General features: G+C 32.9%; 11 protein-coding genes and 4 long non-coding RNA genes across 27 annotated transcripts in view; 7 read left to right on the top strand and 8 right to left on the bottom strand.

Moving 5' to 3' along the window:
• LOC122596521 (DEAD-box ATP-dependent RNA helicase 52-like) overlaps positions 1–824 on the bottom strand; it is a 4,014-nt gene extending 3,190 nt beyond the window's left edge. Inside the window, exon 1 of the mRNA XM_043769108.1 lies at positions 4–824. Within this exon, the coding sequence (XP_043625043.1) occupies positions 4–648 (645 nt within the window). The 5' untranslated portion in view covers positions 649–824. The remainder of the gene's footprint in view (positions 1–3) is intronic.
• Positions 825–23,164: 22,340 nt separating this feature from the next.
• On the top strand, positions 23,165–24,900 carry LOC122598094. Its single transcript, XR_006323533.1, has 3 exons — positions 23,165–23,413; positions 24,090–24,285; positions 24,604–24,900. It is a non-coding gene; the product is annotated as an uncharacterized LOC122598094 (long non-coding RNA).
• Positions 24,901–30,164: 5,264 nt separating this feature from the next.
• On the bottom strand, positions 30,165–35,579 carry LOC122596312 (NADH-cytochrome b5 reductase-like protein). 7 transcript variants are annotated; one of them, XR_006323305.1, is made up of 15 exons: positions 35,302–35,579; positions 33,730–33,772; positions 33,354–33,429; positions 33,165–33,224; positions 32,907–32,957; positions 32,569–32,623; positions 32,427–32,497; positions 32,290–32,341; positions 31,945–32,022; positions 31,776–31,865; positions 31,570–31,683; positions 31,290–31,358; positions 31,127–31,190; positions 30,488–30,645; positions 30,165–30,393 (listed from the first exon to the last, which is right to left on the bottom strand). XR_006323305.1 is itself a non-coding variant. In XM_043768862.1 (14 exons), the coding sequence occupies exons 1-13, from the start codon at positions 35,467–35,469 to the stop codon at positions 31,134–31,136; spliced, it is 984 nt and encodes a 327-aa protein (XP_043624797.1). In that variant the 5' UTR covers positions 35,470–35,579; the 3' UTR covers positions 30,264–30,645; positions 31,127–31,133. The 7 variants fall into 7 exon arrangements, 3 of the variants coding, with proteins under 3 accessions (XP_043624797.1, XP_043624798.1, XP_043624796.1); XR_006323308.1 differs by having other exon boundaries at positions 30,165–30,379; XR_006323306.1 differs by having other exon boundaries at positions 30,488–30,639.
• A 2,683-nt stretch (positions 35,580–38,262) lies between these two features.
• Positions 38,263–44,451, bottom strand: LOC122597570 (pentatricopeptide repeat-containing protein At4g39530). The gene is made up of 2 exons (XM_043770146.1): positions 41,492–44,451; positions 38,263–38,558 (listed from the first exon to the last, which is right to left on the bottom strand). The coding sequence occupies exon 1, from the start codon at positions 44,449–44,451 to the stop codon at positions 41,920–41,922; it is 2,532 nt and encodes an 843-aa protein (XP_043626081.1). The 3' UTR covers positions 38,263–38,558; positions 41,492–41,919.
• Positions 44,452–58,807: 14,356 nt separating this feature from the next.
• On the top strand, positions 58,808–59,671 carry LOC122598603. Its single transcript, XR_006323663.1, has 3 exons — positions 58,808–58,872; positions 59,005–59,343; positions 59,494–59,671. It is a non-coding gene; the product is annotated as an uncharacterized LOC122598603 (long non-coding RNA).
• Positions 59,672–68,446: 8,775 nt separating this feature from the next.
• LOC122598120 (zinc finger Ran-binding domain-containing protein 2) lies at positions 68,447–69,516 on the top strand. The gene is made up of 4 exons (XM_043770722.1): positions 68,447–68,530; positions 68,701–69,054; positions 69,155–69,232; positions 69,351–69,516. Exons 2-3 carry the CDS (start codon positions 68,729–68,731, stop codon positions 69,225–69,227), a joined length of 399 nt encoding a protein of 132 aa, XP_043626657.1. The 5' UTR covers positions 68,447–68,530; positions 68,701–68,728; the 3' UTR covers positions 69,228–69,232; positions 69,351–69,516.
• Positions 69,517–72,049: 2,533 nt separating this feature from the next.
• LOC122594899 lies at positions 72,050–73,375 on the bottom strand. The gene is made up of 4 exons (XR_006323142.1): positions 73,219–73,375; positions 72,866–72,913; positions 72,561–72,760; positions 72,050–72,340 (listed from the first exon to the last, which is right to left on the bottom strand). It is a non-coding gene; the product is annotated as an uncharacterized LOC122594899 (long non-coding RNA).
• Positions 73,376–74,367: 992 nt separating this feature from the next.
• On the bottom strand, positions 74,368–76,488 carry LOC122598067. Of its 4 annotated transcripts, XR_006323519.1 has the most exons (6): positions 76,153–76,488; positions 75,878–75,990; positions 75,730–75,773; positions 75,561–75,634; positions 74,667–74,918; positions 74,368–74,584 (listed from the first exon to the last, which is right to left on the bottom strand). It is a non-coding gene; the product is annotated as an uncharacterized LOC122598067 (long non-coding RNA). The 4 variants fall into 4 exon arrangements; XR_006323521.1 differs by lacking the exon at positions 76,153–76,488 and having other exon boundaries at positions 75,730–75,798; positions 75,878–76,146; XR_006323518.1 differs by lacking the exon at positions 76,153–76,488 and having other exon boundaries at positions 75,878–76,146.
• Positions 76,489–84,684: 8,196 nt separating this feature from the next.
• LOC122596742 (protein kinase PINOID 2) lies at positions 84,685–87,542 on the bottom strand. The gene is made up of 2 exons (XM_043769370.1): positions 86,954–87,542; positions 84,685–85,688 (listed from the first exon to the last, which is right to left on the bottom strand). The coding sequence occupies exons 1-2, from the start codon at positions 87,505–87,507 to the stop codon at positions 84,815–84,817; spliced, it is 1,428 nt and encodes a 475-aa protein (XP_043625305.1). The 5' UTR covers positions 87,508–87,542; the 3' UTR covers positions 84,685–84,814.
• A 6,611-nt stretch (positions 87,543–94,153) lies between these two features.
• Positions 94,154–96,906, top strand: LOC122598327 (dachshund homolog 1). Of its 3 annotated transcripts, none has more exons than XR_006323593.1 (5): positions 94,154–94,443; positions 95,172–95,356; positions 95,683–95,735; positions 96,019–96,089; positions 96,547–96,561. XR_006323593.1 is itself a non-coding variant. In XM_043770920.1 (5 exons), the coding sequence occupies exons 1-4, from the start codon at positions 94,264–94,266 to the stop codon at positions 96,064–96,066; spliced, it is 456 nt and encodes a 151-aa protein (XP_043626855.1). In that variant the 5' UTR covers positions 94,154–94,263; the 3' UTR covers positions 96,067–96,089; positions 96,547–96,906. The 3 variants fall into 3 exon arrangements, 2 of the variants coding, with proteins under 2 accessions (XP_043626855.1, XP_043626856.1); XM_043770920.1 differs by having other exon boundaries at positions 96,029–96,089; positions 96,547–96,906; XM_043770921.1 differs by lacking the exon at positions 96,019–96,089 and having other exon boundaries at positions 96,547–96,906.
• Positions 96,907–97,576: 670 nt separating this feature from the next.
• On the top strand, positions 97,577–101,160 carry LOC122596058 (deSI-like protein At4g17486). The gene is made up of 5 exons (XM_043768567.1): positions 97,577–97,912; positions 98,624–98,911; positions 99,563–99,640; positions 99,901–100,030; positions 101,097–101,160. Exons 1-5 carry the CDS (start codon positions 97,768–97,770, stop codon positions 101,098–101,100), a joined length of 645 nt encoding a protein of 214 aa, XP_043624502.1. The 5' UTR covers positions 97,577–97,767; the 3' UTR covers positions 101,101–101,160.
• On the bottom strand, positions 100,387–114,595 carry LOC122596059 (acyl-protein thioesterase 2-like). Its single transcript, XM_043768568.1, has 8 exons — positions 114,487–114,595; positions 114,184–114,274; positions 114,035–114,098; positions 102,432–102,536; positions 102,189–102,339; positions 101,413–101,492; positions 101,156–101,249; positions 100,387–100,879 (listed from the first exon to the last, which is right to left on the bottom strand). The coding sequence occupies exons 4-8, from the start codon at positions 102,517–102,519 to the stop codon at positions 100,795–100,797; spliced, it is 498 nt and encodes a 165-aa protein (XP_043624503.1). The 5' UTR covers positions 102,520–102,536; positions 114,035–114,098; positions 114,184–114,274; positions 114,487–114,595; the 3' UTR covers positions 100,387–100,794.
• Positions 114,596–117,350: 2,755 nt separating this feature from the next.
• On the bottom strand, positions 117,351–121,202 carry LOC122597568 (acyl-protein thioesterase 2-like). Its single transcript, XM_043770145.1, has 9 exons — positions 121,085–121,202; positions 120,848–120,965; positions 120,223–120,259; positions 119,900–119,969; positions 119,217–119,321; positions 118,641–118,791; positions 118,092–118,168; positions 117,860–117,953; positions 117,351–117,611 (listed from the first exon to the last, which is right to left on the bottom strand). The coding sequence occupies exons 1-9, from the start codon at positions 121,200–121,202 to the stop codon at positions 117,533–117,535; spliced, it is 849 nt and encodes a 282-aa protein (XP_043626080.1). The 3' UTR covers positions 117,351–117,532.
• Positions 121,203–125,670: 4,468 nt separating this feature from the next.
• LOC122595721 (protein arginine N-methyltransferase PRMT10) lies at positions 125,671–129,542 on the top strand. Its single transcript, XM_043768150.1, has 7 exons — positions 125,671–125,972; positions 127,370–127,562; positions 127,654–127,759; positions 127,875–128,064; positions 128,164–128,349; positions 128,807–128,890; positions 129,163–129,542. The coding sequence occupies exons 1-7, from the start codon at positions 125,754–125,756 to the stop codon at positions 129,337–129,339; spliced, it is 1,155 nt and encodes a 384-aa protein (XP_043624085.1). The 5' UTR covers positions 125,671–125,753; the 3' UTR covers positions 129,340–129,542.
• A 4,762-nt stretch (positions 129,543–134,304) lies between these two features.
• Positions 134,305–139,685, top strand: LOC122594938. 2 transcript variants are annotated; one of them, XR_006323156.1, is made up of 5 exons: positions 134,305–134,402; positions 135,522–135,963; positions 136,265–136,915; positions 137,541–139,056; positions 139,160–139,685. XR_006323156.1 is itself a non-coding variant. In XM_043767225.1 (3 exons), exons 2-3 carry the CDS (start codon positions 135,565–135,567, stop codon positions 137,012–137,014), a joined length of 1,149 nt encoding a protein of 382 aa, XP_043623160.1. In that variant the 5' UTR covers positions 134,306–134,402; positions 135,522–135,564; the 3' UTR covers positions 137,015–137,245. The 2 variants fall into 2 exon arrangements, 1 of the variants encoding a protein (XP_043623160.1); XM_043767225.1 differs by lacking the exons at positions 137,541–139,056; positions 139,160–139,685 and having other exon boundaries at positions 134,306–134,402; positions 136,265–137,245.
• The last annotated feature ends 4,494 nt before the right edge of the window (positions 139,686–144,179 follow it).

Raw genomic sequence — 144,179 nt, 5'->3', positions numbered from 1 at the left:
CACCTGACAACAAAGTTCCCTAGTGGGAGACAAAATAAGAGCAAGAGGATACGCCACCCTCTCCCGCCGTCCGTACACCACCGGAATCTTCGCCGACGGCACTTTCAACACCCCAGAAATAATCGGAAAACAAAACGCTGCCGTTTTACCACTTCCAGTCTGAGCACACGCCATCAAGTCACGTCCGGCCATAATCACCGGAATAGCATGCCTTTGAATCGGCGTTGGCTTCACATACTTACACCTCTCTCTTATATTCTCATTCAAAACCCGACCCAGATCAATATCCGTGAACTTGTTTACCGGGTCGGGTACATCCGACCCGGTTACGTCCACGGGTATGTCCTCATATGCATCAAAATTAATCCCAGTGTTATCGTCCTTTTCAAATTCAGTTTCTTTTTCATTAACGCTTAGTTGGTTAAATCTGTTTGCAAGGTTGTTGGTATCATGATACTGGTAACCGGTTCGGGTCATACCTGATCCGGGTCCAGGTCCGGGTCGACCACGACCATGAGGGTGAATGTAGGGAGTGGTGGGGGTGGTGCGACGGAGTTGGGGTTGGTAGTAGTTGGGTCGACCCGGATAACGACCGGGTTTAGCAGCGACATCAGCGTAAGTGTCTGAAAAATAAGAATATGATGACATGATGGTGATTTTTCTTTTTTTTCTTTTGTGCCTGTGAAAATGTTTTTTTAAGGTTGTGTGATGAAGAAGATGAATGGTTTTTCTCAGTGTGTGTTTGTTAAGGTTTTTTTGGTTTTTGTGTGGGTGTTTTGGGGTTTAGGAAGGTGATGGGTTGGTTTTCATGGCTGATAGGTATAGGTATAGGTATATGTATACTGAGAGAGTTACAAAATGTGAAGTTAAAAAGGAAAAAAAAAGACTGAGTGAGTGTGTGTGATTTTTGGGAGCGTGGAGTCCAATCACCTTTTGCATCAGCAACAATTCAGCATCAGTAAAAATATCTGTATTTATTTATTTATTTTTTTTATTATAGTGAAAGTTAACAAAGATTGAACAGTTTCTAGTCACATATATTGGTGATGAATGTGTATCATAAAGTTATAAAGTGGATGTTACGATTTCTAAATTCTGTCTTTCTAATAATTGTTATGACATGGTAAACAAACATTTCACTATTTGTGCAAACAAAGATGTCACCGTTTGGTAAAATCTCTAAAGGCATTGATCATCTTTTGGTAGATGTGATTAGTTGTGAGATTTGATTTTATGAAATTACTAAAACGAAGAACTATAATTACTTAAATATTAAGTTCCGTTTATTCATATATAGAAAATTAGAGTGGTATGACTAGTAGAAAATAGAAACTAAATCGATATGATATGATATGTCAAATTCACTAGTTATTTTTCTTAATTTTGTTTGTTGAGTTAAAAGGTTACTCCCATTAAAAATTTCTTTTATACTTTTTACTCCACACACAAAATAAATATACGAGAAAAGTAAATATGTGCGGTTAGATACTAAAGCTTACGTATAAAACCTCTCACATATGAATTTTTTTTAACATCTATTGTATATAAGATAAATGATTGTGACCCCATGTTTTTATGCATTAAAATACTAAAATGTTAAAGGTTCTAAACCTAATCTTAGGTATCTAACAGTCACATACTTTTATTTCGTCCAACCTTTTCTTAAAATGGAAGAGCTCAAGGAAGAGCTTGTTATAAGTAGAATAAGATGTGAAAAAGAGTGAGGAAAAGCTTAATAAGAGCGTATCTTGGGTCACTAAAAGTATTATTTATAATCATGTAATAAGGTCGATGCTAACAAGTATGCTAATGAGCGTGCATTTCGTGATTATTTTTCATATTTTTTGGTCGTGTTTTAATGCTTAAATGAGTTTAGAAATGTAAACTTTTGGTACTTAATCGAATGATATGTTATGATAGGTTCACAAGGCGTGCAAGCGAAGATAAACATCTCTACTCAACTTATGATGAAGCCACAAACCATTTGGACGAAGACTAACAAGCAGAACATGAAGAATTTGAGGCCAACATGAAGCATAGGACCATGTGTTAATATTTTGGGCATAACTTCTTCATATGGACTCTGTTTTCGACGAGTAATTTGTCCACGGAAAGACGAGAGAAATATCTACAACTTACGTGTTGATGTCCAAGACCAGCGCCACTGGAAAAAGTCACCAGTGCCGCTCCTTTGCACCAGCGCTGCCAGTGTTTCTACCAGCTCCGCTGGTGAAGTTGGTTCAGCTAGGGTTCTTTCCGAGAACCTATAAATACCACCCTAAACCCTAAGAGCTGCAATATACTTCTTCTAGACGACTTGGGGGTTGTTTCTAGGGTATCTTCACCAGAGCTAATCCTTCCTAACACCTCCATATCATAGAGAATATCAAACATCAATCTTTCACAACATCATCATCACAACAACATTCAAGAGGTTCGACCGAAAGAAACAAAAAAGGCAGCAGCCGTGACTTTGGAACTTTGAAGTCAACATCAACGTCAACTAGCCACATACCTTTTAGTTTGATTTTTCTTCTTTATTATTTCATACTTTTATTATTATTGTTATTAGGGTTACAATTGCAAGACTTATTTATTTACCGTACATTTATTATTATGGATTCGTTTATATTAATGATTGTTATTAGTATTTGTTTTGTCATGAGTAACTAAATAGTTTTGCATCTGCTTGGATAATGTCATCATGCATGTGTTGTGATATTATTTACTTATAATTGTTTAACCGTTTTTATGCTTGACTGTCGACCCATATTTATTTAGGTGTAATGCTTGAATGAGTATGATATTATAGTTAAAGTAGGTTAGGGACTTAACAAGAAGCCAAACTGCTTGGGTAACTTAATAGGAATCCAGTTAAACTATAAAGGTTAGGTCATAAAATCGGGCTTAGTTTATAATCTTAATTAGGGGACTTAACAGAAAGCTTAATTAAAGGGTTAGGTGACTCAACAGAAACCTTGACCATTTAGACCGGGAGACTTAATGGAAGCTTGGTTGTGATTATTCGTTAAACAGTTATTATTAATATAGTAAATGATCTATGTGACATGTGAATAGTTCCAAGTAGATGTATCGTTTTTAATATTATTGTCTTTATTTTAATTTTAAAATATTTTCATGCTTTCTCGCTAGACCAAGCAATTGGAAACTTTTGTTAGATAACTTTGCATTTAGTTTTGTAATTAAATCGTGACAAACCCCCAACAACCTTATAATTACACCTAGTTGCATTATTAGACATAGTCTCTGAGAACAATCCTGATCTTACCTATTTGCTATACTATAAATGTAACACCCATCGTTTAAAAACTTGGATTTTTAAAAACTTTGTCAAACGGCGTTTAAAATAAGTAGAAAGAATCACTTTTGAAATATGCCCCATCCGTGATGGATGCTACCTTTAAAATTGGTGTTACTAATAAGCATCATCAAAACAATAAAAGTAAATCCAAGTATGGCACCAACATAAATGCCCATTATTACAAGTCTTAAACATAATCAAAATAGCCAAAAACATAAGGCTATAAGGAAGTCTATGCATTAAATGTCTTTGCTAAGCTTCTTTATTCTTTCTACCCAAGTCTCGTCAAGCTAACCTTCGCCTAGCTCAATCTTGAATATTCCGAAGGCACAAAATTTTCAAAGAACAAGTGTTAGCTAATAAAATTAGCAAAGTAAGATAACATAGAGTTGAAAACATTTGCCAATTAAATATATTAACAAAATCTGCGTTTTAAGTTAATATCACATACATACATAAAAACATAACATACACTTTAGGTTCATCATGTCCTAAAATGTGCCTACACTTTCTTTCTTTATCTTTCTTTCTTTCTTTCTTTGCCAAGACGTAGGCTAAGTGACTTACGCCACTTACATAGGGATGTGGGGTTGTGTGTAGGTGGTCATAGACTATACATGGAGTCCTCACACCCGACATGATGGGTAAACCATAAGGTGGTCCATCAGCGTGGTTAAAATTTGACAAAGTCAATCCAACTGAATAAACCGTTTATGCCTTTATGTAATGGTGGTTAGTTACTCCACCCGGAATACTCAAACGTAACTATGTCATAGGAGGTATCATGATTCCCATACCACATGACCACGTGCGCACCAACTCTAAGGAGTTAGCACATGTTAAGCTTAACACAAGACTTTACATATTGCTCGAGACTTTAATCTTTATATTAGTTTAGGTTACACTTTCACCAAAGCTAATCACATATCATCTTTTACTTTAGGGCCCCTAACGTGCACGTGACATGGCAATCCTATTATAAGTCTAGTGACTAGGTGTTCAAGCCATGTATACAAACATATAGCATTATCACTTCATCTTTTCATGATCACATAACATAAACATTTCATCATTTCATAACATGTATACTTACCTCACACCTTTGCAACCTGCATAAGTATGTCATACATCATATATAAATGGTAAGTATAATATCCCTAAGCAACCTCCCATAGTCACCTATAAACATAAAACGTGCATACATATTCAATTGGAAGGTTTAAATTATGAAAACGTGTTTTGTTGTACCATTAGGTGACGAAAGATGTTATCTTACCTCGGTACAGCTTACCAACCAGTTATGAGTATCTTACAGTGCTTGCTAAGTGCTCCTGACTACCTAGAATGAGTATAAGATCGACATATAAGCTAAACGAAGTGTTTTGTGCAATCTGGGCACCAGGTGCGTCGCACCTCCCTAGTGGTGTGTCGCACCAATCAACTAAAAACTCAGATCAGATACAGGTGCGCCGCACCAGCCCTTGGTGCATCGCATATCGGGCTCCATCGAAAATCCAAAATTCCAACCTGGGCAGTGGTGCGTTGCACCTGGGGTGCCGACCAACAACTCAATTTTTAAACTTGCTCTAAACGATTCCCATTCGATCTCAAACCCTTAGCCTGACCTGGGGACATAAAATTGACATTTTTAATGATACTTTTGATGACTCAAAGCAATCAATTGATCCTTTAATCATTGGCTTACATATAGCAATCGTTTGATCACCAACATGAAATCGACGATCAATCAACGATTTAACCCAACCCAAACCCTATAGCCTGGATCAAAATCACTTGCATAACATATATGATCAGATTTTAAAGGGAATTTATCTATATTACCTGTAAATGACTTAGGGGATTCAAGATCTTAACAAAACTTGATAAATACGGCACGAAACAATGAAATCTTGGAGGAACCTTGCTTTGGAGAGGGAGGGGATCGATTGGAGTTTCTCACGCACAAGAGCACAGAGTTTATGACAATTAGGGCAGCCTAATTGCCTTCTAACCCCTAGCCATCAACCCTTTAAGTTACAATTAGGACCCCTCAACTTAATAACTTGACTTTCTTAGCTTAAACTTCTATCGGGAGTCATGACATTCTAACAAGCAGTTAATTACTTAACTTTACTTCAATTACTTTCATTAATCATCATATTAATCATATCATAATAAACACATATGCATTTATTCACATAATCCCTTATAGGGCACATAAACATAACGGACCTAACGTTAACTAACGGAAAGTCAAATAGTTATACATAAAATGTTTGGGATGTTACAATAAGCGATCGGGTCCACTGCCCGTGAGTGAATGTAATAGAGAAGTTTACCTTGTAATTTAAAATTTTAAAGTTTGTTAGGAATTTAAGTTCTAGATCTCACTCATCATATGCTTCATACTTTAATCGGGTTAACTCGGACAAATTGAGTTACAGGTTTAGCATCACCGACTTTTAAATTTGAAGCTTGGTTCGTTCAGTTTGATTTTCAAATGATCCGATGAAGTCAAACAAGGTTTAAATCACTTTTCCTTTTTCACCTTTTTTTAGAAAAGTATTGAATGTAGTTATAATTTTATATAAATTTTTAGTCTCGTAATTATTTACTCATATATAATATCTCAATCAATGGTGGTTTATTGATTGAGTATGTGTTTCTAAACGAGTGAAACTCCTTGAAAGTCACGTGTTCCAACCATGGAACCATAAAAAAATATCCTAGTGGTTACAAAGACTCACTTGCTTTGACGGAAAATGGTCATAGTGACAACGTTTGAATAGTGGCGGAGACAGTAGCGGTTTTGGTTGGGCATGTGTCCCTAAACGAGTGAAACTCTTTAAAAATTACGGTTTTAACTGGTTTGATTTTACATAACAATTTAGATATATAGATTTGAGAAAACATTAAACCATTCACATTAGTTTGTGAGTTCATGCTAAACCGGTCAAACCGAAATGCACCCTAGCTAATTCGCAATGCATTATTGCATTATGCTATTTATTTTAAGCGAGTCAAGTCACGTGTTTTGTTACCATTTCTAGACGAGTGTCATGACAAATCATACTCACTCATGTCATGTTTCTTAATTTCGGTAGTCATTAAACCAATGAACGCGCATGTATACTTACCTAAGATTCATAAAACAACCTATTATAAACCTGTAACTATAATTGTAGTAATATTCTACTCGTATTCTTCAAGGACTATAATTTATTTATTTATTATATTAAAAGTTTGTATACCAACCTTAAAGCCAAAGTCTATGGAGGCAAATGTCATGGGGTGGGGTGTTGGAGCCTTAGATATATTATCAAATCTTAATGTAAATAAAATGTTTCTGATATTGGAGATATAAATTTTCTAAATCATTAAACTTAAATTTAAATATATACTGTAAAAAAGATATACCCATAGTTGTCGACTCGTAATTTTCAACTCGATTCGAAATCCTGATTTTTGACTCGTGACTCGAAACGTGCCTCGACTCGTAAGAGCCTGAACATTTGTATATACTACATAATATTGTATAATTATATATATGTGACGTATTTATAAACAAAATATAAGTTGATTATGTTAATACATTACCAAAATATCACATATTCGATACTTTAAAGTCATATATTTTACAATTTATCTCCAAATTCGTACTAAAAGAGTTTAAAAAACCTATATAACATACAAAATAATGTAACTATAAACATGATATATAACATATAATCATACTATCAAACTACAACAACCATAAGTTTACAATTCGTAGTGACTCGTTTCAAATTCACACCGCGATTCGTAAGAGTCGAGAAAAAAAAAGTTACACAACGAGTCGTCTCGTTTTCGGTCTAAATCGACTCGATTCGTAAGAGTCTAACAACTATGGATATACCGTTACCAATCTTGATATGATTTGAAAGGGAGGGGATTCCCTCAAGTTGATTAGTCATGTTATGCAACTTTTGGCTCTTGGATTAAAATAAAGGGTCAAGATTTAAAGTTCATCTTTAACTTTTAACCTTTGATTATCATCCAAAGGCCAAGATGTTACCAACTTGATATATCAAGTTGAAAACAACTTGAGGAAATCCCTTCCCGATTTGAAAATATATCAAAAATGCATTAAACAATTCATAAATCATTTCATATTCTAGAGAAAGAGAGTGTGGTCACGCACCTCTAAAAACCAAAGTAGACAATGGTGGTGGATGTCCCACTTCGAGTATCAGATGACAGAATAGGTAGAGAGGCACAGTACACCCTCAGCTCCACCTGTCATTCATCAAAGTGGCGCGTGGTCTGTCGTCATGACATGGTGGTATCTCATTCGGAATAAAGGTTTTTTATTTCTAAACCATAACCATATATACCTTTTTTCTTTTTGATATTTTATCATTGAAAAATGATAAATCGTATAATAATCTTCCTAAATTATTAAGAATATGACATGTCATATCGATTAATTTTATTTTTTAATTTTACCTTTTGATTTTTTCACATGTCATCATCTTATAGTTAGAAGGATTATTAGGCTATTTGATTAGGACAATTACATTTTCTTTTATCTTTTTATGGAGTTGGGTCCTAAAAGCACCCGAATTTTATACTAAAAAACACAGGAGAATATAGTTACCCGATATACAAAATATCATTTTTTATACGTCTCATTATCATTAAAAGTTATATTAAATTTAAAAATGATATCATCAAAGTCTTATCCAACCTATCGATCCAAAGCAGATCGGGAACTTATTCTTTATATGTTGAGCAATGAAGAAATAATAGAGTGCACATTTTTGTCTAGGCGATTGGTTTTCTTTATCCTTGTCGATGTATATCATATAAATTGTCACTAACTATTTCGAGTATGACGTTGTAATCTACCATCTTGGTAGTTTTTTTATATCAATAAAACGAGATTTGTTGGCCGTTTAAAAAAGAAAACACAAAATTTTCAGAAAAATTATACAAAAACACCCCACACACTCTACATTATGTTTCGCATAAACACAAACATATATGTAAAAGTGATTTTTTTTTAATAATAATATATCCCAATTTAAAATATATCAACACCATTAAAAAAAGCCTAAAAAGCAAAATAGAACCCATTTAAAAATATTTATTCTTGTTATTATTAAGGTAAAAGAAAGCCCCCGTGATCATTTAAAAACTTTTGTATCCGCCAATAATTAGTAATTACACACTATATACACTAGCTAACATCATATCCCATAATCATACATCTAATACACTAGCTAATTTCAAACTTTCAAATTTCAAACAATAAAACTGTAGTCTAGCCTTTTTATTTAACAAAAGTTTAAATTTTGGAAATATGTTACTCGTATTTTACAAAATAAGAAATTTAATACTCCTTTTTAATGTCTTGATTACATAGTTAACATGTATAACTTATTAATTATTTCTATAATTTTAAACTTTAATTTTAACAAGTGTCATGATCATGTTATTAAAAAAAAAAAAATTAAAAATATGTATACTATAAGCTAGCCTTAAATGTCTGCCAAAGGATCAAGAAAAGTATCGATTATGTTTGCTGAAAAATCAAGAAAGTATCGATTAGCATTTGCGTACTATGTAGTTTATATATGAGAATTTAAATACGAGTAAGAAAATTTATACGAATAAGAAAATTTATAGCTTGGCCATTAATTAGCGCACGGGTCATAGGCTCTTAGCTTCAAAATGGTTAAAAGCAAAATCGACAGCTAGCTTCTCCAATCAGTATTTGTCTACATGACACAAATATAGCATCCCATCTCCTCCTCAATTCCCCCTTTTTTTTTTTTGATTGCTCAGTTGAATCTACACATAGTATATCACACCGATATACCACACTCCCAGAAAGATAGCGATTTGTATGTGCACAAGATTGTTGTTATTTATTTTTTTAGAACGACAAGATTGTTGTTATTTAAGTGAAAGTTTAACTATACAGTATGTTTTAAGATTGTTGCATACTTAAGTGAAAATTTAATCATACAATATGTTTTTTTGGGAAAAACTCAAAAAAGCATGTTACACACTCTAATTAAGTGAACTATTTCTCACATCAACATGTGATTTATGTTTTATCTTTTATTTTGTACAAAATATATTAAAAAGTTGACATGTGAAAGAGAAATTTTCATTTAACTTAGGTATGTAATATCATCTTCGCTTTTCCTATACTTTTGAAATATTTTTATACTATAAGTGTTTGGTATGATGGAATGGAAAGGGGAGAAAGGGAATGAGAAATATTTTCCTTGTTTGTTTGCGATAAAGAAAGAGAATGAGAAAGGAAAAAGGGGAATCAATTACATTCTCTTCATTTTCTATAAATTGTAGATAATGAGTGAGAATGGAAAAAAAATTTTTTTTTTTTAAGATGTTATATGTAATAAATGTATTATTATTTAAAATTTTGTTTTTTATATATATTCATTCTCTGTGGGTATCAAACAACGAAATCCATTTTCTTTCCAAATACTCATTTTCTCTATTTCCATTCTCTATTATATTTCCATTATTTATGATTACATTTCCCTTGTTTGGAAATGATACCATTTCCCTTGTTTGGATGGTCAGAGAAAAAAGAACACAGAGAAAAGTAACTTTCAGATAAATTAGTTTGTATATATATGTTTTCATTTCTTTCCGTTTTGCAAAGAAATCATATTAGTGAAGCATATTTCTCTGTTGGATTTTTCTAGAGAAATAGTCACACTTCTTTAAAATGAGGGGGGTAAATATTTACATCATGTGAATGACACATTCTTCCCCAAATCAAAATTCCTCCAAACCCTAGCCTCTCCAAACTACTTCAATAATCAACCAATCCTCTGCTCCTTCATCGTCTTTTTCTCCCTTTTCAAATCTAGGACCTTTTTTCATATCAAAAATCCTCCACTGAAGTGTACTGTGGTGGTGCAGTGCCGATGGGAACAATGGTTGGTTGAGGTTGGGGTGGTGGGTGATGGACTGATGGTGATGTGTATTTTAAGTTGGCTAAAAATTGTTAATGGCTTTGTATCTATGTGTGTGTTGTAGGATAATTAGTTGGAAGAACAAATAAGCTATCCATGGATGCTCTGCTGAATTTTTGATTCTACCATCGAGAAAGAAAAAAAGAAAAAGAAACAGTGGGATGAAATCTTGGAAATCTATGTTATCATCATTTAATTATTAGCTTTAAAGATATATTATATATTATATTAGTATATTTTTAAAATGTAAATTAAGGATATATATAATATAATATGTAATTATAAATAACAAGTAGATACAATTTTTATTTCTAAAGTTTCGGTTTTTTATAAAATTAGACTGATGCGTCTATTTTCATTTCTTTGCTTTTTTTTTTACCAAACATAAAGTCTATTTTCATTTCTTTGCTTTTTTTTTACCAAACATAAAATGATTTCCCCTTATTTTTAAAATTGAATTCTCTGTCATTACCAAACAAAAGAATTTTATTTCTTTATCCATTTCATTTAGAATTTCTCCTTACCAAAAATGCCTTAAGTATTTATTGAAGCTTTTGTTTCCATTACCCTCCTCTTAAATACACAACTTTTAACAAAGACGGTTCTACGTAACTTTAACATTGATCCATAAACTTAGGTAGATATATTAAATATCTTTTAACCAAGTATATGAAATTTTTTATTTAGACACATATTATCCAAAATTTTGGTACATGCTTAGTTATTAAGTAGCTAGTTTGAAACATCTGAATCAGATGAATTATACGAGTAATTGGATACAATTGAATTTTTCTCTTAAATCATGATATGGTATAATAGTGCATGCATTATATATTGTTTATTGCATAGTGACTAGTGAGAGATTGAATTTGGATAAATAAATGAAGATATAAATAAGAGTAGGCAAAATAGATAACGTGGGATACTGGGATGAATATTTCTTCTTTTCGTTTTCTTATGATCGTTTTCTTCTTAAATTTTGTTGACAATTTTTTTCGCCGTTTTAGAAACAAGATTTGTCAACTAAAAAATGTTCATTCTTTTAAAATGGCTCAAATTCGATCTACAAACATCTATAAAACTATAAGGGTGGGGGAGGGTTTGCCCACTCCTCCCCTCCCCTCCCCTCCCCGATTTTTCTTCTCCTCCCCTCCCCTCCCTTAATGCTAGGAGCACCTCGCCACCCCTTCCCACCCTTTTTTATTTAATTTAATTTCTATTTATTTTATTTAAAATAATAACTAAAACTATTTTATTTATTTTATTCAAATAAAAACTATTTTTTTATTTTTTAAAAAAATAAAAATTACTCTAATGTAAAAACTATTTTTTTTTCAGTAATTAATTTTATAACTACAAAATTTTTATAAACCAATAATAATAATAATAATAATAACAACTATAACTTAATGTATAGAAAACAAAAAAAAAAACACTTTTGGACCATTTTAGTAAATAGCTAAAAGTTTCAAGGTTGAAATTGAAAATATATCTTTTGTCTTTTTCACTTCATCTTCTCCATCACATATATACATATAGTATATACATAGATCTGCTTCCAGGTATAAAAAAAAAAAAGAAAGAAAAGAAAAGAATCCAACGGTCATCAAAAGCGGCAGCAAAACCGGCATCACACTCCCCAAATCCCTCCCCACCCTCCCGGTACCGATACGACGGATTGGTGTTCAATCCGGTACCGGCCCCCTCCCCTACCCACTCCGTCCACCCTAACACACCATTGGTGCCGAAACGAAGCACTTTTCTATGCTGGATTCCGACGTTTTGCACAACCAGCGCGAAAGCCGATGTTTGGTATTCTACTTTGTTGGGTTCGTGACGAGTAAGTGCATTGTTTTTCTATTTTTTTTCCCGGCATTTCTTGTTTTACATAAATGTCTACACGCATATTGAATATATATGTATATAAAGAACCTTTATTTTGAAACTCATTTTTTTAAGAATCATGAGAACTTTTATATTATTTATTGGATTACATTTTTTTTTTATGCATTCACACGCGAAACGTTTAAAACATGTATGTTGTAGAAGAAGTCAAGAAACTCTATCAATTCACAAATGAAAAAAAAAAAAAATGTAACCTAATATATAATTTGAGAGTTCTCATTGTTCTAGCAAAAAAAAAATATATATATATTTCTCAAAATAAAGAAAGTCTATATAGGGGATATATATATATATATATATATATATATATGAGTTATTTTAGGATCACCTCTTATTTTAGGATCAATTAGGACATATGTTTTTTTGTAACTTACACACCACCATCACCATCTACTACGATATACAAGACTTTTTTGTAAAAACACTAAGACTTTCTGGCGACGGGCCCACCGGAAAATCATGTGTAAGTTAACTTACACATGATTTTCCGGCAACGCGGTGACCGAAAAATCATGGTGGTGGTCGGAGATGATCATAGTGGTGTGTAAGTTAAAAAAACACATATCCTAAAATTGGTCATAAAATAAGTGGTCCTAAAATAACTTGTACCTATGGTATATACATATATATATATATATATATATATATATATATATATGGTAAAAGTGAGTATATGGTTATTATGCACTCAACTTAGATGAAAAACTCTTCACATACTAATTTTGTAATATTTTGAATAAATGTTTGGGTCTTATGTTTTAGAAAAATGGTATGTGAAAGGGTTTTCCCCCAACTTAAATACTTAACAGTCTCATATTTTCTTCCCCTTATATATATATATATTATGTTGTTCTAATAATAAAAATATATAGGTTGACTATCAAATGAGAACCAAATTAAAATGAGAACAAATGAGAACACTTAAAAACTACATTTTGATGCATTAAAAGTCTTTAAAACTGACATAGTGCATATATATATATATATATATATATATATATATATAGGTTTTTGGTAAAATAAAACAAGTATTAAAGTAAAACAAATAAACAATAGATTTTTCTTCACTGAAGATCACAGTGCATTATGGAAATCATAGTGCATCAATTACTTTGTGAATCTTTATGCATCAATATAACCATGATCCAAGGTTCAAAATATTGTCTTATTTGTTTTACTTTAATATTTGTTTTATAATACCTAACCCTTATATATATATAGGTTCCAGTTAAAATAAAACAAATAAAACAATTGATTTCTTTTTATTGAAAATCATCGTACATAATGAAAATCGTCGTGAATTAACATACGTTTTTTTTAACGGCAAAATTTGTACTCCTTATTCAAGTTATGCAGCTACTTTTGACAAATTTTCACTGCCTCTCGCTTGTTTTGAGCCCACGCCTCACAAAAGAGAGGCCCAATGGGAAAACTCCCTTGACCACCAGGCTATGAACCTGATGACATGAATTAACATATGTTATGAATTAACATATGTTAAGGTCCCGTGTAGGCGAGCATGTCAAAAATGTTTATAGAGAAAGAGAGAAGAAAAGGACGTATATATATATTCTTTAAGGGGACAAAAAACTAAAGATAAGAAAGATGTGAGTTCCAAGGAAGCAAACATTATTGTACACAAGATAGCCAGCTTTCGAATTCTTTTCTTTTTTTTTTTTAACAAAAAGAAAAGATATATATACTCGAAATCACTATGGCTTAGACTTAACTATTAAGGATCATAATTTATAAGCATACTAATACCATTAGACCATTAGCCTTTACAAATTGATTATATATTACAGATTTACAGGACAAATTATTTTTATAGAAAGTAATATTATAAACATACTTCATTACATATTTACAAAGTTAATTTGTCCATGTATGTGATAACTAATAATACCGGGTTAAAAATATGTATTATAGAAAGTATTGCTTATAATCTAATATATATTACTTTAGTACGTAGACTCTACTAAGGCACACAATCAATATAGCTAAACATGTTTTCTATCATATAAAACAACACGTATCGATTAAAAAATGTTCAATCATGTTTTAGTTATATTAATAACTTATTACTATATAGGCTTAAGGTTATTTGTTGTCATCCACTATGCAAGAGTATATGGAGTGGTTATTATGTTTTCTATCGATCACTTGATTTTATATAGCTAAACATGTTATGTTTTCTATCGATCACTTGATTTTATTACTATATAGGCTTAATGATTATGTTTTCTATTGATCACTTGATCACTTGATGTTCAATCAATATAGCTAAACATGTTTTCTATCGATCACTTGATTTTATATATGTTTAGATGTGCAAAATCATTAGCTTAAGGTTCTATGGATTGGTAAATATTGTTTGATAAATGGATCACATAGTTAGATTAATTGATCACAGTGCTGCATAGCTTAAGAATGAGGCAATAAACATACACCTTGATCTGAATGCCCCTATATTGATGTAAACCGATATTAACTTCGATGGAAAGTTTATTAAGGTTTGATTTTTTTAATAATTACGACTAAGGGGGTATTTGGTATGAGGGAATCATAGAGAATGAAAATGTAATAGAGAATGGAAATAGTGAGAAAGAGAATGAGTATTTGGAAAGAGAACGAATTCCGTTGTTTGGTACCCACAGAGAATGAATATATATAAAAGATAAAATTTTAAATAATAATACATTTATTACATATAACATCTTAAAAATTTTTTTTTTTTTTCTTTTCCATTCTCTACAATTTGTAGAGAATGGAATTGATTTCCCTTTCTCCGTTCTCATTACCTTTCTTCGTCGCAAACAAAAAAAGGAAGTCTTTCCCATTTCGTTTCTCTCCTTTCCATTCTATCATACCAAACACCCCTTTAAATATTTGTTTGTCATAAAATAAATGTTCACTTTCATATTTTAATCAATTAAACATTTTTAGAAACTAAAAATAATAGTTTTGTGGATAAATATATCTATTTAAAGACGAAGGAACTGTATTTTTAAATTGCAAAAGCTTTGTCCACCTTGACCTTTTATAAGGTTTTGTTTCTCGCATGTCACATGATTCATATACTCAAAAAGTAAGGAGTAATGGTTTTTATTCTCTTTCTCCAAATATCCATATGTATATGTTATGCCCGATGTTATTTTTTTTTTAGGACCCGATATTCTCCTAATATCCACAACTCACGCCTCATGTTTCAATCTATCATCTTTCATTTTGTTTGTGAAGGCCATATTCCAATCCATACCATTTTTTATTTTTATTTTTCTCATCTTCACATCATTTCTTTTTTAATTTCATATTACAAAAAAGTATCGTTATCAACCATACATTTTTCATATATATTTCCTAAATAGGTTACTATATTTTATTTTATATATAAACAAATCCTTTATTTCTTTTAACTATTGGTTGAAAATGATACAAGCCCCAATCCACGGTTTTCTAACATTTTCTCATGAGGACTTAGTTACATATATGTTTTCTCGAGAAAAAGCTTAAAGGTGGATGCGAATCGCTTTCTAAGAAAGTGGTTGAAATAACCAGTGTGAAAAGAGGGTTGAAAAGGGTCTAACTTTTTTCTTTATATAGAAAATCAAATATTACTAACATACCACATCTTCGTATCTTATATATGAGTTAATATGTACAACCATTAATATGCTAACTCATGAATCACTAGGTAAAAATCTTTCTCTCTCTCTCTCTTGTATTTAGAAGCCTTACAAAGTGTCTTGAGTAAGCTTTACATGTGTATAAACATATCAAGAAGTCTTTCATTACACTTGTCCTGTAAGGTTCTAAATAGTCTCAAAAGTCACAACAATACTAAAAGGAAGTTGGTGAGGGACCGAGTGAAAATAAAGAAGGGTGTTTTCTTACGTGTAGATTATAACCGGGGTCTTTATTTTACGGTGTAGGACCTGTTGATTTCAAGTGTATTGGTTGGGGTGGTAGATTGGGGCAGTAAATGTTGAGGCGATAGGCTTAAGAGATTAGTCTATGTGATTGTAATAATTTTTCATATAGTCCATCTTTTCTCTTTGGAAGCCCGTAATTTTCTATGGTTTTGGAGTTTCCACGTTAAATCTTGTGTTTGTATTTCTTTACCGTGTTTATATATTATTGGGATGTGATTGTTGGGAACTTAGAGACCATGTTTTTCCTAACATTGTTGTTGTTGTTCGGTCATTTTGTATACACTATACGAAAAAAGTATGTTTGTGAATTCTCACGAGATAGGATGTCTATATCTGAGACGCCAACAACTTTTAAACGTCCTTAACAGGGCCGGCTTTTACATGGTTCATGTGGTGCTAAAGAGCCGGATCTACCTTTTTTTTGGGGCCCAAGAATTTTTATAAAGTTTCTTTATCTCTACATTTTTAGTACAAAAATTCTGAAATTGGTGTCCAAATTAATACGTGGGCTATTGTAAGCCATGGAATGAAATAAAAAACCCATGGACTTTTAACATGAGTTGACCTCATTTTGTGATCGGTTTCCAATTCCAAATTACCACAGATTCACCATTCATATTGTATATAAAATATCTATACTATATTATAAAAATAATAACCCTCTTTATTTTTGGTAATGTTAAAAATATGTAATATTTTCACTTAACACCCTTTAAAATGCTTTCACATACACAATCCCCTTAACATTAATGATTAAATTACACTATCAATCCCTTTATCACTTAGAATATGTCCATTAACCTTTTACATCAATTATATATACAACTCAACGCCGCTCCACCACCAAAAGTCGCCCAACCATCACACCGTCGCCGTCATGGCCGCCGTCGCATCGCGCGGACACCGTATTAGTTAAAATCAATTAAAAACCTACTTTTTTTTTGTCAAGTCATACGAGTTCATCCTTGCACAGTTGCACAGCCTAGTCCCACGACTCCGACTTCTTTGTTTAACATGTATTATTTTTCATTCCTAGATATCTATATTATTATTTTAATCAATATTAATTTAAAAGAACATACAGTTTAGTTAGAGTTTATTAATAAATATTTCTAGAGCTTAATGTTATACTCATACACTTTATCAATCTTTTAATACGTAAAATATGATGAATTCTAAATTTATATTTTTTTAAAGGAACATATAGTTTAGTTAGAGTTTATTAATAAATATTTATAGAGCTTAATGTTTATCGTCGTAATACTATGCTATTATATTTTATTATTGACTCGTTATATTAGAGGCCCACTTTTAATTTTCAAGCCAGACCCTGAAATTTCTTTATATCCTCGAGGACGTCACTAGTCTTTAACCACCTTTACCATTGGAGATCTATCATTTTAACCCGCCATTGGGTTAGGTGACCTTGGAGAATTAGATGTCCTTAACCACCTATACTATTGGAGATCTGTCATTTTAACCCGCCATTGAGTTAGGTGACCTTGGAGAAGGCACGAGTTTGTAGAACAAAGTGTAAAAAGAAATGTTTATATTATTATAGTGTGCAATTGGTATGTGATGAGATGAAAATTAAAACCATTCGTAACCATTCAACTTTTTACATACATTTTTACCTGCCACATCAGCATCACTTTCTCACCTCTTTCACCTTTTATTTTTCTACTTAACCATTCACCTATTATTTGGTCCCTACCTTTTTTTAAATTGTGAACTTGTAAAAGATTCTCATTGACCCATTAATTTGTCATTTTCTAGTAGGTGAATGCATTAGCCTAGCCATCTTCACCTTCATATTTAACCTATATGCCATAAAACTTTCACCTTTAAACCTACCTATTTTACCTATAGTTTTCACCTACTTTTAAGAATGGTCTAATAGCAGACGACGTGACACTTAAAAAGGAGACAAAAATACACCTAGCATTGGAGATTTGGAGGTAGTAGTCTAAGGTGACATATAGAGTGTTGAATAGTTAAATTTAGTTATAAATTGTGAGTTTAAAAATAGAATCAAAATGTATTGGAGTTTCTAGCCTTCTAGGAGAACCAGAAATAAAACATCTCCAAAAATGTTACTAAGGAAAAATAAAATAAAAAAGAAACTAGACTTTTGGATGTCTCGATCATTCGTGGATATGTGAAGATTGAATATCTCATGCGTGGCTATGCTTTTGAGAATGCTTATGTTGACTCGAGGATTTAGTATCGGGTTAAAATTGTCGTAAGACTTCTAATGAAAGATATTGTTTGAATCATTAATATTTACAAACTATACAAGGGAGTAGGGGTGATCAAAATGCGGGCCGGCCCGTGAAACCCGTTGAACCGGCCCGAGAAAAAACCGAAACCGATGTAACCCGGTATAATGTGGTCCGGTCCACGGGCTTGATTTTCATGAAAATGCGGGTTACTGGCCCGGCCGGGCTAACCCGTTAAAAACCTGGAAACCCGTTGAACCCGACATGCTTAACAATTAGAGATTGATCGGGACTACCTTCTTACGTGTTGAGAGTTATAGGTTGAATTTACTGTTCTTAAGTATTGAGAGTTATATGTTGGACTTGATTTTGTATTATAGCATACATTCATATATACAAATATATATTTGCAGGAACGATATGATGTATCACATGTTCATAGTTGTATTGAGTATTATGTTTCTGCCATAACAATGTTGTTGATTGGTTGCGACTTGCGTAAGTTTTGAATTCTGAACATAATGCCATGCTGGTATAGGAGATAATAAAATCATGTGGGTTTAATGGGTTTTATAATCCTAATAATAAGTAATACGAGTAACATGTGTCGTGTTATTAGTAATAACTTATTATCTTAGTTAGCATCTAATTGACAAATCAATGAGATGATATATGTCATTCTAAGGATGGGATGACTCATGCGAAGATTTGGAATACTGCCCAGATTTTATAATTGCGTTACTTTTTCATTCTTGCATTATAGATTATATATCCTACGGGTTACGGGCTGGCCCGCAAAAAAACCGAGTCTGCATGCTAACCCGGACCGGACCGACCCAATGAAACATGGGCCGGTCCTCGCTTCACTTTTTTTTGGTAATTCACGGGTCACGGGTTGGACCGGGTTGAGCCCATGATCAACCCTACAAGGGAGAATGGTAATTAAATGTCATATATCTGAAAAAGCCGAAAAGGACGTTTAGTAGTTGGGCTTGAAATGAGATCTCTTGTGACCCATTTTAGTTATTGGTATAGTGGCCTTTGTGGAAGTAATTAGCCATTTAGGGGTGTTGGTCAGGAACTTTGGATGGAGTTAGTTCACTTCCATATCATTTCGGTCCTTCCTCTTAGAATTTACCCAGACTATCCTACCAACATATGATACACCGAAACTCCAAAGAAGTAGCCGTACCCGTTTCAGAAACTCCATGGAAACGTTTCCACATACGAAACGCGTATGAAACTTTTCCTTCAATATTTAATAGATACCGAAACGTTTCTTTAAAGTTTTCATACTGTCTAATTAAAATCCAGGTTTTAATGGATATTAACTCCAAAACCGACTGCCATCTTAGTGATTATACATATCCCCAAACCTAAACAGGCTATATTATATACAATTTGATCAACATTAAATTTTTTTATATTCTAAAACCAATTATTAAACACTAAACATTCGATTTCGATGAGTGATCATTGATCAAACATATATTATACAATTATACATATACAATAATATATAATCTCTCAAGTCTCTCTCTACAAAATATCAATATAATTAATATTTTTGTATTTTTTATTGCCATATTTGTTTCTTGAACTTTTTAGTTTTACCGTTCCCCGTATCGTTCCCGTACCTTTTTGCCGTACCCGTTTCGGCGCTACATAGCTACCAACAATACTATTGTTAAGACTTTTTTTATGATGAAAGGAAAGGAACGGGAAAGGAAAATTTATAAAATGCATTCTTAAGATTTTTTAAAAGGTGAAAAGGAGAGGAAAGGGGAAAAGGAAGGAAAGTTACAATATAAATTGTTCTAATAACTTTTCTTTTAAAATTGGGCTGATTTATTCCCCTTTCCTTTCTTTTCTTCATTAACCATCTTTAATACAGATTTTTTTTTTTTTATAAAAAAAGACTTTAATTGGTTGAAAACAAACCTAGCCTTCCCCACATGAGGCCTGTTCTCTATAAGACGTGGGTTCATTCCCTAACATATATATGATAGATAATATAACGAGTTAGGGTTTAAAAGAAAATTAATCTAGAGTTTAGAAGTAAAAACGCAATTAACCTACTAATGGTGAAGACTAATTAATAACCAATACACTCTTGATTTTTGGTAAAACTTGATGAAACAATGATGTTTATGGTGTTTGTATGGTTCAAAAATTTTGAGGGGAGGGAGGAGAAGAATTTGTTGTAGAAAAGAGAAATAATGATGGAGCTAGGCACATTTATATTAGATTCATTATCATTGGGAAGTTCATCACTAATGCTTCCTCTTTTGGGTTGTCAAGTGTTTATCCATGTACTTTTTAATTTGTATCAAGTCCTTACAATGGCGGCCGATGATGGGGAAGAATATCGTTTTGATGATTTTTACTTTGGCTTAGCAAGTCACTTTGATTGATGACGGCGTTTTTGTAGAATGCAACCTGCTACATGGTTCTCGATTGCATATCATGGATCAACTTTTTAGTTTATTTTGTTGTTTCTTTTGAAACTCAAATTGGGAGGTCATTAGCTCACCCAATTGTTTTTTTTGGTCATATATAGTATTTGAAACTATGATTCTCCAATTATTTAAATGAAACTGGTACTTCATCTCAACCAATTGGACTAAAAGCACCCCTAATATATCTCCGTATTGCTAGTATTCGATTTTGAATACGGTACACACCATTGAGTGTGTACCGTATTGGGTGTGTATTGGGTCTCGTATTGGACGGTTCGTGGTGGTGAATACGGAGAAGGTTGCTTGTTTTGTTTTTGTTTTGTTTTTATTCTCTGAAATATATATATATATATATATATATATATATATAAATATGTGTCTGTGTGTTTGTGAGTGTGTGTGTTTGTGTGTGTATCTTCAAATCTGGCTGACCATTTTTTTTTTCCGGTTTGTGCTTGTGTGGTGTGGGTGTTGTGAAGAAGATGATGACACTTTTGTCATCTAGTATATATAAATTTTCAAATTTTACCCCATGTTTTCACCTATTATCATTGTTTTCCTAAATAACAAATTTCCTATATTTTTATTATTATCATTGTTTTATTATTTGTATTTATTTTATAAAATATATTTGTGATTTATTTAATTAAAAGTGTGAAAATAAATATGTTGGAGTGTATTGGAATGTATTGGATGTATTAGGTATTGGGTGTGAATTGAGAAAAATGTATTGGAAAGAGGTTTTGCTGATGTGACACTGTATTGGTTAGTATTGGTATAACCCATTAAGGGTGTTCTAAGAGTCATTGATTGTTTTATTCTAGTTTAGTAGTTTCAATTTCAGTACGCGTTTTTATAATGTTGTATATATGATTGTAGTTACGTGAGTTGTAACCTTTTCGTCGAGGCATCTTTGTATGATGTTTTGGATTGCTCACACAATCTCTGTATTTAAAACTATTATTTCAGTTTAATACAAAATTTGATCGTTTCAAATAGAATAAAATAAACTACTTAGCATTAGAAAAAGGTTTAAAAAAACGCACCACTGATATGGAATGTTTAGGTGTTAATAGAATGGCCAAAGTACTTTTTTCGTCCCTGTGGTTTTTCGAATAAGCATTTTTCATCCTCGCTGTTAACTTTGGCTAAAATCGTCCCTGTTGTTTGCATTTCGTCCTTGCCGTTATAACTTTGCCGTTAACCCCCTCACATGCAAGTCACGTGACGGGCATTTTCGTCTTTTCATAGAGTTAAGTGCAAAAAACGTCCTTGTGGTTTATCGTTTTTGCATTTTTCGTCCTCGCCGTTAACAATTTCAGGAAAAAAATTCAAAAAAAAAACAAACAAAAATTACCGTACCAATTTAATTCAAACAAAACAAAAACCTATATACACCTACATTTAAGGATATGCTCAATCACTTTTAAATGCAACACATATACATACAATATTTTAAATAACGGTAGTATACCCGTAATACCGGTATCGGAAGGTACCCCGCTACAACTATTTCTGATATTTTTGGTATTACCGTTCTGGTACTTCCGGTATTCTCATTTTTTATTTTTTGAATTTTTTTAAAAATTATTTTTACAATACTTTAATGTTATTTTTTGTAATTTGTGAAATTTCTTGTAATTTGTTATAAAGTACCTATTTTTTTTTTTGAGTGAATTTTAATTATATTTTGACTATTTTCGTTATATTGTAGTAAGTTTTATAACATTTTTTAAAAAAATAAAATAAAATAAATTAGTTATACCGGCCGGTATTAAATTAGATCCTTATATGTATGTGTATATATAGGTTTTTGATTTGAGTTAGTTTTGATTTTTGATTAAATTTTTGTTTGGAAGTTTGTTAAATTTAAGGATGAAAAATGCAAAAATGACGAACCATAAGGACGAATTTTGCACTTAACCATAGGAATAAATGGGTAAAAAGACATATATGCCCCTCACCACGTGAGAGGGTTAACGGATTCAAGGACGAAATGCAAACCATAGGGACGATTTTAGCCAAAAATTAACGGCGAAGATGTAAAGTGTTTATTCGAAAATCAGAGGGACGAAAAAAATACTTTGGCCTAATAGAAATATAGAATTTGAGTTATATTAGGAATGTCCCATCCTCTATATAAATAAAGGTAGGGGAGCCCATATAACCAAATAAACGAATATCTCTCCATAATAAAGCAAGGTTCCTTAAGACTAATTGTTTTTAAAAAATTGACAAGTGGCAGTCTCTCCTTTTTTTAAAAAAAAAATTACGAGTAATTAAAAGAAGAGAAACAAATATATTAACGAGACAAACAAACAACCAAATTTATACATCAATGATAATAAAAAAAATCTTCTAATTGTCCTTATACTTTCTTTTTTGTATTCAATATCCAACAATAAGATTAAAGTTTATGCATCAAATAACATCCAAAGTTCTTGTGGAGAGATTTGAAGATTAAGATTAGAGGGGAGATTGTCGGTTTCTTTTAACATATGTTTTTTTCAGTTTCGATTTTGATGCTGTGTTCCAGTTTGGCCGGATGGAATATCACTGGATAAGCCTACTAAAAAATGAGGTATCTACAACTTTGAGTTTAGGGGTTTTAATATGTATTTTTCCATTCATGGTTACTGATAATATATGATTTGTATAGATTGAAAACAAAGATTTGAATAGAGATATTTGTTTCATTGTTATTGATTTGAAATAACCCATCAGATGGATATTGGATTTGCATTATTCGATTTTCTTATTGTTTTTCAATTCTTATTGAATTTATTTTTTTTCAGTATCCTTTTCTCAGTTATTTGATTAATCTTTCAGGTTTTTTTTTCTTAATCTGCTTTTTTGATGGGTTTATTTTCGTGTATTCATAAAAATCATTGCTTATTCACATTATAAGCATTTTCAAAGTTATGCCTATAATGTGTTTGATAATATGTCTGAATGAATGATATAATTCATATGAGCACCTTCTTTCACTTAATTGTGTCTTTGATGTGAATTTTCAATTATGTTTAGTAGCTAAAGTAATAATGTTTGATATAACGTTTTGTATGTGAAGGGCTGTAGGCTGTATGTAAGGAAGGCTTATAGATGAAATTTTCTTGGTTCACATTTCATTTTCCTATTCTGTCACACTGTTATTTCCCTAGGCTTTGATATCCTAATGATTCTAGCTATTTCATATTATAGCATCTTCACCTTGCTTTTCTAAAACAACTATAAACACCGATTTTGATTGTTTTTAGGTGGTGCAGGTTACATATTACTCTACCAGTTTTCAAGAGTTGTTGGAATTGCAAGTTACTTTTGAGGTTTCGTATGGCATCATTGATTTTGGTTCAAGCTTATTTTTATAACGCGACAAACTGAGTGCTATTGTTTAAAAGCAACTGGCTATTATTGTGATTTGCCAAAGTTTCGAGAGGACATATATAACAAATGGTATAATATTCTCCATGGTCATTTTACGGTGGTGAAAGTTATTAGTTTGGAAGTCAGACTTTTATTAACAATTCTTTATTTTGCTTAAGCTTAAAAAAGTGTACGTGCAGTTCATTTTTCTTCATTTTTTTTATTAACAATTCACAAAATGGATAATTAGGTGTGCATTCAAGGTTGGAGATCACAAAATGAAGTTCTAATATACCAGTATAATTGTATAGTTTATGTCCAGATTTGAATTGAAATGAGTATTTGATTTCTAAACTAATTAATATCTTTGACTTGTGCATGATGATGGGGAAATTGACACACCTACAGGAAGCAAAACTGGTGAACCTCACAAAGGTATCTAGAAGAGCGTATGAACTTGCAATCAGTTCGTCTTGCTTGACTTAAAAGGGTTAAAGTGCTTGCTTGCTCGACTTATTAACGTGTTGTAATGATTTATTAGTTGGATAGTTTAGCTCAAATATGAAACTGTGGGACATAAAAGATTGTAATTGGTTTAAGTGTATTCAAACATAGAATATTTTTTTATATTTTTCTAATAATGCCCGGGTGATCACCCGAGTTGATTAGCTATTACTTGGAAAATAGAAGGGTTCTGTTCGGTTATTCTCGGTGTTTTTCCTTTCTTGGTTTGAATTACATCAGGAAGCAAAGTCTTGTAGAAACTAGACTTACGAATTAGTTCAACATTTGTAATGATTATCTTTTTAATAATATCACACGGGTCTAAAACTCCAACAGCAATAATAATAATAATATGGTATCAGAGAAAGAAAGTTGTCAGAATAAATCACGTAAGCGTTTTAGGGAACTTTCTGGTTGTGATATTCTTGGAGTTAATGAGAAGTCGGGGAAGCATATTGATGAGGCTGCAGTTGGTGAAGTTGATTTCACAGAAGATGCAAAGTTTGAGGGTGATCAAGCAGTAATTAGTGATTTTGCGAAATCAGCAAAATACTCACTTTCACAAGAGCGGCAGTACCTATTCTCTGCACGAGATGACTTACTGCAGGTGGTACAAGAGAATCAAGTGGTGGTAGTTGTAGGTGAAACTGGTTTTGGAATGTCAACACAATTGACCCAGTTTTTACATCAAGATAGATGAGAGTTGCCAAAAGAGTTAGCAAAGAGATGGAAACGGAGCTTGGAGATTTGGTTGGTTTTGAAGACTTGACTGGACCCAAGACTGTTATAAAGTACATGACGGATGTTGAGCTTCTCCGCGAGAAGTTGAAAGATTTGGATCTTGACAAATATAGGGTCATTGTAATCGATGAAGCCCATTATTACGAGAGTAGATCACTAAGCATGACATATTTCCTTTTCGATATCCTCCAAAAAGTTGTTGCTAGGCGCCGAGACATTAAACTCATCGTCGTCACATCAGTCACGCATAAAAATGCTCAGAAATTTTCAAGCTTCTTTGGGGATGTCCCGATCTTCTATATTCCCGCAGCCAGGATAACATTATTGCCTTCAAATAAACCTCTGAAAGAAGAAGAGTACTCTGCCATGGAAGTAGAAGAAACCGAGACTTTGAAGACACAAATTACCGAAGCAGAAATTAGAAGAAACACAATAGATAAAGAGAAACAACTACAGTCAATCTCCATGCCCGGATCGAAGCTGCAGGGTTCTACTCTAACGAATCTTCTAAGAACTAAAAGATTGGGTTTGTCAAATTTCCGAAAAATCTATCCCTTGTTTAATTAATTACTGTATTATATATGTATTCATTGGGATTGTATTATTAAAAATCAAAGGGATTGCCACATCAAACTAGGGAGATCGATCTCCATACTCAAAAATCAAATACAATTATCTAATTCTTAGACTTTTTAATATCCCTCCAATTTATTTTACTTTTGTTACAGCCAACCCACCAATTTGGTTAATTAGTTTCAATTCCTTTTTATCTTGTGTTTGTTTTCGTCTTTTTGTTTTAAATTTGCGGCACTCAACTATAATTTTTTAGTTTTCGGAAGTCGCCAATTTCCTTTAAATTAGCTTCTTTAATTTCGACAAAATTAAAGTCTTCAATTCGCAGCATCCTCCATCAAACAAATCAACTGCAGGTCTTCATTCACAAAAAGCTTGCCGGTTTCTATTAATTCTGATTCAACAGTCAAAAGCTTTGACGAGAAATAAACCCAACCCATGTTGCTACAACGAGCAACCACTCTCAAAGCATGTTGCTCCAATGAGCACCCGTTATCAACCCACCACATCTACAACATTAAAGTTGTCACAGCTCATGCACTCTACATCTTAAACAAATTTTCGGTCCCAGCCGTGAGTCAAAGGTCCATGTTTTCAAGTCCAAGGTGAGCGTCCTTGGGGTAGTCATCTTGCAGGAAGCGTATTATTAAGGAAGTTCCATTCATTCAAGTAATTCAAGTTCAAGTCTAAGATGGGTGTCCTACTTATCTATACTCCTTTATACTAGGGATGGTTTTCGGTACGGAACCGTACCGAAACCGAATACCGATACCGAAAACATCCTAAAGTGAGAACCGAATACCGTACCGATTACATAAATACGGTACCGGTACCGGTATTTAGGTTTTTTCCCGATTAGTACCGAATTTTCATGAGCATTTCGGGTTTGACGGGGTAACTACATGCAAACCATCATAATTTAATCTGATGTAACTATGTAAGTTTGTTATTTACATAAATTCATTTATGTATGGAGAATGTAATTTAATCGATTAACAATGGTAAGAAAGTATGTTATCTTGTTCGATCAGAGCATATATTTGCATTTTAGTGTACACTGCCGTAAGTCTTTAAATTAATTAGGTTCTTGTAATTTGCGATCCGTGTGTATATTTTGTGTAAATATATGATGTGCTTGAGGATAACAATACCTACAGTAAAAATTTCAATCAAAATACAGAAATAGAGATGCATAGTGGTATATAACAAATTTATATACCATGCTTTTAAAAAATCGGTATCTATGTTCGGTTTACCGGTACCGAACCGTATAGTACCGAAATCGTCCAAAATCAATAACCGATACCGAAACCGAATCCCCGTCGGTACCGGTACGGTTTCGGTTTTTTGGGATTTTCGCTCATGCCTACTTTATACAGTAAAAATTATCACACCCCTTATTTTTAAAAATAGTTACATACGAAATTATTAAATTACCCTTAATAAACACCTACTATATTGAAAAGAGTTTTTTATAACATACCAAAATTTTCTACAATCTAAACTTTTATTTTAATAATTAACACTTTAAGTCCTTATTTTTTAAAAATTTTCACTATCACAATTATATCAACCAACACCACTTGACACCGTCGCCACCACCAATAGTACCATCAACGACACCACTAGACTGATTTCCCCACCACTGTCGCCGCATTGCGCGGGTACCATGCTCGTTAACTATTAAGGAAATTAACTATTGGTGTTTAGTTTAGTTAATTCATTCCTTGTCTATTAGAATCCTAGTTATAGTAAATATAGTATTGTTTACTTATCTATGTACGGTACATTTTGGCCATATAACAATTCACCTTTACAATCTGAACCCGCGTCTCCAACTTTTTATGTAGTCCGAAGTTGCATTGGTAATGGGTAACTATATACATCTATTATGGATTGGTAAACTATTTAGTATTAACCGTACTCTAAAATCTATTATTCGTAAAATAAGCCTCAGGTGTGTTTTACTCTTATTTTATATGAGTATATTTTTTTTAATGTAATAATAGTATAACATGAAGCTAGCCGAACACGTTATAAAACGAATGAGTATTATTTAACCACTAAAAGACGAAATAATACGACCCATTATTTTTTCTCCAATTTTGTTTTCACACGTAAAGTTTCCGATGTAAATTTGCACAAACAACTCGATACGTGATTTTTTTTTTTTTTATATATACTAAGACAAATAAAATAGACAAGATGATTTTGTTAACGCGGGATGGCTGATGGCATATATATGCGATAATATTTGATCATATACTATAATCTATAATTATTTATGGTGCAATATGTTCCCTTTTCGCAAAAAAATGATAATTTTTCCTTACAAAATATACTAATAATCCTTCTAATATATGAAGGTTTTATTAATTCTCTTTTCTAATCCTGTCTCTGATTTGTCATATGTCATCATCTTTAAAAAAAATTATTATGCTATTTGATTAGAATGATTAATTATTTCCTAAATGTTGTAAAACATAACAAATTAAGTATAACTACTATTATTACATGAAAGAAATAAATACATTAAATATTACATAATCTCTAGCACACAAAAGAGGACTTTCTGGCTCAAATTCTACAACCTACAGATAATAATAATAATAGTAATAATAGAGATATAGAAACATGTATATTTGTTTATATAATCTTATGTTTATCAATCTATAATACAAACAAACATACATATAACTACCCTACCCAAAAGTCAAATTCACCACACACATACTCAACAAACAACAACATCCATCTAATTAAAGACAACAAATGTTTCTGATGAGACAAAGATCAAGAAGGATTTCAAGATTTTGACTTTAAACTAATTAATTACCTCTTTCTCATCTGCTTTTGATTGTGGTTCTTTACAGGCTTACCAAACATGCTGCAAATGGCACCACACCCTGAGACCTTAGGTGAAGGTGGGTCAATTGTGGGTGCAACTTCTGTGGTCTTATATGGTTTTGGTTCTGATCTAATTTGTGGCTCTTTTTTGTCCTTGTTGTCATCTTTTGGTTTAAGTTCACCCGACAATAACTTGTCATCCCAAACAAGCCCTGATGACCCTGATCTTCTGAATGACATATCTGACCTTGGTAAAGCAGCCATCTCTTTTCAAAGATGTTTTTTTCCTTAATGATGGTATGTTTGTGTGTGTGTGTGTGTGAGAGAGAGAGAGAGAGAGTTAAGTACAAATTATATATGGCTGTCTTGACTTGGTATTGTAAATGATGTATATAAGGAAGATGACAAATGAAGCATTAAGAAGGTAAAGGTCAGAAGATGGCATCTATAAGAGAGGTGTGATTTTACTAAAATACCCTTTAATCTTGTTGGGATATCCCAAAGGGTTATTTCTTTGAATCTTGCTAGTAAGCTAATTATAATATTTTGGTGACCAGATAAAGGTTTGAAAACAACCTCATACCCCTGTTATATCTAAAGACAACTACAATGATAGTTCATGAAAATGATCGAAAAGAGTTGAAATGGTTCAGAACGCAAAATTTTATAGTGAAAAGAGTTATACATGACATGTCATGAGAAAAGTCTAAGGCTAGCCACCTCTTCATAATTCAATGTCTAGTCTATTTTAAAATTTTACAAAGTAACAAAATGTATGCATATATAATGTATATAGGTTCATATACTTGATAGGTTTATAAATAAATGACATGTCTAGTTCTTGAACTTATAAAAGAATTTGCTTAGAGAGGTTTCAAATAAATAAATAAAAAGTCACTTTCCCCAAAAAAGTTTCAATAAAAAAGCCCACATACATTAACCATATCATTGTTGGCATTTCAATTTTTAATTAGTATTTGTTAATATTTAGAAGTTGAGTCACAGAGGCGGTTCTCAATCACATTTGCCAGCAAATATGACATAGTCAAACTAGAATGGCTGGTTAAGGAAGTCATGTTGACTTTGGTCTTGGAAGTATCGGACGGCTTAGATCAAATTTACATCATAAATCTTTATTACAAAGAGTACATAATTATTATATATTATTTTATTATTATATTATCATTTATTGTAAGTTTGTCGGATGAAAACAAAAAACATATACATTTTTTCCATCATACACTCTATGACACAATTATATTTCACAAAAATACATGAACGGATGAACTGCTTTAAAGGTTGCATGATTTGGAAAGTACTTAGACCAAAAAGTTAGTGTAAAGATTTAGATAGAATAAATGGTTAACATAAACGGATGATATTTCCCAAATTGATGATGCCTATAATCGAATGAGTTTCTGATGTTTTATTGGACTTTGGACAGAAACTTCTGCTTCATCATAGAGTTTGATCAGTTCGGGGTAGGTTGTGATGCTTAGGTTTGGTCTGGGAAACATGCCTACATCAAATCATCTATCACCCATCTTTATTACTATATGTTTTCAGTGGTAAGACAATATATTATTATAGTATCTAACATAGAAAGTCAGGATAAGCCGAAAAATACCGTGAGAATCAGCCGTGAAGAAAACTACAAGTTATGAATATGACTCTAAAATGAGAACCAGTATAGTTCGTACTCCTTCAAATGAAACCCATTTAGATAGCAGTTTGGCCCAAATCCCTGGGCATCGCAACTGAATGTCATTATAACAATCACTGCAGCTAGAAATGATTTAATATAAGATTTTTGCAATCAGTACAAGAAAGGTAACAATTACTTTCAAACAAACATTTAAGAAGCTCTCATACGGTATAAAGCATTACATGCCATGATCTGGTTTCAACAAATTAACACCAGCATCTATTTTATTTTTCTTTTTTGTTAATTAACCACTTTCTGCCACTGCATATAGAAGGCATCTTTTATAAGTTACAGCTACAGCCTGTAAATAACAAAGGCAACAATGTTGCTCCTACATTTATTCTAGGTAAAACTCATTCAAATTTTTTGTCCTTTTTTTTTGCAAAAATAAAACAAAAATCATACATTGACAAGCTGACCCTCACATGGGGTGTTGGCTTGTTTTCACTACGGATTTGTGCTTGAAGTTCTGAAAAGGCTTACTCCATTTGTCGACATAATCAGTAAGTGTTCTTTTCAAGACAAAATTTATTACAAAAAGCTGCCAGAGTTGGAACTCACTGATCCATTAAAACTTGTAAACCATTTCTTCTGTGTATCCAAGCTCTTTGAGTACACCACTCACCTGCAAGGATGCAAAAGTATGCCAATACACGGTTAGATAGATCATAGTATCATACATGTTCCATTGATTAAACACAAGGTGCAGGTTCCATTGACAAACCTCGCCTTGTGACCAATCTTTCGCCTTCCCGCCAGATATGTGTTCCATCATTCCAGGTGGACCACACACCTGAGACAACCAAGTAACAGATAAATTCAACAATCAGGGTATAATAATGTGCAAGGAAGGGGTACATATTTTGTTAGGTGGTCCAAAAATAAACAAGAATTAGTGTAAACTTTACATTTATATTTACTTCTATATATGTATTTAAAAAGACATGCATCATTAAAGTAATGTGAATTAAAGGTTATCTGGTGATGATGAGTTGATATCTTACAAGTATAAGTGTATCATCGCTTGGAGCAGGTAAGCCTTTCGAGGCCATATCCTTTGATATGTAACCAGTACCTCCAACCCAGTACTTTGACGGACTGTCAACAGTATAATGTACCTGCGAGTTCCAGAAAAACCACGCCATTTCAAAAAAATATATAAATTAAATGACAAAAAAGGTTGTTTCTATAGGTTAGAAAAGACGTCTACCTTCAAATTAGGGTGGCTAGCAGCAAGCATATCAAGTTTCTTCTTCAGCAGGATGTCATCAGGAGATACATTAGCATAAATTAAAGATACCTGAAATAAATATAGATCAAAAGACAAATCAATATCAATATCACAAAATATAGACAAAAATTCCAGAAGAAATGCTTACTTTGGTGTTATCATCTGGATTCTTAAGAATGGCCTCAATAACCTGAAGCATTGGAGTGATTCCTGACCCACCTGCAATCTGCACCAATAAAGCATTTTAGTGTTTTACCCACTGGACAAGATCAAGAAGAACGGATGCGAAGGAGTTTATAAAGCCGGTGCACCGCTTTTTACACTTTTGATGCAACAAAAAGAACCTGATGCATCGGTTGACACAAAACTTATGCATCCGTTTGAGATACAAAATTAGTGCAATCATTCACATCCTTCCTATGTTAAGATCCCTTCACTCAGGAACCCTACTCTTTTATATAACACAAATACAAAGTTAGAAGACTGCACTCACCATGCCAATGTGTTTCTTCATATTGGGAGTATATTTGATCTTTTCGATAGGTCTGTAAGAGATCCATTATGTCAGTTGTAACTTGTAAGTAGATACACAATCACTGAGGGTTAAATAAAGGTACAACTGTATATTACCCTTTTACTTCGAGCACATCACCAGGCTTTAGTTTGTCAAAATGTTGACTCATTTTCCCTTCAGGATAGATCTGGACAAAATTATATTATGTATCAATTTATTCAGACAGAAATCAACAGAAGTATCGTCAACTTGCCATACCTTGATCATCAAATCAAAGTAACCTTTCGAATCTGGATCTGATATTGGAGTGTACCTGAAGATAGACGTCATAAGTAAAGCATCAAGGGAAAAAAAGGTGATCAACTTCTTATTACTTCAGTTACATGAGTATACACGGACTATCATGATACATGCATACAAGTTACTAACATCAATCACAATTTATTTTTCTAGTAAAAGAAATATCACCCCTTAGTAGGAAATTGACTGAGAATATAATAATAGCTTAACTACCAAGATTAAAAATGTTACATGTTGACATATGAGATTGAATTGAAGGCTTTATTGAGGCTGAAAATTGTTAATATGAAACTTACGGGCGGACAACATATTTCTTTTTCCCCTCGGCATCTTCACCCAATGGAGCCCTATAGCACAATAGAACACATATATGAGAAATTGAGACGGCACTATGGCAGGGATATGCAATTTACACTGATACTGAAGACATCATGTAAAGTTTATTTCCACAACATATCGTGTTACCTCTTTAAAGATTCTTTCTAGAATCATATGCATTTACCTAAGTTGTAAACATTACTATTTTCAATCCATGAAGGGGTTCATAAACTTGCCTTGTAACGAGACACGATGCAACATGAAGTCCCAATTCGAGAGTCGGATCAAAAGAGAATCTGAAAAATATTGAAGACAATATAAATCCCAGAATCAACTTCTGAGAAGACAAATCCACTAAAAAGGTCTGTTCATTGACAATTTATTAACGTAAGTAAACAAAGAAATGACTACAAAAAAAAAAATACCTGTATAAGTGAGTATTGTGGCTGACTTTAGCCTTCTCTTGTAGCTTAAACTCTACCCACTTATCAGGAATGAGAGCTGAAATACACAAAACCATAATTTGAGTTGAAGTTATCGCCTATCACTAAAAATGCATCAAATCAAGCAAAGGGTTAGGTCATCTACTTATAAACACAAACGCTATCGAAAGAAAGGGGTAATATTACAAATATAAAACCATAAGTGCAAACTAAAAATATTTGCACTGCAACATTGGGTCCCACAGACAACCTTATTTTCCACTGAATGGCAATAGCATTTCTCAAATTAAACCCACAATAACCATGTCACAATTCGCAAAGGAAAAACAAAACATTATCAAATGAAACAAAAACCTACCAGTTTTAGGACCAGTCTCCTCATTGATTTGATCCAAGTGAACCTATCAGAAGAGAAGCATGTAACCATTAACAAACGTTTGAGCTAAAATATGTTATGCATATGCCATTCTGGCACCATATACAACCTTACATACACACCAGGATGATAAATGATAATAAGCCTAAAGCAGCTGAATAGATGGTGGACAAAGAAGTCGTTGACCACAAAGCCTAGGTGATTATGAGGCGATCTTTATATGAGTTAGTTGTGGGATGATGATGCATGTTGATAAGAATCACAAACAAAAGCAACGAGAAGTTCGCCAACAATACTATGTTTAGGGCCCTAAATCAACTACAGAATTGATTCAGTGGAACTTCATATATTACATTTCACCACGCCAGCACCATCACCAAAGCTGCATCACGGGCTTTCAAGTTTCATAAGTGTCACATTCTTAATGGTCCAGGTCTATCAATTTATCATCTTGCATAAAGACAATATGTTTAACATGCAATCTGCCCTCCTATGGCACTTAACTTCAAATGTGTAATTTTACAGCAACTACAGATCTAGTTTGTAACTTTGTCTTTATGTATCCAAGTCTTTTTAAAAATAACCTTGCTCTCCAAGTACATTCACGGGTTTCACTATCAAAAAACATGTTAAGTGATCTAATCCTTCTATAAAATGAATTTAACTAGACATTGCAAGAAGGTAAATTCATCAAGAATGTAAACATGCTAACCAAATCCAAGATACTACTAGACTTGGTTTTGAAAGGCTTTAGGTACTCCAAGGCAATAAGGGCCCAAAAGCATTGCATTGGGAACTAGCCTCCGTAAATGAGAAACAAGACCCGTTTTCTTTTACAAAAATATTAAAATTTCAATCTATGCCAGTCCTTAAAGGAAGAACACCATAAAAAGATACCCCGTGTATCATCTACAGCAAATTATGAACAGAAATTAGCATCCTGACTGTAGTGAAGAGGTTCCTGAATCCTGAGTTTCTACATCAATATATCTACCCATTATGGTACTTATTAAAAAAAATTCTACATGACAAAGATTTACCAACATTATTCAAAAGATGTCATGCGAGCATAAAATTCGCTTACTTTCACCAAATGTGTTTAAAACAATTCTAGTAAAACCCCTCATAAGAAAGCCCAATAAAACCCCACAAACTTCCTGAAGAAAACATGCCGCATACGAATAACTAAAAGGCGACACCAAGGCATGCCTTTGATCCACCATCCACAAGGTTACCGCCTAAAGTAGGTTGAGGCATTTTGAGGTTACCCTTAAAGCATCTAAACACAGTGTTTTAAACCATTAACAAAATGCGGAAACGCATCTTCCGATGCTAACGACTTAGCTTCCTAGCTACACACACACACACACACCTATTCTAAACAAGATATATACATCAAAATGCATATCATGATATCATATTTTTATATACAAAAAACTAACATATCAATATCATAATATCATATCATTTTATAATGTAAATAATTCGAAACAAATAAACATATATAACTAATAATAAACATATATAAGAATAAAAAGGTAAAAATATATATACCAAATTAGGTTCAGAAAAATAATAAAAATAGGAGATTCCACCGGAAACGGCGGCAATAGCTCCGACAGGAAGCCGGAAATGAGGAGTATATTGAGATTGGCCTGATCGGAACGCCTGTGATAATGCGATCGGTGTTGATTTGCTTAACCTTCTGAAAAATGTTGACATCTTATTTGTTTTTTTATTATTTTTTTCTTCTTTCTATATAGATACAGGATTACAGGCTCACTCACTCACTACTGAAATGAAGTGAGATATTTTGAGGGTTTTTTACGTTAAGCCCTTCCGGTTTTTAATGGGAAAGTGTAGAATATATTTAAATGATCGTGTGTGGTGTAATCCATCCTAACTTTCCTGCACCTCAGTTTTGAGAACATTTTTGTAAAGATAGGTGAAACGGTTTGGTGAAAGGTATAGTTGGAAAAAAATGAACGGTTAAGGGGTATAGTGGAAAATGATAAATCTTTTTAATGAATAGCTTAAAATTTTTTTTAAAATTATAAGAAGGTAACATGTGTAATTCATTAATTCTCTTTTTTAATCTTGACTTATGATTTTTCTATATATCATCATCTTATAATTAGGAGGATTTTTAGGCTATTTAGTTAGAAAGATTAATCATTTCTTGGGTATAGCTGATGACTGATGACAGAAGGTGATTATGACCACTTAGGTAAAAAAACAAAATGTGTGGTCTGTTTTTCATTATATATACTTTTTATTGTTTTCTTTCATTTTGATCGGATATAAAGTGAAACATTGTAAGGTATTGTAGGGTATAGCGAAGTATTAAATTTAAAGGTGAACAAAATAAAAGGCCAAAGAAGTAAGAACCAAGAAGGTGATGCTGATGTAGCGGAAAAAGTGTAGGTGAAAAAGGCAAATGATTACGAATGGTCTAATTAGACGAGAGAAAGTACCCGCGCGTTGCGGCATTGAGATGGTTGGGTGAAGTGTGATAGGTCATTGGAGGTGATAGGTCATAGAGTGTAATAGCCAAATGTCTTAGTCGTACGGACTTTGCCCTCGGATTTAAAAATTTGTCGAAAGTATATCGAATGACATCTCTAATGAAAGAGCATGAAGTTTTAAGAACACCCATATAGTTTTATAATTTATCGATGTACGATTTTTGAGATAAAAGATTTTGAATGAATTAGAAAAACAAAATGATTTATGGAGGAGATAGAAAAATGAGTGCTTGAGATTTAAGAAGAGCGAGAAAAATGAGTGGTTGATAAGGGTATTCTGGGGTTTTCAACTACTTAAAGTTGAAAAAATGAAGAGAACAAATGCTTTACTTGTATAATATAGTAGAGAAGAGATAGAGATAGTAGAGATAGAGATATTATAAAATAAATATTAAATGTTTAATCTCTACTATATTATAAAACATTTGTTCCCTCTATTTTTTCAACTTTAAGTAGTTGAAAACCCCAAAATACTCCTGTCACTTATTCATAATACCATTAAAAGAAATTTCAACCACTCATTTTTTTCTCTCTGCTCTAATTTCAACAACTCGTTTTTCTCTCTCCTCCACAATTTCAACAACTCGTTTTTCCCTTAATTCATTCAAAATCTTTATCTCAAAAACCGTATATCGATAAATTATAAAAATTATATGGGTGCTCTTAAAATTTCATGCTCTTTCATTTGAGATGTCATTTGATATACTTTCGACCAATTTTTAAATTCGACGACGGAGCTCATACAGATAAGGAATTTGGCTATCACCTCCTGCGACCTATTACATTCTATGACCTATCACGCTCATCATCTCATCGCTGCAACGCATGTGTACTTTCCCTCGTATTAACATAAACATAATTAACTCATTTTTTAAGCAAATTGATTTAGGAATTTTTTTTTGCTATTGTTGTATGATTTGTATCTATTACCATCGATGTTAAAGGTCAATTGATATTTTTTAGTTGTAGAAATTTATCATCGTCTTTTGTTTATTTTTTAAACGTGATTTTTGATCGTTTATAACCAGATGTTAATAAACATAGATTGGTATTATCTAAGGACCATGTAAGCATTGTTGTGAGCTAAAAAGTTTTACTTACAGTATGACTAAAACAATTTAAATTTATTAGAACTTATGATGAATCATGAAGTTTTTACATTCAACACTAAACTTCTTGCACACAACAAACAAGAATACAAAACAACAAACTAAGATATGTGGTTAAAGTAAAATTAGATTGTTATAAAAGTAAAAATTCTAAATCATTGTCAATCATATATGAGAACCCTTACCAATTCCTGGTTAAAATTCGACATATCGAGATTGTGTAGCCATCATTTGAAGAAAAAGAGAAAGTCAAATGGCCCCTTGTTGAAATATTGGTCCAAGCAAACATAGGCATGCACAACTGAAAGTCTGAAGAACAAAAGTTATATGAAAATTTGAAAAATACAAGCACCACCAAACTAAACAACAGTTATATACTTGATATATGAAGGTCAATTTTAGCAATACCCAACAACGGCTAGCGTATATAAATATGAAATTTATATAATTAGATACGACAAGTACATAGTATTGTCAACCTGTTTGGCCAAATTGGGTGGATCCAGCTTGGTTAACTTTGCTTGGACGTGGATCTAACTTGAACACTGACCTAGTTTGGATTGGCTCTTCTTGGGGTGACAAAAGTTGGCCATCCATCTTGCTATGACTAGACCTGCATTTACCTGAACTGATCTGCCACAGCTTGAACAACTTAGATGCTCGCCCAACATGAACGATGACTGGATTGGTTAACCCAGCTCATTTTTACATATAACGATAACCCAAGTTGGACATTGGGACGCTAACCCCAGACAGCTTAATCAATCTCAAGTTGGCCTTAGCAATGTTGATCTCATTGAGGACATGCTTAACCAGCTTCTGCTACCGTGTAATTTCAGTATACAAACATACTAATGTGTAGTTAATGACGATCAAAGTTCTTTGAAAATCAGAATGTGGTTTCAAAAACTCCAAATACAATGTTTACATAAGAGTTCAGAACGAAAGCTTATCAAGAGGTAATTCTCTAAAGTTGGATTTCACATCGTAGTTGTAAGCTTAAATTTTGTTTTTGATGATACAAAGATTGAATTGATAACACTTATGCTATATATAAAGTGAGATTTACCACTTGGGGTGTGATTCAATCATACAGACCCATTCCTTTGTGTTGTGTGAATATGTTCTTTGCAAAATTCCAACTCTCCATCTTTCATAGAGCGAGCTACAACAAGTTCTGCACAAACATAAAAACAAAGAAGTTGGTTCAGTAAAATCCCAAAATGCTAAAATCGAAAAACAGGTTCGCTTGTAAGGTACTTTGATGCTTTAATAGAAGGTTAGTGATTAACCCAGCTGAAATATTATACGAGTAGTTAGAAACAAAATGTACATCCTATCCTATTTAAAATGGTAGATAGACACCAGGAACTGAACTTGACTGGCTAAAATCTATTGCTTTAACTGGTATTTCTTTAGCTTTCAAAACCAGTTGTATAAATCCACTGACAAGAAAGATTAATCAAATCAAGATAGAAATGTAAAAGTAGATGATGAAAAAGATGTGTTGGATAATGACTCAATATGGGTAAAGTTGTAGAGGGCTACCCCGTAAAGACTTTCCTATCCATGTTATTGTGTTATGGTGAATTAAACTAGAAACAAATTAGAGTTAAATTTGCAGCATAAAAGAGAGTCATTACAACCGCAATTCTCTCATAAATCACATCCACAATCTAAAATGCAACATTCTGTGGATGCTACTAACCAAACACCTCTTGCATCCTAACCCAAAACCATAAGATCGTGACCAAGATCAGACAAAAGTAGGAAATTACGAAGATTTGGACACAGAGTGAGACATACAAGACCAGAACCAGTACAACAATTTGGACCTTCTACTACTCCAGATAAAAACGAAATTACGAAACTCACAATTAAAAGAGTATACCCATAGTGCTCACTAAAATGAATTGCAACACTCTAGACTTGAGACCATGAGATGACATATTGGATCCAATAGAGCTGAGAACAGAGCTGCCCAGTAATTCATTTCATTTCCTTGTCCGGAAAAAAAGAAAGCAGTAAAGTCTAGTAATGATATATCCTCCTAACAACAAGATCACTACACATGGCAAAATCAAGAGATGAGATGATTAAAGAAAATGAGTGGATTACATGTTTCATAAGGTTCTAGCTTTAGAAGGATTACTAGGAGGATTTATCATCCCTGCAGAAATTAAAAAGATGGTTTAGATGCCATTTTAAGTAGAGGGGAACTTCAATCTCATAACAGTAAAAACATATAGAGAACATCAACATAAGCTTTTACATGTTTTATGGTGGTAAACTGGTAATATCTCTACAAAGCATCAGCTGAACCAACATGCAGTCCCCCTTTTTATAATAACGAGAGTAAGTACCCGCGCGTTGCGGCGGTGAGATGGTGGGGGTGATAGGTCATAAAGTGTGATAGCCAAATGTCTTAACCGTACGGGTTCCGACATCGGATTTCAAAATTCGTCAAAAGTATATCAAATGACATCTCTAATGAAAGAGCATGAAATTTTAAGAACACCCATATAATTTTTATAATTTATCGATGTACGGTTTTTGAGATAAAAGATTTTGAATGAATTGGAGGAATAAATGATTTATGGAAGAGAGAAAAAAAAATGATTGGTTGAGATTTGAGGAGAGAGAAAGGATAATATAGTTATTTTAGGTAAATATAAAATTGATAGGGGGAATTTTGGGAAAGTAAATGTTGAAACTTAAAATTTAGACAGGGGACTTTTTGCTTTATAATATAGTATAGATTATACAAGTTCACTTGAAAATTAGGATCCATCCAACAAAAATGTCATTGCTATAGGCAATTGGGCATCAAAAGGGTTTTAGGTATACAAAGACATGCCAGTTGAGCAAAAATTAGGTGGTATAGTAAATATCCTTTTTTGTTCAAAGACACTACAAATTTCATCCATTTCCGAAGCTGCAACAATGGGAATCCAAAACCAGTTCCACATATGCTACCAATATTAGTTCATCAAGAATAGGAGCAAAAACATTTATACATATATCATATAAGTAAATCATACTCTAACCACTTATCAACGGTGTGTTTGTTGTGCAAGACATAGATAAAACACATAAATCTATGTTGATTATTGTGTACATCATAGAAACAATTGTACACTAGTTGTATTTATCGATTTTCAGTTTATTAAAAACATCCCACAACACTATATAAGTTTGGATTGGACATATCAATACTATCAAATAACAAAAAAAAGGAAAAATGTAGAGCTGATTCCAGCTCCTGCAAAGTTTATCCCGTTACCTAACCCGTCCAAACTGACCCACCCATTTTGTTATGGCAAATTGCAACCATTCCTACATGTGTCACATTGGTTTTTAAGTTTCCAAATCGAAATTCAAGTCACAACTTCGAGGTTTGGCAACTTTAAAATAAGTAATTTCACGGATGATTGAAGGACGTGGGATCATCATTTTCACCATCAACTTCACATGTCTCAATCACACGTTCTTTTTTTTATTGGTTTAAACAAAGTCACACGGATCACATAATTGATCTGACAGCCATAATCAATAACAAAAAGCAATCGAATGGTGGTCAAAGTTCAAGACTTTAAACGACTAAGATGTAATTGGTTTATGATCCAACCGTCGTGTAAATGCAGGACTTTAAAGAATTTAATCTTACATATTCTGAATTTAAAGTCGAATGATTCATTGACCACTCACCAGTGTCAATTTATATAGATATATAATATGTAATGACATCAGCTCGAAACACGCATATGTAGTAAGTAGTAATCAATAAAGCTCGACTAGCTTTTCCCAAAAAAAAATCAATAGAGCTAGACTCTTAAAGAGATCAAAGAAACATATAATGCGAGTAAAAATGGGTTGTGTTAACCTACAAACGTTGCAAATTTTAAAAATTTTCTGTAAGAAAGTAATATGTTAACTACAATGGCGAAGCTATACAACTATAATAATCTAAAATTTGGATGATGCACGATGAGGGGTTTTGTTGACTACAGATAACATTTGAGAGATTTTCGGTCCGTTCGACTCATTAACCTGATAGAGATTTCACATAACCAATTGGCCATTTAAGTGTGCATGGGTTGAAGTTGTTACCTCAAATGAAGTCTAGATGTTTCAGCATTCAACGTTGGTGAGAACGTTTAAGTGATCACAGACTCTTCCTATTAAATGCTGAAGATAGACACGGAAAGCCTTTGTTTGGTAATCGTGATGTCTAGCCTTTGGCCAGCTAATCCACTCCAGATCCACCGGCTTCCAAATCAAAATGCTTTCCAAAGCAGTCTGACGCTGTCACACAAGAGTTGTCATTTTTTTCCCTTTTAAGAACTGCTAAGGTTTAAACTTTCAACCTCCAATTTCCCATCTATTTTTTAACTCAAGGTTGATAACCACTAAAATGAAAGTCAGTTCATTTGAGCGACTTTAAGAATCTCCAGACGAGTAACTGAAGATGGAAACAAATTACTACCCATAGTTTTAACCTTTAGTTCAATCTCTTTAATTAATTGCTCAATCCTTTATCAACAAAACATACAGGGGTCTGGTGCATCAAATAATGTTCTAGCATGATCAATTAGATTATTAATCACTGTATAAATTAAACCCGCCTCACGATGAGATTGATCTCTTGCAATAAATGCATGAACCTCAATGTTCATTTCAATCCAACTACATCCAGATTCCTTCACAACACCATTACACTCCATCTTCTGTCTCACCTTCTTCGCCTCACCCCACATACCCTTAGCTGAAAAAATATTAGAAAGCAAAACATACGATCCACTATCTTTTGGATCATTCAAAATCGCCATTTCTGCAGCATATTTAGCCATTTCAAGATTTCCAGAAACTCTGCATGCGCTTAGCAAACTCCTCCAGATTATGGCAGCTGGAGGTATCGGTAATTTCTCAATGAAATCTTTAGCTTCATACAACTTCCCAGCTCGGGCTAATAATGAAACCATACATGCGTAATGTTCCAACCCTGGTTCAATACCAAAATTAGCCATTGATTCAAAGTAGTTAAACCCATCTTTGACTAGTCCCATATGGTCACAAGCCGAAAGCACAGCTACAAATGTGACATAATTGGGCTGGGTTCCCTCATTCAACATTCTTTCAAACAATTCCAAAGATTCTTTACCATCTCCATGTTGTGCGTGTGTTAATATCATTGAGTTCCAGCAAACAATGTCTCTGTAAACTGTGGAGTTAAATAGATCTTGACCTTCTTTTTTTCTTCCACACTTTGCGTACATGTCTAACAACGCGTTTGTGACAAAAGGGTCAAGGTTTAAACCTGTTTTTAAGAGCTGTGCATGGAATTGGTGTCCATGGGGAAAGCTAGCAAGGTTGCTAGCAGCTGTAAGTAGTGCCACAATTGTGAATTCGTTTGGTTTTTGATATGAAAGTTGCAGTTCTCGATACAGTTTGAGAGCTGCTTCATTTTCTGATACTTGGGTATACCCAAAAAACATAGCATTCCATACTACTATATCTTTTTCAGACATCTCATAAAAAACAAGTCGTGCATCAAGTATGGAAGAACACTTTGAGTAGACATCGATCAGAGCACTGCCAGCATATATTTCCAAAGCGACACCATATTTAATCATAAAACCGTGTATTTGTTTGCCTATTTCTAAAATGGGCGACAAAGTTGAAACGTTAAGAAGACTGACAAAAGTCAACAGGCTCGGGTTAATGTTTCTAAGCCTCATTTCATGGAAAAGATCAAATGCTTCATAAAGATTTCCATGCCTCGAGTAACCTTCAATCATTGCATTGTAACCAATAACATTGCGATTTGGGATGCCGTTAAATACCCTTCTAGCATCATCAAGACAATTGCATTTCGAGTACATATCAATTAAACCATTGCTTACAAAGTCATCTTTATCAAGATTCGTCATGATAGTATAAGCATGTGTTTGTCTACCAGGCTCTAGAGCCTCAAGTGAAGCACATGACGTTAAAATGCTAGTACAAGCAAAACCATCTGGTTTCCAACCATTTCTAGTCATGTCTATGAACAGACCCATAGCCTCATTATCAAATGAGTTCTGCATATAGCCAGAAATTATCGTGGTCCATGATATAACATTCTTGACTACCATCTTATCAAAAACCTTCCTTCCCGATTTCACTTTACCACATTTCACATAAAAATCTACTAGTGCATTGCTCACCGATATATCCATCGCCGCTCCTCTTCTTATCACAACACCATGAATTTGCTTTCCACCTTCATAAAACCCAACAACGGAACACGCACTTAGAACACTAGACAGAACATATTTGTCAGGGACAACATCACTTTCTCTCATTTGTCTCACCACCTGCAATGAAACTTCACTCTTCCCTACTCTAGCATAACCAGCTATCATCGCTGTCCACGTTACCGCATTCTTAATCGGTAAACCGTCAAAAACCAATCTTGCATCTTGAACTTTCCCAACTTTACAGTAAAAATCAACGAGTGACGTACCAACATAAACATCATGATCAAGACCCGTTTTAACCACTAAATTATGCAACTGAGAACCCTTATGCATACTCTCTAACTGCGTAACACCACGAACAACATTAGCTAAGACATACTCATTTACATTCTCATCACTCTCTCTTTTAAACATAACAAACACCAACCAACCTTCTTCACTATACCCATGTCGAGTATAACCCGAAATCAACGTAGCCCAAGCACTTATACTTCTCTCAGGCATTTCGTCAAACACCTTACGTGCACAGGCCAAATACTCACATTTAGAATAAACATTGATCAATAAGTTTGCAAGAAATGTATCTGATTGAAACCCATATATTATAATCTTTCCATGAATTGATTTATAATAGTATCTTGGATAATTAGTAGCCAATGATGACTGTAACAGCTTAGCAAGTTCTTGTTTTCGGGCTCTTGGGTTTGTAATTTCAGGTATTAAAGTAGAAAACTTGTAACATTTTGCAAATTGGTTGTATATGATTTTGTTATTACAAGATTTTACAAGCAAAATGGCTGTATTTAAGCTTCTTCTTGCGTGGTTTTTCATTAGTAAATTTGAATGTCCATATTCAGTAGCTTTCAAAAGCTTTAACAGAATTGATTAAATTAAATACTATAAAAATAGAGAAATATTTACATTAACACCCCTTCATCTTTCTTGGAATGTTAAGTTGCATGCTTTACTTACAAACAATTTAACCATCTCCAAAGAGGTCTAATAATTATCAATAACATCTTTACAGCTACATACATTTTAATAGAAAAAATATACGAGTATTTTCATTAGATAACTTTAAAGGAAAAAAAATTCGTCAGTCCTAAAAACAATTTTTGTCTAACTGTACTATCTATACTTTATAACAAGTTGAAAGTCAGCACTTAGAGCTTAATTTTATACCAATTTTGCCTATCATTTTTAGAATATTGTTTTCCGTAAGATATAGAATCGATTCAAATAAATTTCATTTCCATCATCTTAGGTATGTATTGATCATCTCTAAGAGAACATTTGTATTCATTCTCGTTTCACAAATAAGCATCGAGGTTGTATCTATAGAATCGACGCCAACTTGACACATTAACAAAAAGATTTCAAAGTCGTGGATTGGCTTTCTGTGATATATATATATATAGAGAGAGAAAAGTGAATATATGGCTATTATGTATCCAAGCTTGGGTATAGATCCCCTCACCTATTAATTTTTTAATATTTGTTGCAAAATAAATAAATCACATGACCTCCATGATATTTATGGTTTAAAAAATTGACATGTGAGGAGTTCTATACCCAAACTTAGGTACAAGATAGCCACATATTCCCTTCCCTCATATATATATATATATATATATATATAGTTCATATATCACACGTATATTCTTATTTATGGACCTAGCTAGTGATATGGAAATGAATCTCTCGTTATCCTTACGTGTCCACAAACTAAGATATATGCATACAACTTGAAAGAATAAGCCTTTTATTTATTTACTTATTTTTATTTTTTTTATAGATTTAATTAACGAATATGAACATAACGTTTATCTTGGTTTCTTAGCACCATGTACAACTCTATGTTTCTTAAGATTTATGACCGTCAGTTAAAGAGCATTTCTTGGACCATTGTCTCGAAATGTATTTATCAACCACCAGATTTCGATTAAGGAAACACATTCTAATCCAATGAAGAATATAGGAAAATCTTCATATTCATATCGAACTACAACTTTTCTTGAATTATTAAAGGTGACAAAAACTTTACATGGATACCTAGAAAGGGACCACATCAAGATTCTTTGACAATGACAATCAATCTCATTCAATTGGTGTTAACGATATCTCTAATGTTAAAGACGTCTTTAGTCGTCCTTGAAGTGCCACATCCACATCCTTATAATCCTTAAAATCATATATATTTATCTCCAACTATACAAACATTCTTACATATCCTTTAACTCCACTAAAAATAAAAAAAAATATAAGTAAAGGTATGTAAGGGCATGCCCTTGGGTAAGGGCATGCATCAAAAAATCTTTAGTTTTGGACAAGCTTCAACCGCAAAGGATATCCAAGAACACCTAAGGGCACCCAAAAACATCCCATTGGAGATAGTCTAAGTTTTTGTTGTGAGCATGCTCTGATTACCTTAAATCATGGATCGTGAGCATATATGATGATAAAGACATTCTTAACATGTTGTGATTATATCATAAAGAGTTATTTAAGAACTCTTTTTAAAAAAACTGAGAACCAATCAACTCTTTTTCTTGATAAACCATAAACTTCAACTTATTTAAAATATTTTATCTTAAAAACATACGACAACATCCAATTTTGATGACTACCCGTGGCAATTAGGTGTTATAGAGAGCCACTAGCTTTGACATTTGACTATTAAACAAAAAATATTGTATTTTATTTTATCAATATAATTAAAATTTTATTTTATTTTATTTTATATTATTGAATTTACTTGTCAAAAAAACCTTTAGGAGATATCCATTTTTAAATGGGAAGTGATATTTATACCGCTATTTTTGATAAATGTACCATAACATACAAAATTTATAGCTAACTGTATAAGTCAATAATGCATAATTGTGGTAACTTCATCAAGGTAAATGATATTGATATCACTTCCTTTTTAAATAAGTTAATAACAGGGTTGAGCTTGTGTTGGTTTGACCCAAAACAAAACTCATGCTGATAAATTTGAATTTCATGTTTTATAAAAGATTTTATTTGTAAACGAGACAAAGTATCCGCGCGTTGCGGCGATGAGATGGTAGGGGTGATAAATCATAGAGTATGATAGATCATAGGAGGTGATAGGTCATAGAGTGTGATAGCCAAATGCCATAGTCGTCCGGGCTCCGTCATCGGATTTAAAAATTCGTCTAAAATATATCGAATAACATCTCTAAATGGAAGTTTTTGAATGAATTAAAAGAATAAAATGATTTATTGATGAAAGAGAAAAATAAACGGTTGAGATTTGAGGAGAGGAAAAAAAATGAGTGGTTGAGATTTCTTCTAAGGGTATTATGAATAAGTGATAGAAGTGTTTTGAGATTTTCACATAGTTAAAGTTGAAAAAATAAGGAGAATAAATGCTTTAAAATTTAGTAGATATTTGTTTGGTTAATTGGGGTAATCAGTCTTCCTTTTCCGGCTCGTCATGAACATTTGATTTCTCAAGACCCGCGTTGTATATATATACATGCACGTGGAAATTTTAAAGTGGGGATTTGAATTATTGCGGTGAAAAGAATAAAAAAAAAGATGCATATTCTAGCTTTATCCAAAAACCGGTACCACCACAACATGAACTGCATAAATTTCTAATTTCTATCTAGCTTTGTGCAGGTTAATGTACGTGTCAAATGACTCAAATCTTATGTGGGTATAAATGTTGTGTGGCATCATGCCATCATTACCGGAATACCGGCATTACGGGTGTCACAATTCTACGGTGAAAATATATCTTATAAATTAAGTTTAATTTGCATACACCTAAAAAAAATATGAGTAACAAATTAGATAACTAGAGATACTTAAGTTTGGCTTGATGACATTGACGTTCCCCATCAATAAAAAAAAAATAATTTTTTGGTTATGGGAGAGGGATATGATGTTGGTTTGGAGATCAAAGATTGAATTTTAATTCTTTATGGTTTTGGATATATATCTTTTTAAACGTGTGTGGGTTGTGTTATCGCATCCTTGGTCTCTACGGGTGCCTTTGGGTTTCAACCGCTAGTATACTGCTCGCTTGAATGTCACAACTAGGGTTCAAACCATTAACCAACTAACACGTCGTTCTAATATATATATATATAGACGTTTATTTTGAGAACCCATTTTTTTTAAGAACCTTGAGAACTTTAATTATGTATTGAATCACATGTTTTTATTGTTCATTCACATGTGAAACGTTATAAAAATATATGTTGCAGAAGAAAATTTTTTTTTAAAAAACCTCATGTATACCCATTTGTTAACATGTGAACAAAAACGTAAATAAATTCATTCACAAGTTCACAAAGGGCTATTTTGAAGGTTTTATAAAAAAGTTTCTTCTATAACATACTTTTTTATATCATTTCATATGTGAATGAAGAAAAAAAAACATGTGATCCAATACATAATTTAAGAGTTTTCATGGTTCTTAAAAAAATAGTTCCAAAATAAGGAAAATCTATATATATATATATATATATAACTATAGTGGTACCGCCATTCAGGGACGGTGCCACATGAGGGGCAAAGGGGGGCAAATGTCCTACTCAAAATTTAGATTTTGTCATGTAATTTCAAATTTTTCATTGATTTTAAAAAGATTCTTATAGGTTTTTAACATTTTGATCCCTTTTATATTTATATTTCACGAATTTTTTAATTTTGCCCTCTCTGGGATTTTTTTTTTTTACCGCCTCAGCCGCCACTATGTGACTATATGGGGCCACAAATGAAGGCTAGAGGTCACAAGTTTAAAACTTGCCAAAGGTAAGTGAGGAAACTATATTTTGTGATCCCATGTGTGAGGATATGATGGTGATTGTCGGGCATAAGTTTTATGCGATATGCGTTCTGGGTACCAAAACGGTACATGAGACCAGAGATTTTCAACCTATTTACCTTTTTTTATATATAGTTGTTAGTAGACAAATTATAAATGTACATAAAAAGAATCAATAGATACAATTAACAAAATCTTTAAACTACATACGCAAATAGAAGAAATATATATAAAATCCGATCATTAGCACTAGTAGCTAAATTACTCATCACCGGCCACATAGAGGTTATGGAGTAGATCACTACTGTATTATTTCATGGAAAATGTTAAAGATTTTGTTAACGTCTAAAAAAAAATAAAAATTATACATTTCAAATTAAAAGTTCACCATGAATTTTTCAATAAAAATACAACTATTCGTTCTGAGAGTTTGTAGGATATCATAAAGTTACTTGAAAAAAATCAATAAAATAAAGGTGAACAGATAATTAAAGTTCTTGACTATGAAACATGTGAAGCTCAATATATGTTCTGATTTCGAAAGCTATGGCTAATTTCTGCATCACATAATTAAGATGGCAGATTCTTGAAGTAATATTGCAGTCCAAAGAATAAAGATGCGCATGCATGTGATTTCTCTTCATGTTGAAGTGGATGGTGTGTTTATTCATTGCCTTGAATAAAGACTCGATCTGGTATTCTTTTAATCGCTTCATCAGATAGATGTTTAAGTTGGATGTGTCAATGAGGAGAGTTAGCCGAAACATTAATGGATCAAATGGAGCAAAAGAGAGGCGAAAGAATGAAGAAAACTTAGATGAAATCATGAGGAAGCCATCACTAGTAGTAGAATTTGGTTTTTTCTAGACTTATTTGTACCCATAATAAACAATAATATGCGACTAAGTGTAATCCATTTATAATATCTGTTATTGATTTTTGTCATAGACTTATTAACTCATGTAATGAAAGAAAAACGGGGTAGAGAGAATGAAAATAGACGTTTTTGTATTGAGTATCAATATATCAACCTAATAATCAATTTAAAGTTTTTATCACATGACAAGTGTAATATATTCATTATCTCTCCAAATTTTTTCTATTGATTATGCCAAATGTCATCATCATATTGTTAAGTAATCGATTATTAGGTTAATTTGCTTAGATTGATCAATCACTTTTTTATATATTTTTTAAGGAATTGAATGTGTGATTAATTGGGTAATGAATGGAGTTGGGTTTTCCATTCCATATGCCATTTAGACATACCAAACACCACCTAAGGTTTGGGTTCGATCATTAAATAATATTATGAATTTTAGTTCTAAATCCGAATTATCCTGCCTCATTTTTCAAAATAATTATGTCATTAATCTCACCTCTGCTTAACGGGTTTGGATATTATTATCGACATTTTGTGTCGTTTAAGATGTTGTTCACAGTCTTGTTTATCTGCCTCCCTAAACCCAAAAGAGGAAAAAATAAAAGAGCTTAGTGGTAATAGAGGTGGATAATGTGCCCGTCACAAGAACCAAACTTATACCACATTTGATTGCCAAATTTCGTTTGATGTTGGATATCTGTTATAATAGTATTAATCGATCTGTTTAGAAAAGAAGAAGATAAGAACTAGATCCAAAAATCAGCATTTGTGGCACTTTTATCATGACTTATTGTTAGCCCATCATATCAATCACAAAATTCCATAGCAATTATAGAGTTAAATATGTTTATCTAGAATAATGGGAACGGTTGACATATAAAAAAGGGAAATTGAACAATGTGTTGCATTATGAGGAACTTATTCCTATATATGGAACACACATACAAAATATTCTTTATGCCATTGAAACTAGCTTTATATGTGCATTGTAGTCTCCATATGAATAACACATATGAGTCGATACAGTGTATGCATGCGTGGCATCCACGTCACTTTTAAATGGGGCCATCCATGTGATGTGAGCATGTGATGTGAGGAAGAAATGGATATTACATACTATATAGATCCTTTTGGTCAAGTTATGCATAAAGGAATCACATATAGAGGGGACAATTGATATTTAAATTGTGATCCCACGACATTGTATTGTTCTTGAGATATCTTTATTCAAAAAAACTTTTATGATTTTTTCATCTTAATTTATAACTTTTATAATAATCTTTTTATTCTTAAGAAGTTAAGACACACGTCCCAGTGCAAACGAGTTTCAAGTTTGATGTTGTGTTTTCAAAATGGATTTTACGTTTTTAAAATTATGTTTTGAAAAAGTATGTAGAAAGATTGTTCTTTAAAACTACTTTTTCATACTGGATAATCACTTTTTCATCCAAACACTTTTTGTAAATTATTTGTATCTTACAAACACAGTAATCAAATAATCTCTATCTCTATTATATTATAAAATATTTGTTTATGTCATATTTTTTCAACTTTTCAAATCTTAACCACTCATTTTCATCTATCCTCATATTTCAACTAATTATTTTTTTTTCTCTCCTCCATAAATCATTTTATTCATCTAATCAATTCAAAATCTTTTATCTCAAAAACCTTACATCGAAAAATTATAAAAATTATATATGTGTTTCTAAAATTTCATGGTCTTTCATACTTTTGACGAATTTTTAAATCCGATGACGGAGCCCGTACAACTAAAGCATTTAGCTATCACCTCTTATGACCTATCACACTCTGCAACCTATCACCCCACACTGTCTCACCGCCACAACGTCTAGATGTTTTCTCTCGTCATTTCAAAATGTAATGCCATACACCCAAACAACCTGGTGAAAAATCAACATTATTAAAAAGCCTTACCTCAAACAATCTTTTATTAAGAAGTTGTATAAAAAAGCATTGTCAAAAAAGCCTTTTATCATGCTTCCATGCATTGGAAAAAGCTCTATACAGTTAAAACATTGAAAGAGCCCAAAGAGAGTCTATCCTTCTTTTCTTCTAAGATAAAGCCGGTCTCGGTCAGAACTTAGGATTCTTAGTATTAGTTTTAGTTCTTATATATATATGAATTTTTTTTGTAGGCCACTAAAGTTTTAGTTTTGTTTCATTTTTATCAATCTAAACATTATCAAAATTCGGTGAACGTGTTTTCACTTTTATTTTTTTTTACATTTTAAAACAAGTAGCATTTTCTACTTTCAGCTTTTAATTAACTTTCAACATTCAACATTATATAATCCAACAAAACCACATTACATCAATAACTTACACTATTCGTCGTCACCGCTGCCACCACAACCAATCGCCGTCGCCACTACCGCCACCACCACCACCAATCGCCGTCTCTGCTACCGCCGCACGCTGCCACCACCGTCATTACATTGTCGCATCGCACTGTTTTAGTTTTTATTAAAGATTTTATATGTTAGAAGTTAAAGTTTAGAAGTGTAATATCTATTATGATCTATTTTTAAAGTACCAAGTTGATAAAAATCCCCGTTTCATAAAAAGTTAAAAAGGTTTTATACATTTTTAATTCTAATATATATATCTATATCTATATATCTAATAAAACAATAGTTATCCTAGCCTTTTAAAGTTATCCAACTCAACTTAAAGCTATCTTTAGATTTTGCCACATAAGATATTTCCTATGTATCATCTTTATAAATTTTTCCCATTTAATATATACTACATTCCTTTTTTGTTACAATATCAATAAAATAAAATCACAACATATTATGAATAAAATAATCAATTTTTAATTTGTTTCCAAATAAATAATTGCTAGCACCTTTTTTCCAATATATAAGTTTGTTAATTACTAACATATAAAAGCGTCTATATCAATATATGTATTATACTAAATCAATATAACAAGTTTATTTCACAAAATTGTTGTTGCTAATTGTTTAAATGTATTCTAATATTTTGTTTGTCCACTCATTTATGCAGTGGATTTGACTATTAAGAAAATTTTGAATATTTGATTTTTAAATATTTTTAATTATTTTATACAATTTTTTTTATCCAAACGTTGCTTATTAGAGATTTTATTGATTCAATACTAAAAGTTTTGAAAATATAATTCAAGAACCGCACATCGTGTGGGATAAAAGTCCTTATATATATATATATATATATATTGTTAAGTTACTTTTGTAGAATACACATTTGAACAACCTATTAGTAAAGTCGGGTATTAAGTAAAATTTTACAGTTGGGTACTTGGCAGTGGCGGCTCTGGAATTTCAGGTGCTCGGTCCGAGCTGCGAAAAAAATGCCCCCTACTTTTAAGAATCCAATTATATAAGAATTCTTTTATATATATAACTGAAACGTTATAACAATTTTCAAATCCATATAAAGTTAATCAAGCTGAAATAGTCAATAATACTTCAAAATCAATTTTTGAAGTTATCTCACAATTTTTGTGATGTGTCAATTGTTAAATAACTTCAAATCCATATAAAGTTCATCGGCATCAATTTTCAATCTCTTTTTTTTTTCTAATCTATTTAAACCTTATATCAGATTAGAGCTGAACAAACGAAAAAAAGTTCTAATCAAATAAAAGTCTTAATGATATTAAACATAATTCTAAATAAAATCACCAAGAAATAAAAAATAATTAAATCTAATCAAGAAAAGATCATTAACATAATCATATCTCAAAGTTTTGTGCCCCCTTAATATTGTGTCCCCACCGGAGGTTTTGTTTGTCATTAGAGATGTAATTCAATATACCTTCGACGAATTTTTAAATCCGAGGGCAGAACCCGTACGGTTAAGGCATTTGGCTATCACACTTTATGACCTATCACACTTTATGATCTATCATCTCCATCATCTCACCGCCGCAACGCGCGGATACTTTCTCTCATATATAACAATAAGAATTAGAGTCAATGACATAAATCGTCCCTGTGGTTTACCTAAATAGTCACCTTTCGTCCTTTAAAATTCAAAACCCTAAGGACAGTCCTTTATAGGAGAATAAGGATCATATTTCGTCCTTTGACTTATTGACCGTCATCTCTCCCCCGTTAACACACGTGAGGGTTATTCTAGTCTTTCGAGCCTTTCTTCAACCTCCAAACAAAACACAGAAAAATATGAGTATCTTTTATCAAAGGTTTTTTTGTTCAAAATCAAACTCAAATCAAACCAACATCTAACAATCCAAATCCAAATACACCGATACACAAAAGTAGGAAAACATATGAAAATACCAACAACATAAAAAGTCAAACCAAACATATATATACATATACTAGTATAGAAGGAAGACTTCCGGTGTATATATAACATATACATATACCAGAGATATATATACATGTACCAGAGATATATCAAACCAAAGACCAGATGCTGGATATAGATGTAGATGTGAATGTAAATATCGATCGGGGCTTTGGCTGGAAAACCCAATGCCATTAACACCACGGCCGGCGATAATCTGATCGATTGGTGTATTGTAGATCTCGGAAAAAACAAGAGAGAAACATGTTTAGAGGTGGTTTTAATGGCTGGAACGGCGACGACAGGTGGTTTCCAGTGTTTACAAACGCCACCATCACCTCTCCCAACCACCTCCACATACAGTAACTCCCAACGACCACCACTATCGACAACCACCACCAATACCACCACTATCGACCCAGCAACTCCAAACCACCGCCACTATCGACCATAGACACTCTCACATGCCTTCCACGATATTTCTTTGATTTTAAAGTTTTAAATTGAAGATAAAAAAGAAAATTGAAATAATTAAGGTATTTTTATTAGAGTGAAAAGTATCATCTATGGTCCTTTATTTATCAAAATGACATGAATACCCTTCACGTGGAAGGCATGTGAGAGTGTTAACGGAAGAGAGATGACGGTCAATAAGTCAAAGGACGAAACGTGATCCTTATCCTCCTATAAAAAACTGTCCTTGAGGTTTTGAATTTTAAAGGACGAAAAGTGACTATTTAGGTAAACCACAGGGACAATTTATGTCATTAACTCTAAGAATTATAAATATTATATAAGCAAAATAGGAATAGAGACGAAAAACACAAGGATTTAACTTTGTTTATAAGTCTATATTTGGTGTGATCGGTCTATTCACTAGGTCTACAAAGTTAATTACGAATACTTATGTACAAGCCAAAATTCTGACATGTTTGGCTTACTGTTGCGGGCCAACCTTATGACGACCTTCAGCTAGCTCCGAAGTTTACTTAGGGGGAGGGAACGGTCGCGGGGTGTGCCTTCCCCGCTAGCGGCGCCGTGCGAGCACACCGCCGCCGGCCATTCGCCGCAGGAGAGAGACAAAGATTTGCGGTGAAGAACCCCGATGGGTGGAAGAAAGAGAGAGAGAGAGGGGGAAGGAAGAGAGAGAAAATGCGTGATTGATGGATGGAAAGTGGGGGACCATCTAAATCTTTTTGTTTTAGTAATGGAAGAAGAAAAATATATATACATACAGTATATATGTATGTATAATACACATGAAGAAGAAGCATCAGAGATCTCTTTTTTTATTATTAATTTTTTTATTTATTGTAATTACATTTCGGTCCCTAAAGTTTATGCATATATACAGTTTGTAAATTTCTATTAATTACATTTCAGCCCCTCTACTTTCATTTTGTTTATTACGGAGTATTATTTATATTTATATATGTATGTATATGTTTTATTTTTATATAGTTTTAGATTTGATGTATAAAAATCAAATGAAAAGAAAATGATGAGGTGGAGATTTGAGGAAAATGAGAGAAAGTGACGCCAGTGATTTGGGGGAAATGGGAGAAGATTAGAGAAAATTGAGGTGGAAGATTTTGATTGGTTAGTGATGGGAAAAGATGGGTGACTATTCCCTCCCTCCTTATATTTTTGAAAATTATACGCTTTCCTGGTTATAATTTGATCTATTTGGATATAACATATGTAGCTAAATTATATATGAAAAGCAAAGAAAAAACTGCTTAGGTGTCGTCTTCTGCGAATTTTGAGTTATAATACCTCGACGGTGTATAGGCTCGGGTGACTCCTGTAACCTTAAGCCAATCAATTAACTACACTAGTATTTTTTTCACTGATAAATTGAGTTTTTATAGGATTTTTATAAATGCACCAGATTAAATCTTGGTCGCCCTCTTTGACTTAAAGTATTAGCAAAGAACAAAGTTCCATTTGATAATTCTAGTCTATAAGTTTTGTATTTTAAGTCTCAATCCTTGGAAAGGTGCTTCTAGGTTGAGTTAATGTGAAATTCTTCAACTTGAAATTAAAGTCACAAAATCTTTTTTTTTTTCTTAATCTTAATCAACAATTATGTTAAATATATATGGTTTAAGAAAACTCAAATTTAGATGAAATTTACAAATATGAATTTTGCAACATACATGTCACATGCGAAAAGATTAATTGCCAATTCCTTGAACTAAACTAGTGCTATAAAACATTATAAATTAAAACATTGTATGATAGATATAATATTCACCCGACCCATTTTAAATAAATTCATTTTGACATGTCACTGATCACGCTCATATGATAACCTTTTCTTTAAATGTCCCCTACACATCAAAATCCTGGATCTTCCTTTGCAGGTGACAATAGAAAACTGTTAGTTTAGTTTCCTTTTTCTCAATAACTATTTTGTTATTGTTCACGATGTTGATATGATGCTCAATAAATGTTCCTGTGTGGATATTATGTTATTCAGTAGCGGTTGTATATACAAGTCATAGTGATATCGGTTAGTTTATTTGTGGTTATTATTATGAATACTCTATTTTGAAAATCTATTTTTTTTTTTTAAGAACCGTGAGAATTCTTATACTTCATATTGGATCACATGTTTTTTTTATTCATTCACATGTGAAACATTATAAAAATATATGTTGCAGAAGAAATTTTTTTCTAGAACCTTAATTATATATAGCCGTTTGTCACATGTGAACAATAAAACATGAACAAATTCGTTAACAAGTTCATAAAAGACTATTTTGAAGGTTTCTTAAAAAAATTTCTTCCACAACATATATTTTTATATCATTTCACGTATGAATGGACAAAAAAAATATATAAACAAATATATAATTTAAGAATTCTCATGGTTCTTAAAAAAATGGTTCTTAAATTAAAGAAACTCTATTATTATAAAGTCTCAAGATAGTTCAATTAAATATTTTTAGTCAGTAGTAAATAATATTTTGTATATTTTTCATTATTGGTGTATCATTGTTTTTTGTTTCGACTTTGTTACTTTAGGACTATTTTATAGTTTTTTATTTAGAATATGAGCAATGTAATCAATTAAAATCAAGGTGTGGAAAAAAATAAGTTATATATTAAATAATTTAGTGTTGTATGGTACTAGTATTAATATGATCAAGTAATATGATTGAATATATGTTTACATGTTTGGACTTAGTGACCAACCCGACCCGTTTTAGTTATTTTTTCATCCATTGACTTATTGAGTCAAAATCTTATGGACTTTTATAACTTAAAATCCTAGATCCGTCATTATATATGGGAAAACTAAGATGCTTGCAGACCTTACATTTAACTAAGTAGAAAGATTGTTTTCATTTTTTACCTAAATTATAAAAAAAATCTTCCAACCTTTACATAAGATAAGAATATGAGCAATGTAATCAGTTAAAATCAAGGTGTGGAAAAAAATAAGTTATATATTAAGTAATTTAGTGTTGTATGGTACTAGTATTAATATGATCAAGTAATATGATTGAATATATGTTTACATGTTTGGACTTAGTGACCAACCCGACCCGTTTTAGTTATTTTTTCATCCATTGACTTATTGAGTCAAAATCTTATGGACTTTTATAACTTAAAATCCTAGATCCGTCATTATATATGGGGAAACTAAGATGCTTACAGACCTTACATTTAACTAAGTAAAAAGATTGTTTTCATTTTTTACCTAAATTATAAAAAAAACCTTCCAACCTTTGCATGAGATAAGAATCAAACCAATGATCTACTTAGCTAAATTATATATGCCTTCTATATATATGATTTTTCTTTTCACAAATAAGTTTATTAATACTTATAGCTAGTAAGCAAGTCATTCATTACACGAAGCGATATAGGGGTGTTCATCAAACCTTTAAACCGTGAAAACCGGACTAAACTGGGTTATTTGGATTTGTTTGGTCGGATTGAATTGTTAAATTATGGTCTGACAGTTTAAATTTTGGAAAACCGGGTTCCTTTGTCCGGTTACGGTTTGAGCAAAAATTTAACCGTCAAAAACCGGACCGAACCAAAAATATAAATGAATATATATACACTAATTTATTTATATAAATCTACTTTTACTTTTATACTTTCTTATTTTCACTTTATCCTTTTATAATTTCAGCTTTATTCCTTCATTATGTTTCCACTCAAAGATCAAAATATTAAGCCCTAAGTCCTTATCTCATTTAATATTTCATATTTTTTAAGTAAAACACAAAGTATTTGTAACTTTATCAATATTTTTATTTATATTAAGATTATAGAGTTCCTGACTTCTCTATGTGTGATTAAAAAAATGAAAAAATTTATTGATACGAAAAAATGCATAATTTATTTGGAGATAAAAAAAAAATCTTGAAACCGTTGAACCGGGCAAACCGGACCGGTTTACATGGTTTGGTTTGGTCTGGTTAAACAACATGCTTGGTCTGGTTTGGTTTAATATATATTGAAATCGGGAATGCCGGTTTGGTTTAAGATTTAGTCGAAATCGGATCAAACTGGACCACGAACACCCCTAGTCAGTGATATATCTCAAGAATGAAAGCGAGAAAGGTCATATGTTGGGGAGGTTTCTTTCAAACGTTTTTGAGATCTTTTGGAATCCAATACCTATGATCACCACTTGGAAATTCCGCGAATTACTTTTCATATATGTCCGAGTTTATCAATTTCCATGTGAGAATGTTGGTCCTTAAATAGAGTAATATATACTCGTCTAATTAACGATACGCATAATTAATGGCTTAATTGCACATGCAAAACAAGCTAGAAAAAATAAATAACAAGGCTTAGAAGAACCGAACGAGCATAAATTTATGTATACGTACAAATCGCCTATATATGCTATAAAAAACTTTAATTTCATAATTAGTGACACATGCATTCACTAAATCCTAGTTTTATTGACACTTGTGAAAATAAGAGTGAGTAAAAAAAAAAATATAAGTTCTTATATACGAAGGTTCTGATGACATTTTAAAAATAAGAGTTGCCAAAAAAAAAAAGTTGTATATTTTAGTAACTACCTACTTGACACTTTCAATGAATTTTTTATTTATTTTTATCATCACTTTACATGTCACTTTCACTTTTTAAAACCTTTTTTTGTGTATATATACCAGTGATCGAGGCTCATTTAATAAACTTACACACTCCACTGTCATATACATACATATATACCTTCGATCGATCGATCTCTTTTCTCATTTAATTCAAGGTGAGTAGCTAGCTTGAATTTTGATTGAATTCTTTCCAATATATATTACGTACGTGTTAACCAATTAAGTTTTATAAGGATGTCATATTCAATTAGGGAGGAAACTTAGTCATTTTTGCTTTGATGTTTCAGGCTTTTAAACACATCAAATTAAGAGAAAATGAGTAGCGGAGATTGGATGTGTGGTGCATGTCAACACTCAAATTTCAAGAAACGCGACGTTTGTCAGAAATGTCAGTGTCCCAAATTTGCATCACCGGATGAGATTTCAACTCATGCAAACAAAACAAAGGTGTTGGCGGGCGACTGGTATTGTTGTTGTGAGGCGCACAACTTTGCTAACCGAACGGAGTGTTATAGATGTGGCACACACAAAGACTATATCATGATGATGACATTCGCCACGTCTAGTTATGCTTATGATGTTAGCACTCTTCCAGGAGGGAAAATTGGCGATTGGATGTGTAATAGGTAATGATTAATCATATTTTGCTGATGACTAACGCTTATGATGATACATAGAACTAGGACTCGATTATATATGTTTAATTTGTGTTCAACATGGTTTCTTAATTATCCATACTACTAATATATAAAGCATATTTTGATCGGCTTGAACAGGTGTGGAGGACATAACTTTGCAAGTAAGGTGGAATGCTATAGATGCAAATGGCCAAGAGAATAGGAGTAACTATAAATTGTGTGCAAATTTCTTTGTGCTCCTACAATGCTATATGTAATTTTGTTCTTCCCGTGATGATGATCAAAGAAATTATGTAAGATTTACTTATCTTTAGCATTTCTCAACATGTGTTGAATTGGGACTTTGACGTACATTTTATATGGGCTACGTACTCCGATACCATTCAAGTTCAACTAAACACCATGATGGAATTAGTATATATAAGCCCACGGGTTTCAGGCTTGTGAAAGGCTCAAGCATTTTATATCATATCAATGAACTACTCTAATCAATGTCGATTTAAGGTTTTCAGGGGGCCTTAAGGGAGATCAATTTTGAGGGCTTTTTATAAACTTGAATGTCATAATCAACATATCTATATTCGAATTTTTCTAACAGAGTAATAGAACTTTGATTTCCAAGAAAAGTGTTGATTGTTGTTCATAGACAAAGGAGATGCTTTCAAGCCCTAACTATAAAAATTATTAACCTTTAGGCAAAATCTAGTTGTAATCGTGTAGTTATAGGCTGAACTATTGAAAATTTGGGGGCCTTTGTTATTCGCGGGCCTTAGGCCCATGCCTAAACCCATAAAACTATTAAGCCGGCTCTGACTCTAATACCCTTTGAATAGATGTAACTGACCCGAATTGGTAATCTATACTAATTAGTAATTTAAAAGTTAAATGGGGAAATGTTTAAAAGGTCATCCTATATTTATACTATGTAATATTTTCACTTAGTACCCCTTAAAATATTTTTATGTACATAATCCCCTTAACATTAATGATTTAATTACACTATTAATCATTTATCTTTTAAATTATATTCATTAACTATTTAATTCAATTTTATATCAATTATATACACCATTCGACGTCGCCTCCACCATCAACAATCGCCCCCACCACAACATTGTTACCCCGACCACCGCCGCATTGCGCGAGTACGATACCATTAATAGAAAATAAAATGGAAATAGAATTGAATGAGTGTTGATATTAAATAAAAGACGTGTAAAATAGATCTCATAATACATAGTAAGACTTGATAGAATTACCTTGTGTATGTGAAAAATATATGAATCACGAAGTATTTATGAGTGTGAAGATATGGTGACCATATCTTGGAAATGGGCCAGAAGGTACAAAGTATACCCCGTTAAGTGAAAGACTTTCCGGACCTAAAAGTTGCGATCAACGGAAAAAGGGTGCTGTTGGGAAAAGCAATGGTGGTTCTGTAGTAACTACTAGTGAAAGATTTTAGAACCTGCTTTAGGTGTTTGTTATCAAAAATACTTAATTTATTAGGTAATCAGAAGGGTTTGTTTTCACAATTTAATAAATAAAAAACAATTACATTGACTTAATCCATATAGACATTATTTATTCACTAAATCACTTAATAAATTCAGTCACTTAATGATTAGAAAAATAAACAAGCCCAGTTTCAAAATTTGATACTTTTTTCGAGAACTTATGTTTTAATTTACTCTGATATTTTTCGAAACAAAATGTTTAATTTGTACTTGAATTAATTCAAGTATATGTGTAGCCCATCAACACATTTAATATTTTATCTATTTAACCCATATAAGAAAAACTCATCACAACCGAGACAAAAGTCAAAAGCAGAAGAAGAGTACATCGAAAAATATGCATTAGATAGTATTGGTAATGAGGAAATTATGAATGACGTTCAAGAGTTTTTTTTCAAAGTAATGTAGTGAGTAAATTTATTTACTAAATTAGTATAATTTTAAAAATAATTACTAAATTAGTATAATTTCACAATATTATTCAATATTTGACAAAAACAAGATTTTCTATAAATTTACGGTTGAACACTTGAACCCACCTGATTGCATTACAACTTATATATAAAAGCATTATATATGGTAACCAAATATATGTTTTATTGTATATATTACTAAACAAGTATTGCAATAAATTGTATTGGTTTCTCATTTCCAATATTTAAAGCGTTCCTATGGAAATTTAGTTATTGCGTAACTTATATCTTTTTTTTTTATTTTTAGAACAACAAGGGTCGGATCACAGGTATCCGGACTAGATACTATAGACCTACCCGATCCCCTCCCCCGCCCGCTCCACCTGGTAAAAGCTCCACGAAAGCCAGAACAAAATCCTGGCCGGCAATCACAAGCCGAGAGTATCGAACCTGTGACCTCTTGGACAAAAGTCCGGGTGTTCAACCACTGAGATAATCAGTGAAGGACTGCATAACTTATATCTGATTGTTTAAATAAGTAGATCAGATGACTCATTGTCACATTCTCATCTAATGAATATACTTAGCAAACCGGTGGTTCATCTATGTCATCAACAAGTTTATGAGTTTAAGTCCTCAGTTACTCCAAATATTGTTTCTTGGTATTGTGATTTTAACATGAAATTGAATAGATTTCTATAAGAATACCCAGTTATGATGTTGTAGACACATCATCAGTACTAAAATAATCAATGAATTTATAATCGCATGTTAAAATTTTAACAAAATAAAAGCATGATACAAGGTTGTAAAATGTTATGCAGGACCATTTTCAGAATAAATCAAACATAACAAAATTACATCATATCTTGTATACTACTGTAATAAACAAATAGCAAAAAGGTTTCAAATCAAACGAATTATAAACAATAAAAAAGTGTTAGAATTTTTTTTTATAACTATACTAATTTTGTAAATATTTTTGAAACTATACTAATTTGGTAAATAAGTTTATCAACTACACTACTTTAGAAAAAAACTCTGACGTTCAAGGTCATAAACATTGTCTGAGTTTTAGTACTGTAAGTACTTTGGAGTGTCATCTGCAAAGATGGATCCAGAAATTTTTTTACAAGTGTATAATTTTAAAAGTTGTCTGACATACTTATAAGAGTCGTATATAAGAATTAAAAAAAAGGCCCTCACTCGAAAATTGGAAATGGACCCTCAAAAGAATTTGTTATCAACACCGGGTCTAACACTCATATTTAAAAATACTAGTTTTTTAAAAATAAATAATGATCACACGTATCAAACAAGGTCTTATTAAATGAAAACATATTCAATCGTATAATGCATGAAACCCAAAAAATATATTTCTTTGGATATAATTAGCTTATATATATATATTTCTCTACATTATGATAATTATAATTAATTGTTTGTAATTAATATACATATAATAATTTGAAAGAAAATGAATTTTCTATAAACAGTTCCACTATAGTGTACTACACATTTAATTTACATACCCAAACAACGAATTTTTTTTTTTAAACTATACTTCATTTTTTCTATTAAAAATCAAAACAACTAGATTTTTTTTTTAATCTTTCAATGACAAGTTGACCACGAAGCTAACATTTGTATTTATTTCCTACTTATTTTTTCTTACTTAATTTGAAAAATATATTGTACTAAAATTGAAGTGGAGGCAGCTGATCGGCCCCGCTATCCCCAAGCTGCAATCCTCCCTGGTCATTTGTAGTCTTATACTATATGCATTACTAACAATAGTCACATGCCCACGCGATACGACGATGATAATGGTGGTAGTGACAGTGGCGGCGACGGAGGTGGTTATTAATGTAAAATTAATTTATATAAAAGAACGTAGTTTCGTTATTTTAGGGGTTGAAGAATGTATATTATAAATAATTTTATTAGGGGTATTATAAGTATATTAGATGAAGATATCTAAATTAATTAATAAAAGAAGAGGGTAGTTTGGGTATATCAAGTTCTTTTTGAGAAAATGAAGGGGATCAAATGTCTTATAAGGTAATTAAGATAGTAAAAATTGTCGGTATACTGAATTCATGTCTATACATGTTTACATTATTTGTGACACGATAGGTCGCTTTGACCCATTTCAATCTTTTTTTTCTTTTGTCTTAACTGTTAAGATCGACAAAGTCAGGATCTATGTGAGATGGAATCTTAAACCCACAAAGTTAATGTGAAACCTATTTATTAAATTTAGTGATCGAAGTTGTATGTATTACAAATGTTTTACAGCAATAAAAATTAAGTTGTGTAAAAGAGTAGTGAATTGATGATGATTTGACACCTCATCATATTTTCTCATCAATACTTGGAGTCGATCAACGGTTGATGGGTAAGGGAGGTCCGGAGGGAGGAAATTGTCTTGATTCTAATAATTAGTTGATAGACCGAATTATAAATAATACTCCGTATGGTTTTGTTATTGTTATAAGTGTCATCTATAAACAAAATCCTTCCTGACTCTATTTATACACTTAAATTTCAAAGCTGTCATTACATATGGACTATGAGGGGGTCACATACCATATTTGATAGAAAGATAACGTAGCTTAAATCTGAAAAAGGAAAAAAAGAATATTCCCATCATAAAAAGCAGCGGCTATTTGCTGCATCACATGACTTGATATGGATTCTTTGAATTATTATTGAGGGACAAAATGACTCCATTATTCTTCAAACTCCCTCTTCCTAATGTCTTGGAATATTCATCATGTCCAAAGTAGTATGCTGACTAGGATTCTTTATTATCCAATCCTAGGATCACACCCAAGCATCCGAGTCCACCGCGTGGAATCAAAACAACTAAAGCTTGTCTTGTCAGCAATAGCAATATGTTGACCAATTAATTAGTGCCTCAAACCCTCAAGTGATCAAGAACCTTTTTATGGTCCTCCATATAAGTATATTCTTATTTTGGGAATTTTAACAGATCTTCAAACCCCATAATTTTTCTTGTACCCACAAGGGAGGTATGGAATAAATTCTCAAAATACCGTAAAAAAATCAAATATTATACGATGTGGTCAGAGACGGAGCTCATAATCTCTTTGAGCCGGTTCAAAAATAATTTTGTTGTGAACTTAAAATATGCCAATTATACACTAATTAGATTGTATGAAATTCACACCAAAAGTTTTAAAGTGATAGCAAGATTGAATCTTGAAGTGGGGGATATGAATTATTGCCTAAAAATAATCAGGGGAGAAGAAGAATAAGAACTTTGTGATGGTGCATATATTGTTGTTATATAAGGAACTTATTCCTACATGGAATGGGAAATAGAATTTATCTTCTTATATGTAAGAAATAGTTTAAATTGAAACTATATATACCTTAACAAATAAATCTTTCTTGTGTAGGTATACATAGTTCCAATTTGAGCAATATATAGTTTAAACATGGACCTATCATATATGGAGAGAGAATCAAGAAAGAGAAAAATCAAAAGTCATTTATTGTGACAACTCAGTTAATAAAGATTGTTTGTAAATGTTTGTTTGTTGAGTATTTCCCATTTGTTAATACACTGTATAAATGTATATACATGCATCTCCATGCTTTCGTAAATCGTAAGACCAAAGCGAGAAAGCAATAAAATCAAAATAAAATATGGTATCATGCATGCATTTCTCACCTTTCAAATTTACATTAAAAAACTCACGATGTATTACAAAAAGTAAAAATTGTGAGAAAGAGAATAATATAATGGAAACCTTTTTGCACAAATAATGTAAGTCGAATCATGTAAAGAGGGGGTGTGTGTTGTTCATGAAACTTTAATCCTGGAAAATTTGTTCTTTGATACATTGTCACCTCCATTTTAAAATAATAATAATAATAATAATAATAATAATAATAAAATAATCTATACTATATTATAAAAAAATAGCTCTTTTTATTTTTGGTAATGTTGAAAATATGTAATATTTTCACTTAACACCCCTTAAAATACTTTCATATACACTATCTTGTTAACATTAATGATTAAATTACACTGTCAGTCCTTTATCATTTAAAATATGTCCATTAACCTTTTACATCAATTATATACACAATTCACCGCCGCTCCACCACCAACAGTCGTCCAACCATCAAACCGTCGTCGCCACGACCACCGCCGCATAGCGCGGGTACCGTGCTAGTAATGATAAAATAAAATAATATAAACAATTTTATTTTTTTTTTGCTTTTTTTTAACTTGGTGATATTAATGTGTGACATATATTTCCTAAGATCGGATCTGTCATTTAACGCCCTGCTAATAATACACAAGACAACTCTATGAGTTCCCTACTACAAATGTTCGGAAAAAAAAAAGTTTCCCTACTACGATTTTTTTCAATGATATGGTTTTATTGTAAAATAGCGACTAATGAGGTGCCAATTATAACATTCCGACAAATTTTCGAAGGATAATAGGAAAACTCCATAATTTTTCCCACATATTTCCAACTGATGGGAAATCTGTCACAAATTCTATAAATCAATTTGACATAAATTTTACAAAGCGCGTAACTTACCAGGCAAAAGCGCGTAACCGTGGGTATTTTGGTATTATCTTAGGCAAAAAAATGTTTTTTTTTAATTATATTGTTGGTAGATCATTAGATCAAGAACAATGGCCGATCATAATGTGTATACTATTTGAGATTTGCAAATTCATATAGTACAACACTCTTGTTTTTATCTTTGTTAATAGTGATGACGTGCCATTCGACCTTAGTGGTCTGTCAGGCAGCGTTGCAGTTTGTCGGGGGTCCCACTATTAATGGCGACGTCGCCGTTAATACCCTGGTGGGGTTGACCGTTGACCTGGTGGTGTTACCCAATGCCAAATTTTAACATAAAACATTTTCCCCATATTTATTTCGGAAGTCCATAGGTTCGCTATTCCGTCAGAATATGGCAGGATTCTAGCTAGTAGTGAGATTGGACAATGTGACATATTGTTTCAGCATGAACCATGCTAATTAAATCAGGTTTTCAGCGTGATATCCGTTTTTGGATAGTGACATCGTGTGGTGACCAACGTAAATTTATTAAGGTGGTGTTCAACTGTTGATATATCTAGGGGTGTTTGATTTTTCTTTATAAAGAAAATTGAGTTAATTGCACAAATCATCCTCGTGGTTTACACATTTTTGTGGTTTTCATCCATGTAACTTATTTTTAGTGTGTTTTGTCCTTCATCTTTACCTTTTTAGTGGATTAAATCCTTTTGAGGGATGAAAAACATGAAAAGTGTTCAAATGTTTTTAATATTTAATTACATCCCTCAAAAGGATGTAATCCACTAAAACGGTAAAGTTGAATAATGAAATCCACTAAAAATAAGTTGAAATAAAACATTGTACGTGTATGAAATAGGTATTTTTACTTCGAGGGAGCTCTCTAGCGTGGATCCGATTAAGACAACGTATAATAGACCTCTGCGATACGAAGTTTTCAGCGAAATTCACCTTTCAAAAAAAAACTGAAGAATATTTTCAACTGTCCATATATTTTTATTCATATTTCCATACTTAAATGTGTGTGGAAATAAAACGTTGTACGTGGAGAAAAGTCATGTAAGAAATTGATTAGATAAATATTGTTCAAACATAAAAATGTTTACTAGTTATGTTGAATCAAAAGCTCCATTTAGAAAGTGAGGTCAATTTTGCTTCCAAATTCTAAAATTGTACAAAGAAATTTGTTACAAGTAAATCTCACTACTTTTTAACACATGCGCACTTGTAAATGTTGATTTTTTCAATGTCAAAATAATTAATAATATACATCAATATATATAGGTGTCCGTGCAACACAGCGGTGGTGAGACGGTGACAGTATAATTATTAACGTAAAAATATATTCATTGCGGTCTGTGATGTAATGAATTTTTGTGTGGGATGTGAAAAGGGGATGAAGAGACAAATTGTGAATTAGGGTTTTTTTCTGTTTGTTTCTACGTACGTAAAGGAGAGATATATAGAGGTTGAATTTTTTTAAGGGTATTTTAATCACACTATATAAAATAGAAATAAAAATTTATTAAGCTGGAGGGTAAATTAGACATATCATGTTCTTAAATTTAAATGAGAGAGGTTAAGTTTGTTTTATAACAAGTATAGATTATAATAGTCATAACATTTTATTTTTAGAAGTGCTGAAAATATGTAATATATTTACTTAACACCCTTTAAAATATATTCAACTACACTACCCTAAATGTTAATGATTAAATTATATGTATCATCAATCCTTTATAAGGTTAAAATATCTATATTAACCTTTTTACATAAATTGTTTACACCACTCAACGTCTCATCTATCACCAACAGTCGCCCCCACCACTACATACGTTGTCGTCATGACCACTGCCGCATTGCGCATAGTACTTATAAATGTGAATTTAGATGTTCACGCTTATAAAAAGCTTACTTTTCTACATGATTATAAATACTCGCGCCGTATTATTTAGTGGTGCATGTAATAGTTAGGCATGATTAGTGGCGGAGTCGCCGAACATGATACTGAAAAACATTAAAAATGTACAAATTAAATTAAATTACAGTAGTTTTAGGTTATTATTTACCTTTCAAACTAAACAAATATATAAAACTAATAATAAAATATAAAATTATATAGATATTGTGGATATTTTATGACGAACATTGATCACTATATAGCTTCGAACACCACCGAACAGGATTATGTTGTTACCTCACTCTAACTTATGATTTGTGGTTTCAAGTACTCCAAAACATCTATTGGAAGTTATTAATTTATGGAAGCTAAATTTGTACACTAGTAAGCTAATTTCAAGTGGATTCAAATTCAGTTTGTAGGGATCAAATATGATCAAAGTGAGGAAGGTTTATCTGAACCAAGATAAAACTTTATACAAAGGTTTATCTACATGAAAATGGAACTTTTGCTGCTTTTAGAATCCCATTCGAGGAGACCATATGACAACAACACTATGATATAGATGTCTAGAAAATAGAAGGAGATAATTAATTACTGCATTTCAGTTTTTACATGGGTCCCACGCTTTAGAATCTTTTGGCAACTATATAAACCATTCAAGTTTCAATCAGAAAATCACCAACTCAAAAATTGTCATACCATCTATTCCTTTGCATTTTGCTTCATTCTTCCTTCATTACAAATATCAATACGTAACATTCTCAAGAGGTTAGTACTTTATTTGGAGATTGTCCGGTTTTAGAGTAGTTAAAATGTGACACTTTGCCATATTTTGAAAACATAATTTTGTAGTACGTTGTGTATCATACATATATAGTTGATTGTAGCTTAATTAAGATGATGGAAAAAAAAAACATTAATTTGTTGGCATTTTTCAGGTTCTAAAACATTTACTAGCTAGAGAAAATGAGCAGTGGAGATTGGATGTGCGCGGCATGTCAACATATGAATTTCAAGAAACGTGACAGTTGTCAAAGATGTCATTGTCCCAAATTTGCGAGCCCTGATGAGGTTTCATCTTACGGGATGAACAGAACGGAGGTCTTGGCTGGGGACTGGTATTGTGCGACATTCAACTGTGGGACACATAATTACGCTAGTAGGACCGCGTGTTATAGATGTGGTGCACATAAAGATTATACTACTATGATGGCCGCATCAACTGCAACGTGTTATGGATATGATACCGCTGTTGTTCCAGGATGGAAAACCGGAGACTGGATTTGCAATAGGTACCAGCTTATATTTATTAATTAATATGATCGATCAAGTTAAATAAAATAAAACCAATGAATTTGTATGAAATGTTAGTAGTGTTTAATCTCTAAACAGATTGGGTTGTGGAGTGCATAATTATGCTAGCAGGATGGAATGCTATAAATGCAAAGCAATGAGGGAATATTAATTAAGGTAACTTTCTAATATATATACGAGTATTTCATTTCTATAAATAATTATTTTAATTTTACCGGCCTCTCAATCAATCAATCAATCAATGTAGTATAACGATTTATTTTTCATTTTACAGAAAGCAAATTAATGAATTCGAAGAATTGATCGAAGAGATCATGAGCCCGGCCACACTTCCATCTTTTTTCTTTTTTTCTTTTTCACTTGATTTGTTAGATTTTTTCTTATCTCTAGCCGATTTTAATTTATCATCAATATATGCAAAGTAGTCTTCATGCTTCAAATTAATATCGATAGTTTCTGACTTTATGTTTGATCGATGTAATCTCCTCTTACGTACTGTCTTACATGAAGTAGTTTATGGAGTACAAATCTTTTGCATGTCACTGAATTACGTACGTACATTATCTGATCGATCAATTTTTATGAAGCAATTCAACCTTTAATTACATGTATGTGTTTTCATTTGAATTAAGAAATACTGTACTAATTATGGTCCATATATATTGGAATATTATGAGTTCTAACTTCATGCATGCCACCTATTATGGTCTATGTATATATATCATGCCATTGGCATTCAAAAGCATTCCTATCGAAAATTTTAATTAGTGATTAGATACTCACAATGCATGATAAACAAAAGTATCCATTAATAGATACCAGGAATATCTATATATGGGAATTAAAACAAAAGTTATATTAGCCATTGATTCACGAGCAATAACAATTTATTTAATTATTTGATAAGAATCTAAAACTACTTCAATAATTTGCATAGATAAGAACCAGATGCTCTTTTCTCATGAGTGATTCATACAAAGCAGACAGGTCCATTTTCAGTTTTTCCCCAAAAGATGAACCAATGTCACATTAAAAGTAAAGTGCCTAAATAATTAATAAGGCCTTTATTCCTATGAAATGTTTTTATTTTTTATCACTAGTTCATATATATATATGAACCTAAATTGAAGTGTACAACCATCTTAAATGGCGGCATTCAAATAGGCCTATGGGTTATCCGGTGCTAATGGAACGAAGTGAATTTCAACGTCAAGGAACAGGGTAATCTGTTTGTTTGTGATCGATCAGGTAATCCTTCTGTGTTAGTTACACTTGGATTTCGAGTAGAAATAATAAAGGGAACATTAGATGTCTAGATTGGATTGGCATTGGGCAATTGTATATTTGTATTGATCCTTACAATTCAGTGTTCTTACTATGCTCCCTTAGCATCTTAATTACTTTTTTTTTGGAACGGGCAGAAATCTTAATTACTAGTTGGCTGTGATTGAAATGAAAGTAATTAAGATGTTTAAAAAAAATAGAACTAATATAATTACAAATTTAGAATATAAGAGGTTCTGTAACATATTCTAATTCTAATTCTTCCCAATAGGGGAGGTTGACATTTGTAAAAAGAAATGCTTAACGATTCTTCGATCTTTCATTGTGGTTTACTATTCATTCTCATCTTGAAATTTGAAAAAAGTCAGCTAATTCTTCGATCACTAGCTACCCCTAAGGTGGTTTAGTAATTAATAACATCTTAAGAACTTTACAAGAGATTTCAAGTTCGATTATCGCTAGGTACAATTTTGAGGGTGACTAGGTTAGAGTTAGGAAATTGCCACCAGATACCCAAGTAGTTAATTAAGCCGTGTAAGTCTAAGTAAAAATAATCGATCGCCAGACACCATCTATCTATCTATCCGTATTCGTTCATACGGGAAATACAACCATGCATCTTGTTCAGTCTTTCGTTAGTTAAATAATCAAACAAATTTGAATCAAATTAGCCAATAGAGATATGCAGGAAATTTCATTTGTAGGAGTTTAATTAAATATCTGTTTTAACAGAAATTTTGTATACTGATAAAGTGTTTGAAATTTTGTATACTGATAAGGTGTTTGAAATTTGAATCCACTTGAAATTAGCTTACTAGTGTACAAATTTAGCTTCCATAAATTAATAACTTACAATAGATGTTTTGGAGTACTTGAAACCACAAATCATAAGTTAGAGTGAGGTAACAACATAATCCTGTTCGGTGGTGATCGAAGCTATATAGTGATCAATGTTCGTCATAAAATATCCACAATATCTACATAATTTTATATTTTATTATTAGTTTTATATATTTGTTTAGTTTGAAAGGTACTCGTATTTAAACTTTGACTTTCTCTAAAGTCACGACTCACAAGTCTCAATCAAATGAGTAACCTTACACTAACTTGAATGAATTTACTTACTTAATCTGAAATAATTTGATTGAATGCAATCAAATTTAATATTTAACAATAAGGGTTTTTTGTTTTTAAATTACATTAAAAAGTGGATCTTGTGTAAGTGGCTAAGTTCATGTTGATCTTTCTCATAAATTGAATATATGCAAACTTCATGCCAATATTAGAATCCAAAATGTTATTGGATTTGGGAAAGTTACTCGATGATGCAGGCCATATGTGTCACGTTTTTTGCTTATTTCATGCCAAAATTTCTTAATTGGTAGTATACGTAACATGTTTAGTTTCTTTGGCATCAAGCGACTCCCTTGTTCGTTTCATTATATTTCTTTCCTGTCACTATACCAAATTAGTTTATTTTAATGAGATGTCAAGAATCATGTTTTTGTTTGAGACCAATTGAAACATTTTTCCATTAATCAAGACAAACTAATATATTATTTTTCAATTAGAGCATTCAAAATTTCTAAATCCCTGGCCTACTATGAAAGTCAACTAGTTGCAGAAAACATCAATTGTTTTCAATATTTTTCTTAACAAAGCATGAAAAACAAAGTACGCATTCTATGGTTTTCAAGAAAACTAAAAAACAGTATTTTTTACTTTTCAAAAAAATACTCAAAGAAATCAGTGTTTCACTAGACTAATTGTGTGGTTGATATTACAGTACTTTAAACTTATCTTGATTAAAGACTATAGTAATCAAGGTGAAACCCCATCCACTGTAGGAGTGGATCTAAATGTCACTAGAAGCATCAACAATTAAATCTGCTCCAGGGTTTAAATTATTGACTACAATTTCACTTGACCCACCGAGATCCTGGTTTACGACAGATCCTCCTTCAACTTCCTTTATGCTACCTACTAATTAATAATGCAACAAAATAATAGTCAAGTTAATTATTACAACTCGCCTACAACTTGTTATTAATAAATTTGCTTAGAGTAAAGTTAATATCTAAATAAAAGATCAATCAAATGGGTCAAAAGATTGCATATATATTTGCATTTAACCAAATTAATCCGAACACTAATTGTGGTTGATTTTCGATACAAATGCTAGTAGAAGCATAGCACTCACCATTAGTTGCTGCTGATGAATCTTGTCGAGATTTCGGATCCCCGACCAAAACTTGACTTTCCTCGCCATTATCATCCACACGGGGGCACATATTGATCCTTTTTTGTTTTTAACGGGTTGAATAAACCAAACATATTACTTCATACCCCATAAAAAACGGATCACCGGAGGTTTACCTGCGGCTGGTGTACTGTCAGCATCTACATACAGATACACGGGTGCAAAAAAGCATATAAGACATACGTATATTGATACAAGAAAATTACATAATAATAATTGATAATATAAATAGAAGATGGAATTACCTATCCCTGCACATGTAGGCCGTTTTCGAGTTGTTTCAGGTAAAATCCCTTACAACACAACAAACAAGATATAAGAAGATCATTATTATATATACTCTTATATATTATAAAAACCGAACCAGACCTTGTTCATGTTCGAGACAAATAGGCGAACAAAGATCTAGCTAGTTCATGAACTTTACGATGTAAAATAAACATACAAAGTTGTTATATATATATATAAAAAAAAAAAAAAAAAAAAAGTTACTCGTATATTATTGCCCATGATTGTCAAAAAAAATCCTAACTTTGTATATACGAGTACATATTAAGAAGGGAATTAAGGGAATGTAACGATCGATATGTATATATACCTAATTCCTGCATCCGACGGCACTGGCTTTCTGCCTGGTCATCAGAGATGTCCCAAGGATTGCCAGGGTAGCAGATTAATAAGGGTATACCCACAGACGTGACAAGAACATCCACTTTCCCCCGATATACTTCATTATATACATCCATTACATTATCCATTGCTTGCCTGCTGAGCTAGCGATTGGTTTTTCTAGGGTTATTAGCTAGGTTACCTTGATATCTATCGTATCGTTTTTCAACTTTTATAATTTCTCGTTAAGTTATTGGATTTGATTTATCATTACTACCCCTTTAACTAAAATCAAATACGAAACTCGTTATAAGGTACTCGATATTCTTTGTTACAAATGGTCCATGTACGTAGTTGTCAAAGTTGACTTTTAAAGTCTGTGCTTTTCCTAGCTTGTTAATATCTTTGATCAGGAAGATTATGATAATGATGGTCGAATACTGTCACGTAATTACTGTGAACCCACTACTTAAATAATTGAAGATTATGGTACGTATAATGGCTTAATTTGTCTCATCCTACATCCCTATATCATACACACCAGCTAATGGGTGTTGTTGACTGATGTTACATCAATATTTTTTGTTATTACTAGTACTTCAATAACTTAGATCGAGTTGCATATTTTTTTGTTTTTTACATCAATTTATATGCTAATAATAAGGCCTTCAAAACTGACATCACTTAAAGTCTTCAAGAACCTTAACCTAAAACTGGATAAGAAGATACAATTACATCACTCGTTAACCGTTGGGCAACGATTCAAGTTCCCAGTTACAAGTTCACCACCGAGGACTAAAACCGTGATCCTTTGATCACAACTCGTTTGCCAAAAATGGATAAATGAAACCGAAAAAAATCCTCTTTTTTCGTGAGGGTTTGAGTCTCACTTTTTATATTTTTTGGGAGAGATTATTAGGGAATATTTTAAAAAGTCTTAATTTTCATTACAGACATTCATCTAATTGTAGATTAAATTTCGTTCAAAATAATAAAAATAAATAATTGCACTCGATACAAGTTACAACATACTAGAGGGGTGTCTGCACGTTGCAGCGGTACTTTTAAAAAACAGTGGTTAAATGTAACGATACCTTTCAATTGTGTGAATGTACTAACAAAATACATGGGCAATATATAGTAGAAATACACATACGATGTGGCTAATAATATTAACTGAATGTAGATAATGTAGTATTGAATAATGGTGGCAAACAATAATAGATCACCAAAATATAAGTATACTTTAGGGAAAAAAAATTCCATACATTGCAAAAATTCTTCTTGGGGGCTAATTTATTGGCTTGTTCAGTATATTCAATGAGTTCAAATTGCTTGTAAGAGGAACTACTATCCTGCAAAATCAATATTGTTATATAAAATTTTATCGTTGTTACAAAAATTAAAACAATATGTGTTTCGTCTTTTGCTACTCACGTGATGGTGGTCAATAACTCCAGCGGAGGTAGTTGGAGGAGCTCTTCCAAATAATGTTGTATCTAAGTGTGTCAATATTCTTCATACCTTCATCTTAACATGTAGATATCCTATTTCATGCACCAAAATTTCTCTTAAGTGATTGAAGGCAATGTCACCCGCAATAGATACAAAACCGCTATAGCAAGTTCATAACTAAAGAAACACTCATATATATGATTGGTCTCCACTTGGACTTCCAAACGACCAGGCCTAAGCAAGCATTAGAGAAATTATATCATCAAGCATGGCAAAAAGAAAAAGAGCATTTAAAGCCTTATTATATGGAAAAGGGTCAACCCAAAAGAGGTTCATCAAGCAAATCTGTAGTATTCGTCATATCAATGAGGCAATGAGCAACATAGTATTGGGTGCTTCCACATGGTCTATCTAAAAAACAGACATCATAGCAGAAACGTAGCCATGCAATTAGCTTACACGAAACAAACCAAAATATATCCAGATATCAACTTAGAACATATTTAATGTTACGGATGACTTGAATTAAAGTGAAGATGACCTAAGCTAGAAATAAAGATAACTCATCAATAAGGCTAGAAATATAATAATAATAGGCACCAACAAAGCCGTGAATACAACCAAAGATGTGCAGTAATATTTTCGATTTCGATAGTTAACATCATCTTCAAAGATCAATGAAATTCATACTTATAACCAAGCTCGAATGATAGTTAACACACACACCATAAAACACATACATACACAATTACACACTATCATTGTGGCTTAAAACATGAAAACATAATAAAGATCAATGACAAATTCGATAAAACCTAGTAACTTATTAAATGTGTACTAAATTCGATTAAAAAGCAGACATGCGGTAGCCCTTACCATGTGAAGTTTTAAAAGTCAGCTTTGTAAGAGTTGCTTCCGTACTGCAGGCGCATAGCTCTCTGAGTCATAGCCTACCAAGAAGTTTAATAAATCATTTTCTTATCAAACATAGACACCATTCATATCTCCATAAACACCCCTTGAAAAAACTTTATTTTTTACATACCTTATGAATGTAATTCAAACGTTCTTCATCAACGTAATTGAATACTGCGGAGTACAACAAAGAAGAAAACTAATAATATTACATTGAAAATAGATATGGGTTACTAATAATGGCTATATAAAAATGTAGATTAAAACTTAAATTTTACCATTCATAAACCACCTTCCATCAGAACTAATGTTGTAATGTAAGCTTTCGTGACCATTAAATTAATATCAGTAAGAATTCGTACAACTTCTAAAAGTACTCCACACCATCCACCTATCCATATCAACATAAAAAAAATTCTCTATTCAAAAGGGAAAACCCCTAAAATTTACATAACAAACAAAAATGTATACACGAAAAACAAATAAAAAATGAAATATTACCTTACATCAATCTGATCAAAAGTATTAAAATAACTCAAAAATGAAATATTACCTTACATCAATCTGATCAAAAGTTTTAAAATAACTCAATATTGATCTTCAAATAGTATCAACCGTAAACAATCAGATTTAAAAATAGATATTATTAAATACAAAATTAGATCTTTGGTTTGTAGAAGATAAAACCTAATGAATGAAGAATGGTTGTGGCATTGCAATGGTGGTGGCATCATCAACCGATCCGAAGCAGATAACCAAAATGGTGGCATCAATTTTTAGGAAAGATTAGATGGCGTGCAGCGGGGCTGATGGTGGTGATGGCGGCCGCAGATTGAGAAGGAGAGGGTTATGGTTGTTGAACGAAGGGGGAGGGTTTTGGGGTGGGAGTTCTGAACGTAATGAAGATGTACAGATTTTAAGTCAAGGGTAGTATAGACATTTTAAGTTTTGAATGTCTTAAAGTTAATCTCTTTTATAAAAAAGTATAGATAAGTATAAAGTAGCAACCATCTAGAGAAAAGTGAACCTTCAACTTTTACTTAAAAGTCCATCTGATGTATACATCTTTGTCAGCCCAATAATACTTAACCGTCAGATATGGCCCATATGATACTTCCTCCCAAAATCTGGGATTGGCCCATATGCTATATTTTTCCAAGTAACAACATCTCACCGTTGTTAGAACTTAGAACTAGTCAACCAGAAGCCGATTGATTTAAGGATTTTGCAAAACATAAATCCGCATGTATAGACCATAGAGTATAGACATATAGATAAGATATTATTCACTTTACGAAATAATTTGTAAAAGTTATCAACAACCTAATTTTGTTGTTCCATGTCCATAGCATCAAGAGGCTAAAAGCTACGAATAACAAAGTCGATTAATTAATATTTTCTTTGTCACAAATACTCGAATAACTGTTTATATGAAAAGGTATCTTAAGATACCATATATAAAATTTAAAGACAGCAACATGCAACAGAGTTGAACCGGATATCACTCCAGATAATAGATATATAACTTTGTCTTAATCCTTAACAACATGCATAGTTTATGCAAATGTAATTAAAAGGCAAATTATACTAATCATGGCTAGCCTTTATGTTTCTTTATTTGCATTTTATATATTTAAAGTAATTGTTTCAGGGTACAAAACTTATATGCTATATACGCAATTTAGCTATATTTCTTTTTTCTACAAAGTTCTTCATTTTACGATGGATATAATCATTTATTTACTTTAACTTTTCTGCAACTATAATTGTGAAGATGAAAATGAATTGTGAAGATACTTTTTGTGTTAAAGTTAAATGTTAAACGAATAGATAGATTTAGCGAACTTTCTTGCACGACCATTATTTTTATGTTAACAATAGTGCCGTGTATATTTTAAGAGTACATTCATTAATTTGTATAAAGTAATTAACATGTGTCCATATTTCAATTCGAATATAAGATATTTGTCCGAACACATATGAAATCCAAAATCAAAATATATACGAAAAAGTTAATATGTGAATATCATGTATCCAAGTTTAGATATAGATTACCTCATATATTGATTTTTTAATATTTGTTGTAAAATAAATAAATCACATGGTCACCATGAATTTTATGGTTTAAAGAAATGTTATGTGAAAGATTCTATACCCAAGCTTAGGTACATGATAGTCAAATATTCTCTTCCCTCGTATATATATATATATAAGGTTGTCCGACACCTGAGCTTAGGTCTGAAACTCCTCACATACTAATATTATTTGTTTAATGTGTTGGGCCTCCATGAACTTTATGGGTAAAAAATTATTATGTGAGTATATCACATATAAGCTTGGGTATCTAATAGTCTTATATAAACATCCTATATATATATACACCATCTTATAATAATTATCATTTTCTCTGTCATAAAAATGTTAGATACAAAATTATCATTTTACCCTTGATAAATTAATTTACACCATCAATCTTTTATCTTCTAGATTATCTCCAATACCCCTTTACATATATTACATTTACAGTTACACTCACTCACCACCACCAACACCACGACGGCCGCCGTTACTACTAACAATTGGCGTCACCATCAAACCACCGCAATGCGCGGGTACAATGCTAGTATATATATATATATAGTAGAGATCTAGAGAGAAGGTCCGTTTTTTTTTTTACCTTTTTTATTTAATGTTTTTTCATTCTTTTTTTAATTAACTCAATACATAAAAAAAATTTTAAAAAATTTAGAAAAAAAAAGTTCTAACCCGAGTTAGTGAGTTATACATGTAAAGGTACGGGTTTCGCCCTTAAGGATATTAATAAAGGGTAGCTGGTGCGAGTGATATATAGGTCATTTATGGTGATAGGTCATAGAGGGTGATCAGTGATAGGGTAATCTACCTTACGGGCTTCACCCTTAGTTATCATGGCTCCGCCATAGTCTGAGAGACTTCGGCTATAGCTTACGGGCTATGCCCTTTGAAAATAAAATATTTTAAAAATATTTATAAATTTTTTTTATGAAATTGGTTAATTAAAGAGAGAATGAAAAAAGTGAAAAACGGGAAAAAATTTTTAAAAAAAAGGCTAAAAAAAACGAACCTTCTCTCTTTTCTCTCCTTAAGGTATCTTCTCATTTGATCTCTATCCTATATATCTATATATATATATATATATATATATATATATAATTATTAAAACAATAAGAATCCGAATGATTCTAGAGGGTCTAAAAACTAAAACCTATTTTATAAACTTGCCACATAGGATTATAAATTATGTGGCATCCTCTTACTTTTTCTGATTATATTTATCTTATTTATTCATATTTAAGGAAAATATTACAATGAAAAACTTTAATTAATTTTAAGTTCGGCAATCTATATTGTCTTTGCGATATATATGTCAAAAAAATTTAGTTTCATATTTTATCATCTTATTTCATATCTTTCTTAAATAATAACACAATATTTAATTATTTATTTGATTTACAACATGATAAGGTATTCAAGCAAAAGTCATCTCTTTGGCAAATACATAGAATCATGACTTATTTCATCATTTAATAAACATTAAACTAAATATACTATCGTGGTATCTATTTTCTTTTTATTCTGAATGAATTTTAAATCTCCCCTTTAAAAGTTTTTTTTAGGCCTCTTATATTATCTTCATTTCTTAATTCTTATAGTATAGCTTTTGTGGATTTGTCAATGTTTGGTTATCAACATAACGATAATTGATGATATTGTTGACACTTTGATTAAAGATACGTTTCATAGTTAGTTTATGTTGATGTTGATGTTGATGATAAAATATAATATAAATTAAGTCAAATTAATAGTGATTCTTAATGGGATATTAGAAGAGCACCCGCGCGTTGCAGCAGCAATGGTTTATAACGCGTGAGATGTCGTAATGGTAGTACAAACTGTTTAGGTTACTTTCATGAGATGCGACGATGAGACGTCTAACCGTGTTTATAATTTTAAATATAAGTTGAGGATTGGATGCAAATAGTAATAAGGTGCAAAATTTGACCATTTTAGATATATTTGTTAAGGTTATTTAGGGGTAGTTTGGAGATATTGAAAAAAATACTGAATTTCTTAAAATAGGGAGGCCACTTTATTTTATAAGAGATTATTGATATGTTTCATTTTTAATTTATGTAAATATTGGTGATAAAATGTAATATAATGTCATTCAAAATAATACTGATCTAGGAATTGAACATGAACTACATATCAATATTTACATAATAATAAACTTATAGAATAATTCACTAAGGTGTTAAACAGTTATTGGGAACCTATATATGTATATATAACTTTTTCCCCAAACAAACCTTTTTAATTGTTGTACATCGTGCGGGTAAGATACCTAATATATATATATATATATATTCAGTTTTGATACCTTTGAATATTTTGGTGTATTGAAATTAAAATTTTGGATATTTTTAGATCTTAGAATATAGATATTGAAATTTAAAAAATAGGTTACTTTTTAATTTTTTCGAATATTTGAAATTTTAATATTAGATATTGGACTTTTTAAATAAACTCAAAATGGATTTCGAATAACAGTTTCGAACACCCATATCTATACTATCTATATAAACAAACTACCCCCTCCAAAATTTAACACTCTACCTTTAAAATCTCTAATTTACCCTTTTAATCTATGCTCTTATCAAACACTTTATCCCTGAAATTCCAAAAATACCCTTAAAAGAAAAACTTTAGGCATGTCCCTTCCTTTCTCTGAAACAACAATGGCGGTTTGCACTTTCAACTGGACTAAGAAACACTTGAGTTGAATCATACATTCTTATAATAACACGGTACCGATAATTAACTAACGTTTTTTTCTTATATCCCGCCGCATCGCACGGGTACAAGACTAGTTCATATTATACAAAAATGACTTTCTTAAAAAGGAAACAAAAGTTGAAGGTGAATTTATTGTTAAAAAGAGACATTTTACCATTTATTGATACATTAATCTTGAACTTGCGAAAAAAAATTTTTTTTCTCTTTTTCTTTAGATAGTCAATTAATTCATATAAATTCTTTTTCATATGTATAAAAGGGACTTGAACTCGTAATTTATAAGTAGACGACTTATCGAATACAAATCGTAATAAACATTTTTGGGCTCTTAAGAGGAATTTTAAACCAAAAAATAAATAAATTGATTATATCCTAAAAGGAATCAAAAAAAAAGGGGGAAAAAAAGGACACAAGAGAAGAGGAGGTTTTACGTTTGAATTCTGAGGTGCAGGCTTCAAAATCACTTATCATCATCGCATTTATATGACATAATGTAGAATAGTTATATGGGTAATTTTTTAAATTAATTATTTGTGGTGATGATTCAAGATTTAAGAATGATTCCCATCCAAAAAATTTACCACTGTAATTGCTTTCATCATTTCTAACTTTTTTGTATAATCCTTGAATTGATATGACATTCTTAATATGTCCTTTTCGATGAAAGGACCATGTGTTTTCTTTATATGTATCTAGCTAGCTAGTTCCACTATATCAAAATAGAAGAATTTATGAATTCGATAGATATTTAGCTATATGAATCTTTAAGTTTCTTTAATTAGTTTTTAGAATTAAGTAACTGACTAAATAAATGATGTTTTTAGTTATTAACTAACTGACTAAATAAATGATGTTTATATGATCCGACTTAAATCTATACAATTAGGCTAAAAAAAGTGAGACATATTTAGGGGTGGGGGATATCCGTCATGTGGCGTCACGTAAGCAAGAGAATTTTGGTGGGAAAAGGGGGAGTGAGACATATTTAGGGTGGGGGGATAAATACCATGTGACATCCATGTTTCACCTAGCATTTTTTTTTTTTTTACTTTTACATATTATTTTTAACTTTTTTACTTCAAAACATATAACACATCCATATTAAACAAACATTCCACATAATTTAAAAATAAAGTTCATTACATAACAATTTTTAAACAACTTAAACAAACTAAAATTAAACATAATAAAGTTCAATACTTAAACAAACTAAAATTAAACATAACAAAGTCCAATACTTAAACAATTTAAACAAACTAAAATTAAACAGACTAACGATATATATATAAATATATATATATGTATAAAAATATATATATAACCGAAAAAATATAAAAAGTTACCAAAAAATGAACCCGGCGTGTTTTGTGGTGGCGTAATCCCACCAAAATCGTATAAACCCTCTTGTCGTGGCGCATAGAATGGTGTAAACCCCGTCATTTGTGGTGGCGTAGAACCCATTTGTTGGATCAATTGGAACAACGTTGCGTTTGATAGCATATTAGGATCGTTGACGTCTTGTTGATTTTGATTAGGACGGACATAACGATTATTATTATTATTATTATTATTAAAAGAGTTATTATTATTAAAAAAAGGGTTATTATTATTAAAGTTATTATTATTAGGAAACATTGTTAAAAATTTAAAGAAAAGTGAAGAAGAAAAGAAAGAAAGAAAGAAAGAGACAAGAACAATTGTGTGGTGTAGTGTGTATATATAGATGATAAATAATTTTGAAAGGTAAAAAATTTTTTTTTTTTTAAATAAACTAGCCGTTCCAACGGCTCACTTTCTTGGAAGAAACAAAGTTTGGGGCGAGAGATTTTTTCCGCCCAAAAGGACTTAGGGGCTTATATGTTTAAGAGGGGTGGTGCTCATGACAAGAAAATGGGCGAGATTCCCCCTTCCGCCCCGCTCTGTTTAGTCTTTTTATTATAAGTCAAATTATAATATTTATAGTTAGATTAAGTATTTTTTCTATTAAGTCCATTGAATTTTGAACCGGATCTTAGCTACATTAAATTAAGGTAAATGCTATATATGATCAAATTAATTTATATGCGATTATTAGATGAACTTCATCTAAGAAAAAGGCTTGCTATTAAAAAAATGCATTAATTTTTTGTAGATATCTTTTACGATTAATCAGAAATAAAATTGACAATGAAAAGCTAGCGGTGGAAAAAAGTGAGTGCCGCATGCAAAATGGGAACTGACAAGCTGACCAAAAATTCATGAATGAGTCTTTTAAATGATGAAATCATAACATTCTCCACTTGAACTCTTCATTATTTAGTTTTGACTTCATCTTTTTGGACTCATTTAATCCTTTAATAAAGTAGTTTCATCATCATATCATTCTTGTACTACAATAACAAATTTATACAAACATATACGACGTACGGACTACGGGGAGTAAATCTATAGATAAACAGTCTTAATAAAATTATATATATAAATAATCTTTAAGAAAAAAATAATTTAATTATCTGTTTAACAACTTAATTAGTCATGTAACGTAAAAAAATTTTAAAAAATATGAAATTAAGAAAGAATTACCGTAAAGTATATAATATTTAATCTCAATGATTTATGAGGTAAGTAATAATGGTGATCACATGAATTATGAAAGAAAAAACATGGCGACTATAATGAGGTGCCCCGGCCAATACTTTACACCTAAATATTGTTCATTAAACTATGAGAAATGCTAAATACACCCCTAGCTGTATTTAACGTGTATAAAAAAAATTGTACTTTCTATATTAAAAGTTCGGCCCCTAATTTTCATAGTAAATGTACAAGCAATTTATGTACCTTAAACATAGACCTTAGAATTGTATTTAACAAACCCCTTAAACTATATATAAAGAAAAATATAATAACTATATGCAAGAGATCCATGACAACAGAGGTAAATATTCCAAAAAGTGGATTGTATTTTTACAGTATATCACATGCCATTGCTTCAACTTTTCATCGACTTAATTATCTAATAAAATTATCTAACTTTCTTTATAAACAAAATAGAAAAAGAAAAGAAAGTGCCCGCTTCTTAAATTAAGTTCGGATACTAGTTAAGAATTTTATTTTTATTATCAGTTTTATAAAAGAAGGAAATAAAAAAACTTGTTTAATGTCATCTTTCATGGGTTTTGAGTCGCCGTTGTATATGGAGGTTATGATGTAGACAAACTTTCCCACTACCAAGATAGAAAGGTTGCTTCGATGTTCTATCTAAATTATAGAAAAAAAGACTTCATTAAATATAATATAATAAATATTTTTCAAAAAAAAACATATTTTAATAAACAATATCATTTTAAAAAAGATAATTTTTATGGAATTAATAAAAAACATAGTAAAATGTATATAAACATCTTTGTAGTCTTATAGAAATAGAAAAATAAATAATAATGATTATAATTATGATTGATGATTAGGATTGAAATTGATGATTAAGGTCATACACAAAATATTAATTTAAATGAAAAAAATGACAATCCATTAAAAATTCAATGTGGCAAAAAACTTAAAATATCATATAGAAAAAAAAAAAAACCCATATATCCTTTTTTAGTTATATTGAGAAGGTTTAATTTTATGTCCTGAATTGTTGATGTGAAATGTCATATAACAACAATATAAATCTTTTGAGTTATTGGAGATCAGTTATGTGTTTTTTAGTTAATTGACTTTGTCTAATATTAGTGATTTTTTTTCTAAACCGCGCGTGAGTCCGTGACTTACATATTGCCACTGAAAAACTAGTTCTTGATCGAACATGTTTACTACTTTTATCCTCCTTAATGAACATTTCGTGATATTGACCCCAATCTTCCTAACGACTATTGTCATACTACTGATTGTCATTATTTTGTCTCAAGGAAATTGGTCTCGATCACTTGATCATTTTTAATTCACTTGTCTTATGATGTATAGTAAATTAAACTTGTTTATTAATTGTCGGATACATACAGAGCAATTTGTGTTTATTTTTGTATATGTGTATGTCTAAACATACTTTAAACTTTATAGAGTGCACATGAAACATTCATACATACAATTCACATACAACTCAAGAAACTAAGAAGAAGCTCAAAATTTACAAGTAAACTTTATAGAAAATTACAACTATAACAAAGAACATCTTAATTAAAAGCTTTAGTTAAACATTATAATTAGGTTACACATTAATGACACAAAAACAATTTAGATCCTATTCTCCAAGCCTAAAGTTGTGTGATTCGAAAGAACATTGCTATAATAATTTGTACGTTTAAAAGAATTATACAGAGTTCTTAATATGAAAATTTGACACAAAAAAAAGCATGACACTAGCCTAGAATTAGTTGTTTCCTATATACAAATCCCTTCTAAAAGTAGTCAAAATGATGATTTGGGATTTGAAATGGTGCATCTCTTTCTTTCTTGGTCATTAGCTTGGGTACCACTACCCTATTTCTAATCTTCATCATCTCCTTTGGGACCTCTGGGGGCCTAACGGACCTAATCAAAGCCCAATTAACACCCTTAAAGAACTCATGTTTTTTTATTTCCACCGAACCCTTCAAGCTTCCAATTCTTTTTTTAGGATTTTTCACAAGCAATCTTGCAATTAAGTCTTGTACCTTCACCATTTCTTCATACTCTTTACTTGTGCTTACACCAATTCGTGGAAAGCTTAAAGGCTTCTTCAATATGTTGATAAGTGTTTTCTCATTGTTCTCACCCTTAAATGGTGTGATCCCATATAATAGTTCATACAGGAAAACCCCTAGGGTCCACCAATCGACGGCACCCCCATGGCCCTGGCCCGAGATTACTTCTGGGGCCAGGTATTCATGAGTCCCGACAAATGATTTTGATCGTGCATTAAGGGGTTCCGCAACTAACTCGGTTCTATATTCTTGACACTCAACATTTTCCGTGATTATGGTGGTGGCGGGGTTGTGTTTGGTTTTCCGCAATGAAAAACACGAATAGAGGACCGGTTGAATAGGAATGACACAAGAGGGTGTCGAGCATTTTAGATCATGGCACTCATCATCGTAATCAACTGTTCTAGTTGAATCGGGTTTTGAGCGGATAAGTTTAGGAACAACATCACATTTGAGTGAAAGATCAAAATCCGATAACATTATGTGACCATCTTCTCTAACAAGAACATTTTCAGGCTTGAGATCTCGATAGACTATGCCCATCATGTGAAGATACTCTAGCGCTAACAACGTTTCAGCAGCATAAAACCTAAATTTAAACAATTATCAACCACAAGCTAGTTAGCATACACAAGTACACAATCATATAAATTTTCAAAAAATAATAAGTTTTTATAGTTTCGTACAACATTTTTGAAACTTCTACTCCTATAATACCTATTCGGGTTGGGCTGGGTTGAATTTAATTTAATTTGGAATTTATTAACGGTAATGTAATTTATAATTCATATCCAAGTCATTGTTTATGAACATTACTAATTAACATATATAAATTATTAAACCTAAGATAAATCACAGCTTATAGATTAAATATACTTACAAATGCTCATGGTCATTATTCAGTTATTATTCACCTGTAATAATGTTTTTATTTAAAATAAAAACTCAACAAACACTATAGATCAGAATTTTGACATTTACTTTGAAAGACACAACTCACCTAAAAAGATGTACACATAGACATGTCATGCAAGACCAAAAATATAAGTCTATTTCCGAGAAGTTCGTGTATATTCGTCGAGATCTTTTTTTATCCTATTTTTGTACATAGCATTGAAACATGTTTGTCCTTGCTTGTCTATAGCCTTTATATCCTTCACCAAGGATATGGTTTTGGATGTCCATAACCTCTTTTTAACTTTACATTTCATTTAAGGATATGATGTAAGGATATGTAAGGATGCTTGTATGATTGGAGGTAAAATTTAAGGATTTTAAAAATTTATAAGGATATGAGGTGGCAGCTAAAGGATGCCTAAAAACATCTTTAGCATTGGAGATAGCCTAATAGGATATATTTCTTCTTCTTCTTTTTAGTACAAGTTAAATAAACTAAATATCTAAAATATTAAAAACCAATCAAAACACCAGGAAACCCAATTACTCTCACTACTATCTACTAGTAAAAAGGTTAATAATTACTAAGTAAAATTTTCAGTTACATATCTAAAATATTAAAGACTAAGCATAACACTAAAACCACAATTAACCTCACTACTATCTTATACGAGTATTAAAAGTTAATTAGTAAGTAAACTTTCCACTTAAGTGTCTAAAATATTAAGGACCAATCAAATAAACCCAATTAATGTCACTACCATCTTATAGTAAACAGTTTACACTTTGAAAAGGAAAAACCAGAATGTAATAATTATCTTACTATGTTAAGCACTAGAGTATACGAGTATATTTTTTTGGACAAACAGAAAAATATAAATGTTACAAGAAGTTGATATTAATATAACAAATCAATTAACTAGTGAAATACAGTACTGATCAGTAGTATTTACTTACTTAGCAGAGGAAATGCTAAAACACCTTCCGGGCCGCCGTTGCCGGGCGGCATGCAAGTCACCGCCGGGACAAAACTCCATAACCAAACATGAGTAATGTGAAGCATCAAACTCAGCATAAAGAGTTGGTAAAAACGGGTGATCCAAACCCGATAAAATTTCTTTCTCCATTTCGGCCCGTTGCAACTTCTTTCTAATAGCTAAGGCTTCTCTATCCACCACTTTCATTGCATACAAACTATTTGGTAGGCCCACAACCGGGTTACGAATTTGACATAGATACACATTCCCTATGTCTCCTGACCCGACCCGTTTCAAGATTTTGAAATGGTCTAAACTAACTTGACCACCTTTTTCCGCACGCAAGCGTTTCATGGCTTCCCACGCAGCTTGGTTTGCTTTGTGTGGTTTGTGTGAAGGGTCGCCAGAGACTGAGCTTCGGCGACTCCCAAAGCTGACGTTGCTCATCCAGCTCCGACTCGAGTCTGGGACGGTGATGGATGAGCAACTGCTTTCGTAGTCGGATTGATCATCTCGTGTTAATATTGTTGCCATTATGGCTTTTGAAGAAAATTATTGAAAGAAAGAAAGAAATGGAATGAAAAACTTGTATTTTTGTTTTGTTGGGATGGTGCATTTATATATGTAGATGTGTGGAAACAGGCTTTTATGGATAAAGTAATGTTTTTTTTTCTATTATTATTATTTTACCAATTTTTCTTAGTTTTATATTATGATCTTTACATGTGTCGTAAATGTAACCTCTCGTATTTTAACGAAGATTTAGTATATATTTGTTAACACTAGATGTGAAGAAATTTCAAAAGCTATGAGTTTAGTATTATTAAATGGTAATGCATGTGTTCTGATCAAGTTAAATGAAATTGTTTATACAAAGTTAATTTTGAGGAGGTGTTTTATTTAGCCTTGCTTATTTAAACTATATGGATTTATTATCAACCCTTTTGATAGTGTTTTCTAGCCATTATGTACTTGACCTTGAAATTCAACTAATACAACGAAAGACTTGTAAACTTCGGAAGGAAAAAAAAAAACGATTCTACTCACCCTATCTCTCTCTCTCTATATATATATATATATGAAAGTTATTTTTAGTATAAGGGTTTAAAAAAGTACAAAAAGTACAAGATATTTCCTCCTTTTTCTTCCTTCTTCTTTCCATCTCCGATCACCACCACCACCACCATGATCATCTCTGACCACCACCATGATCCTCCGACGACGGCGACCATCTCCGGTGAGAGTTACACATGTGTAACTAACTTACACATGTGTAAGTACAACTTTTTTTTATTTAGCATTTTAGGGTCTAAAATTTCCTGGTTTTTTCCTTCGCGAGACAATCACCACCAGCCACCATCATCTCCGACCACCCCAACCACGGCGCCGGCATCAAGGGTTTCGCCCGTACCGTAGCAAACCGTCACCATCTCTTAGATCGTCGTCCATCAAATCCATATGATTCCCATATGCGTCCCTTGACGGTCAGCTTAGAACGGATGAGGGCCTCTGGCCCGTACCAATGCTAAATAAAAAAAAGTTGTACTTACACATGGTGGTGGTCGGAGATGATCATGGTGGTGGTGGTGGTGGTCGGAGATGAAAGGAACAAACATGTGTAAGTTAACTTAGACATGTACTTTTTGTACTTTTTTAAATACTTGTACTATAAATAACCCACCCCTATATATATATATATATTCATATTCATATTGCGATACTTACTTTAAAACCAATACTTTAACTTTAATCAAATACTATCATGATTAAAAAAGACTTATTATCATTGCATTTCATTTTCTTACACAAATGATTTATTACTTTTAACCATTATTACATTATCCACTAATAACTCGATCACTGATGTTATAATTCCATTGATCTTTTAGATAATTAAAAACACATGTTATGTCCCTAAAGTCGTTATTTACGATGCATCGATAATTGTACGTACATAGTTAAATATATGTTGGCAATAATCCTATTTAAATAACATATAGTTTGGCGTAGATGCAATAATGATTTTATTTTTTCTTTTGTAATACAAAACCAACAAAGTAACAAGGTGCTACTTTTGCTAGATGGGAGGAACCCAAAGAATATTTGGAGAATTTGGGACATAAGTTGCTCACATGTGCAACTATTATTATACTTTAATTTTCACACCACCATGTTTTATTTTGTTTTGATGTCGATCTTGTTTTATTTATTGATAAGGTTATAGCTAATTAATTCAGATCGATAAGTGTAACATGTAATTAGATTGATCATTCACTAACCAATTCACTTAGGTGGCCGGGTTAGCCACCTCATTTTGCCCTAGAGTACGTGGTCTTTGGGGTGGGGGTGAGTGGATTTTATCCTCTAAGGTCTTAGGTTTAAGCTTTGACATTGTAAATTGTTTTTCACGATGGTTTAAATTAAATAGGGATCTGCTTGTCAGGTTTTCTTGACGCGGATCCTTTTAAGATTACAGTTCATTAGTTTTCACACCTTTGAAAAAATCGGATTATAACTAGATATTTGTATCATTTAGTTTCATGTAGTAATTAATTAATGTACGTAGTTTATACATCTGAAACATATATACGCTGAGGTAGTGAGGCCCCTAGCTACTTGATTAAATAATACGAAACTATATATATAGATGAACATTTTGAGGTAAGTGCATAGTTATCTAGTTGTGAAAGGTAAATACAGGATATACCGACCGACCTTTTTCTCGGTATCTATTTTTAGCTAAGATCTGCAAAGAAGTATAAGTTTTAGAATGTGCAAATATGGCATAAATTTAGTATCCTGTGAAAGTGATTTACATGTACAGGGTACGTAATTAAATTATGATTATAAAATATTAAGTAAATATATTTGGTAATATTTGTTTTCCACCGTTTGAAGATGGTCAAAGTGACTGTGAAAAGGTGCGAAAGGACCTCCTTTCAATGGTGGCCTTGGTATAAAAGTGAAGGAGCTTTTGGTAATTTTAAATGGGTATCCGTAATTATGGCAAGATATTAAAGCTGTAAGAACAAAGAATCCCATGGATCTCCCGTGCTCCACATTTTCATTTATTAATCACGTACTATCTTTCTAGTTATAGGTTCAAATCATACCACATATAAATATAGCAAGAGAGCCTTAACAATGTTATATTTATCTATATATCAAAATTAATAATAACCTTGTTAGGATTCGAACCCGATGTGAACGCATAAAAATTAAAGGTGTAAGGTGTTAATCATTTATCCACACTCCCTTTAAAAAAAAATTACATACTATCTTTCTACACAGTTTTTTTATGGGAATCGAATCTATTGGTAATTACACCGTACATTTTCGGTATGGTTTTGAGTCTAACCAATATAAATCTATAATACTATATAAACTTATAGCCTTAGCCCTTATCTTGAAAGTTTAAAAAAATTAGACATATGAATTGACCAAACTAATTTTAATGAATTAAACCATTATCAACTCTTTATATTAAATTACACTCAGTCCCTTATATTATAAAATATTTCTATTATCCTTTTAAGTTAAACACATTTACATTAATTATTTACACCATTTGATCTCACTGTCACAATTACTATCTGTCGTTGTCAACACACCGTCGCATCATACGAATACCATGCTAGTAAAAACTACTGATTAGGTTTGATTTGGTTATCATGAAAAACACTTGAACAAAATTTTCAGTTTCGGTATGGTTTTGGGTCATAACCAAACCAAACCAAACGAGGTCGCACACACATATAAATTCTTTAGGTTCTGATCGATCTAATACCGAACATTAAATTTCAAGTTAAGGTCGTACGCAATGTCCATATGTTCCTTTATATATACTATCACCGATGTATCTATAGTTATTTTTTAATTTGACAAGTATAAATTATCAATTGAATTGAATAAAGATAGATATTGTTACTACATGCTATTGTTGTACATGCATACCCTTTAACTTGTAATGCATGGGCATATTAATTGTGACACGACGAATTGAAAAACATTAAGAAATGGACATAAACATCTTGTCCTTGAAGGTTTGACAAGATAGGTATGTGATGTGATATTCTTTGATTTTTGTTTGCTTCTCTTTGTATTACTTCAATTGATTCATGTTCTTTCACCCCTTTAACTCTGCAAAATCTTATCATTTCCCTCTTTTGGGTTGCAATTTCAGTTTGCACAAACCAGAACTTGTTGTGCTAGAAAGTGGCATTTTTATGGGAACCTTCAATCCTCCATGACTTGCCCCATACATTCTTCCCCCCAACTCACCTCTTATAATTCAAGAAACAAAGATTCTACGTACATTCTTACCAACTAACATATCTTTGCACCTAATGTCCCAACGACCAACATTCAATGATCAATTCATATATATGTTCGATCTTGTTCTCTTTTCTTTATTCTAGTAGCTTAATAATTGAGGATGGAATAACTAAAGGTTAATTTTCACCTTTTCAGTCTCCTACTCTTAGTCGATCGATCTGCAAGAGCCATACACTACAAGAAACTAATCATTTGTTCACATTTATTTATAAAAAAATATTTTTTATTCCATATTTATAAATGTATAAACAAAATATATTCACATTTAAAAGTATAAACTAATTTTAAACATTTCACATTTTAAAAGTATGAGATTCAATTTGTAACATAATTTTTTCACGTTTTGTATTGTTTTGAAGAAATATGGTGTTACAAATGACTTCATTTACTGTTAATATCTTTTTATACATTTATGTATTTAATTACACTTTTAAAAATCAATGTGTAAAATAACTCACATTTGAAATAGTGCCAATTACCTGACTATTTGTTATAGCTTTTTTATAACAACATTTTATCATAATCTTATTCTTAAATTATATGTATATCTGAAATTAAATGAATTTTTTTAAAAATAAAAACTTTTTACTAATACATTTTACAAATGTAAGAAATGAGACTCGAAATCTTGCCAAGTTCAATGACCCTACCAATGGATCACAAACTTCATTGCCACTATTTGTTATAATGATCAAAAAACTTTAAAATCTAGATAATTTAAGGCTGAAAGGAAAGATTACTTGGTTGGATGGGTTATTTTTCTAATCTCTAATTGCAAATTATACGTATATATGTTTATGCATATATAAGACCCGGTGAACGTACAATTTGGTGTGTACTCTGCAGCTAATTACAGTAACATATATATATATATATATATATTACTACTAAAACGATGTTGATATTTGACTACTCATAATTTAAACGAAATAATGGTTAACAATAGAATTTATAGACTTGCTCCTTGTCGATCTCTACCATCTCATATTATATAATATTATACATATAATAAATTACTTTTGAAGGTAAGTTTTAGACATATACGTGTAGATTTTATTATATATCTGTTGTTTTAATAAAAAATAAATTGAATTTAAAAGGAATATAAATGATAATATAAAAGTGAAAGCGAAAGCATATAGATATGTGCATGGTACTGTCCATTTTATCGAACAGTAATACTTTCCACTTATAGACATATACCACATGAGACATATAATCATGGGCCTCACATCTGTTTATTACCACTTTACTTTCGAATTAATATAAAAAATTTCTTCCGAAAAGTAAATTCAGTATATATGTTACATGTACTTTTACCATAAGGAGGCTTTTATTTGTTCAAGTTAAAACAATGATCATTAAAGGATTTAAACAATTAAAATGAAGTTAAGCTCAAATAAGTTTAATAGTCAAACTGAAAAAGCTTGAAAGATTTTGCCCATCATAAAACGAAGACGAAATTAATTGAATAAAATGATATGAAAGTATTCTTAAAGGTGTAATTCAAAAGGCCGAGAAAAACATGTAGTCAAAAAAATACGAAGGGATTTACAAATCTAAGAAATGCCTTCTCGACATGTGATTTTCAATATAGCTCTTTTACAAAGATGGAAAAGATGGGATTGAGGTACATTTGACACCCCTAATTTTCTTCTTTGAGCCTAATTTCTCTTCTTTATTAATTAGGTTCAAAGAAGAAAATTAGGCTCAAAAATTATTATTTATATACATAACCTAGAAAAAATCCTCATATATTCTCAACCCAATAAAAATTTACGGCAAAAAAATTTCAAATTATATATTTTGTTGCAAATTTCTTATTTAACTAAATTTGGAAAAAAAAAGTAAACTGGAATCAATATTTATATGAGGGTGCTCAGCTCTCGCCAACCATTCATGTTTTCCGTTGCAAGGCTAGCTCATAGCCAACTAATACAAATGTCTTTTTGAAGCAAGCCACCCCAACCTATAAATGTTTGATTTCTAGCCATGACAGTTCAAGTAACACCTTTATATTTGGTGCATAAAAGTAAACAATCGTAATAAAATTCTATTTTACTAAAATTTTATTAAATAGTTTTGTCTTTCACATTGTATTGTATACAATGATTGGGAGAGAAATACGGTTGAGCTCCCTCAACGTGAAATCCTGGCTCCACCTATAAGTTAAAAAATCAGTTAATATGAAAATGGTTGCACATGGTTTAACCTTTTAAAAATGCCTGATAAAATTGATCTCTAACTTTTTTAATCCATTGTGCGATTCAGGTTTCACAATGGTTGGTTCGATCACCCATCATGTCAAAAAGTAACATTTTTCTATAGAAAACCTATACAATAAGGATATTCCTCATATTAATAATATAATATGATTTTCTATATTTCAATGAAGTCTCACGAATATAAACTAGAGTTTCAAGTAGACTTATTAGTAATCTTATTCGTTTTTTACCTTGAATCACCAAAAGTGAATTTCTTTAATTAGAAATCTGTGTTATGATTATGAAGAGATCACTTTATAAAAGATTTTAAGCCTAAATTGGTCTATCGAATATCTTTTTTTTGTTAAATTATACTTTTTGTCTCGAAACAACGGATTTGAAAGCTCTAACCAAAATGAAACTTATTTTAACTTAAGTAACAAATAACAGAAAAACCACAAAGTTGAAATTTTTTTGCAAATTCGTCCATAGCGTCAACAACGCTAACATAATGTTGTGGTTAAGCTTCTTATGTGCGTTTCACGTGAGGGCAAAAATGTCTTTTGCTATTTTCTCAAGTTGTGCATAATGTCTCCAATTAAAAAATAATTTGTATGTATGTTAGCATTTTATGTCTTTTATCAGCAAAATAAATCAAGGTTCGGGGACTAAAACCCTAAATAAACAAAACATCTAAGTATTCAAATTTGGCACCAAAAAGATTAAACGCCAGTTGGGAAGTTACACAGAAATGGTTTTAACCGGAGACGGTGCCGGTTCCGGCGCCGGAGACGGTGGTGGTGGTAGCAATTTTAATTTGGCGCCACTGGTGCGTACATTAGCCAAAGGAGCAGCTTTAGCCATAGGGGGGATCTTTTCCATCACCATGATTTCATCCACTGCAATTACATTTTTCACATTACACAAAAAGGTACACCCAACAACCACTTTGATTTTCTTGATGTTTTTTTTGTACAACTTTATTTTTAGAAATTAAATTTAGGAAATTTAGAAGAAAGATTCAATTTTTATAGGATATTAGGAACATCCAACACCCTATATTGTTTCTTGATTTTTAAGTGTTAGTTTAGGGATTAAAGAAGAAATGAAAGATAAAATTTCATATTTTTACGAGTATATACAAACATCCAACAACGGGGCTTTGGCCAAAGTGGTATCATTCCTCCAGTGTGATACGCTTTCTGGGGCCACTTTGGATGACCTTGTTACAAATGGTTATGGTTTTGAATCTATATCAATTGCTGAACATAGCTGGGGCTGGTCCTCGGGGAAAGGCTTAGTTCTGTCTAACGAACCACGGGGTCAGGGTTTCTTTCTAAACCGTTATGTTAGAGTTAACCTTTTTAATGATCAAATTGCGGTAATCAAGCATTTTTTGCAGTTTTTTGTTCAGGACCTTAAAGATTTTCTTCAAAATTGAGAAAAAGAGAGCAAGTCAAGAAGAACGATTCAGTGTTTTCAAGAACTAACAAATTTATCAACATCGTTTTGTTTCTTTTTACTGTAACTTTTTAGAGATTAAATTGCTAAGTTTATGAAAAGGTTTCATTTTTTACAAGAAATTTAGGTTGTAGTTTTACCTTTATGTTTTGTAAGTCTAGGGTCTCGGATTTAATGATATGGGTGATCTGGGTGCAGGACCAATTTGGATCGCCGTCATCATTGTCTACTAAGAAAAAGAATGTAAGTGCATGTGATGTATGTAAAGGGAAAGGGTTCTACATGTGTAAATTATGTAAAGGGAATGCTACAATAGAGTGGTCTCCGTTGTATGATCCGGTATTCATTAACCCGTGTCTTTGCCCCACTTGTGATGGACATAGGTAATCTAAATTCATATTTAAACTCTTTATTACTATGTGTATCTATAGCTCCGCTTACATTTGTCTTTTGAGGGTCAAGTGAACTGTCTTTAATATACATCATTAATTGGAATTATGTACTTTGTTTTGAAGGAATTACTGACTGCATTTTGATATACAAATGGTTGTCTGGTAGAGGCACATTTTGGAGTTTCAAAAACTAAGTGCCGTGTAAAAGTTTGATTTGAAACAAAATATATCTTGACTCTCTTCAAATGTGTGGGAAAAAATGGTAAATTGAGTAGACTGTTGAAACTGAAATTATGAATTGGTAATCTTGATTGTAGGATCCAGCGATGTCTTAATTGTTTGGGGAGTGGATTCGTTCAACAAGCTAAAGGTAGGAACAACTTTAATGTTTCATTATGATCAAGCAGTTGGCGCTTGACCTTTGCTTGTTAGTTGAGTTTCTTTATGGGTATTTGTTTCTATTTTTATTCTTTTTGAGTAAAAGAAGATTATTTGTTTCTATGATACTAGTTGTTTCAGAATGTAGTATTAGTATACTCTAGTATCAAAGGTTTAATTATATATTTACTATATAGAAAAATACTATAAGTCTTTAACTTATAATGAACTGTTTATGTTGCTCCATTACTTAAGCATTTATTAACCTGGTTAAGCAAGCTGTAGGAAGTGACAACCACCTAGCTGTGCTTAAAGCTTTCTAAAGCACTGTGATGATGAATAAAGGGTATGCGTTGGAACTCTGACTTCATGGCTTTTAGTTGAAAATCGTCGCAGACATGGTTTAGTTGCAATTCAACCTAAATAAGTTGCTAAGCTAGGCTTCCAGTTTACAAAATCTAGGTTGCATACTTTCGAACACTTTTTTTTTGGGTCTGAAACTTGTAAATTAACATTCACTGCACGGTGTTAAAAGTGCAATGGGATGCTCTAGGGGAAAAAAACTTCAGAACATGTCAACTTTTGTGATCAATAGGATACTTTTATCTATTTTGAAGTTGATATGGATTTTTGATTAGGATCAAGTTTTTTTTCAGATGCTAAAGAATTGTCAACCTTAGAATATAAAAAATGAAGTCTATTATTGATCTAAAATTTCAAAGTGATTGACCCGGAAATCACATTTTTTTGAGCTTGGAAGATGAGATATATTTTGATTTATATAAGAATTTAAACTTTTGCAGGGTGATTTACTGAAGAATGGTCTTTTGCATGTTCGTTTGAAGCTCTTCAGTGTTTTATTCGAATCAAACTAACTTCGAAGATTCTTTTGTTCGTGTGGTTTTTCAAGCAATGGGCTACAGAAATTATGAAGAACATGAGATGATTAGAGAGATAAGTAAGGTTTCTCTTTGCGATAGGTGCTTACTGTTACATGATGTGACCAAAAGCACTAGGCTGCTTACCATACTTCCTGTATCATTTTGAAGTTTTGACATGGTTATGTAAATTTAATTTTTCGTTGAATTTGATGTCATTTTTTATGGAAAGACCCAGTTATATTTTTTTTTATCCATAATTAGTCGAGTAAATTTTGCTTTTGACATACCTTGTGAAAGACTGGAAAGACCATGAGTTGAATTTTGATTAAAAATATTCATGAGCCATCACACCTTTGTTTGATACAAACAAACTTTAAATCAAACTTAACAGAATGTCTTGATTCAAATTAGCTTGATTCAAATTTTATTGTTTGTAAGGATGAGACTTGTGAGTTCTTGTAGACGTGCAATGTATATGAGGATTATGAAACAACGTTCACCCTAATGTGACACTGCCAGAATTTGATCGGCAGTGGGGCTTTGAAGATTACAAGAGTTTGCCTGAACTGGTTCTTGAAAAGGCGGCTGCTTCACTTGATCGGTTTTAGTTCAAATGACAAACTATCGACTTGGTTGATGGCCCGGGCTTTTGGGTCATGGTTATATGTAATCATTGATCTGTAGATTGTCATTGTGTGTAACATTTCCCTTTTGGATATCAAGACACCAGTAGTATTAATCGTCAATTTACTCCGGTTAGACTGCGTATATATAAGTCAAAGATCTGTTCTTTCCGATCAAATGAGCAAACTTAGCACTCAATGTAAGATAAAAGATTAATGGTTGCTATTATGAACCATGGAAAAGAATGACCTATATTTACTCGCGGAAAAACTGAAATAAAAAACAGCACAGAAAATAATCAATGTTTTTTCCACCCCACAAGAATTTTAATAAGCCCAAGAAAAGCTAATAACTAACACAATCTAATCGAAAGATAAAAAAAAGTTTTAATCTTTTTTCATTCCGGTGGCCGGAAAGAGAGAACCCATCAAAGGGGTTTTTTCTTTCTTGAGCCCCTTTGAAAAACACCCAAATATTTATTATAATTATATTTCATTTAAATTTTAGATAAAATAAAGAATGGGGGGTAGTACATTATCATCAAATTGTACAACAAATGAAAGATTTGTTGACAGAGAGGTTTTCTTGAATGTATATGATCTTACCCCTTTCAATAATTACAGCATTTTCTTTGGATTTGGTTTTTTCCATACTGGTATTGAAGGTAAATTATCTTTCATTATTTTGTTATTTTATTTTATAAATTTTTTTATTTTTCCATACTCAGCTCATGACGGATTAGATATGATTGTTTTTGTTGTTTTTTGTGTATATGAACCATGAATGATTAAAACGGATATCTAAAATAGATTGATAGACATATGTGATTCTAGCTTACCAATAGGTTGTGGCCTTGTGGGTTCCTGGGATTTTGTTAAGTTATACTCGTAAATTGTAATAATGTAGATTAGTTTTGATAAGGTTTCTTCAAGTGTGTTTATCTGGATATTATGTTTTTGAGGTTTGTGGGTGATCATTGCTTAAAAAGGTCTTTGTGCAAGATGAATATGGCATTGTTAGGTTTATTGAAGTATGTTTAAAAAGATTTCCGAATTCTGCTTATTAGTCTACGACAGTCAATTATGACAAAATAGAACAAGTTTTTGAACACAAATCTATCTCACTTATCTTTGTAGCAAATGTAATAATGTTCTTTGATCTTTCCAAAAGTTCCCCACAAGGAAAAACATACGAGTAGCTGATTTCCATTGGACATTCCAAATGTTCTTGGCAGATGACTGAATCAGACTAGGTTTGGTGTCAGTAAATTTTTTATCTTAAGGATTTGTATCAATGTTTACTTTTTCTCATGTTTTCCCTTGTTACACTATAACTTTAATGTGTGAATAATATGATGTATGGAAACTTGTTGTAGTGTATGGTATGGAATATGGGTTTGGGGCACACGACTACTCAATTAGTGGAGTGTTTGAAGTTGAACCGAGGAGCTGCCCGGGATTTATCTATAGATGTTCAATTTCACTTGGTCATATAAGCATGTCGGCTACAGAATTCAGAGAATTTATCGAAACCATGGCTTCAGATTATCATGGAGACACATATCACCTAATATCCAAGAATTGTAACCATTTTACTGATGATATCTCTCAGAGGCTAAATTGCAGAAGGGTTCCTGGCTGGGTGAATCGGTTGGCGAAGTTTGGTACATTTCCTCCTTGAATTGAGTCTACTAATTATGTAAAACTTATAACTAGTGTGAATTTTAATGCACATTCTGTACTTTACTTCATTGCATCATGCATCCGTTTTTTTAGTTCTAAAAATAGACCAGAATAAACACGTTTAACCCGCACTAAAAAAGTTGCCATTTCGACCCAAACAAGGTGCGACCCTTTATACAACCCATTTGCCTGCTCATCTGTTCATTTCTACCTTGAATACACTTTTCATGATAATTTGATTTGGGCTTCCCTTTTCTACATCAAATTTGCTAGCTTGAGAAGCATATTAATATATGCTTGTGCTAGAACATTTGTCGTTAAAGGTCCTCTTACTCCCTTAGTACATGAAAATTTCCGTACAAGACACTGACTATTGTTTTAATGTTAGAATTACTCTTCCGTCGTAATTAGAGGACCAGTTTCAACGCAGATATGTGGAAATTGGTCAGTTTAGTTATATTTAATTTCTAACCGATTTGGAACATATTTGGCGAAGGTTCAAATAGGTTACAAATCAGACAGGGTGTATACAAGTGTTTAGTACATTCTCAGTTTTTTTCCTCCCTGTTTGTTGCCTTTGAAGATTGTATCACATATATCAATACCTTACTGGTGTTGAACTACCATTTCAGGTTCTTTGTTCAGTTGTCTGCTTCCTGAAAGCCTTGAAGCAACTACTGTCAAACAGCTGCCAGAGTATCATACATACGGTAAGTTCAATTTTCTGCCATTGAGATTAACAGTACTCGTAATTTGACTTTGAAGTCAAATGTTATTCTTCATTGAGCCAGAAGTATTTAATATCCAACCCTTGATTGTATTTTGAAAATCGCAATGAGTAAATAACTAGCAATGTGATCTTTTAGTGATCTACATACTGTTAACCCAATACTTTGTGAAATAACAACGGTGATTAAATAGAGTGTTAAAGATCATTTTGGGCTGTTATAAATTTATAATTATTTTGCAGATGATGATGATAGTGATTCTGCATCAAACTCAAGCAGCCAAGATGCATCAGAAAGCGATGAGGTTGACCAAAAGGTCCTCCTTTCACCAACACCCGCTCCTGAAATAGCTTTCATTAAAGAGATGCCAAGGTAATACCTGTGTTCTTGGTGTACAGTCAAATGCATCTTTGAGATTACAGATAGTGGGCGAATTCCTTACCACTGCAAGAACCTTACTAACATCGTTTGTATATTATGACTGATGAAACATACTTGCAAAAATACACACACACACACAAACAAACACACACTTGTCTCTTTTTCTTCAGTTTTAGATTTTGGGTCCTTTTACCTTTTCTTTCATGTGTTTTGCCACTAAAGTCCTTTGAGTTTGTTGTATGCTACAATCTCCGTAATAACTTTCAAATCTAGATTTTGACATGATCTAAGACATTCGGTATATATGTTACGGGTATTTGGTCATAATAAATTCTTCATCTATAATATAAGTTCATAAAACTATAGTTCATTTCATTATTTAGAAGAGTCTCAGAGGTAAATGGAGTTTGGAGAAAAATGGGTACATTGATCAAAATACTAATCACATGACTTGGCCACCTCAACAAGAGAATGATCCATTACTACAGCTGCGATTGATATCTTTTCTTACCAGTCCCCATATATGCGGAAAACTGCAAAAGCATGAAATATAACAACCAGTCCACACAACATAGAATGTCACAACTCATGGTTTGGTTCTTGGTACAACGAACCTTAAACTGACTCATACTTTATACCAGCGGAAGATAGGTTCGTTGGTTGGTTGATGCAGCCCTTTGGATCCACTTGTTTCTTCATTTTCACATTTGATGGTTTTTTTCACGCTTCTAAATCAACCTATAATATGGGCCAACCTAGGGCTCACCCTCGAGCCCTAGCTTTGAAGTTAGCCAATGGACAACCTCATCCATCTCTTCTGGGATTGTATAATGGCCGAGCCTGGACCGTTAAGAAACATCAAACCACCTTTTTTTGTCACGTAAACAATAACATTTATATTTATATATCCATCATATATCATAGATTTTGGATGTATGTGACTATGTGGTGAAATAAAGAGATCCATCATCACTTCTGATGATTTGCATAAAAAAAAAAACAGATCTTTTCTTTTATAGCATCCATGTTCTCAGCAGCATACTCATTAAATTTTTAGATAGAGGAAGCTCAATGTCAACAAAATAGCAAGCGTTTAAGATGAAGGAAGTCACATACGAGGGAAAGGACTTGAAAGTCAAATCTTCAAAGCCAAATGAAGTTAGTTTCTCTGCCGACATCTGACCATAGCGAAAACGAATAACGTCATCACCTGGCATGATATTATAGAAGTTTCTCAAAATTTGTTATATAAAGAAGATTTATGTATTTGCCATTGTCATTACTACAAAATTTCGATTCTATTGATTTGGATCCATTAGATGCGCTAATTTAACCATTTCAAAAACATTGCATACAAAGGTAAATGTGGGTACCTCTGCCATGACAGAGCAAAATGGGTAATGATGCAGCCCGACTTCCAACTTCATAGTCTTCAAACTCATTATTTAGACCCCTAGCTCCCCATCCAAAGGAAAACCAAATGTAGAAAAAATTTGATATGTCAAAAGTAAAGGTGGATATTTTGATCCATCAGCTTATAAAGGATTCTCTCCAGGGCAATTGTATCTCAACCGAGTTAGATTTTAAATTAAGTTTATCAAGGGAACCCAGTCAATTAGGTTGAATGCCACCAAAAGTATGCTCTTAAGGTATACACCCTCCTAAATTATTTTGGATTTTTTGCCTAAAACTCTCATGTACTTCTTCATATGTCCATTGCAAACCAGCAAGCTTATTTGTTCTTTCCAGATCATTAAAACTTAAAGTATGTCCTAATAAGTCACTTAGTTACCTAAACAACATATTTTTGGTAACATCGAAGGGCCTAATAGGCATACATTTCAAGTTTTAATGACCTATAAGGGGTGTTTGAAAGGTACGATACACCTACAGGGAAAAAAGCTTCTGGACGAAACAAATTAAAAAGTACATAGGAGTTCTAGACAATAAACCCGATAGTTGTCTACTATTTTCTTTTGAAGTATTTATATAGCGTTTTAAACTAAGATAAAAAGGTTTGTGGGTCAACCGGTACCAGCCCATTTCAACTCTTGGTACAAATTTTGACCCGTTACCCAACCCAACCTGCCCCATGCTCGCCACTTCTACTCATAAAAGGAAGAGAAGTTGTTACTGTGAGTGGCTGAACCTTGCATATGGAAGCCAGCCGCTAAGAGCAACAACGAAATCCAGATGGACAGGGTAGCCAGTGCCATTTCCAAATTTTCCTCGGGCAAAACAACATGCAGAGTATATTGCAGTTGCTGCGCCCATACTAAAGCCTCCTACACCAACTTTGACTGCAAAGTCAAAGAACACGAAATGAGAAACACAACGATATCTTGGTCTGATAGGACTGATAGGACAGGGTTAGATATAAATGAAAACTTACTGTTTGGAGACTCAGCAGAGAGTAAGCTCAGAACATGTCCTGCTGAAGCATCCATTCCCTCTACATCTTGACTTGCATCTCCGGACATGTCAATGACATCAAACCCTAATATCCAACACATCAAATTTTGATAACTTCAGTGCATTTCAAATCTTAAGGGTTTGTTTTGGTAATCAGATGCCAACTTGTTTTGAAGTAAATAGGGAACCTACAGCTTCAGAATGTTGTAAAAACAAAAATAACACGATTTTTTTAATACTTCCGCAGTTGAATACAACCTTACGTTCTAAGGCTGTGAGGATGTCCCCTTTCATAAATAATACCGTCTCTGTTTCTTACTATACACAATCCTTAATTCATAAACAAACCCAAGGTTCTAAAACCTGGGCGTGTACTTGCATTACAAATTTATTACTCCGGACTACCTTTTTTCCCTTTTTACACCACAAAAGGGAGTTTTATTGTAACATCCATGAATTTTGACCCGTTGACTTTAAGTATCATGTTATGAATTATAGTAGTTAATGATATCTTTAAATCCATCTTGTGGTTAAATGACTAATTGTATACTCAATGAGCCGGTTGACGGTGTGCTAGATGTAATGTCGTGGGTTTTGAACTAATTAGTTATGTTGACGGGTCAACCCATGGATCAAAGTCTTGACCCATGACCCACCTTAGTCAACCCAACCCCCACCCACCTTATCCTTTCCTTCCCTTATTCTTCTTATCTTTTTTTCTTTACTCCCAAGAACACACTCTCCTTTCACTCTCTCTCTCTAATTTAATTCATAGTTCATGGAAATTCAAGCTTAGTTAATGCAAGAATAATAAATCTTATCACCATTTTAACTTCATATCAAAAACTTGGGTTCCAAAGTGTAAGAAATGACCTCATTTGAATCAAAATTCGGGTTTGAGGATTTGTGAAGCTTTTGGTAAGTAAATTCTACTCTATGACCTTCACTTCATGTTAGTAAATGTACCTATAGTTGTGCCAAAACATTTTCGGGTCACAAATCGGGTCAAAAGTCGAATTAGGGTTTGTCTAGGGTTAGTAATGGGTTAACCGAATTTGAACTTGAGTTGGTGTTTTGAAGAAAGATTTTAAAGTGGGTTTGGGTTATTCATGTGTAAACATGCTTAATTATGCTTCATATTGAGTTTTGATGCTTCACAAATCGATTTTGGGTGTCAAAAATGAGTTATGGGTTAGTTTTGGTGTGTTTAGGTCGAAATGGGTTGCTGAGGCTGAACTGGGTGAGCTGCTGCGCAGCTAGTTAAGCTGCTGCGCAGCTTCACAATTCTGTTTTTCAGCTGCTGCGCAGCTAGTTAAGCTGCTGCGCAGCTTCACGAGTCTGTTTTTCAGCTGCGGCGCAGCGATAAGTTGCGGCGCAGTTGGGGGCTTAAATCACTTAACTTTTTCCTAGCTTTAGTTCTAACATCCTAGGATCGTCCCGACCTTTCCGGAATGTACTCTTATGACCTTATTGGTGCCCTACACATGACAAACGAGTCGTTTAAAGTTGGGTGTCCTCTTTGGAACCTAATTCAAGACATTAACATAAACTAAATAAACATATAACTTATGTTTGAGAATGAGGCGACCTTGGGGCGACTTCATTTTGGTTACAAACTATTACATGACCTCCCTAACGACCATGTTGGGTCCCGAAAGTCTTTCAAAGCCATAAACTAAAGCTAAAACCTAGTTAGAGAATCGTCTTTGGTGAATAATGCATGTCTTGTAAACATTACTAGGTTGTGGACGCGTGGAGCACTATAATCACCTATAATCTCATCTTAATTCGATATTAGCCTCTTTTGCCAATCAAGGTGAGTTCGTATCTCCCTACTCTATTGAGATTCGGGCTGAAAAGTGTACATTGTGTGTTTATTTGTTTGAATTAATTGTTTGTTGATTGAATGATGATTGATGGATGAATCATTGAAATGTTTTGTGTATGTTGGTATTGAGAAAGGTTATATTTAGATTAGATGTACATACATGGAAGTCGACTTCGCGTTCAAAAGGTTTGAGATGTGGAGGGTTAGCCGCTGGTACACCCTGTATACAAACATCGAGGACTCTTTGAAAGCAAGCCCTCTCAAGTGTATGTATGTATAGTTTGATCATATTGTTGGTTATTGGATGTTGGATTGATGGATTGTTGGGCTTGCATTGTGTTGGTTGCTTTGAGATGATTTGGTTGTCTGTTGAGACAAATGTGTTTATCCAGGTATAGACGTATACACTGGTGTTGGTCATCCGGGTTATAGACGTATATTCGCCGACGTTTTTGAGATGCCACAATGGTCATGGTGATGACCTGTGAGTATCGTTGCATAGATGGCATAATGGCCCTACATATTATATGTATTTTGGTTTGGCATGCATATCATTCACATCATGGCATTGACATTGCATTGATTGTTCTTATACGTTTGTTATATAGTGATGCATTGGTTGGATGACGTGTAAGACTACTTGTATGTGATAATTGTTCTTGTTTTCATGACATGTGGTTATGGTCGGTGGTTCATCTTGGGCCACCACTACGAACTCACCAACCTCGTGTTGACTTGTAGAACACTTTTCAGGTAATCAGGTGGTTCAAGGATGTGATGCATGATCTGGTGTAGCTTTTGGTTTCGGGCATGGACTTTATGGATCAAGGATTCATACGCCCACTTTTGGATTAATGCTTAGGATCGATAGCCATCTCTAGAATTCTCTTTTGTAAACTTTGATGGTCATTTGCTCCTTGTGCATTGTTTGAATATTTGACTTGTTGTGGATTCACCGAATTCATTAATGTCATTTAGTTGCCTACGATAATCCCTCCTTGTGCTATATGATTTCCGTAATATTTCGAGCCCTAGCTCGGGGTGTTACAGAATGGTGGCCCATGCCAGGTCGTAGAGAATTAGGTGGTTTGACCTAGACTACGGCTTAAGTTAAAACTCTTCATATAGCATGCATGGCTAGGAATTTTGTGTGCAACTTGATTTTTGTGAACCCTAGAAAGTGTACATTGGGAGTTCGTAGTTGAGACCAATTATGTGATGAATTGAGTACGATATGGTTTTGGTTTGAGTTTGATTGTGATTGAGATGGATTGTTGTTTGATAATAGTTGTTGATTTAGGGCGAGGTGAAGTTATGGCGTTAACTTGATGTAACATTGTGGCAACCCTAAAAGAGCGTGATCAACTATTTTATGGTCACCCGATGTTATAGCAATTTAATGACATCACGGGTTGCGCACGCTTGGTTTAAAGCATAATAAGGAATCGATATGCTTTTTGGGAAGTTGATTGAGTGGAGGGTTAGCCGCCGGTACACCCTGTACACAAACTCGATCAGTAACTAGAAAGCATATTGGATTCGGATTATACTTTGAACCATCCGTGCTAGATTATAGGATTGTATGATAAATGATTGTAGTGAGCTCAGTATGGTAAGTAATAATTTCTCCCTAGAAATCTATCGCTTTTGCCTTAGCTTAATGGTATGAAATGTGTATGTTATGTCGACTTGAGGGCATTGACAACTTGTGTGACTAACATGTGAGTATTGAGACTAACTTTCGGGTCAACGCCTTGCTTGTTTTATAGAAATGGTAAGACCAAGAAGAGCTGGAACTAACTATAGGGCTAACTCGGAAGAACCTCAACCGGAAGCTCAACCGGAAGTGCAAGGAGGTAGAGGTAGGGGCCGGGTGGTAGAGGTCGTGGTGGAGGACGAGGTAGGGGCCGAGGTAGGGGTCGTGGTGAGGCTCCCAGGCCTAACTTGGCGGATGTGATTGCTCAAACGGTCTCCAATATCATGCCGACTATTGTTGCCCAAGTCCAAGCAACTCTTGATGGGAACAATGGGGTACAACCTAATGAGCATCAAAACGTTGGAAACCCGGAAAATGTGAATGATGAGGGTGCTCAACCTCATGTTGTAGTAGAAGAAGAAGAAGAAGAAGAACTCGAAAGAGCGGATAACTATAGGGCTAGGTATAACCAACACGGAGTGTACCGCCAAGGTTGTCAATTCAAAGATTTCAAGAATTGTGGGGCACCGGAGTTTGATGGGTTGGGTGGGCCCGTGGAATGTATAAAATGGTTTGAGAGGATTGAAGCGGTGATTGAAAGGAGTCATTGTACTTATGATGACCGAATTTATTATGCCTCCGGTATGTTCAAGGAGGATGCTTTAAGTTGGTGGAACCAAGAGAAGGCCTTGGGTCGGGCCCACAATTTGGAATGGGCCGACTTCAAGAACAAAGTGAAAGAGAAATTTTGCCCACCTTATGAGCTCCAAAACTTGACCATCGAGTTTGTCCATCTCAAAATGGACGGGGCCGACTACAAGGGCTATGTTAGACGATTCCAAGAGTTGTCTACCCTTGTTCCTCACCTAGTGAGCACCGAGTCTCGGGCCATTGAGAAGTTTGTTTTGGGTTTGACTCCACAAGTTCGTTCTCTCATCAATCCGGTCATGCCTACTTCCATGGTCGAGGCTATTAACCGTGCCGGTAGTGTTACCGAAGACTTGTTAAGAAGTGGAGTTTTGAGTAAATCATCATCGTATCATCAAAAAGAAAGGAGGTTGGGGAAACAAGTGGTCCAAGGAAGATGGGGAGGTTTGACTCCAAGAATGCTAATCGGGGTAGGGTGATGGCGGCGGTGGAGCCGGTGAAGAAGCCTTATGTGGGGCCCCACCCACATTGTGGAAGATGCAATAGACACCACCCCGCCAATGTTCAATGTGGGGCATGCTTTAATTGTAACCGTTTGGGGCATATGGCGAAAGAATGTAGGGCACCAAGGGGGGGTACGGGTCCGCTCAATGTAGCTCCTATTCAAGCTCTTCCTCCTCAAGGCAATCAAAGAAGAGGCGAATGTTATGTGTGCGGTAGCCCAAATCATTACCGTAACAATTGTCCTCAATGGGTGGGACAACAAGTTCAAGTGGCCGTTCACCCCAATCAACTACAAATTGCCGGACCTAACCAAAACCGGGGACAACAAGGTCACCAAGTGCAACCCCGTGGCCGAGCCTTTGCGGTCAATGCAAATGAGGCCCGTAATGATCCCAATGTTGTTGCAGGTACCTTTCTTCTTAATGGTCATTATGCAACGGTTTTATTTGATTCTGGAGCCGATTATAGTTTTGTGTCCTCTCGCTTTATTCCTTTGATTGATGTGCATCCGTGTGCCCTAAACTATGTACTCGATATAGAAACGGTAAATGGCACCTTAGCAAAACTTAGTCAAATACTTCGTGATTGTATTTTGACTCTAAACGACATCGAATTCTACATCGACCTTATGCCTTTTGAAATCGGTAGCTTTGACGTTATTGTGGGAATGGATTGGTTAACGGCGGTAAATGCAACTATTGATTGTGGGGAGAGAGTTGTTAAAATACCGTTGTCTAGCGGTAAGATTCTTAGAGTTCAAGGTGAAACTTCCGATTCTCTAAATTCTAAAGTCTTTAGTGCTACCATCTCAAAGGTAGAATTGAAGACTGTTCCTATTGTTTGTGAATTCTCTGATGTTTTTCCGGAAGAATTACCGGGATTACCCCCATCTCGTGAACTTGACTTTCGTATCAATCTTATTCCGGGAGCCGCACCCGTGGCAAAAGCTCCTTATAGACTTGCCCTCACTGAAATGCAAGAACTCGAAGCTCAACTTAAGGAACTTCAAGAGAAAGGTTTCATCCGTCCTAGTCAATCTCCTTGGGGTGCTCCCATTCTCTTTGTCAAGAAGAAAGACGGGTCGTTTAGAATGTGTATAGACTATCGGGAGTTGAATAAGCTTACGGTGAAGAATCGATATCCTCTCCCTCGAATCGATGACCTCTTTGACCGACTTCAAGGTGCCAAGCACTTTTCCAAAATCGATCTCCGCTCGGGTTATCATCAACTCCGGTTCATGATGATGACATTCATAAAACGGCTTTCCGAACTCGGTATGGGCACTTTGAATTCACCGTTATGCCTTTCGGGTTGACCAATGCACCAGCAGTATTCATGGATTTGATGAACCGGGTGTGTCGCCCTTTCTTGGACAAGTCCGTCATTGTCTTTATTGACGACATACTTGTTTATTCTAAAACGAAGGAAGAACATGCCGAACACTTGCGAGAAGTACTCGAGTTGTTAAGAAAGGAGAAATTGTATGCTAAATTCTCCAAGTGTGAGTTTTGGTTGGAGAAGGTTCACTTCCTTGGTCACATGGTAAGCAAAGACGGTATTCACGTTGACCCAAGTAAGATCGAAGCGGTTAAGAATTGGAGGAGACCCGAAACACCTTCCGAAATCCGTCAATTCCTTGGATTGGCGGGTTACTATAGAAGATTTATCGAAAATTTCTCCCGCATTGCACAACCTCTTACACTCTTGACTCAAAAAGAACGGAAATTCGAATGGGGCAATAGACAAGAACAAGCCTTTCAAACTCTTAAGAACATGTTGTGTGAAGCACCCATTCTAACCCTTCCCGATGGAGTTGAAGATTTTGTAGTATATTGTGATGCTTCGGGGCAAGGATTGGGTTGTGTCCTTATGCAAAGGGGCAAAGTTATTGCATACGCCTCCCGCCAATTGAAGGTGCACGAGAAGAACTATCCGACACACGACTTAGAATTGGGAGCGGTAGTATTTGCTTTGAAGTGTTGGAGGCATTATCTCTATGGCACCAAGTGCGTGATTTATACCGATCACAAAAGCCTACAACACATTTTTAATCAAAGTGAATTGAACATGAGACAAAGACGTTGGCTTGAACTCCTTAGTGACTATGATTGTGACATCCGTTATCATCCGGGTAAGGCCAATGTGGTAGCCGATGCCTTGAGCCGGAAGGAACGAGTTAAACCAAGACGTGCTAGGGTTATGAGCCTCACGGTAGGACCAAACATTCGCGATCAAATCATTGCGGCTCAAGTACAAGCCACTCGACCAGAAAACTTTGGTAATGAGAATTTGGATGGTATGGAGCAACAATTCGATAGGAAGAGTGATAATGGGCTCTATTTAGTTGGAAGGCTCTGGGTTCCCATTTTCGGCAATCTAAGAACTCTTCTCATGCATGAAGCTCATCGATCACCTTATTCGGTCCACCCCGGGTCGGATAAGATGTATTTTGATTTAAGAGATTTCTATTGGTGGCCGGGTATGAAGCGAGATGTGGCTAGGTATGTGAGTGAGTGCCTTACTTGCTTACAAGTGAAAGCCGATCATAAGAAGCCACCCGGATTATTAGTGCAACCCGAGGCCCCCGAATGGAAATGGGAACACATTGCAATGGACTTCATAACGAAGTTACCGAAGACAAGAAGTGGTCGCGATACAATTTGGGTGATAGTTGATCGGTTAACGAAGTCGGCTCATTTCGTGGCCATTCGTGAAACCGATGGTGTTGACACCTTAGCTCGTTTGTACATCAAGGAAGTGGTGTCTAAACATGGAGTTCCGGTTTCTATCATCTCCGATAGAGATTCCCGGTATAACTCGAATTTATGGAGGGCCTTTCATCGTGCAATGGGTACGCGACTAAATATGAGCACGGCGTTTCATCCTCAAACGGATGGGCAAACCGAAAGGACAATACAAACGCTTGAAGATATGTTAAGGGCATGTGCCATTGATTTTAGTGGGAGTTGGGAAGATCACTTGCCTTTGGTGGAATTTTCATACAACAATAGTTATCATGCCACCATCCAAATGGCGCCTTTTAGAGCTTTATATGGTAGGGTTTGCCGATCTCCCCTAGCTTGGGCGGAGATCGGTGAAAGCCAACTCATTGGACCGGAGATTGTGGTGGAAACAACAAAGGTGATCTACCAAATCAAGGAGAGATTGCAATTGGCCCGTGAAAGACAAAAGAAGTATGCCGATGTGAGGCGGCGACCGCTAGAGTTTGAAGCGGGGGATTATGTATTGTTGAAGGTGTCGCCCTGGAAGGGTGTTATCCGTTTTGTGAAGAGAGGCAAACTCGGGCCAAGGTATATCGGTCCTTTTAAGATTATTGAACGGGTTGGGAAGGTTGCTTATCGGTTGGAATTGCCACAAGAACTTGGGGGAGTACATGATGTCTTCCACATTTGCAACCTACGCAAATGCTTGGCGGACCCGACACAACATGTGCCTATGAATGAAATTCGGGTGGATAAGAATTTAAATTTTGTGGAGGAGCCGGTAGAGATCTTGGACCGTCAAACCAAAAAGCTCAAGAACAAGCATTATACCATTGTTAAGGTTAGATGGAATGCTAGACGCGGAGCCGAGTTCACTTGGGAGCGTGAGGATCATATGAAGTCCAAGTACCCGGATTTGTTTAATAATTAGTGTTTTATTAGATTTCGGGACGAAATCCTTTTATCGGGGGAATAATGTAACATCCATGAATTTTGACCCGTTGACTTTAAGTATCATGTTATGAATTATAGTAGTTAATGATATCTTTAAATCCATCTTGTGGTTAAATGACTAATTGTATACTCAATGAGCCGGTTGACGGTGTGCTAGATGTAATGTCGTGGGTTTTGAACTAATTAGTTATGTTGACGGGTCAACCCATGGATCAAAGTCTTGACCCATGACCCACCTTAGTCAACCCAACCCCCACCCACCTTATCCTTTCCTTCCCTTATTCTTCTTATCTCTTTTTTCTTTACTCCCAAGAACACACTCTCCTTTCACTCTCTCTCTCTAATTTAATTCATAGTTCATGGAAATTCAAGCTTAGTTAATGCAAGAATAATAAATCTTATCACCATTTTAACTTCATATCAAAAACTTGGGTTCCAAAGTGTAAGAAATGACCTCATTTGAATCAAAATTCGGGTTTGAGGATTTGTGAAGCTTTTGGTAAGTAAATTCTACTCTATGACCTTCACTTCATGTTAGTAAATGTACCTATAGTTGTGCCAAAACATTTTCGGGTCACAAATCGGGTCAAAAGTCGAATTAGGGTTTGTCTAGGGTTAGTAATGGGTTAACCGAATTTGAACTTGAGTTGGTGTTTTGAAGAAAGATTTTAAAGTGGGTTTGGGTTATTCATGTGTAAACATGCTTAATTATGCTTCATATTGAGTTTTGATGCTTCACAAATCGATTTTGGGTGTCAAAAATGAGTTATGGGTTAGTTTTGGTGTGTTTAGGTCGAAATGGGTTGCTGAGGCTGAACTGGGTGAGCTGCTGCGCAGCTAGTTAAGCTGCTGCGCAGCTTCACAATTCTGTTTTTCAGCTGCTGCGCAGCTAGTTAAGCTGCTGCGCAGCTTCACGAGTCTGTTTTTCAGCTGCGGCGCAGCGATAAGTTGCGGCGCAGTTGGGGGCTTAAATCACTTAACTTTTTCCTAGCTTTAGTTCTAACATCCTAGGATCGTCCCGACCTTTCCGGAATGTACTCTTATGACCTTATTGGTGCCCTACACATGACAAACGAGTCGTTTAAAGTTGGGTGTCCTCTTTGGAACCTAATTCAAGACATTAACATAAACTAAATAAACATATAACTTATGTTTGAGAATGAGGCGACCTTGGGGCGACTTCATTTTGGTTACAAACTATTACATGACCTCCCTAACGACCATGTTGGGTCCCGAAAGTCTTTCAAAGCCATAAACTAAAGCTAAAACCTAGTTAGAGAATCGTCTTTGGTGAATAATGCATGTCTTGTAAACATTACTAGGTTGTGGACGCGTGGAGCACTATAATCACCTATAATCTCATCTTAATTCGATATTAGCCTCTTTTGCCAATCAAGGTGAGTTCGTATCTCCCTACTCTATTGAGATTCGGGCTGAAAAGTGTACATTGTGTGTTTATTTGTTTGAATTAATTGTTTGTTGATTGAATGATGATTGATGGATGAATCATTGAAATGTTTTGTGTATGTTGGTATTGAGAAAGGTTATATTTAGATTAGATGTACATACATGGAAGTCGACTTCGCGTTCAAAAGGTTTGAGATGTGGAGGGTTAGCCGCTGGTACACCCTGTATACAAACATCGAGGACTCTTTGAAAGCAAGCCCTCTCAAGTGTATGTATGTATAGTTTGATCATATTGTTGGTTATTGGATGTTGGATTGATGGATTGTTGGGCTTGCATTGTGTTGGTTGCTTTGAGATGATTTGGTTGTCTGTTGAGACAAATGTGTTTATCCAGGTATAGACGTATACACTGGTGTTGGTCATCCGGGTTATAGACGTATATTCGCCGACGTTTTTGAGATGCCACAATGGTCATGGTGATGACCTGTGAGTATCGTTGCATAGATGGCATAATGGCCCTACATATTATATGTATTTTGGTTTGGCATGCATATCATTCACATCATGGCATTGACATTGCATTGATTGTTCTTATACGTTTGTTATATAGTGATGCATTGGTTGGATGACGTGTAAGACTACTTGTATGTGATAATTGTTCTTGTTTTCATGACATGTGGTTATGGTCGGTGGTTCATCTTGGGCCACCACTACGAACTCACCAACCTCGTGTTGACTTGTAGAACACTTTTCAGGTAATCAGGTGGTTCAAGGATGTGATGCATGATCTGGTGTAGCTTTTGGTTTCGGGCATGGACTTTATGGATCAAGGATTCATACGCCCACTTTTGGATTAATGCTTAGGATCGATAGCCATCTCTAGAATTCTCTTTTGTAAACTTTGATGGTCATTTGCTCCTTATGCATTGTTTGAATATTTGACTTGTTGTGGATTCACCGAATTCATTAATGTCATTTAGTTGCCTACGATAATCCCTCCTTGTGCTATATGATTTCCGTAATATTTCGAGCCCTAGCTCGGGGTGTTACATTTATGGGTATGCACACGCATACCCTCCACTCGACGTGGATCTGCCGCTTGTTTGACTTGACATAAGCTTTGATAGAAGTACTGGACTGGTAGTAAAATATCTAATTACACAATGAATGGACTAGAGTACTTAATAGTTAGTCCACCACTGAGATAATTTTGATTGAAACTCCGTCAAAGAAGTCGACGTTGCATTAATTTGAAAGGGGTGAAGTAGTACTGTAATATTTATTGAAAAATACTTATAAATTTACACTTGCAAAGCATCTAATAACCTACATGCATTTGTAGGAAGTCCGCCATATAAAGTAAATGGTTGAGCAGGAGAAGTAGGGCATATCCATTTGATCTGCAGCGTATATATGAAACTAACTTTTGGCATCAACTCAATACTTACGAAAGAACCAAACCTACTTAGTCCAAGATTCTTTATGAGTTTAGTAGGGGAAACCTCTGTCCCGTTAGTGATTCATACCTCTAGAGTAGCATTTTCATTAGGAAAGTGATAAATTTATAATAACTTTTAGGCATTTACATGAAACGTACATATTTTCTTGTGTAATAAGTAACTTTTAGCCATCGACTACATTAATTTATTGATTTTGTAGGTCATATCATGATTTTTTGTAGAAAGCATGTCCCAAATAATGATGGTGTAGTAACTAACTGGCAATGAACTTGTGCTTACATTCGGTAGAGGAAGGGTCTCCAAGAGTTGGGGCCAACTGCACATAAAAATAAGCTGATAAAACAGAACATGGATCTTACTCACCCTTCACAAATCATTTCCAAACAGTACTAGAGATTATAATCTCGCATAAGCAATTGAAGTAAACCTGTAAGACAAAGCTTTAAATAGTTACTTAAAATGCTACCAATAGCAGATCAAGTTGGAACTATACATCTCATGAAGATGTATACCTTGGCCGGAGTAACGGATGATAGAGGGCTAACTAGGCAGGATAAGTTTGAAAAATCACAGTTCTCCTTTCTTACTGGAGTCGATAATCATCTATCAACAAATTTTTTATCTGGATATAAGGTGCTACTATTTGTTAAAAGGTTATTTCCTCAAGTGATCTACAAAAGAACACCGAAAAGAGAGGTTTGGAATATATTCTATTTCTGAAATATAATTGTCCTAACTTACCAGAGTTATTCCTCAAAAAAAGATTAAGTAACAAGGTTACGAAAAGTACAAAAGGGATATCTAGATTACATCACCTTAAGCCATCATCACCAAGCCCATGAAGCCAGACAATGGTCGCCTGGTGTTTGCCTTTAGGTCTAACTACATATGTTGGCCCAAACTTAAATTCCCTGCTTGCAGTCAACCCACCACCTTTCACGGGAAGATCATGAATATTATCATAGCATCACGTAAGCTGAAAATGTAAACGACTATAAAGTAGAAACATATAGGGAGGAAAATAGATACAGAAAGACGAACCAGAGTCCAGAGGAGGGTCGGTATAAGTCATGTTAATAATGACAGATATGCAGCCAGTTACAACAGCCACAGAGAAGAAAACCTGCGATGAACAAATCCCACACATCTGCTTCATCTATCATTAAAAACAGTGTATGATATCAGGAGCAAACAGTTCTGTGGTGCACATAAACTAACAATTTTGTGATACACTACTAAGGTAAAAGTCTGGTTGTTTTACCTCATCCTTAATGACTCGCATTTTCAATTGCCAAAGCTCGTATCCTGTAAACCATGGGAATTGAAATTCCCATGGCTAAGGATGGTACTAAAACTGATCTGAGAGATATGATTTGACTATCGTGTAGCGTGATCAAAGAAATAATTTGAAAATGTTATCTATCTATTTATATATTTTAAAAAGTAAAACTATTAACATACTTTAAATTCAAAATGAGAGCTATGGAGAGAAAAGGAAGTATCAAGTATGCAACTGACTCGAAAAAGGTGGCACATATATTGACATTAACTAGCATCTGCCAATCTAATGCAATGTCAGATAATAAGAGTAGTTGTTTCTCTAATTTTTAGGCCTTGTGGTGTGGGAGCAAGGGGGACAAGGTTGATATGACACATTCGAACCAAAACTAGCTCCTTAATCTTAAAATGGCAGAGCCAGGTTTAAGTACTCTACTTATCAACAATTTTTGTTTAAGCTATAAAACTTTTTTCATTTTCACTTTTTCAGATTAATTAAGTTATATATAAGACCTGTATTGGCCCCACAAAGAAAACAATTGTTGACTAATTGAGAAGGTCGGTCATTCACCTCTACTTTTTAACCGGAATATCACAAAATACGATTTAAGGTGTTGTAATGTACAATAACAGGTTTGGTGGTGTGCAGCATAAAAATGGTTGTGTACAGATCACCACCCATTCCCAAACTAGCCTTTAGAGACTTTAGTTGCGCTAATTGGTTTTTTGGGAACTTGTATGCTTCTATAAAACATTTTGCCTGTGAGAAATTACGTACGTATATACTAGCTAGCTATTTACACTTTGATGCGCAATACTTTAGGTGCGTACAAGAGTAAATCGGGTGCATATATCAAAGTGTAGACCAAACCAAAGACTAATATATAACATGCATTGAAGAGTGAAACCTCATTCATTTCTTCTGGTATTATATAACATGCATTGAAGAGGGTGCATATATACTCTTATAACTTAATTAGTTGCATATATATCGATCTATTTGTTGAAACATGTACGTATGTAAGGCATAACAAAACATGTACGAATATATAAAACAAAAGTTGTACAACCTCAACTCGAAAGGGAGTTTAGTACCTGCGGATGACAGAATGAACTACAAAGACATCAAATCAACTCTATGTACGTACTTGTACACACACCTGCAGCTTTCCTATAGATATATCTAACGTAGTATCGATGTTCTATATGGAAATTAATTAAACAGCTAATGAAAATGTGGGCTCAAAGAAAATTGGATGTTTTATATACTCGTATTACCTAGCTAGGGGGGAAATGGAAGTGGCGGTGAAAAAGGACCAACTGGGTTACATGTCGGCATGCCAAAGTTTGTAACATATCTTAAAAATATGGTGAAATTAATTGGGGTGGTCAAGTCTATCTTTATGGGATGGGAAGCGTCAGATTTTGACCGCACACAATAGTTGACTCGTAAATCTCGACTCGACTCGAAATCTAATTTTTCAACTCGTGACTCGAATCGTAAGAGCCAGGATATTTGAAAATGTATATTTTTATAATTATTTACGAGTATTTATTGTAGACATATTGTAATGTATTAATATATTAAGCTAAAAATAGAAATACTATTAAAATCAAATTAAATTTAAAAGCATATAAAAGATTTATGTTTAAAAAAAATTAAAAAAATAAAAAGAATTTAAAAATTATTTTGTGACTCCTGACTCGGACCGATTCGCATCACAAAACACGAGTCATTGTTACGGATCTGGAGTAAAGCGAGTCATTCTATCGAGTAGTCTCGTTTTCCTTTTGTTTTGACTCGACTCGTGACTCGTGACTCGTACGAGTTTGACAACTATGCCGCACACCACTACTAATTTCATCATCATTAGTTTTTTGTCTACTGTTACAAAAACAAGTTCCTAAACTAATCAACCCGTACTATAGATTTAAAATCTATCATTTACCTTAATTATCCATTTTAAATTATATTTATATAACCAATAGAAAGAAAAAAAAACACTCATATGAGCCAAGTTTGATTTCTTTTTAAAGTGTAGAATGTAGATCACTCACAATAGGAAGTCTAGTTTAAGTTGTCTTAATCGGATCCGCACTAAAGAGTCCCTCACCCTTAATATCTTGTAAAAGGAAAATCCTCCAATTAAATTGTCTTTAATTGGGATAAAACCAAACCACCTTCGTAATTGCATACAATATCATTTTTTCCAGACACTGAGAATTTTGGGCTCTGGACTAATTAAGACCTTCTTGCCTGCTCATGAGCCAGGTCTGCGACCGATGCGTTTATAAGTTTGCTTTAAACAACTACTACTTATCCCAAAACATCTTAAATCAAGGAAAACTGAAAAATGAAACAAGCAGCCCACACAACATACAATATCACGACTAATGGTTCAGTAACATACAATAACACGACTCATGGTTCAGTACCATGTAACTCTAAACAAACCATTTTACACCAGTGGAATATAGGTAGATTGTTTGGTTGATGCAACCCCCTATATATATATATATCCATTTATTTATTCATTCGTTTTCAACCGTGTTGGCTCTTCATCAACGGGCCAGATATAGAACTCACCCCTCGAGCTCTAGTTTTGAAGTTAGCCATATGGAAACCTCATTCATTTCTTCTGGTATTACATTATGACCAAGCCTGGAACGTCAAGAAATAAATATTAAATCAACACATTCATTTTGCAACTTCTAAAACATCTGAACAACAAAGTTGAACAGAACACCAAATTACTAAATCCGAACAATTAAAAACCAATCTTTAAATACCTAACTTTATATATATATATATATATGTAGGCATGTAGCTAACCAAAGTATCATGTACACCATATTCATATTATAATATTTGGATGAAAGAAGTGTTGTATGATGAAGGATATCCCATACGAGTTGAAGGACTTGAACGTCAAGTCTTCGAAGCCAGCTAAAGTTAGTTTCTCTGCCGATCTCTCTCCATATCGAAAATTAACCACATCATCTCCTGCCATTATATTGTGAAAGAACTTTTATTGATGGTGATAATAAGATGTTGTATATCCTTCTGCTCATTTGCATTGTCATTACTACAAAATTGGATGCTACATAACAATTAGCCAAATACTATTTCAAAATTTTATACCTCTGCCATGACAGAGCAAAATGGGCAAGGCAGCACGACCTTCAACTTCATTGCCTTCAACCTCGTTACTTAGATCACTTGCATAGAAAACCCCCAGATTAAATAACATCGAGTTTGTCTAGAGTTGACAAGTGGAACCATTTACTTATACAAATGGGTGGACTCGGGTTGTGTTTCTGGTCAAATAGGACTAATAACTTTATTAGCTATAAGGTGAATGGGTCGAACGGTTTGAAAATCCTGCAAAGTCTACTTCTCTAACACATGCAACTTCCTAAAACATCTATATTCAAAGATTTAGAGTATTATTGCAACTATGTAGGCATATGTAATTATAAGAAAGTAAAAAAGGACAGGTACATGTCAAGCTGGCCCATACTAGAATACAGTATTTGCTAATATTGGTGTCAATGCTCAACCAGACGCAAAAAAACATTAAAATTTAATCTGGACCTAAATTGATGCGTTACCAAACCCACCCGACTTGACCAATTTGTCACCTCTAGGTATGTCAAGAAGAAGAAGAGTGGTTAAGGAGAGTGATCGAACTTTGCACACGGAAGCCAACCGCTAAGACCAACAACTGCATCCAAATGGGTAGGAGATCCAGTGTGGTTTTCCAATTTTCCACGGACAAAGCAACTTGCAGAGTATATTGCAGTTGCTGCACCCATGCTAAAGCCTCCTACACCAAGTTTGACTGCAACATCGAAGAATTTGACTTGTTAAACAAAACATAATTATGGATAGTAACATGCCAAAACGAGTAATATATACTATGAATCGGCTTTGGTTGGAACATCCTTAAAACACTTTTCTATTCATGTTTTACTCTAAAAATGACTACTGCATTTTACTAATTTCAATAGTTATAATTATTAGATGGGTTGGCCACCATGATGCCATTTGGGGGCCTGTGTCTTGAGGGACGCAGGTTCAATTCTTGCCAAAGGCAAGTTGAGAATGGGAGTTAACCATCGATGCAAAACTCAGCATGCGATTCGCAGGTAACAATGCGGTACATGGGATCAAGTGGTTCCCATCGATCTAGCAATAAGGCAAGAAGCCAAGAAATATCACACAAAAAAACACTAGAGGCAAAAAGAGAAGAAAAAAGATACTTACTTTCTTGAGGCTCAATGGAGAGCAAGCTCAAAACATATGCTGCAGAAGCATCCATTCCTTCTACATCTTGAGTTGCATCTTCAGACATTTCCACGACATCAAACCCTAACATCCATGACACCAAGTTCTGGTTATAAGCTAACAAGCAAGTTTTATTTAAGCAAAAAAGACACCTACAGCTTCAGAATGCTGTAAAAACAAAGATACTTCTTTTTTACCTTTGAAGTTGCACACAAGCTTACTTTGCAGGCTGTGAAGATGTCCGTCACCATTAGTAAATAATACTCCCTCTGTTTCAAGATAAATACAACGTTTGGTTCAGTGATAACCCCAGGTTTTTAAACCCGGGTATCGATTACCACTACGATTTTATTCTTTTTTATACATTTTACATTACTAAAGAAGTTTAGGTTATGCATGGGCATACCCTTTCTTCAATGTGGATGGTTTGATCTGAAAATTCAATTGAAGATTTGACTGGTAGTCAAATATCTAAAGTATCGCTTAGCGGACCTTAATCATATCTATCAGTATAAGTTTCACAAAATCAACTAATGGCAAAGTGGGTAATTTTGGATTGATCAGGGAAGAAAACGTTGCATCTATTTGGCATGGGTGAAGTACCAATGTTAAATGAAGAAACACTAATGTTTGGAAATTAAAGCATCTATTGTATAGCATACATGTAGTTGTTGGAAGTCCGCCAAATAGAGTAAACGGCCGAGCAGGAGAAGTAGGGAATATCCATTTGATCTGCAATGTATTGAACTAAGACATGACATGAAATTTATCTTACAAAGGAAGCATGGTTACTCAACGTTCAAGGAGACCACCAGTTCTCCTCAATTGATATTTAGTTTAAAAATCTATCATTTTTTTCTATCCATTCTTCATTTTGTGGGTTGTAGCTTTGTTTCTTACAGTATTATGTAATTAGGACTCACAATCCCACAGAACTAAAATGTTATATGACCACACGAATAATGGTCTAGCAATTTATGCGTACATTTGGAAGAGGAAGAGGCTCCAAGTGCTGCAACCAGCTGCATGTAAAAAGTAGATGAAAAAACAGAACATGGATCCCGATCACCTTTCTCTAATGATTTGCAGACAGACTAGAGATAATTATCTGGCATTAACAATTGAAGTAAACCTGTAAGCCAGAGTTACGGATAGTTACTTCAAATGCCATGAACAGCAATTCAAGTTAAAACTATGCATCTCGGGAAGATTTATACTCTTGCAAGTTTAAACGATGGCAGAGGGGTAAGGTAAGTGTAAAAATCACAATTCAACCTTCTAACTAGAGTCAGATTATGGTTTAAAACATCCCATCATTTTCCTACAAATTTTCAATTCTGCACTAAGGTACTCTTTTAGCCTATTTGTTGAATGGTATTTCCCCTGAATGATCTAAAAAAGAGGTCGCACATGATTGAAATTTATTATCAAACACAAGCTATTACTGTAATCAGGCTGCCCTTTAGAAAAAAAGTAAAGCATAACACGTACTTGAATTAGGTTATATAACAGAACGGACAGAACCAAATAAAGAAAGGGATATGTAAGCGGAACTGATATGTACACAATTTTGTGTCTATAACAACTCTGTCGTATGTAAATGATATTACCTTGAGCCATCATCACCAAGCCCATGCAGCCAGACAATAGTCGCCTGGTGCTTGCCTTTAGGTTCCACTACATACGTTGGCCCAAACTTACTTGCCCTGCTTGCTGTTAAATCAACACCTATTATTAATTCCAAGAAGACCATCAATAAGGTTGTTATTGCTTTATATAATTAAGCAAGCGGAAAATGCAAATGACTACTACGGTAAATAGTACTACGTACGTACGTACAAACTAACCAGAATCCAGAGGAGGCGGCTCAGTAAAACTCATGTTCAAAATGACAAAGATACAGCCAGTTACAGCGGCCACATAGAAGAAACCCTGCGATGAACAAAGCCCACATGTCGACCTCATCTATAATTAAAAGCATATGTCTATCATATGCATATGATCATCAAGAGCAAACAAATTATATATCCTGTGATTAAGGGTAAATAAACTGATCATAAATTAGTTAGAACTAATTGAAGTTCACATATATGGCTAAACATGATACTAGTATACCAAAAGTAGTAGTATTTTTCTGAAAAAACATGACATACACCTACGATCATGCACAACCTCACATTTACATGATTGCTACTATTTAATACAGTACGTACGTAGCTATCTTCTAACACTAATCACATGTAAATTTATTATAAGATCTAGCTAAACTAAAATAAAATTTCATGAACTGTAAATGATGAGTAAATATATACCTAGCTAGCTTGCAGATGATTGATAGATAGATAGATAATAAAAAGCTAAAGTATTATAGTAGAGTAGATGATATATATATATAGAGAGAGATAGAGAGACAGGGATAGGTTATGTTAGGATCACCTCGTATTTTAGAACATGTGTTTTTTTGTAAGTTAGACACCACCTCATCATCTACTACGATATACAAGAATTTGTTGTAAAAACACTAAGACTTTCCGGCAACGGGCCTACCAGAAAATCATGTGTGAGTTAACTTACACATGTGTAACTTCATATGATTTTCCGGTGATGCAGTGGCCGGAAAATCATGATGATAGTCGGAGATGATCATAATTGTGTGTAAATTACAAAAAACACATATCCTAAAATTGGTCCTAAAATAAGTTGCACCTAGAGAGACATCGATATATATAGTAATATAGTAATACTAATAAGTAATAAGTATAATCTTAATTTTCTCACAAGAAATTTTTTTCAAGTAGTCACGTAGTCAAATAAAGACTCGATCATCTTTTCTTTCTGATAATTAACTACTAAAAAGCCATATTTTTATTAACTATCGACCAATGGAATCGAATAAAGGAGACCGGCGGGTGGTATGTTTGAAGGTCGTTCAATTCGTCATTGCCTATGTGGCGAATAGTTGTGGTTTGCATGTCAATATATAGTGATGAACCTTTACGTACGTGTAAGTAAACCATGCCCTTTAGCCCATGTGGCCGGTGTCTAATTAATTAATTTAGTCTTCGTGGCTCTATGTAGTTGTGTCAAATCATCATGTATATATGACCAAATTAAAACTTGTGTTTTTGTTCCAACGTATATCCATCAAAATATGAATTGAAAGCGTTACAAGTTTATCTCGGAAATTATTAATTAGTAAGATATATGATAGGGGACAATACATACCTGGTATACAGGACGTACTAACCACGTAAGTCGACCCCTTCGGATGTGGAAACGTGATTCACTTAATACGACGCGCTAGCATTTAACTTTTAGTGAAATACAAACTTTTGTATAACTTCTCGTAATTGTTCGTACATCTTTTTCTTTCTTTTTTTTTATGAGCTTGCATTACAAGTACATTAAATAATTATTATACACTTAAAGATAAAGTTTAGGGAGTGGGTTTTGATATAAAAAACTATATTTTTTTATATAGGTTAAATACAACCCATAGTATTGTATTTATCTATTTCTTATTAATTAAGACAAAAAAAAAATCATTATTAGAATAAAAAGTTACAACGGTATGTAGTTCGTCAGAAGATACCAAATGTGTCCAGTTGACAAGTTAATGGTACATCTTAGAAACACACTATCATTGTATATATATATACTTGTGTTTCAACCATTGCATTCTACGGATATTACGAGAGATTAACATTGAGTTTTTTTTTAAAAGATAAAAAAAGAGAAGATTGGATAGGAAAATAAAAGAAAAAAAGCAAAAAGACATTCTCGAGTTACATGGAAAACTAATGAAAAGAAAAGAAAATACAAAGTTAACAGTGTTCTTGAGTTAAATAAAAAAGAAAAGAAATGGAAAAAAGTTATAACTTTATAATTATATCCTTTTCTTTATAGAGTTGTTATTAGTTGATAAGGATAAATTAGTAATTGTACACATATATATAAACTTTCCATCTCCCATTTTTAAGAAGAAAGTTTTCACATAAAAAAAGCCTCATTTTTCTTTTCTTTCCCTTTCTTTTCTTTAAAAAAAAATCAAGAATACAAAATAAAATATTTTTTTTATCCTATCTTTTCCTATACTTTAAAAAAACTTGAGAAAAAAAAGCCTAAAGGGTCAATCAAATAGTCTATTTTAAGTGGGCACATTACTATCGTTATCTTAATATATACTATAAAACAGTTGAACTAATGACTAATTAAACAATCACATCGTTCGATTTCATCAAATTGACTTTTGATTATGTCATCATTTAGATAAACTACAAATTAAAAATCCTAATAATCATTATCCAAATATATTATTATATTAATATTTATATTAATTTGTAGAAAAAGTCTCATTAATTTACACTTTTTTATTTTCCATCAATAATTTATACTTTTTAGCCCTGAATACTTACTTTATATTTATTTTTAGTCATCAACTTGAGAAATTTTTTTAAAATTTACCATCATTTAATTAAATAAAAAAAATTTAACATATGAAATATTTTCTAAAAAAAATATTTATTTGAAAACCTAATGACTTATTAACAAATATTAGAATAGTCCTATTTGTTATCAAAAAATATAAAAACAATCCTAATTGTTATCATATTATCATAGAACAAGTGATTGAAAATAAACATATGCGTGTTATGAGCGCGCATCATGATTAAATACATATACTAGAATGTCAAGTTCGGGATCACAAATATGTTTATATTTTAATTCTTAATTATTTTTCCAAATAATATCACATTATTAGTACATCTGTTTCAAAATATATTATAATGGATAAATTATTATATATAGCATGTGCCTTGTGAAATGACTACGGCAAACAATTCCATCAATATGTCTAGGCTAATAATGACAGTGAGGAATCCATAATTATTGTACTACAACTTGCAAAATATAACATTTAAAACCGTGTTTTTTAAAAATTGTAAGCTTTTATGACTTAAATGTATGAAGATCTAATATTGTTAATATCGTAAATCCCGTGTCCAATGTTGGACACAGGTCTAAAATCTAGTCTTTAATACTAAAATCACATATATAAATGTTTATGATAATTGATTTGTCTTCCTTTTCTTGTTGAAGAAGTATGATTATGCACAGATTATAATAATTTATAATCTAATATTTAATACTATCTTATAAAGCATTTTTCTTTTTTTTCAAATCTCAATTAAGTAATTGAACTACCTAAATTATCTCTTTTTTTTATTCACTAATATATACCTATAATACACTTAAATCTCAACCATTTATTTCTCTCTCTCTCTCTTCAAATATCAACCACTCATTTTTCCTCTCTCCTCCGTAATCATTTTATTCATCCAATTCATTAAAAAAAATTATCTCAAAAACCGTATATTAATAAATTATAAAAATTGTATGGGTGTTCTTAAAATTTCATGTTCTTTCATTAGAGATGTCATTCAATATATTTTCGACGAATTTTTAAATCCGATGACGGAGCACGTACGACTATGATATTTGGCTATCATACTCTATGACTTGATCTATGATCCCACCATCTCATCGCCGCACTGTGCGAGCACTATCGCTCGTAACTTTTAAATTGTTTATATCAAAGATATGAATCGACGCAACAATTCTTGTAATAGTAAGGGGGTGTTTGGTAAGAGGGAATTATAGAGAATGAAAATGTAATAGAGAATGAAAATAGTGAAAAAGAGAATTAGTATTTGGAAAGAGAATGGATTCCGTTGTTTGGTACCCATAGAGAATGAATATATATAAAAAAAATAAAAATTTAAATAATATTACATTTATTACATATAAAATCTTCAAAAAAAAACATTTTTTTTCCATTCTCACCATTCTCTACAATTTGTAGAGAATGGAATTGATTCCCCTTTCTCCTTTCTCATTCCCTTTATTCGTCGCAAACAAACAAGAGAAGTCTTTCCCAATCTCTTTCTCCCATTTTCATTCCATCATACCAAACACCCCTAAGATGCTATTTGACTAAACTATGATTGAAGTTGGTTTAGAATATCTCATGTAATAAACTCAATTATTTTATAAAAAAGTAAATGAATTTGAGTCGAGAATGAAAATTTGATTGGCTGACTAGAGTTAACTCTGATTTAATAATAGGTTACGAATTCGATTATCTGAAACGACACATCTCGTAATAAAAGGTTAGATCAACTGACTTGAGTTATCCCTGATTTTACTCAAGGTCATGAGTTATAGAATGACGTGTCCTGGGTTTTTTCCTTTAAAACACCTGTAATGGCTTAATTATGGTCTACATCTTGTAATTTAGAATACTGAAGTGTTCCCGATGTTGAATACCGATAGAATGTTAAAAAGAAAAAAATTGGATTAGAGTAGGTGACGTGGCAGGTGAGCCCACACCCGTTGTGCCCTAATTTCATTCATTCAAAGATGCATATTTTCTCAATATTCCCAATCGCTGTTTTCCCTCTCCGTCTCTCCATAATCCCCCGCTCAAAACACACACACGCACACCAACTAATCATAATGGGCACCACCGCCAACGGTACCACAGCCGCCGCCGATAAAGCCACATCCACCAGCAATGGCGGAGGCGTCCCCACGGTGGACAAAGGCGTAGATTTCGCCAATTATTTCTGTACATACGCCTTTCTTTATCACCAAAAGGAGATGCTTTCTGACCGTGTTCGTATGGACGCTTATTATAACTCTGTTTTCAAAAATAAACACCACTTCATTGGCAAAGTATGTACCTTTTTTCACCCCTTTTGTGTGTGTATATGTATATACACTCAGATATAATTACTTATAAGCTGTTTAATACTTTTTATTACGTCACGTATGCAATGGTATGTAAAGCTTCAGAATTTGACTAAGTTTTAAGCTCAAAAGCAAGTTTAAAGATTAAGGGGGTAATTGGGTAAGCTTCCTTTTACAGATTATTATTATGGGCTTTTGATGCTCTTAAAAACCAATTAGCTCAATATGTGGTTGTATCAAGAGGTGGTCTTTTGAGCTTAATTAAGCTAAAGTTAGCATCTTTTTACTAGATTTTTTAGAACATCATAAGCCATTGAATTGTTAAAATATTGGAGTTATACAAGGTAATATTTAAAACAGAATTTGTAAAAAGTTCAAAACTTTATGGGTGAATCTATATGGTTAGGTAGCAAGGTAAAATTTAGAATGCCAATGGATTTATATTGAGGGCAAATCACTAAGATGTGGAATCTATATGTGTTTCAGGTGTTGTATTATTGTAAAAAAGTTGGATGATGATAAATTGTAAATCTGTGCCGGGTTTTTGGAACTTGACCTAAGTTTGGGTGATTGTGTGGAACAGACTGTGTTTGATATAGGAACAGGGAGTGGCAATTTTACGCTCTATAGCAAGTATAAACTATAAAGATTAAGGGGTTTTTGGGATAAGCTTCTTTTTGCAGATTATTGTGGGCTTTTGGTATGATTAGAAACCAATAAGCTCAATATCTGGTGTTAAATGCGGTTGTTTGTTAGCTTAATTAAGCTAAAGTTAGCTCCTTTGTGCTTGCTTTTTGAGCTTACTGGTTTTTTAAGACACCATATGCCAATAAGCCATAACAAGAAGCTTGTACAAGCTTTAGAAAAAGGTCTGAAAATATGGATGAGTTTGTGTATTGAAAGGATATATTGGGTATCGATGTGATATCTAGAATGCCAATGCATTTGTGAAGGCAAATTACAGAAAACAGTATAGGTTAACTTTTTTCGATTTGGTGATCAGATTCAGAAGTATACTTTGCTTCATTTTGGCAATTGAAAGTATGTTTTTACGGTTAATTTTGGTTTGTTAAAATGTGTTTTGGCCTCTGTTTGGTATTTAAGTGCTTAACAGATTTATTTTGAACATCATAGAATCTCTTTGTGCAAATACTGGGTTCCAGCTTAAGCTGGGGTACTTATGCTTTAACTTCACACTAGCTTTGTTATTTTAGAAATTTAAAATAATGTGTTGATGTCAAAAACCAAATTCACTGAAGTGTGGAGTTGGAGTTTGTGTGTCTCAAGCTTTGCTTTATTGTAATGAAGTTGGATGGTGATAAATTGTAATATTGTGCTGGATTTTTGGGACTGGACCTAAATTGGGTGATCTTGTGGAACAGACTGTTTTGGATGTAGGAACAGGGAGTGGCATTTTAGCAATTTGGTCAGCTCAGGCTGGTGCAAAGAAAGTTTATGCCGTGGAAGCTACTAAGATGGCTGAGCATGCACGTGAGCTTGTTAAAGCAAATAATTTGGATGGTGTGGTTGAAGTGATTGAGGGGTCAATAGAAGATATAGTATTGCCCGAGAAAGGTTGGTATCAAATAATTTTTGGTAACTTCCTTTATGATATTTAAGCTGTATGTTGTTTTTTTAATTCTCATTATCTGAAACAAATGAACAGTTGATGTAATCATCTCTGAGTGGATGGGATACTTTCTTCTCCGTGAATCTATGTTTGATTCTGTAATATGTGCCCGTGACCGCTGGCTGAAACCAACTGGAGTTATGTGAGTAAATTTGTATAATATTATGTATTACTTTTTGCATCAGCCTACTCAAAAAAATGTTTATCTACTCGACATTAATTCTTTAGCTTATTCATGGATTTCTTCTTATTTGTAGGTATCCCAGTCATGCTCGGATGTGGTTGGCACCTATCAGATCAGGGTTAGCAGACCATAAAATGAGTGATTATGAAGGATGTATGGATGATTGGCATGGTTTTGTGCAGGAAACTAGAACATATTATGGTGTTGATATGAGTGTTTTGACCAAACCATTTTCTGGAGAGCAGAAAAAGTACTACTTGCAGGTTCAAACAATTAATATGTGTTCATTATTTTAACTTACACCAATATTAGAGGTGACAAAGAGATTAAGCTCTAATATTTCGTATAATGTAACTGTGTAGAATTCGGTGTGGAACAACCTGCATCCAAATCAAGTTGTAGGAACACCTGCTATCTTGAAGGAGATTGATTGTTTAACGGTTACTGTTGAAGACATCCTCAAAGTTGAAGCTAGTGTTTCATCAACAATCACCAAGGAGGACACAAGACTATGTGGGTTTGGTGGCTGGTTTGATGTCCATTTTAGTGTAAGTTGTTTTATTCCTGATACCTAACTAAAATGTTGAGGACCCATTAATATCTAAATGTGTCGATTTGGGTTATTTATTTGCATTTTAATGGTTAGATTGGTTACGCACAGATTTAACTAAAAGAAAGCATGTCAAATGGTTTGAGTTGATCTAATTCACGCTATTAAAAGATGTTGAATTTACCCTTACCAATGCGGTACATGGGATCTAGGGGTTCCTATCAATCTATCTACTTTTTTAAAGATGTTGAATTTATGGTAGCAGTACAGTTTTTCTAGTTATTGTTATGACATGTTGAGTATAAGATTGAAGATCGATACAACAGATGTGTTTGGCTTGGATTGACCCAGCCTATTTGTTCAAACACTTGTATACAGCTAGTTTTGATGTGTACCCAGCCATTTGGCCACCTCTACTAAACTGCATGTGTGTGTCTTGTTTTATAATTGTATAGGGAAGGAAGGAGGATCCTGCTGAGTGCGAGGTCGAGTTGACTACAGCTCCTAGCATAGATGATGGCACACATTGGGGCCAACAGGTTAGTAACAAGAACTATTAAACTTCCATAAATATAGGTGTGGTTTTATAAACCAATCTCATCAAAAAATTAACAAATGGAATTTGATTTAATAAAAAAAGGTTAATTAAAAGGCAGGATGATTGCAGTTTTATGGGATATAGAGTGGACCTTATTTACACATGTTATGTACCCTAATAAATTGCATCTTTTCTTATCAAAGTTGTACCTCATTTGGTTTTTAATAGTTGTTTCTTTGGTTTTTAATATTTGTTTCTATGCGCTATGTGCAGGTCTTTCTCTTGCATCCTCCTGTCCGCGTCAATGAAAGCGACGAGATCCTTCTTAAGTTTTCAATGAGCCGCTCGGAGGAAAATCACCGTTTGATGAATGTTGATCTTGGGTACCAAATTAAGTTGTCGTCTGGCAAGATGCTTCCACCGAGCATAAACAAGTTCTATATAGAATGAGGCCAAACAAACGCACTATTATTAATTTGTCGAAGGTACGTTATGAGAGTATATCAAACCAGAACGGAATTTTTTTCACGTTTTTGTCATTGTGTTGTTAGCTTTTTGTGTAATTTATGTTGTACGGTATCTGGTTTATTCTTGATCATTTACTTTATGTAAAACCCAGTTTTAAACCTTAAATTAGAAGAAGATTTACAGAACTCTCTGCTTCTTTGTTTACATCCTTCCAGTATAAGTTATCGGGCTGTGCCGGTTGTCTGGGTTATGCATGACTGGTCATGATTTGCTTTCAACCAATATACTTAACTTAGTCCTACAAAATAATTGAAGTGTTTTAGCGACATGCATGCATATGCCTTTAATTAGATTTGAAGCTGCTTGAACATGGCTGCATTTTCCACTTTTTCCTCTAGTTTCCAAGTCAACTCCCCCTAACCTCTCTCCCCACTCTTTAGGCTGAAGCAAAGGTGAATCTATGCTAAATAAAAACAACTCAACTATAAATTCCTTTAGCATCCATTGTACCTTAAGTTTGGTTCCTATCATCTTCTAGAAAATGCATAGATCATCATCGGCCACCATGTTCCGCTCAGACGAGTATTTCCTCAACCTGTCACCACCATGGAAGTCTTCCCAACCACAAGATGATGAGCTGCCCGTGTACAATCCAATCTCTTCAGACGGTACGAAGAAAGAACATTACAAGTCGCCAAGGGAGAAAGCTATTCACGTCATACCCGCTATTTTGTTTCTTTCTGGTTTCATTCTTTGGCTCTTTTCTCATCCAATTGGCAACTTGAAAGAAAGTAGTAGCACTATGTAACGTGGTTCCTGTACTTTGCATATCTTATGAACCATTCGAGGTCACAAATCGAAAATTGAAAGAAATCCTTTTTAGTCAACCACATTACTTGTACCTTACTAGTGTATGATACCGAACTTTTCTAGTGAATTCTTATCCATTTCGTGACCTGGTAAGAGTTTTTCTCTATTCTGATTTATCACAATTTAGCATTTTCGCCCCGGTTATGTATTACTATAACTAATGTCTGCTTTGAGACTAAACCAATTTTAGGATTTGTGATGTGACCTCAAAGAGCTAATAATCGGTTTAACAAGTCTTACTTGGCAGGTTACATTTTAATGATGTCCTTATGATTATAATAATCGATTATTTTCGTTCATATAAGTTTTATCAACTACTATAGTATAAACAAAGTTATTTACGGTCAAAGTTAGTCAACGTGACATTTAAATTGGGACGGAGGGAGTAAATAAAATAAGGGTCGAGGCCTTAAAGGGCATTTTACTCTTGAATTTTTTTAAAAAAACTTCCGTGAAAGTAGTACCTTTGAGTAATAAATCAAATGACGCAACATTAAAAAACTAAAATGACAATGTTGTATCGTTAGATGTCAAAATAAGTGCCTTAAGACTATTAATACAAATAAAAATTGTATTCAAAGAAAAGAGGAGGGTAACTGAAGATGTTATTGGTTAAGGACTTTAATCACAATCTAAATACAGTAATTCGACCACATGTCTTACAGTTTGTTCAGCGGCAGTATTATGCAAGGTCTTGCAATTAGTTTGGTTAGTATTGACCATCTGGTAGAAACTTCTTCGATTATTTGGTAGAAATTTTAATCTCTTGTGGTGAAGACGAAGACTCGAATCTTGACATGAAATAGATTAGTATAATTTTGTGTAATTAAGAGTAGATCTGTAGTTAAAAAGAAAAAGTTTGGGCAGTATTGTTATGTTAGTGTTAAATCTTTAATGTACACTTTTAGCTTCTTTCTAAATTTATCATACGAACATGGTACTCGCGCAATGTGGCGACAGTAGTGGGGAAAAAGGTCTGTTTTATTAGGGATTTTGGGTAGTTACGTACAGAAAAAAAACAAAAAAGTCTAAAGGCAAATAAGGTATTTCGAAGATAAAAATATTTAATGGGGGGTGAGAATTTACTTTATTAGGGAGTAGAGATACAGTAACTTGTGTTAACATACATACATCTTCAATATTACCAAAACTTTTTAAAGTTATTGACTAGATATAAATGTATATCATAAAGGGTAATTGAGTGGGACTTTTGGTCTCAGGTATGCATACCACATAAAACTTAGGGGGGGGGGGGGCGGGGGGCGGAGTGGGAGTTAATAAATTTATCAACCCTCTCAAATTCCATCAATAAAAATCATCCAACTCAATTTAACCATTCAACCCTCTCAACCAACCCTCCCAAACATTTTTGCTGGCGCCCCATAAATTTTTAACCCTCTCAAATTTATTTATTTTTATTTTAAATGAATTCAAACAATTTTATATAAATAACTTATTTAAAGACAATTTTAAATAGAAACAAACTTATCTAAATAATAATTGATTTAAACTTATAAGTTTAATTACTAGATTTGTATATATGTCATATTATAAGGTCTGTTTTGAAAAAAATAGTATTAAATAGAAATAAAAATATAAAAACACACAGCCACACATCACAAGTATCATCATCTTCTTCGTCTGATGTTTACTATACATATATATATATAAATACACACAGCCACAGCCACGACCACATATATATAGAAAAGAAGAAAGAAAAGCAAGAATAATGAATGAAGTTCTGTTGTGGACCCCGCTCCAACCTTCCCTTCTTCCTTCTCTCTCCATTTATCACCAACGGGTATAATACCCAGCCACCATACCGTCAAGCCATAAATTTGGGACCGACGACGGTGTAACCGGCGGTATGACTCCATAAATTCGTCAACCCGCCCTCCACTCCGCCCCCCTTATATCTCATAATCATTATTCTCATACATGAATTATAAAACTTATATCTCATAATCATTATCCTCATATATGAATTATAAGATATTTTTATATGAATGCATATCATATAATCGTTAGATTTGACTTGTCATTTTTTTTATTCATGTGCATCTATTAAAGTTTCATATGTCACCATTTCAACACGTTATGTTACTATAGCTGAATTCGGGCTAGATTAATTAATCTATTAGCTTTTGCCACCTCTAACTAAAATACTAACGTTATGAAGTGCATGCATTATACATTATCATAAAATATTGTCGAAAGATAGCTTCTGATAGATTATAGTATATTTTATTGAAATTCTATATTTCTACTATATAATTTTTTATGTTATGTTATATTATATATAAAAGAGTAAAATATAATGTATTTATAACTAGATCAAAGAATTAAGAAGTACTTTGTTGAATTCTTGTAATTCAATGATTTTTGTTTTTGTGATTTACGGTTGTGGTATGTGGAGTTGGTCAACAAGGTCATGCACGAGATATTTTAAATCAATATATACGCCGCCAATGTGAATATACAATGTTGTGACAGTTAGTTGATGTTTATAACAGTAACAACTATATGTGTTTTGAAAGAAATGGCCAACTCCTTCCCTTCGATATTTATATCGATCTATTTTCAAGTATAACTAATTAAGAGATATATAAACAAATAAACAGAAAGATCTTTTAATGTTTAAATATCTAAAGATGATTTGAATCTAAGACTTCTGAATATCTGATAACTACCGTTTTGGTGGTGATTATATTCAAAAAAGTGCAGCACTTTCCTATTATTTTGTTGCTTATAAACGCATTATATCTTCGTGATCAAACTAGAACCCACAACTTGTTGAAAATACGTTACAAAATACTAATAAAGTTGCAATTACAAGTCGAGATTACATACAAAATGTTCAGTACCCTATAAAAGGTGAGCTGGAAGATTTTAACAAACCACAACAAAGTGCCGGCCGAGTTAAAAAAAAAAAACCCTTAACATGATGAAAAGGCTTTAAAAAACCAAGAAAAAGAGTTGTTGGATTGAACAAATTTTTGCTAACGTGTGAGGGTAACATAATGACATATTGACATAAACTTAGTGGACCAAAAAGCACGTCATCCATTCATAAAGCCACCTTGCATATAATCTGTTACCAAAAGCAATATTATTTGCACATTTCAGTTGCATTCTTTTATTAATGAAGCAACATTTATCATAAAGATATCGGTTATTTCAAATCTGTCAAAAAGCTAGAGTTAAAAGGCGTGATATGGTCAAATTATTCCAATTTGACACACGTACATGGTACACATATGAATTTATAAAAAATGTTGAAAAAAAATAATAAAAATTTAACGATATTTTATCCGGCCTGTTATTACTCTTAAATTACACGAATACATATGATTAGTTGTTGTTTGTGAAAACAAATTTGACAATACTAGCTGTAACACTTTTAGCTACATATCTAGACACCTAGTGTCGATAAATTTCACAAAGATCCTAGGGTCTCGAAAAAATATAGTTAGATATATTGACTATCTTACTATTAAGATATCAAAAAGTAGAATGTGATTTAAATATTTTATTTTTTTCAAGACGTTTTGTTACGAGTTATTTTAATTATTGGAAATCTAAAATACGTAGTAAACGTTTACATCCAAATTCCAAAGTTGGTGTCTTGTTGAAAAATTTGCCATGCGGTAAGACATGGGTAATTATTACATTACGTGGTTGCAAAATAACTATATTATCTTTAAGTAAATGTATTTATATTTAGTGACAAACCAAAAAAAGAACATAGACATGGTCACATGGAAGGAATTCATTTACGAAAGTGATTTTATATTCAAAAACAGTGAATATATTTTTCGAAATAAACAAAACATATAATAGGGAAACTTATTTTGATACGAAAACAAACAAATAGAAATACAAGCAAAGAATATGAGTATACGTATACGTATAATACGTAAACGGTATACGTATAAGATGAAAACAAAGAAATTAAAAGAAAGAATACCAATCTCCTCAACAAAGGCACCAAACCAGAGTCTATTATTATAATACAATTATTATTATTATTATTATTGTAAATGTAAAATTGTATGTATTTCTTATTTTACAATTCTCTTTAACCTTCATTCTCCTCAACAAACTCACAAACAAATTTAATACCAAATTACACATACAAATTTCGTTACAGCCTTCTTTCCACATCCAAAACGGTTAGTGTAATCAATCTATTAATTATAATCTCCATCGTGAATCAATATTTGAAATCATCTTAATTATCGAATTTGAATGAATTAATGAATCTATCTATCTGTTATTAATCTTATTATTATATTATTCATTTATTTATCTATTTGCTCTGCTTATTTCAAGTTATTATAATGTGATTTTGTAACTGCATTTGATTGTTGCTGTTATTTTGATCACCGAGTGTTGGTTTGTTTGGCTGTTCGCTTATTAGTTTATTTATTTATTTATTTATTATTATTATTATTATTATCTGGAGATACCTGATCGTTTTCGAGTTAATCGATACTAAACTGCTTGATGTGATATTTTGCTAATGAATGTGTTTATATAGATTCTCATGAATTTTAGTCATAATAATAAGAATTAATCATTAGTTTTTAATTATATATGTAGAGGTTAATAATAAAGTAATCGTGATGTTGTAGAATCTGTCAACGTTAACAAGTATAACGAGTCGTACAAAATAGTCGTCTTTACGATCGTTTTATTACTGCTAGTTATGTGATCATTATGATTATCAAATTATCATTTTCAAACACTCGTGTACATTTGTTTTCTGTGATTATTTGTATTTCGCTTGAGTTTACACGGTGTATATGTAGGATATTAAGAATGTTATTCGTGTGTGTCTGCTTGTGTGTATGTTTTCTTTTACTCGTAATAAATTAGTTAATGTTTCTTTTTTCTTCGGAAAAATAGGGTCTGTTTAGTTGTAGAAAAGCGAGGGGAAAACGTGTTACAAAACAAAAGGCTGAATTTTCTAATTTATAACTACATTTTTGAAAACTCACTTTTGGATTTTTCAAATATTTTCTATTTCAGAACAGGAAAGTTCTTTACATTCTCATATTTGACAATTGAAAACAACTAAATCTGTTTTCAAAATTTTCAGTGGTTTTCTAAAGATGCAAAACGCCTTTCATTTCCTTGAAAAATGAACACGAGATTTTAGAGCAAATTTTTCCAGTACCGATATACATGATCGTTTTGTGTTTTTCTGATTCTCTTCTATGTAACTATTCCCTTATTCGTGCTTATCACAAACTGCTTTTTATTTACTCTTTAATTGTCTTATTTAACAGGTTCTGAAACCTGAGATTCGGAATAAAACACAAGGTCCGCATCATGAAATATAAGAAGGGAAGTATCGTGGAGGTGTTAACCACAAACGAGCTTCCTTACCATTCTTGGCGTTGTGCTAAGATAGTTTCCCGTAATAGGCAGGACTACACTGTTAGATATAATGTGTATCCTGGTTTTACTAACCAGGAGATAGTAGAATGTGTGTCCACAAAATTTCTTAGACCATGTCCCCCAATAGTAGAATTTTCAGAATGTAGGCCTGGCGATGTTGTGGAAGTGTTTCACGAGCTTTCGTGGAAGATGGCAGTTGTTTCCAAGGCTTTTAGCGAGGACTTGTTTCTAGTCAGATTTGTTGGATCAGTTATAGAGTTTGAAGCAACCAAATCAGAAATCCGTGTGCGACAATCTTGGCAAAATGATGAATGGGTAGTAATTGGCAAGGTACATTTATTAAAAAGCTTTTTGCCTTTTTTATTTTTTATATTCTTTTTCTTTTTCATCTTTGCCTTTTCAACCAAAAATTATGTTTAAGACTGTTCGTAATTTGGGAAAAAAATTCTGTATGACCATTGATCATATTGTCACATTCAGTTCATGTTTTCACTGTCTAAAGTTCTGAACTTTTTATACTACTTGAGTTTAGTTTAGCTGTGTTATGTAGGACTTTAGAATAATGTGTCATGTTGGACTTCCTTGCTAAGAACTTAGCTTATACTTTCTTTAATTTTTGTTTCGCAAGCAGGTTCAAATACTTAGCAAAGATGGACAGTCCAACAAGTTAGCTGAAGCAAAGGGGGCTGTCAAAGGAGATTCCTACATGAAAAGTATCCAGTTTGGTGCTAAGAATGAAAATTTACAGGAATCACATATTGTTTCAGCAAGAACCCTGAAGCGGGGGTCACCCTACTGTCTTTCTCAAGATGAGGTGAATGAAGGAACGGGCCAGAAAGTTAAAATCACCCAAAGAGAAGGTAAACGCCTCCGAGTGCTGATCAAATCACCTGAAAAAGTAAATGTTCCTAACTCTATAGAAATGCCCTCTGAAGATTGCATATACACATACTTCCACAACCGAGCAGCTCCCTTGTATGCAGCTGATGTGGAGAGGGAATATCTAAGTGGTGGGTATAGAAAAAGAAATGATGATGATGATGATACTGTTACGTGTTCTGTTGGTAGTTGCAGTATTAACAGCTATAGTGGGTATGATATTGAGGATCATGAAAGTCATGATAGTGATGCAGAGTCTTTTTGTCAAGAAGGATATCTTGACTTCTCTTTATGCAACAAGGAAGTTGCAGCAAAAATACACAGACTAGAGTTGCAAGCATATCGTTCTACTATTGAGGCCTTACATGCATCAGGGCCCTTAACTTGGGAAAAAGAAACAATGGTAACAAACCTTCGTATGTCACTCAATATATCAAATGATGAGCATTTGATTGAACTAAAAAACTTGATTTCTTCCAGTAGTACTATGCGTATTAGATGACAGGAAAGACCCGGGATATAAGTTTTTGCCCCTTTGCCCTTTAGTTGTATCACCACAGTTTAATTTTCTGTTGGAACTCCTCACATAATTGTAAAAAGCATGTGTTCACATCTTGTGTGTCTATCAGTATAATGAAATACAATGGTATATTGGAAATTTTGTATTAGAAAAACCTTGAGAAATTCATTTTTTTAGATCATGTGTATAAAGTCCATCTTAACTTTTGGTGCATTTTCTTTTAAAGTCATTTATATGTTAAGAGGATCTTCTCTTGCTATTATAGAGGTCACTTATATGGCAATATCCACATTTTTCATTGCAAATTCTCCGTTATAGGGCACAGCTTTATTGCGTAATGCATTCTGTTCATCCTTTATATTATACTGTAATAAGGATGGAGTTGATAAGATTTTGTTGTTTGATTTCATTTGTGCTTTGTATGATATAAGTCTACTTTGCATCATACCATTTGGCATCAAAAGTGGTTTTCTGTTGATATTATTGATGCTTCCCCTTCATTTTCCAGGCCCAAAGTTTGAGGCTTGTACTTTGAATGTATAAGTTGGTGTTGGGTGTGCCACATTCTCTTGGCATGGGATGATGGGGCATGAGCAGAATCAGATCTGCTACAAGTAGCTGATCCGCCTCTCGTGCCATGAATATACTGTCATGATGTGGTATAGTTATCGTCTGTTTCTAAGCTTCAAGTTTGTTTACTTGAAGGATGCAGGTAGAGAAGACTTGGTTTTTACTTGGCATGTTTTAGCTAATAATAATTTAAGCTTAGAGTTTGCTTCTGCCTTTTGTTATTTGAAGTGATTTGCCCACGGGAAAAAATAATTTACACACGTAAGGTACAATATTTTGAAGCTGCTGAATGTGTATGCATTATTTTTTTTTCCCGTAGAAAATATTAACTCCCATTTTTTGTTCCATCCAAGAGCATCAAATATCATTTTGCAAATGATCTGCAAATGGAGTCCTCTAGATGTTATACAATGATTTCAAGATGAAAATTTGATTTAGAATTCTCTGTAAGATGGAAATTCTTCTAAAAGTTTTAGTATTATAATATGACCTTACGATAAGGTTATTAACTATGTACCAGAGTTTGTTGAGTCAATATGGCCTACACCTTAATAGTAGGTCATAGTGGTTGCTTGATGTGCAGGTTGGGGGACACGCTTGGGCTTGGCTTGAACTATTCATCCTTAGTAATGGTTGACCATCAGAAAATTTCTACTGTCTCATTTAGTCATTTTATAAATAATGAATGCCTTTATTATTATGATCATAAAAATGTATAACAATTATGTTGATTTACGAGTAAGACTATAGGGGATTTTATGGATTAAAACTAGACTTTGAGTGGGTTTCACCCGTTTGACCATCCTTCATCGGGATGGACCAACCAAGGCGAATTGAAGATCCATGTTCTTGGCTTCCTAGTTGTATCTCTGCTCGATCTTGATTTAGAATTGTTTGAATGTGCACTTGGCTTCTTTTTAGTGCGCTTCACTAAGCTTCTGCTTCAGATTTGAAAATCGACTTATGCAGTTATGCCCCTACTTTATTATTTATTCTTGCTTTTTTAATCTGCGGTGCTCCTGCTAGGAGTTCTAAATGTACATATACATTATCTACCTGTTTAGATGGGTATACTTGTTGACGTTTGGAGATGTATGTAGATTGTTTAATATTATATAGACTGGTAGACTAGTTTTTTCTTGGTTTGACATTGTAACATTTTCTTTAGTCTTTTTGGTTATCTGTGAAACGTATCCAAATTAGGAGTATGCAAAATAAGTCAGTTCAAGCATAATATTGTAATCTTCTATGCAAAATAAGTCATTTTGGTTTACTGTTTACCCTGGAGAAATCATCCAGTCAATGTGACTTGGTTTCTAAAACACGAGTATCAGGATTGAAAATACTCTTCAGAATTGCGATTCAACCAGTATCTGTTTTCTGATTTGTATGTATGCAGGTTGATGTTCAATCAGAAGCTGTATATACGTTTGGCCTTCTGATTTGTTAAGCAGGTACTTTTAATAGTTACTACAAATTACAAATACCCGATATATGTGCTTGGCATCAACTATAGTAGTTTTTCTATTTAACACCTTTGATATTGATCTCTGGCAGCATGATGAAGTTGCACGTTATTGCAACATGCCTTTGTATTATGAGGTAGTTGTATGATTACAAAAGTGGAAAATGTCATTTCTTCGTTTATATTTGTGACTAATTGTCCTCTTAACAAAGAGATTGTGGCACTTGAAAAGAATGGAGGAGGGAACTAGAAAAGAGGAGTGTGTGTACACACTTTTGGATGATTGCCATTGTTCATAATAACATACACTACTAGTATTGTACTGGTGTGAAATGGCAGTTTATGGCAGTATACAATGGTTTTTAGGTCTTTCTGGAAGTAGTGTACGAGAGGGAAGAGTGGGTGTTCGGTAGCATGAGTATAAGAATCTACAGAGATAAGAGGTATATATAAGGGGTGGAGATGAGAAAATGGGAGAAGGATGTAACCTTATCGCAACGTTCCAGAACATGAAGGATCTATAGCCGTAACAAAATTGAAGGGATAGTTTTATTGGTGTTATGTACGTGAACGTGATATCGAAAAATACATATTACATGTTCAGTGGCGTTGTTATAATTCTACATTTCCACTTGTGAGTTGTGACTCCTTTGTTGCAATATCTCTCTATTCCTAAAAATGTAATAGGTACCGTACAAAAAAAACCGGTTAACCTAACCGATCAATTCAAAAACCGGTTACTAACCGATTTGTACTGTACCGGTTATAGGTTATTATTAACCATAGGTTAGTAACCGATCATCACTTTCAAAACAATAATCGGTTATTAACCGGTTAACCATTAACCGTTTTTTTTTCCAATAATATTAACCTATAACCGGTTAACCTATATATTATCAATAATATTTATATTATCAATTAAGAGGATATTTATATATTATTAATAATCTATATAGTTGTTTGCTTCAGTTAATAATAACCAAAAATAGGTTAACCTATTCGGTTAACCGGTTTTTTTTAACCGTAATCGGGTACCCTGATTAAGGTTTTTTCGTATACCAACCTATTAACTGATATAGTTTAATCGTAATCGATTATTTTTTTTTAAAAAATTAACCGATTTCGGTTACTAAAAAAAATAACCGGAACCGGTTATCCTATTTTTGCACCTCCTCTACTTGTACTTTATTATTTTACATAAATGCATGGTTATCGAGCCTGCCCGCCTGGCGGCCTGGGTGTGGCCCAACTTTTATTACTCTGGGAGTCTGGGGTTTTAAGAAGCCTGGTCCTGAGGTCTGCAGTATGGGCCTAAAAATCCGTGTCCTTGTTAGTTTTCACTTTTCACTTTAAGTAGTTCATTCTTTTTTTCTTTCTTTTTTTTTTATATTCATTTAGATTCTCTTTTTCAAAGTGATTCACATAAAACAATTAAAACTTGTATATTATTGTTGAATTATAAAAATATGATGTTTAAAGGTTTAATAGTTTTATTCATATAAATATAGCAAAATGTTATTAAAAATTAGTAATCAAAGCCTTTTTCTATATAGAAAAATGTATTTCATGTTGGAATTTAAGATTTTTTTATAAAAAAAAATATCAGTAATTATAGATTTGAAACAACGTTATAAAATCAATACTAATAATTGTAACAAGTAAAAATATATAAATCACAAGTCTTGCAGAATTAAGAATTCATATATAATTGTTTCACATTGGCCAATAGTTACGTATAAGTTTAGTAACGTCTATGGTTGATATTGACTAAATCATAATAAATTGACTTTGACAAAGAGTATTGAAAATGAAAATGTAGTTGCCTAATTAACATTTTTTTTTTAAAGGTGTATTTCGACTCAGACGTGGCTAGAGACAATTTTAACCAACTATCGTTAGACCTCGCGAGATCCTGAGCATAAGCTGCAGTCTCTCAGCCCCCTCCTTGTGGAAAATTCCTAGATGGGAAACCCAAAGATTGTGTCAGACGAGACTCGAACCCACAACCTTATTAGAAAACCCACCGGGGTCCCATATAGTGGGAAACATAAACACCCCTGGCACTGGGGTTTAAAATGAAAATAAGTTTTAAGTATTGTGGTATTTTAACCTTTTCTATGTTATAAAAAAAATTTATAATAAGGTTGTAAATGTTTATAAAGAAGTGTATATATATGAAAGTAACATAAAAAAAAAAAAATTTAACACCCACAAATGTAACTAGTAAAAGTGCATAAATGGCATGTCTCATAAAAATTGATAACTCATATATAGTGTCTATTTGACAAGAGGATTTAAAAAAAAAATTTAGTGTTAGGAGATTGGGTTTTGAAAAAAACTCAAGCAATATATATGCATGTGACCATAGGTAAAGAAACTAGTTTTTCACTAGAAATCCTCATTCATTCAAGAGGGAGAACTCGTTTTTTTAAACAATAAAATTAAGTTCAAACATTACTTTTTTATATACCTAAAAAAATTAAAAAAACCTGAACTTTTTCGAGAGTCTCTAACTCGAAGAAATATTTGCTTATGTCAGGATTTAAACCTAAACCTTTAAAGTCTTAGAATCCACAAAATACTAATCCATTTATTTATGGTTTGTAGAGAGAATTAATTTCAAAGGAAAACGACCATTATATTGCTTAACATCATTTTGAGTAGTATTTCCTAGTTAGCTCAAGTGGTTGAGCACCTGCCTTACAAGCAGTAAGTTTTGGGTTTAATGCTTGGAAAGTACATAGGAAGTCCTTTCTATGAAGGCTTGGCTTGGTTATACCCAAGGTTCAAGTCTGAGGGAGCATGGTTTACCCCTATTGATCGTCGTGCCTTCGGACGGATTAGTAGGGAGTTTTCCCCCCATCGGGTATTTGAAATAGGCATTTTCTACTTCGAGGGAGCTCTCTAGCGCAGACCCGGTTAAGATAACGTATGCTAGACCTTCCGCTGTCGAATCACGACACAAAGTTCTCAAGCGAAATTCACCTTTCAAAACAAAAAAAACAAAAAAAAACCCATCATTTTGAGTAATTAAAATTTTATTTTGCTTAAGTTCATTTTAGTGTTACATATCGTAGTAAAATACAAATCTGGACCAGACAAAAACTTCAGGTTTTCATATTGGCATTAATATATGTTTTATTGAAAAAGGAAAAACAATAATGAAGCCACATATCATGAGAAATATCATAAACGATATATTTTAGATCCTTGTGCAAAAGTAAACTCTCTCAAAAAATACAAAAAGAAATGCCCTCCACCACATCATATCATATCATAATAATAAACAAATGAGAGAGGTGTGAGGCAAAAAAGGATGTTATTGCTACTTTTGTCCCTCAATGACTTGACAAAATTTTCAAGTGTCATTCCCAACTCACTATCACACTTCAAGTTTTAAAATCCATTAAAGGCATACTTTAAAGTTCACGTTATTGGGTGGTTTTACACTTTTATTACTACAACTATATGTGTTTGTTGGTTTATGGTTTGTGGTTATATTAAATGAAATGGTAGTAGTATATGTTTATGGCTCTATGATTCGTGATTCCATATGATTAGAAAGTTGGTTACATTTAACTAAGAAAGTGAGGTGAGTCCTACCGGTGATATGTGTAGTACCGAAATTTGGTATATCAAATTCTCCAAAATTGGTGTGGTACCATACCTAGTGATTGTTGAGAATGCATATATAAATGTTTATTTTTACTTCCTTCCCTCTTTTGGTGGTACCGATCGCATGTCACAACGTTAATATTGGCATGTTTTGGTCTATAATTGAGTTTTGTATATTTAACATTTAGTTCTAATAATTTTGGACAATTTTAGTTAGAAGTTATAAATGTTTATTTTATCTTTATTCTTATATATATATATATATATATATATATATAAAAGAGCAACTTCTCTAATTTTTTTTTTTTCAAAAAGAAAACAGATGATGTGACTAGATTTATATATATTCAAAAAGAAATTGCAATATTTCTTCAAATTATTTTTATTTTATCCGTATCATCCATTATCTATATATATTCATTAATTCTATCATACTATAAATGTTTATTTTTACTTCCTTCCCTCTTTTGGTGGTACCGATCGCATGTCACAACGTTAATATTGGCATGTTTTGGTCTATAATTGAGTTTTATATATTTAACATTTAGTTCTAATAATAATTTTGGACAATTTTAGTTAGAAGTTATAAATGTTTATTTTATCTTTATTCTTATATATATATATATATATATATATATTATAAAAGAGCAACTTCTCTATTTATTTTTTTTCAAAAAGAAAACAGATGATGTGACTAAATTTATCTCTTATTCACTAATTTAAACATTTTCATTTAATATACTTATAATAATACCTTAATGCATTATTTACAACATATATAGTTTTCTCGACCTTTAAAATAACAACATTATCCTTTAACATCGATTACTATTACATTCACCACCACACCATTGCCGCCAATCCGCCACCATCATTACTTTTACAACACAGATCTCTCGACCTTTAAAATACTATCTTTATATCTTTTCCTAATGAGTTGAAGTAGATAATGCTGGATAGTAGCAAGGAAATGAAGCAATACCATGTTCCCGTTATATGTCAATATCATGAAAGACCATGTCAATTTCAATTTCGAAGAATGTTATTTGTACAAGGACCACTATTTTAATACAAACGAGCCATGGCTGAGCCGCCGAGCACAAACTTGACCCAACTAAAATTAAAAGAGCTCGAGTAACTGATAGAATAATTTCGGTCATTTACAACTCATATATATATATATACACACATTAATTTCAACCAGTTTCAAACTCTGGGCCTTAGAGTTGTAAATTTTGTTATATCATCCCATTTATTATAAAGGTATAGTCTAAATTAAGAACATGATTGGTAATGGAAGGTGAAGAACCAAGTCTAATCAATATTTTATTTTATTTTATTTTATTTGGTCAAAATTACAACATACTCTTTATTTTAAGTACATATCTGAAGAAATTGCAATATTTTTTCAAATTATTTATTTTATCCGTATCATCCATTATCTATATATATTCATTAATTCTATCATACTATAAATGTAATAAGTAATAACTAAAA

The sequence above is a fragment of the Erigeron canadensis genome, chromosome 4, assembly GCF_010389155.1.
Source record: "Erigeron canadensis isolate Cc75 chromosome 4, C_canadensis_v1, whole genome shotgun sequence".
Taxonomy (NCBI): Eukaryota; Viridiplantae; Streptophyta; class Magnoliopsida; order Asterales; family Asteraceae; genus Erigeron; species Erigeron canadensis.
Note: the sequence above shows the minus strand (reverse complement) of the source record. Positions and strands in the feature narration are given on the sequence as shown.

Coding starts and splice junctions, on each gene's coding strand:
- LOC122596312 (XM_043768862.1), bottom strand. CDS start 35,469: ATGTCAACATTTTTCAGAAGGTTAAGCAAATCAACACCGATCGCATTA. Junction 33,225..33,353: donor CACAATACTCACTTATACAG/GTATTTTTTTTT, acceptor AATATTTTTCAG/ATTCTCTTTTGATCCGACTC. Junction 32,342..32,426: donor GATGTGCTCGAAGTAAAAGG/GTAATATACAGT, acceptor GATCTCTTACAG/ACCTATCGAAAAGATCAAAT.
- LOC122597570 (XM_043770146.1), bottom strand. CDS start 44,451: ATGAAAAACCACGCAAGAAGAAGCTTAAATACAGCCATTTTGCTTGTA.
- LOC122598120 (XM_043770722.1), top strand. CDS start 68,729: ATGAGCAGTGGAGATTGGATGTGCGCGGCATGTCAACATATGAATTTC. Junction 69,055..69,154: donor GGAGACTGGATTTGCAATAG/GTACCAGCTTAT, acceptor ATCTCTAAACAG/ATTGGGTTGTGGAGTGCATA.
- LOC122596742 (XM_043769370.1), bottom strand. CDS start 87,507: ATGGCAACAATATTAACACGAGATGATCAATCCGACTACGAAAGCAGT. Junction 85,689..86,953: donor TTTAGCATTTCCTCTGCTAA/GTAAGTAAATAC, acceptor GTTTAAATTTAG/GTTTTATGCTGCTGAAACGT.
- LOC122598327 (XM_043770920.1), top strand. CDS start 94,264: ATGGTTTTAACCGGAGACGGTGCCGGTTCCGGCGCCGGAGACGGTGGT. Junction 95,357..95,682: donor CCCACTTGTGATGGACATAG/GTAATCTAAATT, acceptor TCTTGATTGTAG/GATCCAGCGATGTCTTAATT. Junction 95,736..96,028: donor ATTCGTTCAACAAGCTAAAG/GTAGGAACAACT, acceptor AGCAAGCTGTAG/GAAGTGACAACCACCTAGCT.
- LOC122596058 (XM_043768567.1), top strand. CDS start 97,768: ATGGGGGGTAGTACATTATCATCAAATTGTACAACAAATGAAAGATTT. Junction 97,913..98,623: donor TTTCCATACTGGTATTGAAG/GTAAATTATCTT, acceptor AACTTGTTGTAG/TGTATGGTATGGAATATGGG. Junction 99,641..99,900: donor GCCAGAGTATCATACATACG/GTAAGTTCAATT, acceptor ATTATTTTGCAG/ATGATGATGATAGTGATTCT.
- LOC122596059 (XM_043768568.1), bottom strand. CDS start 102,519: ATGTCCGGAGATGCAAGTCAAGATGTAGAGGGAATGGATGCTTCAGCA. Junction 101,493..102,188: donor GGCTGGCTTCCATATGCAAG/GTTCAGCCACTC, acceptor ATGGGGAGCTAG/GGGTCTAAATAATGAGTTTG. Junction 101,250..101,412: donor TTTGCTCTGTCATGGCAGAG/GTACCCACATTT, acceptor ATATCATGCCAG/GTGATGACGTTATTCGTTTT.
- LOC122597568 (XM_043770145.1), bottom strand. CDS start 121,202: ATGAGGTCGACATGTGGGCTTTGTTCATCGCAGGGTTTCTTCTATGTG. Junction 119,970..120,222: donor AGCCTCTTCCTCTTCCAAAT/GTACGCATAAAT, acceptor AATACATTGCAG/ATCAAATGGATATTCCCTAC. Junction 117,954..118,091: donor TTTGCTCTGTCATGGCAGAG/GTATAAAATTTT, acceptor ATATAATGGCAG/GAGATGATGTGGTTAATTTT.
- LOC122595721 (XM_043768150.1), top strand. CDS start 125,754: ATGGGCACCACCGCCAACGGTACCACAGCCGCCGCCGATAAAGCCACA. Junction 127,563..127,653: donor TATAGTATTGCCCGAGAAAG/GTTGGTATCAAA, acceptor ACAAATGAACAG/TTGATGTAATCATCTCTGAG. Junction 127,760..127,874: donor CTGAAACCAACTGGAGTTAT/GTGAGTAAATTT, acceptor TCTTATTTGTAG/GTATCCCAGTCATGCTCGGA.
- LOC122594938 (XM_043767225.1), top strand. CDS start 135,565: ATGAAATATAAGAAGGGAAGTATCGTGGAGGTGTTAACCACAAACGAG. Junction 135,964..136,264: donor AATGGGTAGTAATTGGCAAG/GTACATTTATTA, acceptor TTTCGCAAGCAG/GTTCAAATACTTAGCAAAGA.